General features: G+C 36.0%; 1 long non-coding RNA gene across 1 annotated transcript; it reads left to right on the forward strand.

Moving 5' to 3' along the window:
• Nucleotides 1-19019: 19019 nt before the first annotated feature.
• On the forward strand, nucleotides 19020-89539 carry LOC116271804. Its single transcript, XR_004180558.1, has 3 exons — nucleotides 19020-19557; nucleotides 19661-19747; nucleotides 89464-89539. It is a non-coding gene; the product is annotated as an uncharacterized LOC116271804 (long non-coding RNA).
• Nucleotides 89540-144179: the final 54640 nt, after the last annotated feature.

Below are 144179 nucleotides of genomic sequence, written 5' to 3' on the forward strand. Positions count from 1 at the left end.
GTGTTTTTCCCTTCGGGCGGCAAGCTCTCCAGGCCCTGGGTAGGTTCAGAGGTACTGTCTGGGAACCAGGGACTAGAGTCAAAAATCCTAGGAAGTCTACTTGGTGTTTTGTTGTACTGAGACTGAGCTGGCACTTAAACCATGAGATACAGACCTTCCCACTCTTCCCTCCCCTTTCCAAGAGCAGAGGAGTCTCACCCCTTGGCCACCTCTATCCCAGGCCCACAGGGAGTTTTGCCACACTACTACTGGCTGATGTTCCTTTAAGGCCCAAGGGCTCTTCAGTCAGCTTATGGTGAATGCTTCCTGACCTGGGACTCACCCTTCAGGGCAGTGGGTTCCTCTCTGGCCCAGGACAGGTCCAGAAATATCAAAAGAGTCAAGTCCTGGTATCAGGGACCCTAAGAGCCCACATGGTGCTCTACTTCCCTGTGTCTGTGTTGGTACCTGAAGCCATCAAGTCTCAGAGGCTCACTCAAGGCCTTTGATGTAGTACCTGGGTATCACTGCTAGTTATACAGGGCCCAAGGGCTCTTAAATTAGCAGGTGATGAATGCTGCCAGGACTGGGTCCTTTCCTTCATGGCAGTAGGCTCCCTTCTAGCCCAAGGTGTGTCTAGAAATGTCATCCAGGAGATAGGGCCTGGAAAGGTGACCTTGTAACTCTGACCAGTGCCCTACCCTACTGTAGCTGAGCTGGTATCCAAGGTGCAAAACAATGTCATTCCCAGTCTTCCCTCTCCTCTTCTTAAGTGGAAGGAAGGAATCTCTTTCGGAGCCATGAGCTGTGCAGCCTGAAGTTAGGGGAGAGGTGATGCCAGCACTACCTTAGCCACTGCAGCTGGTGGCTCAGTAGGTTGCATTTCCCCCCGTTCCCAGCAATCAACTACCTCTGGGCCCAGTTCAGCACTAGGATTTACCTAGGAGTTGCAGTCGTTGTGCCTAGACTGCCTTTCAAGTTTATTTAGAGTCACAGAGCACTTAACCTGTGGTGGGATGCTTATAGGAGCTCACGTTCTGACTGCTGGGACTGGCAATTCCCCTCTGGTTAGGGCTGGTTTAAATGCTTCCTCCCTGGGTGAGTATCAGCCGAGTTTGGTCCGGTTTTGCTTTCTGCTATAACAGAACAGCACTGAGTTCAATGCCTCACAACCGCTGTGCTGTCCCTCTCTCCAGTGCACAGAAACACTCTCCATGCCACGTTGCTGCTACTGGGGAATGGGGGAGGGGTGGTGTTGGTGATTCCAGACTGTTTTTCCTATCTCTTCAGTGCCTCTTTCAGTGATATGAAGTTAAAACCAGGTACCGTAAGTGCTCACCTGATTTTTGCTTCTCATGAAGTTACTTTTTTATATAGATAATTGTTAAATTGGTGTCCTTGCAGGGAGGGATGAACAGTGGACCTTTCTATTCTGTCATCTTGATCTGCCCTCTCTTGGGGGGGGGTGGTCTCAGTTTCTTTAAGAATTGTTTTTTCTTATAGATTTATTGAGATGTAATTCACATGTTATACAACTCACCCATTCAATTAGTACAATTTAATGGTTTGCTGTACATTCACAGACTTGTACAACCATCACCACAATAAACTTTACAACATTTTAGGACATTTTTATCACCTCAAAAAGAAGGGCTTTTCTTTAGTGATCACCTCCTCCCCCGTTCTTCTCACTCCCAGTCCTAAACAACCAGTTTCTATCTATATATTTTTGCCTATCCTGGATTTTTAATATAAATGGAATGATATAATATGTGGATTTTTTTGTGACTGGCTTTTATCACTTAGCCTAATGTTTTCAAGGTTTATCTGTGTTGTAGCATGTATCATTTTTATGGCCAAATATTATTCCACTATAGGAACACTCCACATTTTGCCTATTCACAGTTGATGTACATTGGGTTGTTTTAATCTTTTTGCTATTATGAACAAAAATTCTTGCACACATTTTTGTGAGAGCATACATTTCATTTCTTTTGGGTATAAACCTAGAAGTGAAATTGCTGGGTCAAATGTTTAACTTTTTCAGGAACTGCCAGACCATTTTCCAAAGTGGGTATACCATTTTGAATTACAAGCTGCAGTGAATGAAGATTTCAGTTTATCTACATCCTTCTAACCCTTGCTATTATGTGACATTTTTTGTTATAGCCATCCTACTAGATGTGAAGTGGTATCTCACCGGTGTTTTGGTATACATTCCCTAATGACTATTTATGCTGAGCATCTTTTCATGCTATTATTGTTCATTTGTACATCTTTTGTGAAGAAATATCTATTCAAATCCTTTGCCCTTTTTGATTTGGGTAATTTATCTTTTTTTACTATTGAGTCTTAAGAATTATTTTTATATATCTTAGGTACAAGTTAGTTATTAGATATATAATTTCCAAATATTTCCTCCTATTCTGTAGGTTGTCTTTTCAAAGCTCATAATATCCTTTGATGCACAAATATTTTGCTTTTGATGAAGTTTAATTTATCTCTTATTTTTGATGCTTCTGTTTTGGTATATCTAAGAATCAATTGCCTAATCCAAGGTTGCAAAGACTACTTGTGTTTTTTTCTTATGGGTTTTATAGTTTTAGCTTTTACATTTAGGTTCTTGAGTAATTTTAAATTAATTGTATCTGATATGAGGTGAGGGTCTAACGTCATTGTTTCGTATGTTGCTAGGTAGTTGTCCCAGAACCATTTGTCGAAAAGTCTATTATTTCTCCATGTTGACATACCTGTTGGAAAATATTTGTCATTAACATTTTAATTTTGTTAACATGTAGCAGATTGACTATTGTTATTCTAAAACACATTAACAAATGAATATTACACAATTAATTGGTTTTAATTTTAAAATCAATAATAAAATATAGATATAATTTACATAAATAAAATACCTTGCAGGTACCCAGTAATTTTCGACTGTAAAAAAGTACTGAGAATAAAGTGGTTAAGAACTTCTAGTTTTGAAAAATGAGGTAGATTAAGAAAAAAAGAAAAAAAATTTAAAAATTTAAAAATTTGCTGGTTCAGGTTATGGCAAAGGCAACCAAGTTCTGGAACCAGTAGCTGTAACAGTGACTTTCAAATTATGGCAGAGGAAGTATGATTTGAGAACTGATCGATGTTAGGAGCTGAAGCTTCCCCATTGGAGAGAAAGCTTCTTAATTCTGCATGTCTGGACTTGTCAAGGTCTAAAGCCTCCTTGGTGGCCCATTTCTGCTTTGTGGCTTTGAATTTCAGCATGTTTTGTATTTTTAGGCTTTGCCAATTATTCAATAATACATTGAATGCTGTGTGATTAATCTGTTTCCTCTTAAAATAGATAGAGTAGATTCTATCATCTGGCAGAGAACTAGAAACAACATAAAAGCAACACCAAATTTCAAAAAGAGCCATAGAGATTCTAAAATCAAACAAAACTGGAAGAACATTACAGAAACCAAAAAATAAAAATAAAAAAGTACAGGAGAAGGCAAAATAAATAGGATACAGTAAGAAATTGTAACATTATTTTAATTGGAGTCCCAAAGGAGAAAAAAATAAATATTAGACCAAGAGAATTATTTGATTAGTCAACAGCAGACAACTTCAAAAAATCAATTTTTTATTTTTTATTTTTGAAAACAGATTGTTTTAAATATATAGAGTAAGGGTCTTGCTATGTTGACCAGACTGGTCTTGAACTACTGGGCTCAAGCAATCCTGCTGCCTCAGCGTACCAAAGTGCTAGGATTACAGGTGTGAACCACTGAGATGGGTGTAAAAATTAATTTTAAAAATTGGTAAGGAATCCCTACAAAGTCCAAATAACATAGATACATAGAAAGGAACATCAATTAAACAGAAACTTACTTCAAAAATCAATTTTTTATTTTTAAAAATAGATTAATTTTTTAAATATATAGAGTAAGGATCTTGCTATGTTGCCTTGTCTGGTCTTGAACTGCTGGGCTCAAGCAATCCTCCTGCCTTGGCCTACCAAAGTGCTAGGATTATAGGTGGGAGCCACTGAGCCAAGCCTAAAAATCAGTCCTAAAAATTGACAAGGAATCCCTACAAAGTACAAAAAGTATAGATACATAGAAAGGAACATCAATTACACAGAAACTTATTTGAACAGAAACAATGGAAATTTGAACACAGTGGAACGATACAGTCAATGTCCCCCATGTTTTTTGACAACAATGTTAGTTAGATTTTATTTTTAAATTTTAGCCGTTAAAATAGGTGTTTAAAAGTATTCTCCATTATGATTTTAATTAGTATTTTCCCAAATAATAATGATGTTTAGAATCCTTATACATTCATTGGCTTTTTAGACTCTTGTGTCAGGTGCTTTTTTCACTCCTTGTCCGTCTTAAATATTAGGTTTTCTTTTATTTGTTTATTGAGGAAAAATTACAGAGTACACAGTCTTCCCAAGCATACAATGAAAATTTATAAAAGATGGCCTGCCATATGATCATGAAGCAAATCTCAGCAAATCTCAAGGAAATGAAAACACATACAGCTTCTTCTCTTTATCAGTACACAACTGCCTTTGAAACCAATCTAAAAAGATAACTAAGCTCCTCATTGTGTTTGAAATAATATCAATTTAACATTGTTAAATGTTATGGAGAGAGGCATGGCACAGTGGCTCACGTCTGTAATCCCAGTACTTTCAGAGGCCAAGGCAGGTGGATCACCTGAGGTCAAGAGCTTGAGACAAGCCTGGCCAACATGGCGAAACCCCATCTCTACTAAAAATACAAAAATTAGCTGGGCATGGTAGTGCATGCCTATAGTCCAAGCTACTCAGGAGACTGAGGCAGGAGAATCACTTGAACCTGGGAGGCAGAGGGTGAGGTGAGCTGAGACTACACCATTGCACTCCAACTTGGGCGACAGAGCGAGACTCCATCTCAAAGTAAATAAATAAATAAATAAAATTATCTGGAGGTCAAAAACAACATTATAAAGCACATTAGTAGTTCAATGATAATACATTATACTTATAATAAAGATGATTATAAAATTGTAATGAAAATAGAACATTGCAAAACATACTAAACCCAAAACCCCAGAAGAAAGGAAATAATATGCAATAGGAGATACTCAATAAAACCAAAATTGGGTGACCATCTTAGAGAGCTACTCAGAAAAGTAAAGAAATAAGACAGAATACCTACAAGCCATACAGATAGGAATATCCTTTCAAATCCAGGAGACCTCAGGAAAGATAATGAGATGATACTATGAATAACTCTGTAATAATGAATTGGGAAATTTAGATGAACTTGGCGTATTCCAAAAAGATACCCAAACTGACTGAATAGTTCTCAATTAAATAAATTGAAACAATATATTTCCCCAAGAAAACCTCAAGTAGAATTGACTTCATAGGAGAATTATAACAAACATTTGAGAAAAATGTAAAACTAAGAGTTTACACAAACTCTACCAGGAAACAGAAATAGTTGGAACGATCTCCACTACTAGGAGAAATAACGCTTTTCTGTAAGCAAAGGACATTCTTTCTTATCACTGTCCCATCTCATATAATCAGGGCTGGGTTTACCTCCATTTTTCTTGAAGGATTGCTTTACTATCAGTCTATTCTACAAGCGTGGCTTTGAAAATATTCTTCATTACCTTGCAGCAGCCCAAGGAAAGATAAATAAGGAACATATCAGAGAAATAAGGGAATGTTAAACTCTGTTTATGCTCTTCCTTAGCTCTTTTTCATTCCAGTCTGATTTTTTTTGCTAGCTGGATTTGCTATTGAGGGCATTTGTGCCATAGCTTTAAAGACTGTACATACATTCTGGTAATGGCAGGACAATACATATACATTGAAATATAAACTGATTTATTTTACACTCCCTAGTAAAAGTCAGCCAACAAAATTTTGAGACCACCTATAATTTACATAACTCCTTAAGTCTGTTTTGCTTTGAATATTCTTACAGAAGAGCTAGAAAAAATAAAATAACTTAATAATTAAGATGTTTATCACCAGGACTCCTATTGTAAGATCTAGTGGAAGTGTTTTGTTCTGTTTTTAAGCCATTGCAATTTAAGAAGTAAAATTTAATAATCAACGTAAAAATGATTTTCACAGTTATTTAAGGAAATAGTTGGAGCTAATAAGGGACTAACATGAAAAAATAGCTTGCTGTTTGTCACAATAACCACTGATAAAAACAGTGAGCTCTTCAAATACCTGCTGTTATTAATTCCACAAGTTCTGACAATAAAATCTTTATACTGATGAATAGTCATTGTTAATGAAAATGAAGATTACATAGTAACTTCAACAAGGGAACTATTCATATAATAGAAAAAAATGACTTCAGTGTAATCAATAAACATCGGGGTTTAGGTAGGAGTTGGGGAATAGAGGCTCGTTTATAACAGTTAGTTATTTCACTTCTCAGGTCCCAGATGATGTTCCAGAATTTTGTGTACTGTTACTCTCAAGATTAAAACGAAAACAAGATAATAAGGATTAGGAAACTCACTCTATATATGTCTATGAAAATAGTGTATAGAAATATATATTTTTAAAAATATACAGGATAAATTAATTTTGGAATATGGTTTGAGTTTGGATTCATTTCACAATCGGATGAATGGAATCTTTTTAAGAAGCCTGTATAGAGAGTTATTCTATGATGTGATGTATAAAATTAGGAAATATGATATTTCAGTTGATGTTGACAATGAAGAGTATAAAAGCAATTCTTTCTCTAAGGACTTGCATAAGTGATATTGAATCAGTCACAGATTCGATCATTTTGTGATTCAATAAACCAGCTTTTTTTTTGTTAGTGTATTAATATAGACATCTGTTCTTCATGATTAAGATTCCACTGTCATCTATTTTGAAATAATAGTTTATGCATATTGTATATCAGGAGATCACAGGTTTTTGCTTTATTCTCAGTTTTATATTATTGTATTGATTCATATAAGCAAATTTTATAGACGGGGAAATCATATATGGAATAAAGCTATGCAGTGCCACTATTAATTGTGTGTTCCAAATTGCTCTATATTTCACTTGTTTTTATTTGACTGTGTCATTGTATGGCTGACAACTTTATACTTTTTTTTTAATTGACACATAATTTTACATATAGGGCACAATGTGATGTTTTGATACATGTATACATCATGTGATGATCAAATCAGGGCAATTAGCATATGTATCATGCTGAATATTTATTATTTAATTGTGGTGGGAATATTTGATATCCTTTCTTGTAACTATTTGAGATATATGCTTCCTTGTTTTTGAACGTTAGTTCAAACTGTAGTGAATATGCCCAAAGTGACAATGACTTGTTAAGAATCATAATATGCTTAATTTATAGTAAATAATGCATTTTATTGCTAGAGTCCTTGATCACACAGAATTAATTGAAATTTCATATTTAGCAAGTGAATTTTAAGTTGAAATCCATGAATACTGCTACTAGGAAATTTCTGTAACGTAGTAGTTACTTAATAAATATTAAATGTGTGAATCAATTACACAAAGTAAAACATTATCAGTGATTATGTCAGTTGCAATTGATAAAAAATATATTTCATATGGTATAATAGTTAATTCATAGCTGTCAAATAGCCATCCATGAATATGTATAACTTAATATTTAAAATTGAAATTTTATAAATAATTAAGAGTTGGTGTCCTATTTTCGCATTAAAATATACTTCTTGGAAAAAATTACTAATCATTTAATACTTTCCCAAAGTAATTGGCTATCCAAGAGTTTTAAAATGTAAACTTCAGCCACTTGACATTCAAGACCATACAGAAACCACGTCATAACTTCAGATTGAAAGGCTCATAAGGATTTTGAAGAAAGAAGTATTAATATATCACTTAATGTATAATTTGCAGGAGGTATGATGTTGTAAAGGTAGAAGGTTACTTGATTAAGCACTCATTCCATGTTAAAAAGGGAATTATTCTATTTCATGCGGAATAGAGCTGGCAATGGGTCAGCTGCTGGCAACTCAAGTGAGACTTCAATCCTATTACAAGTTCACTTTCGGATGTCAGCTCTGAGATATATCCCAGAACACCATTCATAAACTGCAATAACTCCAAGTAAAAATAACCCATTATGTCACAGAGACTGATCATGCAACTTGCTTAGGAATAAACCCTAAAATCTTTTTATGAGTTCAAATAAGGGTATCTTATACCGTCCTGCAGTATGAAAATTTCAATACTATTTTTTCCAGGAGGCATCTATACATTTCCCATTGCAAGAAACAGGCCTTGGTTAGTATCATGCTTAGATCTCTGATGATTCTTCCTTATAAAATGCAATTTTATACTGGCTCTTCCATTTTGATCCATACTGATCACTTATGAATGAACATTTCTGGGGATTGAAATAAAATAACGGCTTTATCACTTCGCAAGTGAAATTATGGTCATAGCAGGAGGTGGGAGTTCTAAAGATAATAATTCATACACAAATATTTCTTGCATAACTACTGTGTTCAGGCATTCTTTAAATATTGATTTTAGTATTCTTTTAATTAAAAAAAATATGTCCTGGCACAGCGGATCATCCCTGTAATCCCAACATTTTGGGAGGCTGAGGCAGGAGAATTGCTTGAGGCCAGGATTTTGAGATCAGCCTAGGCAACATAGGGAGACTTGATCAAAAAAATATTAAAAAATTAGCTTGTAGTTCCAATTCAGAGCCCAGGAGTTTGAGGTTGCAGTGAGCTATGATAGTGCCACTGCATTCTAGCCTGGGTGACAGAGTGAGACCCTGTCTCGTTGTCTCTGTCTCTATCTCTCGCTCTCTCTTTACATATATGTATATAGATAGATACAGATAGATGCACACACACACACATACACACACACATACACACACACACATACATATCTATATACGTATTTGAAATTCATTACGTGCCAGGGATTATTGTAGGGGCAATGAGTAAGATAAACTCAAATGCTGCCTTAACAGAGAAAAGGTTAAGTGGCAGAAGGGAAACTATTTAAAAAAGCAACATTTGATAACTGTTGTGACAGAGAAATAGGGATATTCCAGGAGCACTTAACAAGAATACTCAGCTTGATCTGGAGGGGAAAGGGAAGGCTTTTCATAATAAAATGATACATACACTAAACTTGAAAGATGTATAGGATAGTGTTCAAGGCAAATAAAACCACAATTTGAAGAATAAGAAGAAATACTGGGCATGGTAAATTCAAGTATTTATAAAATTTCTGATCATATATAAAGATGTGAGAACAAACTTTATGAAAAGTACATGAATATTACATTCTGTGGATTTACTTTATTTATATACCGTATGTATGAGGAACACTGCTTATCTGCTAGTTTGGGATTGGCATAGCTTGGTACGTGCTATTTGCTAATACAGGAAAAAATATATTCTTTCTTTTGTATTACTAGATGAAGTAATGGTCAATTAAATAATTATATATATGCATACACATATGTATATATATATATATTTATTTATCAAGTTAAAATATCAGTATTAAACAATTAGAATTTTTTGCCCCTTTGGCCATATTCTTCTTTAGTAAAATACATGATTTATTATTTTATAGTCAGATTATATAGTTAAAGTCTTGTAATAAAGGTTATAAATAATATTTGCAGTTATTTCCAGTCTCTTTTGCTCCTCAGAGATTATTAAGGAAACTTGGAAGATAGCTTAAAAGAAATCTAGAAGCATAGTTGTTCCCTAAATTTATAAAATATGTGTGCATTTATTCATACTTATAATAAATACCCTAGCTAAGTCTCAAGTAATGTGGGATCAAATGGATTTAACTCCTACTCCCCTTCCTTTTTTCTTTTTTCAAGAGTATTTTCACTCCTTCATTAGATATGGTAACATTAAATTTAAAATAACAAAATGTAACCAATTATTTTTCAGATTATTGTAAATTAGGTAGATGCATCAAGGTAATAGTATAACATAGTATAGCTGAGCAAGATAGATGACATAGTGCATTTTATTAGCCAGTATACAAACAGGGTTTGCTGAATATTCTTTCCTATTGAAAGCTTAAAACTTTCTCAAAGAGAATAGATTTCCAGTGCAACAGTGGCTTGTACACCGATAATTTATGCAAGATCTAAATTATGTAATGCTTTTATCTAGGCAATAATATATGCACCTTTTCTAAAGAAACCATTATATCATATGGTATTCGCACTTTATATGACTTACAAATATAAGAAGAGAAGAGTATATACATCAGTCAAAATCTCTTCATCAGGGCACAATGATTTTAATAAAAGTTTGTTCTTTCAGTCTGTTGCTTACTTGCTTGTTTTTTGTAGCTAGAGTTGGTTCTCCTGACCACAGCTACACTTTACACATCATCTTCTTCCAAGATGAGGCTATGGCAAATTTTCTCGCATGGTAGAATCAAGGGTGGTCCTACTGTCTCAGCATGTAAAAATTAATGTGACATATTTTTTTTACGGGGGTGGCATATATTTATTCAATAAATTTTCAATTCAAATATTTTCATTGTATTTTAACTTCAAATTGTTATTCTTGCTACAAATAGGATGAGACAAAGATTATTGTCTCTTAATTACTTGATCTATGCATAATACATCTTAATACTTGTAGAAGTGGTTTTAATCAGCTATTTGTAATTCCAAAGATTAAAGGAAAATTTGACCCATAATTAAAGAGTGTCTCTTTTTTCATTTAGATTTCTAAAGTCTTAAGTCTTTAAGTCTTAAGTACTGTCTATAAGTCAGTGAACTAAAGGGTCAAAATCTCGCTCTGCTGTCACCCAAGCTGGAGTGTAGTAGCATGATCCCAGCTCGCTGCAACCTCTGCCTTCCAGGTCCAAGCCTGCCTCAGCCTCCCTAGTAGCTGGGATTACAGCCACCCACCACCACACCTGGCTAATTTTTGCATTTTTAGTAGAGATGAGGTTTCACCATATTAGCCAGGCTGGTCTTGAACTCCTGACCTTGTGATCTGCCTGCCTCAGCCTCCCAAAGTGCTGGGATTACAAGCATCAGCCACTGCACCTGGCCAATGGTCAAAATCTCAAGACATGGGCTCCCAGTTGAAAGGGTTGCTTTATTTTCACCGACTGTGGAAAAGAAAGGCCCAGTTCCATTTCCACAGTCTCAGGCTTATGTCAAAGAATACATTTTTTAACATCTTATTTAATAATTTGGTCAAGAACAGTAGACAACAGACAATGAGATTTCATTAATTTGTTTTTATTTATTAATTTACTCAATGCATACTTATTATTTGGTTAGTTTACCAAAAGTCTTTTTTTTTTTTTTTTTTTTTTTAGAACAGGAATAAAGTCTCTGTCCTCTATGAGCTCTGGGTATAGTATCATTACAAACTGATTCTTAACAGAATCATTATTTTATCCACAGTGAAGCCTGCATTTATTTAGAGATCAACAAATTTTAGTCTAGTGTCTAGCTTGTTTTCTGTGGCCAATATTTGGATCACAGTTTGGACTTTATTATTCATTCCTTAAATTACTAAAATTTATCAGAGTCCTGTTGTGTGCTCTGTATTATTGGAATACAGAGAAGAAAAACTTGTCACTACCTTTCACAAATGTTTAGAAAGTACAAAAAAATTCAGAAATATCTATCTCCACACACATATGTACACATATTCATATGCACACATATATGTATATAGTAAATTCTCCTATGATAAACATGTGTAACAGTAGGTTAGGAACCCACTAATTTGGCTGTTAAATCAGAAGTTTCAGGAAAAGTGCCAAGAAGAGAGAAAATTTTGGTTTTAAATCGTAAAGTGTGTAGCAATTATCCAGCTGGAAATGTGGTTGAGGACATTCCGATTAAGGATAATTTTATGTAGAGACCTAAAAAATCAGAGAACTTTAACATCTTGTAGTATTGCTAGAAAGAAGAGTGCTTTGGCCACGTGGTGGAAGATAAGAGTGCAGATGTAAGGAAAGGCAGATCATGAGAAACTTTGTGTGACATACCACCAGATTTCCTTCGAAGAGTTTTAAGAGCGAAGGAGGGCCAGGCGCAGTGACTGTAATCTCAGCACCTTGCAAGGCCGAGGTAGGTGGATCACTTGAGACCAGGAGTTCGAGACCAGCCTGGACAACATAGCAAAAACCCATCTCTACTAAAAATACAAAAATAATGATAATAATAATTAACTGGGCATGGTGGGCGCCTGTAGTCCCAGCTACTTGGGAGGCTGAGGCAGGTTAATCACATGAACTTAGGAGGCGGAGGTTGCAGTGAGCCGAGATTGTGCCACTGCACTGCAGCCTGGGGGATAGAGTGAGACTCTGTCTCAAAAAAAAAAAAAAAAAAAAAAGGAAGTGGGGAAATGCTTTTTATTGTTAAGTAGATGATGATTGGTAAGTGGTAATATTGATGACAGGGGACGGTTAGAAAAAGCATTATCATAATTTTGGAAAGTTATGAGGGCTTCAATAACTCAAAGGGGATACCAAGATGTGGATAGTTCTGAAAAGTGTCAAAGAGTATGATGTGATGGAATTTTGTAACTGTTGTCCTCAATTCCCCTGCCTGTATCTGCAACATCCCACTTTATACCTGCACCCAATAGCTAAACATGTCTGGTAAAAAGACCCAGGGATGACTAATCTCAAATTAAATATTTCAGAAAACCCTTATATGTACTCTAGGCTACTAAGCAATCCTACTTTATTTCTTAAATCAAGTCACTGATCTATTGTCCACGACTATGAGACAACGATTTCTTATTTAATGTATCAGAGTGTACTGATGCCCTGCCACATATCCCGTAGGCCCACCTGAGTTCACCAGTGGCAGTGGAAGACAGATTCTAGCATGCTGAAAGCATTCCCCTTCTAGTGCTAGTATATCACTTCTCTGTCTCAAGGCTTTCTCCAACACCATGGGGGCTTGCTCTGTCATAAGGAGGTACAAACTGGACACATGGGGAAGTTAATAAACTTCACTTGGAGCAAGGGATCCTGAATCAATGTGAGATGACAATTGGTAGATGAGCGCCTCAGCATTTGGATCCTCTGGTGGGATGATTCTGAGGTGAGTTCCATATGGTCTCTCAGAGGTTCTGCAGTGTGAGTACTGGGCTCATTCCAGTAGCCCAAAGTTGTCACTTTCCATTAATGTACCCTTTATTGGTAGTAGTACGCTAATTTGAAGAGACTTGGAAGAAAAATACGTGCCGTAGGCCTACATGTGCAAAAGCCCAATCAAAATAGCCCTACTAATAGAATTCATACAAAAGAAATAAAGCAAAGTATATGTTTATTTTAAAAATATTTGAATTTACTGGTGAAATTACTGTAACCACTGACTGAGTTCTATGAGATGGAAGGCATAGCAACATATATTTGTCACTCTTTTCCCACTTCCTCCCTTGTACTTCTTGGGATCAACTCCCAAATACACCATCTGCAACCAAGTCCTTTTTTTCAGAATCTTCTTTTAAGGAAATTAACAGAGCTGTATTGTCATTCTTCATGCCTCAAACATCCTCTCTCACCAAGAACTAACTGGTTATCTCATTCCAACTTCACAAAAAAAGTTATCAAAATAATACCTTCAGTACTATACATATACACCAACCTACATGCTTTTGAAGCCAAGTGCTCTGTGTTTTTTTTTTTTTTTTTTTTTCTATTATGAGGGATGAATTCTTCCCTCTAACACCAGCTCCTCCATTTAACCAGTCAAACTCATTCTCCATCATCTGCTTAAGGACTTTGCTTTTGCAATTATCTCCTACTTTTTCCATAAACTGATGATGGTATGATTTATTTGTAATTCTCCATATTACCATTCCAATTAAAACATTAGAGATACTTTTCATTTAGGGGGAGAAAAACAAACCCTTCCTTGAGTTTGCATTGTTTTTAGTTAAGTGCTTCTATCTTCTCCTCCACTTAATAGAAAACTTCTCCAGAATGTTATCTGTGCTTTCTCTCTACGCTTCCTCACTTCCATGCACTCTAGAATACACTCCTATTAGACTTAGCTTCTCACTATGCAACTGAAATCACCTTTATTAAAGGTACCTAATGACTTATACATTACCAAAGTCAACAGAGAATTGTAAGTCTTCATCGCATTCAAACCTTCAGTAACATCTGACTTACTTAATCACTCTTTTTTCTTCTTCTTCATAGCACTAACTAGTGTTTAATATTTTATTGGTAAATATTGGTAAATATTTATTTGTTTTCTCTTCTTGCACTAGAAGGTAAGCTCCATGAGGTCAAAACTATGTGGTTTATAATTTTCCATTTCATCCCTAGTGCTTAGGACGGAGTCTGGAATCATTATTGAATAAATTGCTGAACAAATGAGTAAATCTATACAATGTGAATGGTGTAGAAAGCTGTAAGATTTCCAACTTTAGTTACTTCATGATATTGAAAAACCCACCTTGTCATCTTAGATTGTCATTAAAATCAGATGTAGGAAAATGATGCTTCCCTAATCCTTAACCAAACTAAAGTTCTTTAAATATTCAACAAAATATCAGATATTTTACAGAATCTAAAACTCAAAAAGGAAAAGTCATTTTTTAAAACTTTTAAATAATGTTTGATTTTCCTGATGCAGGAGACATTAATTTGAAAGCTAATGTGCATTCATAGCTAATTGAAAACTGATAAAGGGGAGCATAACATTAAGGACAATTTATCATCATCATCATTATCATCATCCTTTTTAGTTCAAGCTGGAAAGAGTAACTTGTATCACAGGCCAACATATGTAAAAGCCCAATTACAAAAAGCTGATTAATAGCATTTCTACAAGAGAAATAAAGCAAAACATATTTATTTTAGAAATGTATTTAAATTTACTTTCTGAACTACTTTAGCGACTGATTGATTTCTATAAGATTCAAGGAATACTGGCATAGATGTATTTGCTAAGCTCCTAAAATAACTACTCAACAAGTATGAATTTTTTTAAAGTTAGTGAAAAGGATAAACTGTTAACTTATATGGAATGTTCATAATTTGAAGTAAACAGGCATTTGGAAGTCCGCCAAAGTCCCTAGCTATAATTTGAAGAAAACCAAGAGGCAAGAAAGCAAATGCATCTCTTATCAAGTCTTGACAAAATTTGTCTCCTAATTTTCATTTTTCTCAATCAGCTGCTAACGGCATTCATTTTCATCTACTTGATTAGATGCTGTAGTGACTGATTACTGGATTTAATAGTTCTTTTTAATGAAACATTGTTATTTGCTTTACTATGATTACCTTAAAATACCATATTTCACCCATTATTTTTTCTTTCTTGGCCCAGATTGCTGGTTTCTTTATTTATTTCCAACTTCTCCATATATTCCAGCTCCAACCTCCAAACCCTTGATTTCTGCCGAAGCATTCTGGTTGCCAGAACGATCTCATTCAGCATTCCCTTGCCACTCACTTAAGCTTACGTCAAGTCCAGCTTGGGCCATAAAACCTTCCATTAATTTCTAGGAAGTAATAAATATCTACCTTTCTTAAAGCAGTTCATAAGCCTCGCTACTCCTTATTATCTTTTGAATTTAAAAACGGTGAAAAGTTATGTTATTTCTTCTTCATACCAAGATTTTTCTATTAAAACAGTAATACTGACTCACAGCTTTTACAGTATTAGTGGGTTCTGTAGAGTCCTGTAATGTGAATAGGATTGGTATCATTTCCTTTTTCAGGAGAAGAAAATACAGGTCTTGAGAGTATAGAACAAAAGCCATTTATTTACTACTAATAAGTCCTTCCAGATAACTGTTTCTAAGTGATGATTTTCTGTGAATCATTGAAATGATTATTTTGACACGAGGGCTTTCTATCATATGATATTACTGTTTTTAATTGTTATACATTGTTTCTTTTTTTTTAAAATCTCATCTAAATAGTGTTAAACATTTACATATTGATGGCATTTTCTTTCTAATTATAAAAATTATATCCTGAATAAATTTGAGTCTTATTGTGAGTTTGTTTTTTATTTTTTGTTTGTTTGTTTGTTTTTTGTTTTTTTAAGATGGAGCTTCGCTCTTGTTGCCCTGGCTGAAGTGCAATGGCACGATCTCGTCTCACCACAACCTCAACCTCCCAGGTTCAAGCAATTCTCCTACCTCAGCCTCTGGAGTAGCTGGGATTACAGGCATGCGCAACCACGCCCGGCTAATTTTGTAATTTTAGTAGAGACGGACTAAAAACTGGTCTCGAACTCCCGAGCTCAGGTGATCTGCCCGCCTCGGACTCCCAAAGTGCTGGGATTACAGGCCTGAGCCACCGCGCCCGGCCCTTATTGTGAATTTTATATTCTACGGCTTTGTGGTCTCCAGTGAAACTTCAAATATAATACCTACGCCTTCTTTCTGAATTGAACTCTGTGACTGATATTTGTTCAGCAAATATCATTTTATACAACATGCGAAGGACAGTTAGCTGTAGAATGAAAAATTCTACATTGTCTTTAATATAATAGAAATACTTTTAAGTAATGACTTATAGGGATTAAGACTCATTTATAGATTGTTTTTCTTCCCACTGTCAAATTTGATTCTCATAGCAATGCTGCTTGGTGGGTATGAAGCTATCCACGTTTTAAACATGAAGGACTGAGGTTCTGAAAGGTTAGATAACTTGCCTAAGGTCACAGAGTAGGCATGGAAATATGAAAAATGAAAACCAAATTTCTCACCCATAGACCCAGTGTTCTTTCTGTCACATAAATAACTTTGACTTTTTGGAAGGGATTTTTATGTTAGCTAATTCCACATCTTTAGCTTTTTCAATGAGTAATGTAGACCCAGATGAGACAGATGTCTTGCCTTTTCTCTCTCCCAATCTCTCCATATATTAACATAAATCGTTTGAAAGCTTGTTTTTTTTTTTTTTTAAATTCTGCATGTTATTTCTTAATGTTTATCAGCTTTTTGTGTGGAATTTTATATATTGTGTATTTTTCTTGTCTCAATAATCTTAAATCTTATTTCAATCCTTTCTCTTCCAGTTTCCCTTCTTCATCATCATTCTCCTCCTCCTTTTCTCTTCCTTCTCCTTCTTCCTCTTCCTCTATACATCATAATACTCTCTGTTATTGGAATCTGAGTTAATTTTTGGTTGCTACCTGAATCATAAACTGTGAATCTGTTACTCTCAGTAAATCTATTAATATTGAATTGTTTTTAAAACTAGTTTTGATTTAGGAGAAAATATTACTATGCCTAAAAAAGACACCTGTAATATTTTGCTTTAATAAATAAAAGTTTTCATCAAAGCATAGCAAGTAGACAAAAAAGTACATAAAATGGTTACAGTTGATTAATTTTCACAAAATAAAAACACACATGCGTCTAGCATGCAGAAGAAATTTAACATTATTAGAAATGATGGGATTTGAATTCCATCAGCTTGAATCAGTGACTGTAAAATATGTTGAATCTATAATCCATAAAATTCTCATACCATTCCAGTTGTTTATGTATTCATTAATACCTCTCAACAATTTTCTATAGATTGCTGTGTACAGATCTTGCACATCTTTTATTAAACATATACTTTGAAGTTTGATGTTCTTTGATGCCACTTTGAAGGGTATATTTTTTAGTGATGTAATTTTAAAAATTGCTTGTGATATCTAGAATTACACTTGATGTTTTTCTTGAGCTTATGTCCAGTAGTCATCTTGCTAAATTTAGTAATTAATTCTAATATACTAGCTATAGATTTCTTTTGGATAGTATAAATAAAGAATCTTGCAATCTGTAAATAATAGCAGTGTCTTTGTTGTGTTCTTTTTCTTGCATTATTGCGCTGCCTAGGGCCTCCATAAAATGTTGAGTAAAACTGGTGATAGTAGAAATCTTTGTCTTGTTCCTGATCTCAAGGGGAGAAGTTTTCAATATTTCACCACTAGTTGTGATATTTACTTCAGTTTTCTGAGTTTTTAAAAAAATTATAAATGTGCAGTAAATTTTTTCCAGTGGCATTTCTGCATATTTTGGGATAATCATATGATATAATTCCTTTGTTCTGTTGACTTTATTTGATTTACAAATGATATAAAACATGAATTTATTCTTGGATGAAGAATAATTTGTTCATGTGTATTACAGTAAATGTATCTTGGATTCAGTTTGTTAGGCACACTTTTTTCTTCTTATTTTTCCTTTGGTGATGAAAGACAAACCTTTGATTTTCTTTTCCTATACCATCTTGTCAGTTTGGTATAAAATTCGCATGGATCTCATTAAACATTTTTTGGGGAATATTTTTACCGTTTCTATTTTCTAGAGAATTTTGTGCAAGATTGGTGTTGTTTCTTTCTCAATTATATGAAAATGTTCACAACTTCGTGTACTAGCATATAAAATTCATTTACAGGAAGGTTTCTCATTACAGACACAATTTATTTAATAAATACATTGCTATCCAGATTTCCTAAGTTTTCTTGTTTTGTTGTGTTTTCCTTTAAATTTTGTCGTTTTCTCTCATTTCAAATTTATTGGATACAATTGCTTGTAATTTTATGTCTATGTTTCTAGAATGTGTATTGAAGACCGTTTTACTCCTTGTATGAATACTGTGTGCCTCCTCTTTTTGTCTACTTGCTAAGTGTTTATCAATTTTACTAACAATTTTAAAAGAGGCAACTTTTGGTTTTGTTGATATTCTCTTTGTACTTTTTAAAGTATCATTAGATTTTGATTTTAATGATTTTTAAAATTTCTTCATTTTACATTACCATTTTTCCACATTCTTGTGATGAATAATCAGGGCCTACATTTTCCAGAATTTTCTCCTTCGCATTTAATGGGGTAACTTTTCTTTAGATGTGTGTTGAGGTGCATCTCGCACATTTGAAAACAGATTTAACAATGTATAATTGACATACAATAAACTGCTCAACTTTAAAATGTGTAATGTGATACAATTTGTCATATGCATATATTCATGAAATTATCAACACGATCCAATACAATGAAAGTAACTGTTACCTTCCAAATCTTTACTATGAAATTGTGTAATCACCCCTCCTGACTTTTTAAATTCAGTATTATTATTAATATACTTTGTTTTAAAGTTGATCATCCTGTCATTTTTTCCTGTTTTTCTTATCTCTTTTGTTTTTCCCTTTCTTCTTTTGCACCTACTTTTGTGTTTATTGAATGTTTCTTATTATTCCATTTAAATTCCTCTTTTGGATTTTTATCTGTGGCTCTTTGAAAACACATCCACATATTCTTTGACACATCTTCCTTTAAAGGATTGCGTTTATGGCCCCACCTGGATTTTGGACCAAGCTTAGTGATGCTTTTGTAACCAATACACTGCAACAGTTGCGATACTACATAAATTCCCAGGCTGAAATTCCAACCAACTGACATTACTGTTCCCCACCAGCAGAGGGCGCCCACCTTGGCTCTGCATCACAGTGCTCTTCTGTCATTCCAGACGTTCTCGGTTTCCATCGCAAGCCTCTTCCCTCCGCCTGTAGAACTTCCGGCAGCAACTGAAATTACGGGTAGCCCAGTGCCAAATTGTCGCAGGTGGGCTTATGTGGACACGTCTTATTTTATTCCCAGTTTGGAAAGGAAAATGTTGCTACATTTAGAATTCTATTGACTTTTTTTTTTTTTTTTGGTCTTTCAGCCTTGAAAATATTCTGCTTCGGTTTTTCGGGCACTCCACAGATTCTGTTGCGAAGGCAGCCATCTTTAGTTCACCTTTCCTAGAGAGGTAATGTATCTTTAATTCTTACGGATTATGGAATTTTGAATTCATCTTACCTAGAGAGGTAATATATCTTTAATTCTTATGGAATTATGGAATTTTGATTTTGTACTCTACACTAATGTACTCTATATTTTATATAGATGCCTAATATATACCTTACTAATAAAATACATTAAGGTTTCAATACCCATTTTCAATAGCAATTCGATCTAAATTTTTCTATATGGGTAAATAAAAAGGATAATTTATTTGATTGACAACAATAAAGCAAAGCAAAAGACAAAAAAGTACACATGAAAAATAACAAAAGCCAAACCTTTTTATTTCTCATTAAAACATATTAAAATATCTGTATAGATTAACTATATACATATTAAAACAATTTAGCACAGTCACAAGCAAAGTATCTAAATTAATTGTTGTAATTGTTGATGTGATACTACTGTTGAACAGGATGAGAAATTGTATAGTAACAAACTCTTGATAAAAAATCAAGAAATGACAGTTGTGTTACCTACCGCAAATATTTTATATCTATTATAATTACAAAATAGACAATAACATTCTTGGGAAAACATGTTCTATTGGTGAAATGATTTACGTAGGATGCATATCAGAACTAATTCAGGAACAAAGAATATATAGGATATAGGTGAAAGTAACGAGTTTATGCATATATATTTATATATACATGATATGTAATGATTTTGGTATTATAAGTATGAAGTGGTATGCTTTTTAACAAATAGTGTTATTAAAATGCATATATGATAAACACAATAATAACTATTTTTGGCAATTATAATCTTTAATACTAAGCAGAAATTAAACAATAAAATGTCATTTTTATATCCAATGATACCAGATTTTGAAGGCAGTATAAAATAGTGCTATTTTGGAAATTAATTTCTTTTTTAACAGTATTTTAATCTGTCTACTCTTTTCCGCAGCAATTGCCCTTTTATGATTATATCTGACAGGACTTCTCAGTGTGCATATAAGTATGGATACAAAAAGGCAGAACAGCTATTTTTAATAGAGTAAACTGTGTTCATACAATAAATGCTATGCAGATTTTATACTCAGGTAGATATTTGATAATTACAGAAGATATCTCCAAGACATATTGCTAATAAAACAGCAAGCAGATTATAATTTGTTCATGTTTTCACAGGTACATAAATGTATTATTCATGTAAATATATATTGTTATGCATGTTTGTTAAGTTACACACTTCACTGTTAATCTTGATTACTTCTGTGAAAAGATACATATCTGCTTTTTTTCAAAATTTTACACTGAGAGGACATCTTATTTGTAACTAATAAAGGAAAAAAAACCAGTCACATGACAGCATATTATTACTAATGATTATTTTGGAGGACTTGTTTTTGTTTTTAATATATTATAGTACATGTAAGTAGTTATGCTTAAAGCCATAATTAAAACAAAGTTATAAAGGAGAGACGTAATGAAAAAAGGAAATAAAATTTTTGTGGAGAAACAATTTAATTTAGTTGTGAACCATTTAGAAGAAGCTGACCTCTAATTAGTGAAATCATTAAACTAAAGGCCATAATAAAAGTTGTAAAAAAAAGATCTTTTATTGTCCCACTAGGAGTAAATATCCATTGTAAGCTAGAGTTTGTTTAATATTCGTGGGGCCCTGTTGCTATGATATCAGAAAAAAATGACAACAATAAGGTTAAAATCCTCTCAATTTTGATCTGAACACTATATGGAAAAATACTTTAAAACTATAACCTTGTTATGTAGGGTTTTCATGGCATTTCTCATAAAGTGTTTAGTGAGAATTGCTATTCTCAGAAAAATGTGTTGAGCTTTAACTATATGGAATCCAGCAGTCTTGCTAAATGCTGTTATTAATTCTAATGTATTACCTATAGACTGCTTTTAGATACTCTGGTACATAAACATAAAATCTATAAATAAGGATGGGTTTATTTCTTCCTTTCCAATCGTCATGCATTTTTTAACATTTCCCTGCGTTATTGACCTGGTTATGAACTCCATGAAAAGCTGGATAGAAATGGTAACAGTAGGCATTCATGTCTCAATCCCGATCTCAGGATGAGGTTTTGATTATTACATCACTTAATATGATATTTCCCATAGTTTTCTGAGTCATTTTTTAATAATCATAACTGGATGGTAAATTTGCCAAATGGTTTATCTATATTTGTTGTTACAGTGACATGATTTTGGTCCTTTGTTAAGGAGATTATATTTCAGTACGTTAAAGCAATAGTAATTCAATATTGTGTTAAGCTCAGTTTGTTCATGGGGTATTATAATTGAAAGTGTTTTTGGATTCCATTTGTCAAACATAATGATTTTTTGTCTTATTTTGTCAGGATCCATATCAACCATTGACTGTCCTTTATTATAATATCTTCATCAGTTTAGTGTAACATTTATAGGGATTTCACTCAACATTTTGTGGAAAGTATTTATTATGTGAAAGAGGTTGTGCATGATTAGTATTATTTTTTTCTGAAATTTATGGAAAGGTTTACAAAACCGGGTGTTAAACTGTGGATTTTCATTATGAACTGACTTTAATACATATAGGATAAATGAGATTTTCCTTAATTTCTTGCTTTTTAAACCTGTATTTTTCTGGAATTTTGTCTTTTTTATAACTTCAAATACTATATAAGCATCTTGAACATCTGTAATGATGATTCACACTGTACATTCCTGGAGCTGATAATACGTGTCTTCCTTTTTATAACTTGATCAGTCTTCTCAAGATTTATAATTTTTTTAACCTTTACAAAAGAAAAAACTAAAAACAAAGCAACTTTTGAATTTGTTGATTTTTTTCTTGAATTTTGTTAACTGATTCTAATTTTATTCTTTTATCTCAAGTATTCTTTTGGATTAAATCAAATATTTTGTTCCCAAATTTTGAAGTAGTCTACCAGATTTTAAATTACCAGGATTTCCGTTTTTGCTTTTAATACTAAAATGTTTAGACACATGTTGGTGCATTCCACACATTCCTAACAGTTTTAGCTATAGGTATAGTTTATTTTAGGCATAAGATAAACTACACAACTTTAAAATAATGTGTTTCAAGATACCCATATATTTGTGAAACCATCACCACAATTAAGATAGGGGACATATTCATCCACCATCCAGCTTTTATGTGCACCCTTAAGATTTCCCTGTTTCTGGTTCTTCCCAAGGCTCCCTCATTTTCCATGCTCTGAATATTTTTATACACATTTTTGTGCACATATCCATCTTCATTTTTATTGTATATGGATCAATGAATGGAATGGTTGAGTCACATGATATGAGTATCTTTCAGATATTTTAGAAAATATCAAAGTGTTTTGTAATGTTAATTGTACGATTTTACACCCTACCAGTAGTGTATGAGCTGCAAAGTTGCTTTACATCTTTGCCAGCAGTTGATAGGGTCAGTATTTTTTATTGTAACCTTCTCTTTAGTGTGTAATGGTATCTCAGTGCCACGTTAAATTGCATGGGTCAAGTCATTGTTCTTTCTGTCCCAGGCATTCCCAGTAAATGGAGAAAATGGTTCACTAGCCGGATGCTAATCCTTTTCTTCTCATTAATATATTGCATATATATTTTGAATTGCAAGTAGCTGTATATATATATTTGAGACAGGGTCTCCCTCTGTCACCCAGGCTGGAGTGCAGTGGTGCAATCACGGCTTACTGCAACCTCTGCCTCCTGGGCTCAAGAGAGCCTCCCACAGTCTGCAGAGTAGCTGGGATTACAGGCGCCTGCCACCATGTCCAGCTCATTTTTTTCTTTATATTTTTTGTAGAGACGAGATTTTCTCATGTTGTCCAGGCTGGTCTTGAACTCCTGGGCTCAAGCCATCCGCCAGCCTCAGCCTCTCAAAGTGTTGGGATTATAGGCTTCAGCCACCACTCCTGGCCGCATGTAGGAATTTATATGTGAAATATGGGAGGTTGAGGCAGGTGGATCACTTGTGGCTAGTAATTGGGGACCCCGTCTGGCCAACATGGTGAAACCAAGTCTCCAGTAAAAATACAAATATATATATATATTTTATTTTATATATCTATATATCTGAGCGTGGTGGCATTCATCTGTACTCCCAGCTACTCTGGAGGTTGAGGCAGGACAGTCACTTGAACCTGGGAGGCAGAGGTTGCAGTGAGCCGAGATCGCGCCTCTGTACTCCAGCCTGGGCAACAGAGTGAGACCCTGTCTCAAATAAAAAGAAAAAAGGAAAGAAAGAAAAAGAAAGAGAGAAAGAGAGAGAGAGAGAAAGAAAGAAAAAGAAAGAAAGAAACAAATGAAAGAAGGAAGGAAGGAAAGAGGGAAGGAAGGAAAGAAGGAAGGAAGGAAAGAAAGAGAAAGAAAGGGAAGGAAGGAAAGAGGGAAGGAAAGAAAGAGAAAGGAAAGAAAGAGAGAAAGAAAGAAGATTATAGTATTACAGTGATAATTGGAGGTTCTGGGTGGGGTTTTTTTTTTTTTTTTTGAGGCAAAGTACTCTGTCGCCCAGGCTGGAATGTAGCGACACAATTATAGCTCATTGCAGCCTCAAACTCCTGGGCTCATGTGATTTTGCCATTTCAGCCTCCCGTGCTGCTAGAATTACAGGCATATGCCACCACGCCCAACTAATTTGTTAAAGTTTTGTTGAGATGGGGTCTCCCTATATTGCCCAGGCTGGTCTCGAACTTCTGGTCTCAAGCAGTCCTCCCACCTCAGCCTCCCAAAGTGCTGGGGTTACAGGTGTGAACCACTGCACCTGGTTCTGGGTGATTTTATCTTCCTGCATGGAGCATTTTATTTTGCTTTTGGGAGGCAGTTAGGTATTTATTTAGTCTTTTGAAGCTGGGTCTCAGATTTGTTAGTAGTTTTCTATTACAGGGTCATATTGACAGTTTGAGTATAGCCTCTTAAGGATGTCAAATTCACTGCTGTTGTTTACCACCACATCATTTCTGCCAGGGTGGGCCATAGACCCAAATTTGTGTCCCTTGGACTGGTTATTCTGCTGGAAATCCTGATCAGCTGCTTGGCTTTTCAGCCTCAACTTTGTTGTAAGTATTTTAGTTTCTCAGTCATCATCTTCAAATCACCAAAAAGCTTGTGGAGAAAATGGTACCAAAGTTGGGTCTCACCACGTGGGCTTCTCTTCTGAGATTCAGTCTCAGCTTGTTTCTTTGGACTTGTGGTACCTACAATGTGTTTAATATCTTCCAGCTTTCCTAGTTTTTCTCAGTAGGATGGTTGAGCTAAACTGGCTGCATTACCATGGAAGCAGACATCCCTACATATACTGTTTTTTTTGGAATATGTTTTAATTTTAATTGTTTTTCATTGTATAGCTAGTTGGTCCTTTTTGTTGTTGTTGTTGTTGTTTGAGATGGAGTCTTACTCTGTCACCCAGGCTGGAGTGCAGTGGCACAATCTCGGCTCATTGCAACCTCCGCCTCCCGGATTCAAGCAATTCTCCTACCTCAGCCTCCCAAGTAGCTGGGATTACAGGCACACGCCACCAGGCCCAGCTAATTTTTTTTTTTTTTTTTTTTTTTTTGTATTTTAGTAAAGATAGGGTTTCACTGTGTTCCCCAGGCTGGTCACGAACTCCTGAGCTCAGGCAATCCGCCCGCCTCAGCCTCCCAAAATGCTGGGATTACAGGAGTGAGCCACTGTGCCCAGCCAATCCATTCTTTATGTCAATAAGACTAAAACATCTTTTAAGGCAGATAATCCTCCTGAAGAGTGTGTCTTTTCTCTCATAATATGGTTAGTATACTCCAATTTAGTTATTTTATTGGTTGTCTAAATGATCTTTGGTTTCTTACATGTGCTAGGTATGTAAATACAGGTACATTATTGAGGTACAGCCTAATGGAAAACAGACAAGTAAATATGGAGTATACTACAGAAGATACATTTTGTGGTAATTATGTTTCAGTAATGGCTAGAATATTACCTACACCTATTTGTATTGTGTTTGCTGGTTACCCTAGGGATTGGCATGTGAATCTTTTACTTACCTTGGTCTACTTACAGTTAAGATAGTGCCAATTTATGTATATGAAGCTTCACAATAGGATGAATCTATTCTCCCTTGCTTTTTGCTCTTTTGTCTAATATTTTATTTAAACATTTTTTAAAAAGCTTAAGTTGATTACATATAATTTATGTTTGCCCATTTTCTTCAATTACTTTTATACGTGTATTTGTAATCATGTATCAAATGTGTGTATTTATTTACAACTAAATCCAATGTATATACATTAATGTGTTTGTATATTTATTTAGATATTTTTTAGTGATACAGTGCTAGGTATAATCTATTTCTTTTTTAATAGATTCAGAGCATATGTGTGCCGATTTGTTACATGGATATATTGCACAGTGGCGGGGTTTGTGCTTCTAGTGTGCCTGTCACTTGAATAGGGAACATTGTACCCAATAGACAGTTTTTCAATCCATACTCCCCCCTCCACCCTCCCCACTTTTGGAGTCCCCAGTGTCCTTATTTTCCCCTCTGCCTGTCTATGTGTACCCATTGGTTAGCTCCCATTTACAAGTGAGAAGACACTTGGGTTGATTCCATTACTTTGCTATTGTGAATAGTGCTGCAATAAACATATGCATGTACATGTCTTTTTGCTATAACAATTCCTTTTCCTTTGGGTAGATAGTGAAGTTGCTGGGTCACATGGTAGTTCTATTTTTGATTCTTTGAGAGATCTCCGTAGTGTTTTCCATGGAGGTTGTACAAACTTACATTCCCACCAGCAGTGTATAAGCATTCCATTTTCTCTGCATCCTTGCTAACATCTATTATGTTTTCACTTTTTAATAATAGCCATTCTGACTGCTGTGTGATGGTATTTCATTGTGGTTTTAATTTGCATTTCTCTGATGATTAGGGATGTCGAGCATTTTTTACATGCTTTTTGGTTGCTTGTATGTCTTCTTTTGAGAAGTGTCTGCTCCTGTCATGTGTCCATTTTTTAATGGCCTTATTTGCTTTTTCTTATTGAGTTGTTTGAGTGCCTTGTAGATTCTAGATATTAGTATTCTGTCAGATGCATACTTTACAAATATTTTCTCCCATTCCTTAGGTTGTCTGTTTACTCTGTTTATCATTTCTTTTGCTGTGGCAAAGCTTTTCAGTTTAATTAAGTCCCATTTTTCTATTTTTGTTTTTGTTGCATTTGCTTTTATTTTCCTAGCCATAAATTCTTTGCATAGGCCAATGTCCTGAAGAGTTTTTCCTAGGTGTTCTTCTAGGATTTTTATAGTTTCAAGTCTTAATTAAATATATTATTTATTCACAGTGCACAAAACTTAAACTTCCAGGTTTGATATATTTTGGAAATTATGTATTTAACATTTAAAATGCTATTTATGATTTTTACATCAAAGAATCAGCTTTTTAAAAAGAAATCATAGAAAAAAAGTAGTATTTTGTATTTATCTATATATTTTCCCTACCTGGTGCTCTTCTCTCCGTTCCATAGTTTTCTACTAAGGTGTTTTTTCCCTTCAGATTTTTTCCCCCTCCTGCAGCGTGATGTATTATTGCTTGGACAGGGACAAATTGAAGGCTTTTTTTAATGTGCCTCTGTCTTATTTCACTCTGAGCTGGGAAGAATAATTTTGGTAGATCAAGAATTCTTTTTTATTTCAGAATTAGAAAATTACTTCTCCATCTTCTTCATTTATCCAAAGATTTTTTTGAAAAGGCAGCCATCATTTAAATCATCGTTCTTTATAGGTAATATACATTCTTTTTCAGAATTTTTGGGGGGATGTAATTATATACTTCACTAATATTCTTTATATTTGACAGATGTTCAATCTATGTGAGATGTAATAAATGTTATAATGTTTGCTAATGTAATACTTGAAAAGTTTTATAGCTATTTTAATAATAATGGAGTTATACTATAATATAGCTATAAATTTTATCAATCAAAATTTTTCCATTTATATAAGAAAAAATAATTTATGGATTGACAGTAGCAACAAAGCAAAGCAAAAGGAAAACAAAATAAGTCTCATGAAAAAAGTGTTTGGCAAAAGCCAACATAACCAACTTTTATTTCTCATTAAAATATACACAAATATCTGCACTCATTATATATAAATTAAAATGTTATGCACTTTCCCATGCAAAATATCAAAACAGCGTTTTATTTCAGTAATTAATTTGATGCAAATTTTGACATATATGAGAAATTGTATGAGAACAGATAAAATTCATGTTAAACAATAAATGAAGTGATACATTTCACTTAAAACAAAATATTTTATGTCTATAGTAGTTATAACATGCAATAACATTCAAGTTTGGTAGGTATGTTATATAATCTAAGATGATTTATATTAATATAATACATATTGGAATATTTATTAATATTCTTAATAGGCTATATATGCATGTGTGTGTATATATATAACAAGAATAAAGGTATACAATAGGCTTCATGTATAATATTTTGGTATTTCAAATATTTATGAAATAATAGACTAACAAATGGGATAGTAAAATGCATCAAACAATTTTGGAAATAAGTGAAGACTGTCCAAATGAGAATAAGAAAAAGCTATTTATTCAGAGCTTGCTATAACAAGGGAGCCAGCCACTATCTCTTGTATTTGGTAGAGACTCAAAGGCTGGCAGGGAAATTGAGAAGCTTCCCTTATGGGAATATTAAAGCTTATGGTGGAAAAAAAGGAAAGCTTCAGATATGTGCCAATCCAAAGTCGTTGGCATGTGAAAGCTGGTGGTATGCTAACTAGAAGTGTGACCATACTAAATGACTGGTAGGGGAACATTTTGGGGTTCTTCTGATTGGTCCTAAGTTAGAAGCAGGGGCAAAAATTAGGGACGTCGACAGTTATTGACCAGGTCCTCACTGTTTGAGGCCTATTGCTGCAGACTTTGTATTTTGGCTTCACAGGCTGATTGCTGCAGAGGCTGTGCAATCATAGATGTCTGATTCAGTTATATTAAATATGATTGATAATTAGTATGTTAAATACTAAATTATTCTTTTTATCTTGATACCAAATTTTTGAGGGAGGAAAAAAATGATACTAGGTTTTTGGAAAATAAATGGGCATTTTAAAGCAAATTTTAAAATTTCCCTGCCCTTAAAAACAGTAATTTTCTTTCTAGGACGATAGTCTACAAAGATACATAAAAATTTGGTTAAAAATGACAAAAGATTGATTTTTAAGTAAATTATATTGTGTTTATACTATGACTATTATGTAGCTTTATACCCAATCAGGTAGTTCATTATGTACTTACAGAAGATATGTCCAAGTTGTATTATTGATAAAAAAAGAAAGTAAAGTTTAATTTATTTCACATTCCTACACATGTGTATAAATACATCAGGTATGTTAATATTTATATGTATATCTGCTCATACACACACTTCATTGCCAATCATGAAGAGTGAAAGGCTAATATCTGCATTTTTGGAAATTTTTTCCTTTCCAATCTTTATGCCTTGTTTTTTTCTTTTTCTTTTTTTTTTTTTGGCACTGTTATCCTAGCTATAACCTCCAGAAAAGGTTGAATAGATCTGGTGATAGTAGGCATTGTTACCTCTTTTCTTATTTCAGGGGGAGGTTTTAGTAGTTCATTAATAGGTATGATACTTGCTGCAGTTTTGTGAGTTTTGGAAAGTCATAAATGAATAATAAATTCCATAAAAAGATTTCTCTTAATTGTGATAGTGACATGATTTTACTCCTTTGTCTGCCAAGATGACTTGATTTCATGATGATAAGACAACAAAAATTCTTTCTTGGATGAAACACATTTTGTTCACAGGGTATCGTGGTTGAAGTATCTTTGTTCTGTTTGTAAGACATAAGTTTTACATTTTATTTATTTATTCACTGTTTGCATTTTGTCATGAGGCATAAAAACCTTTTATATGGCTGGATGTGATGGCTCACATCTGTAATCCCAACACTAAAGAATTAGCTGGATGTCGTGTCGTGTGCCTGTAGTCCCAGCTAATTGGGAGGCTGAGGTGAGAGGATCGCTTGAGCCCAGCAGTTCGAGGTCACAGTGAGCTATAACGGCTCCACTGCACTCCAGCCTGGGTGACAGAGAGAGACCCTGTCTCAAAAACAAAAAACAAAAAATCAAACAAAAACAACAACAAAATCTGTTGATATTCTTTATGTATAATGTTCTTGTCAGTTCAGTATAAACTTTATAGGGGCCTCATAATACATTTGGGAGTGTTTTGACAGTTATTTTCCTACAGAAGAGGTTGTGTAAGATTGATAATATCTTTCTCAGTTACATGGAAAAGATCAGGAATTTAGGCACCAGGACCAATATAGATGCATTTTGTTTAATAAACAAAGAATTATGAAGATTTCCCAATTTATCTGTTTGTTAAGTGGTGTTTTTTGTGTGATATAATAATTTATATTTTATTGTCATGAATTTGATTATAATGTGATATATGTATCTCCAGGATTCATGGCGAGGATCCTTTTATATTCCTGTTGGGGTGGTGGTGATGGTGGTGGTGGTATTCTTTGATTTTGATCACTCTTGACAGGATTTATCATTTTTTTCTTTTAAAAAAAAACACCTTTTAGTGTTGTCTACCACTTTATATTTAATATTTCTTTGGTTTGATTAAATAATAATAATTTTTATTTTTATTTGAAGTTTTGGTTTATATCCCTGCTTTACTTTCCAATTTTGTGAAGTGTGTTTCCAGATCTTAAATTGTCAAGATTTCCTCTTTTGCGTGAATGGCATGAATTTTATTTTATGCCCATATTTTGATGCATCCACACAATTTTTAGTAATTTCAGTGAAATATAATTGATTTAAATAAACTGAACCACTTTAATGTCATGTTTTGAGATATGTATATATTTATGAAACCATCACCACAATGAAGATAATGTTAATGTTCATCCCCCCTCGCCAAGTGTCTTGTTTGCCACTGTATCTCTCCTTTCTATTCCTGCCCAAGCTCTTCCACCATTCATATGCTCTGAACATTTTTGCACAAGCCTTTGTATCAATATATACGTTGTATTTTTTGTTGGTTTGTCTTTGTTTTCAATAAAAATCAAGGAAAGGAATGGCTGGAGCACTTGAGAAGTGTATATTTAATTTTTTAGGACATGCTAAAGCGTCTTGCAATATGATTGTACTGTTTTCCATCCTATTAGCAGTATGAATTACAGTTGCTCTACATCCTTGTTATGGTTAGTAATTTTAATTGTAGCCTTCTTTTTAGAGGGGAGGGGACAGGGTCTTGCTGTGTTGCCCAGGCTGGAGTGCAGTTGGGTGATCACAGCAGCTCACTGCAGCTTCGACCTCCCGGGCTCAAGCATTCCTCTCACCTCAGCCACCCCACCGCCTCCCCAGTAGCTCGACTACAGGTGCATGCTACCACACTCAGCTATTTTTTTTTTTGGCGGAGATGGAGTCTTATCATGTTGCCCAGGCTGGTCTCAAATTTCTGGGCTCAAGCAATCCTCCCATCTCAGGTTACAGTCATGAACCATTGCCACTGCGCCAAGCCTGTAGGTTTATAATCAGTGTGCAGTCATATCTCACTGTCACACTAAATTTCATGGGTTTAACCAAATCATAGGTCTTTTTGTCCCAGAATCCCAGTAAATGGAGAAAATGGATCACAAGCGTGAAACTAACCTTTTCCCATTGTATTTTGCATGTATAGTTATTTTTTTTTGCATGCTGGATTTTCTGTATGAAATAATATAGGAATAATTGGAGACTCTGAATGGTTTCGTTTTCATCCTGAGAGCATATATAATATGTATATGGGTTTTAATACATAAAATATATATAATATACTTTTTATATAAATTATAAATGTATGTATATGTAACATATATATGGATTTTTTTTTGTTTGTTTTGAAAGGTGGGGTTAGGTAGTTCATCTTATCTCAGTCAGTGTTTGAGTTCTTTTGAAGATAGACATCTTGTTTTGTGAAGAGATTTCTATTTCTAGTTTGTATCAACACTAAGGACATAGTTCATTAGTTCATTTGGGATTCCATGTCAACCTTTGGGTTGTTTTTCAGATCCTCTTTTCCATAGTGAGTCCTGAACCCAATCTGTTTCCTTTGCACTAGTGAGACTGCTGGAAGCCCTGGTCAGCTGCTTAACTTCTCAGCTCAAACTTACTACTTAACATCTTGGCTTTTCAATCACCTTCTTTAAATCAGTAAAAGCCTTGAGGGTGACCAGGTGTGGTGGCTCATGCCTGTAATCCCAGCACTTTGAGAGGCCAAGGTAGGAGGATTGCTTAAGCCCAGGAGTTCAAGACCAGCCTGGGCAACAAAGAGAGACCCCCATCTCTAAAAACATAAAAAAAAAAAAAATTATCTGGGCTTCAAGGCATGTGCCTGTAGTCCCACCTACCTGGGAGGCAGAGGTGGGAGGATTCTTTGGCCTCAGGAATTCGAGGGGCCACAGTGAGCTGCAATCTAGCTATTGCACTACAGCCTGGGCAACAGAGGGAAGGAAACCTTGTTCAGAAAAAAAAGCACAAAAGCTTTGAGAGAAAAGGAGTACCAAATTTGGGTCATCTGGGCTTCATTTGGGTCAGTTGCTTCTCTTCTTTCCTTGGGTTTGTGGTGCTTTCAAACAAAATGTTTAGTGTCTTCCAGCTCTCCTTGTTTTCCTAGTTTTTCTCAGCACGAAGGTTGAAGGGAAATGGCTGGTTTGTCGTTTACTGGAAGTAGACAATTCCACATATAGTATTTTTTGAAATACATTTTTGTTTTTAATTTTCTCCGTCTATAACCAATTAATTTAATATTTTTGTCAATAAAATAAAATAATTATGGAAATGATCTGTCCAAGCAGTGGGGCTTTTCTGTCATAATTTATTGTACCCTAATTAAATTTTTGTCATTGATAACCTATGTTTCCCTAGTTCCCAACATGTGCCAGGTGTGGATTAAGTATATGGTAGAAATAAGTTATTGAGGTATAGCCTAATGAAAAACAAGCAAGCAAATGTGGAATATGTTATTGACAATATGTTCTTTTGGTAATTTGTTACACAGCGATAGTAACCAGAATGTTTTTTATATCACTTCGTATTATGTTCAGTCATTGCTGAAGGGGCTTGCATATGAATCCTTTACTTATCTTGGTTGATTTCTAGTTAGGATCATATGACTTTGTGAAAATATAACTTCACAACAGTACAATTACATTTATTCGTCTTTTCCTTTGTTCTCCTTTTGTCATACATTTCATGTAAATGTTTTATTAAAAACTGAATAATTATATTTTATACTTGCCTCATAATTTTGGTAAAAGAGTTAAAACACATTAAGGGCACAGATCTTAACCTTATGGTTTAATGAATTTTGCACATATTTTCCATCTTCAATTCTGCTTACTACTTTTAAGTATCATTTGTCTTTTAATGAAATAATAGAAAAAATCATTTGTAATATTTTTCCAAGTATTTCTCTCAAGTCTTCTTCACTCCTTCCTGAGGTTCCCAGTTTCTATCAAGTATCTATTCCCTTTGTTCAGAAGAACTTCCTGTTGCATTATGCATATTACTGTTTGGCCAGAAACAAATGGTCTGAGGTTTGTTTATGTGATGGTATCTTATTTCACTCACAATTTGAGGATATGATTTTACCGGATGTGGAATTCTGGCTTGACTGTTTCCTCTTTAAGCATTGGAAAGGTGCTGGTGTGCTTGTTCTGCTTCACCACAGGTTCTGTTGAGCAAGCAGCCATCAATGAAATCATCCTGCTTAAGAATGTATGTATCTTTATTCCTTTAAAGTTCTCAGTTGGTATACATTTGTTCACTGATATTTTCTATACTTCATACAGTTATCAAATATACAGTTTACTAATGTCATTTAAAACTTCAATAGCTATTTTGTCAATCCAAATTTTCTCATTTAAATTAAAAGATAACTCATTTGAGTGATAAGAGCAACAAAACAAAGCAAAATAAGCTCACATGAAAAACAAAAAGCCTAGCATCGATGGTCTTTACATTTTGGCATGTTTTTGCAGTGGCTGGTACCAGTTGTTCCTTTCGATGTTCAGTGCTTCCTTCAGGAGCTCTTGTAGGGCAAGCCTGGTGGTGAAAAACGATGCTAGGAAGAAACTGCATCAACTAATGAGCAAAATAACCAACTAACATCATAATGACAGGATCAAATTCACACGTAACAATATTAACCTTAAATGTAAATGGGCTAAATGCTCCAATTAAAAGACACAGACAAATTAGACAGTCAAGACCCATCAGTGTGCTGTATTCAGGAGACCCAGCTCATGTGCAGAGACACACATAGGCTCAAAATAAAGGAATGGAGGAAGATCCACCAAGCAAATGGAAAACAAAAAAAGGCAGGAGTTGCAATCCTAGTCTCTGATAAAACAGACTTTAAACCAACAGAGATCAAAAGAGACAAAGAAGGCCATTACATAGTGGTAAAGGGATCAATTGAACAAGAAGAGCTAACTATCCTAAATATATATGCACCCAATACAGGAGCACCCAGATTCATAAAGCAAGTCCTTAGAGACTTACAGAGAGACTTAGACTCCCACACAATAATAATGGGAGATGTTAACGCCCCAATGTCAACATGAGACAGATCAACGAGACAGAAAGTTAACAAGATATCCAGGAATTGAACTGAGCTCTGCACCAAGCGGAACTAATAGACATCTACATAACTCTCCACCCCAAATCAACAGAATATACATTCTTCTCAGCACCACATCACACTTTTTCCAAAATTGACCACATAGTTGGAAGTAAAGCACTCCTCAGCAAATGTAAAAGAACAGAAATTGTAACAAACTGTCTCTCAGACCACAGTGCAATCAAACTAGAACTCAGGATTAAGAAACTCACTCAAAACCGCTCAACTACATGGAAACTGAACAACCTGCTCCTGAATGACTACTGGGTTCATAACGTAATGAAGGCAGAAATAAAGATGTTCTTGAAACCAATGAGAACAAAGACACAAAGTACCAGAATCTCTGGGGCACATTTAAAGCAGTGTGTAGAGAGAAATTTATAGCACTAAATGCCCACAAGAGAAAGTAGGAAAGATCTAAAATCGACACCATAACATCACAATTAAAAGAACGAGAGAAGCAAGAGCAAACACATTTAAAAGCTAGCAGAAGGCAAGAAATAACTAAGATCAGAGCAGAACTGAAGGAGATAGAGACACAAATAACCCTTAAAAAAATCAGTGAATCCAGGAGCTGGTTTTTTGAAAAGATCAACAAAATTGGTAGAATGCTAGCAAGACTAATAAAGAAGAAAAGAGAGAAGAATCAAATAGACACAATAAAAAATGATAAAGGGGATATCACCACTGATCCCACAGAAATACAAACTACCATCAGAGACTATTATAAACATCTCTATGCAAATAAAGTAGAAAATATAGAAGAAATTGATAAATTCCTGGACACATACACCCTCCCAAGGCTAAACCAGGAAGAAGTTGAATCCCTGAATAGACCAATAACAGGCTCTGAAGTTTAGGCAATAATTAATAGTCTACCAACCAAAAAAAGTCGAAGGCCAGCCGGGTTCACAGCCGAATTCTACCAGAGGTACAAAAAGGAGCTGGTACCATTCCTTCTGAAACTACTCCAATCAATAGAAAAAGAGGGAATCCTCCCTCACTCATTTTATGAGGCCAGCATCATCCTGATACCAAAGCCTGGCAGAGACACAACAAAAAAAGCGAATTTTAGACCAATATCCCTGATGAACATCGATGCAAAAATCCTCAATAAAATACTGGCAAACTGAATCCAGCAGCACATCAAAAAGTTTATCCACCATGATCAAGTGGGCTTCAACCCTGGGGTGCAAGGCTGGTTCAACATATGCAAACGAATAAATGTAATCCATCACATAAACAGAACCAAAGACAAAAACCACATGATTATCTCAATAGATGCAGAAAAGGACTTTGACAAAAGTCAACAGCCCTTCATGCTAAAAACTCTCAATAAACTTGATATTGATGGGACATATCTCAAAATAATAAGAGCTGACAAACCCACAGCCAATATCATACTGAATGGGCAAAAACTGGAAGCATTCCCTTTGAAAATGGTCACAAGACGGGGATGCCCTCTCTCACCACTCCTATTCTGCATAGTGTTGGAAGTTCTGGCCAGGGCAATCAGGCATGAGAAAGAAATGAAGGGTATTCAATTAGGAAAAGAGGAAGTCAAATTGTCCCTGTTTGCAGATGACATGATTGTATATTTAGAAAACCCAATCGTCTCAGCCCCAAAACTCCTTAAGCTGATAAACAACTTCAGCAAAGTCTCAGGATACAAAATCAATGTGCAAAAATTACAAGCATTCATATACACCAATAACACAAACAGAGAGCCAAATCATGAGTGAACTCCCATTCACAATTGCTATAAAGAGAATGAAATACCTAGGAATCCAACTTAAAGGAATGTGAAGGACCTCTTCAAGGAGAACTACAAACCACTGCATAACGAAATAAAAAAGGACACAAACAAATGGAAACATATTCCATACTCACAGATAGGAAGAATCAATATCGTGAAAATGGCCATACTGCCCAAGGTAGTTTATAGATTCAATGTAATCCTCATCAAGCTACCAATGACTTTCTTGACCGAATTGGAAAAAAACTACTTTAAAGTTCATATGGAACCAAAAAAGAGCCCGCATTGCCAAGACAATCCTAAGCAAAAAGAACAAAGCTGGAGGCATCACGCTACCTGACTTCAAACTATACCACAAGGCCACAGTATCCCAAACAGCATGGTACTGGCGCCAAAACAGAGATACAGACCAATGGAACACAGCAGAGGCCTCAGAAATAACACCACACACATCTACAACCATCTGATCTTTGAGAAACCTGAGAAAAACAAGAAATGGGGAAAGGATTCCCTATTTAATAAATAGTGCTGGGAAAACTGGCTAGCCATATGTAGAAAGCTGAAACTGGATCCCTTCCTTACATCTTATACAAAAATTAATTCAAGATTGGTTGAAGACTTAAATGTTAGACCTAAAACCATAAAAACCCTAGAAGAAAACCTAGTTAATACCTTTCAGGACATAGGCATGGACAAGGACTTCATGACTAAAACACGAAAAGCAATGGCAACAAAAGCCAAAATAGGTAAATGGGATCTAATTAAACTAAAGAGCTTCTGCACAGCAAAAGAAACTACCATCAGAGTGAACAGGCAACCTACAGAAAGGGAGAAAATGTTTACAATCTACCCATCTGACAAAGGGCTAATATCCAGAATCTACAAGGAACTTAAGCAAATTTACAAGAAAAAAATCAAGCAACTCCATCAAAAAGTGGGCAAAGGATATGAACAGACACTTTTCAAAAGAAGACATTTATGCAACCAACAGACACATGAAAACATGCTCATCATCACTGGTCATCAGAGAAATGCAAATCAAAACCACAGCGAGGTACCATCTCACACCAATTAGAATGGCAATCATTAAAAAGTCAGGAAACAACAGGTGCTGGAGAGGATGTGGAGAAATAGGAACACTTTTACACTGTTGATGGGAGTGTAAACTAGTTCAACCATTGTGGAAGATAGTGTGGGGATTCCTCAAGGCTCTGGAACTAGAAATACCATTTGACCCAGCCATCCCATTACTGGCTGTATACCCGAAGGATTATAAATCATGCTACTATAAAGACACATACACAGGTATGTTTATTGCAGCACTATTCACAATAGCAAAGACTTGGAACCAACCCAAATGTCCATCAGTGACAGACTGGATTAGAAATGTGGCACATATACACCATAGGAATACTATACAGCCAGCCATAAAGGGATGAGTTGCGTGTCACTTTGTGGGGACATGGATGCAACTGAAAACTATCATTCTCAGCCTGTTCTCACAAGAACGAAAACCAAACACCGCATGTTCTCACTCATAGGTGGGAACTGAACAATGAGATCACCTGGACTCGGGAAGGGGAACATCACACACCAGGGCCTGTCGTGGGTTGGAGGGAGGGGGGAGGTATAGCATTAGGAGATATACTTAATGTAAATGGCGAGTTAAAGGGTGCAGCAAACCAACATCGCACATGTATACATATGTAACAAACCTGCATGTTGTGCAGTGTACCCTAGAACTTAAAGTATAATAAAAAGAAATAAAAACAAAAAGCCAAAATATCAATATTTTTCTTGTATTACCTATAGCAAAATATTTTATGTATGCTGTACTTAACTAATATATGATATAATTATTCATTGATAATTTTACAGGTGAAGTGATTTATATGCCATATATTTATACATAATCAAGTAATGAGAAATATACAGAACATAAGTGAAAGCAACAAGAGTTTATGCATATGTGTATGCTTAATATATAACCATTTTGGTATTCAAGTAATTATGAAATGATAGTCTCATTAACAAATGGAATCAGTAAAATGCACCAAGGATATACACCAAAATAATCATGAATTGGCAATTAGTATATTAAATATGCTAAATGCTTAGTGGAAATTAAATAACATATTCTTTCTTATATTGATACAAGTTGTGAAATAGTATAAAATGGTCCTGGGTATTTGAAATTAATTTTGTATATTTTAACAATGTTTTAAATTTGTCTACTTTTTTATACAATAGTTGCCTTTCTATAACAATATCTGACAGAGCCTGTTAAACGTGTGCATAAAATTATGGATACAAAAAGGCAAAACAAGTAGTTTCTAAATAACATGCACTGTATTAATATGATGAATACTATGTAACTTTTATACCCAATCGGGTAAATCTTGTATGCTTACAGAAGATATCACAAAGACATATTCCAAATGTAAAAGGAGCCAAATTGTACTTTATTTCACTTGCATGCACAAGTATATAAATATTTTACATATGTAAATACTTTGTATACAACTTTTCATTTACACACCTTACTGGTAATCATGGTTATTTCTGTGAGGCAATATGCAATTGCATTTTTTTTTCTTTTTTTGATTTTCATTTCTTTTTTTTTTTTTTGAGACAGACTCTCACTCTGTTGCTCAGGCTGGAGTGCAGTGGCACGATCTCAGCTCACTGCAACCTCTGCCTCCCAGGTTCAAGTGATTCTCCTGCCTCAGCCTCCTGAGTAGCTAGGATTACAGGCGTGCGCCACCATGCCCAGCTAATGTTTGTATTTTCAATAGAGACGCTGTTTCGCCATGTTGGCCAGTCTCGTCTCCAACTCCTGACCTCAGGTGATCTGCCTGCTTCGGCCTCCCAAAGTGCTGGGATTACAGGTGTGAGCCACCGTGCCCGGACATGCAATTGCATTTTTTAAAAAAATGTATACTGGGCATATGAAAAATTGATAATAAAAGAAAAATCAAAGAAAGAGTGAGATGAAAGCATATCATGGTTGGTTTTCTTGAAACGTGTGCTTTGCTTTTCTCCCCCTTTAGTAAGGCAGTACAGAACAGGTAAGAAGTTACATTTAAATCCAGAAACAGAGTACAGAAAGAAAAGAAATAAGAAAATATATAAATAATTATGTTGAGAAAGTAATTTAATATAGTAGTGAAAGATTTGTAAATACCTGACCTTTAATTAGTCAGCGAAATCATTATCCTAGAGGCCATAAGTAAAATAGCCACAATGAATTTTTGTTGTTGTTGTTGCACTAGGATTTAATATCAGCTTTATTTTGAAGTTACTCATATAGTCAGGTGCCTTTGTTGCCATGATATCAGAAAAAATGACAACAAAGTTTAGGGTTATAATGACTTTTGAATTTTAGCTTATAAGTATCTAAAAACAAATCTTTAAAATAAGACCTTGTGTTGTCAGGGTTTTTGTTCCATTCTTATGATGTGTATAAAAAGGTTAGTAAGAATTACTATTCTCAGGCCTAGCGCGGTGGCTCATGCATGTAATCCCAGCACTCTAGGAGACTGAGGCGAGTGGATCACTTGAGGTCAGGAGTTCAAGACCAGGCTGGCCAACGTGGCAAAATCCCATCTCTACTAAAAATAGAAAAATTAGTCGGGTGTGGTGGCGCACACCTGTAGTCCCAGCTACTCAGTAGGCTGAAGCATGAGAATTGCTTGAACCCGGGAGGTGAAGGTTGTAGTGAGCTGAGACCATGCCACTGCACTCCAGCCTGGGAGACAGAGCGAGACCACTTCTCAAAATAATAATAATAATAATAAATTTTTTTAAAAAAAATTACAATTCGCAGAAAAAAATGTGGGCTTAAGTGTGGAATTCAGTTGTCTTGCAGAACTCACTAACCTGAGGTCTTTATGTTAAGTGAAATAAAACAAGCAGAGAAAGATAAATTTCGCATGTTTTCAGTTATTTGTGGGAGCTGATGATTAAAACAATTGAACTCATGAACACAGGGAGTGGAATGATGGTTACTAGAGACTGCAAAGGGTAATGGAGGGTGGAGAGGGGAAGGGAGGATGGTAAATGGATACAACAATAAAAATAAAAAGAATGAATAAGACTAGTATTTGATAGCACAACAGGGTAACTATATATAGTACACTTGATCTTAGCCAAAAGGCCAAGAAGCGAGATATATATAAAATGATAGTTGAATTGTACACTGTTAACTAAAAGAGTACAATTGGATTGTTTGTAACACAAAGGATAAATGCTTGAAGTGATGGATACCCCATTTTCACTGATGTGATTATTACATATTGTACGCCTGTATCAAAACATCTCACAGACTTCATAAATATATACACCTACGGTGTACTCACAGAACTTAAAAATTAACCAAAAAAAATCTCTATTACTTATAGACTGCTTTTCAATAACCTGGAAACATAATCATTTGATCTGTGAATAGAGGAGGTTTTATTTTGTTTCTTTCAATCTTTATGCATATGTTTTCTTGCATTTAATGTTCTGGCTATGACCTACGTAAAATGTTGAATAGAACTTGTTATAGTAGACATTCTTATTTCTTTTATGATCTCAAATTGATGGTGTAAATATTTCACCACTAATTACGATATTTACTAACGTTTCTGAGTTTTTAAAAAAATTATACTTAAATGGTAAATTTTGTCATATGGTTTATTTGTATATATTATGGTGCTTACAAAATCGTGTCCTCTGCTTTGTTAAAGTAGTTCTATTTCAATACAACAAACCAAAAATAATTTATGTTTTAATTCTACCCAGTTTATTTATAGGCTTATGTACTTGAAGTATCTTTGGTTTCTGTTGGTCAAACATACGTTGTTGTTGCTGTTCTTTCCAGGTGTGGCCAATGTGTTTTTCTGAGGGATATAAATCTCTGTTTTTCTATTTTTTTTTTTCTTTTTTGAGACAGAGTCTCACCCTTTCATCCAGGCTGGAGTGCAGTGGTGTGATCTTGGCTCACTGCAACCTCCACCTGCCGGGTTCAAGCAATTCTCGTGCCTTAGCCTCCCAAGTAGCTGGGATTACAGGCATGTGCCACCACACCCAGCTCATTTTTATGTTTTTAGTAGAGATAGGCTTTCTGCATGTTGGCCAGGCTGGTCTTGAACTCCTGACCTGAGGTGATCTGCCCGTCTTGGTCTCCCAAAGTGCTCAGATTACAGGCGTGAGCCACTGCACCTGGCCTCTTTTATTTTCTTATAATAGTCTTGTCATTGTAGTATAAAGCTTATAAGGGTCACATGAAACATTTTGGAAAGTATTTTTACTAATTCTATTATGTGGAAGAACTTATTAAAGACTGGTGTTATTTCATTCTCATTCTACAGAAAGTTCATTACTTTAGGAATCAGCATAGAATATGTTTATAAATATAATTTTCAATGCAGAGACAATTTTTATGAGACATGAGGCAATTGAGATTTCTTGTTTTCTTGATTTGTTAAGCTCTGTTTTTCTTGGCACTTTTTTATTTTGTGTAATACCGAATTTATTAGCATAATTTTCCTATATAATTATGTCTGTGTTTCCAGGATATGGAGTGAGGATTTCCTTTACATTGCTGATATTGATTATTTTGACTTTTTTCTTTAATCCCTTGTCAGGGTTTATACATTTTTTAACCCTTTATGAAAATAAAAATTTTTAGATTTGTTGGTTTTCTTTTTGTAATTAAAAGTATATCTCACTGATCTTATATTGTTTTATTCCTTTTTGCTTATTTTTTAGAGTTCCCATCTGTTTTCTTACATTACCCACCTGTCTTTCCATTAGAGTCCTTAGCATATTAATCATAATTATTTTAAATTTCCAGCCTGAAAATTCCAGAGTATCTGCCATACCTTAATATCTTTTTGCTGCTTTTGATACTTTGTCTCTTCAAACTGATTTTTATTTTAATTTTTTACTTTTAGTATGCCTTGTAATTTTTTGTTCAAAATGAGTCTTAGTGTACTTTATATTAATAGAAGGAACTGAGGTACATAGGCTTTTAGTTTAAGGTTTTTTGTTAATCTGGCAAAGTGTTATACTGTGTTTACTCTTTGCTGTTGTCACAAGATCCTTGGGGTATCGATTTGCCAGCCGGAAACCTCTATGACCAGTGATGCCTTTGCTCAAGGATTGCTCGGGCCTGCTGGGCCCACTCGGCCTGGCAGGCTGCACTTGGCTTACGCTACTCGCCTGGATCCCATGCCTGCCAAGGGCGAGTGGAGTGGAGAGGAGAATGTGAGCATGCGACCGTGAGGTCAGGCCACTGTGCAAAGCCAGGGGTGCTGGGTGTGGTGGGGTGGGTAGCTCCAGGCACCAGCATGGGCAGCCACTCCAGTGAGGCCATGGCTGGACCAGGCATACCGCAAGCAGCTTCCACAGCTGGCACCAGGGAGTGCTGTGGCACCTGAAAGCTTGAAGGTGCCAGCAACTGCAGAGCCCCAGAGAGGGTGTCACAGCCCTGGCTCAGGGGCTCCTAGGTCTGGGGTCCCCAAAGGGCTGCAGCTCTTCTCTCCTTTTCTCTTCTCTCCTTGTAACCCTCAATGTGGTGAGCAAGAGGCATGTTTCAGCCCCGTTAGTATCATAGCCCTTTTAGCCCCGGCATTCGGTAGGTCTCAAGTTCTTGTCCTGCATCCAGAAATAATTAGGTACATCAACAAGAGTAGGTTGAGCAAGGCGAAGAGGAGCTTTATTGAGTGACAGAACAGCTCAGAGGAGACCCGCATTGGGTCGATCCTCTCCACAGGCAGGATATCCTGATGAGTGTTCAGCTCTCAGCAGAGAAGAGACCCTGCAGTGGGTAGCTCCTTTCCACAGTTGGTAGTCCTGTTGTCTCCTCAGCTATCATCACACAGGAAACCCTGGAGTGGGTAGTCCCTATCTTCACTCAGATTGTCCTATCGTCTCCTCCACTCTGGCTAAGTCCAGGGCTTTTATGGGGCCTCAGATGGGAGGAAGTGGATACAAGTTGGTCCATGGGCGACCATGGGTGGGCCCAGAAAAAGCACCACAAGTTCCCACTCTAGTCTTCAGGCTTCAAGCCTTCCTCGGCTTGAAGAGGGGGACTTCACCAGGGACCTGCCCCTTTCTGTCCTGGAGTCTGTCTACCTCCCGCCTGCCTCCTGCTGCTGTTCATGGTGCCCAGGCTGTTTGTGCCAAGGGGTGCTTGCAGGCCAGCACTGAGGCTCCTCCTTGGCCTCTCTCCCATGCTTGTTGGCACCCAAAGTCCAGACTCAGCACTATCCTGAGCGTGTACACACCTGGCCGGTTGCAACAGTGCCTGGGCTCGGCCTCAACTTTGCTCAGATATCAGAGCAGTCACTGGGAGTGGGGAGAGGCCAGGCAGTGGAAGCAGGCACTTCTAAACCTGTAGGGACAGGGCGGCCTTCCCAGGCCCCCAAGAATGCAGGGGTAGCTGCAGCTGCATCTGGGAGGGTTAGGCTCCTGCCTGCTCTGGCCCCAAGAACACAGGGATGCCTGGGTCTGCAGCTGCAGTTTGGGTGACTGCTGCTGCACCTGGGTGGGCAGGGCTCCTGCCTACTCTCAGGTCCCACCAACTCCATGGAGTGTGCAGCCCTGGCCATGCCTCTTCCACTGCAGTGGGCATCATGGCAGCAGCCACTCCAGATGGGCCACCACTGCCATCACTGTCATTGTAGGTATCATAGGCCAAAATTTCCCTTGTGTCCTTGTTTTAGTCTCCCCTGTTGTCTTTGAGTTTCCCTAGGAACATCTTAAATAAGCTATAAGATTTGCAGTTTTTTACATTGTAATACTCTTTGTACCGGATCCAGCAATGGACTTCTCCTGAGCTTTTGCTCCAGTAAACTGTGATTCTCTGTATTTGCCTGTCTCTCCAGTATTTGAGGCCATGTTTCACCCTGTGACATCAATTATCTGATGGATTAAAGAGAGTTGTTAATTTTCAGTTTGTTCAACTTTTTTCTTATTGTGAGGATGAGAGTGACAACTATAAGTCTTTATAATTTCATTTATATAAAGTTTTGGTATTAAATTACTGTTCTCTATATAATATCTTGAGATGTGTTATCAGATCATAAATTGCCAAGTCTTCCATTTTGCGTTTATTGACATTAATGTCCCTTTAGGACATATATTGATTTATCTTACACTTTGTAACATATTCATTGGAATAAAATTGAATTTAAAGAAAACTATTTTCAACTTTAAACAATATAACTTTTTATGTATATATATATGAAATATATATATATCGCATACATGCATGCAAATATTTGTGAAACCTTTACCAAAAACTAGATAATGTACATAGCCATTTCTTTACTCATTTCCTTGTGCAACTTTATATTTTCCCCTCTTTTTTTCTACCCCCAAGTCCTCCTCTGTTTTCATAATGTGGACAATACATTCAAGCCTTTATATGGATGTATATTTTAGTTTTTCTTGTATAGACATCAATGAGTGATATGGCTGGATCACCTGATAAGTGTATCCTTCACTTATTTTAAAAAATATCAAGGTGTTTTGCATCTTTATTGACTGTTTTATGCCCTACTAACAGTGTGTGAGAGTCGCATTTGTCCTATATCCTTGCCAGCACTTGTTTTGGTCATTATTTAACATTGTAGTCCTTCTGATAGATGTGCGGTGGTATCTCAGTATCACTCTAAATTGCATGGGTGTAATCATGTTACAGTTCTTTCTATCCCAGGCAGCCTCAGCATATGGAAAAACTAGATCACAGGCCTGAAGCTCATCCTTTCCTTCCTGTTCATATTTTGCATCTGTAATTGTTTATGATTGAAAGCATTAATTTGTGTGTGAAATACTAGAGAAGTAATTGGAGACTCTGAATGATTTTTTTCTTCCATCTTGGAGTGTTTTCTTTTACTTCTATAAGGCAGTTAGGGTGGTGACACGAGTGAGGCAAGGGACTGGGATGAAGATCATCTCATCAAAATCAGAGATTGAGTCTTTTTGAAGCTGGGTCTCATGTATTGGGAGGATTGTTCTATTTCTGGTTTATATGACACTTAGGGCATAGCTCCTCAGTGATGTCAAATGAAACTTTGAGGTATTTCCCAAGGTTTTCTTTCCATGATGGATCCTGATCTGCAATCTGCGTTCCCTAGGCTCTAAAAGCTGCTGGAAGCCCTTGTCAGTTGCTTAGCTTCTCAGTTACAACATCTTACTTTGCATCTTGGGTTCCCAATTTCCTCCTTTGAGGTGGGATTCTATGAGAGGGGAAAGGGGGATCAATTTTAGTGATATCTTCAAAGAGAAGTTTGTTATGGTTTTACATCTTTCTTAGTTTATTTTTCTTCAGCATAATGTTTGGGCTGAAATGTCTGGTCTGCCATTACTGGATGGAGACGGAGTCTCACTCTGTCGCCCAGGCTGGAGTGCAGTGGCTGGATCTGGCCTGACTGCAAGCTCAGCCTCCTGGGTTCACGCCATTCTCCTCATTCTGCTTCTTCAGCCTCCTGAGTAGCTGGGACTACAGGCGCCCACCACCATGCCTGGGTAATGTTTGTATTTTTAGTAGAGATGGGGTTTCACCACGTTAACCAGGATGGTCTGGATCTTCTGACCTCGTGATCCGCCTGCCTTGGCCTCCCAAAGTGCTGGGATTACAGGCTTGAGCCACCGCACCCAGCCAATTTGCATGTGTTTTGTCTCATATCCATTGAACCCAAACTGTCTGGTAAAAAGTTAAACCATTTTGAATTAAACTTTCTTTATTGTGATAACTCTACCTTTACTTGCAGTGTAGGAAATGATAGAGACATCCCATGCACCCTTACCCAGTTCCAGTCAGTTTTGCCATCTTGCAATACTATAGTACAATATCTCAACCAAGATATTAACATTGATCCAGCCAAGATGAAGTACATCTCAGTTGTTGCAAGGATCCTTTGTGTTGCACTTTATAAGCACACCCACATCCCACCACTACAGCCCCTACCTCCCTCCCATTCCTGATTTCCAGCAGTCAATAATCTATTCTTCATCAAATACTACATGTGTGCATGTGTATGTGTGTGTGCACGTGTGTGTGTGTGTGTGTGTGTGTGTCTGTGTGAATGATTCAAGAATGCTGTATAATGAGGCTGGTGGTGGTGGCTCATGCCTGTAATCCCAACACTTTGGGAGGCTGAGGTGGGCATAATATGTGAGGTCAGGAGTTCAAGACCAGCCTGGCCAACATGGCAAAATCCCATCTCTACTAAAAATACAAAAATTAGCTGGGCGTGGTGGCACGTGCCTGCAGTTCCAGCTACTTGGGAGGCTGAGGCACAAGAATTTCTTAAACTTGGGAGACAGAGGTTACAGTGTGTTGTGGGAAGTCAGGGACCTTGAACAGAGGGACCAGCTGAAGCCATGGCAGAAGAACATATATTGTTCTTCTGTCAAGAACATAAATTGAAGATTTCATGGCCATTTATCCCTTCCCCAATCAATACTCTTGTGATTTTCTATGCCTGTCTTTAATCTCTTAATCCCATCATCTTCATAAGCAGAGGATGTGTGTCACCTCAGGACCCTGTGGTGATTGCATTAACTGCACAAATTGTTCGTAAGGCATGTGTGTTTAAACAGTATGAAATATAGGCACCTTGAAAAAAGAACAGGATAACAGTGATGTTCAGGGAACAATGGAGATAACCTTAAAGTCTGGCTGCCTGTGGGCCGGGCAGGGCAGAGCCATATTTCTCTATTACTGAAAATGGGTAGGAGAAGTATCACTGAATTCTTTCCCCAGTAAGGAATATTAATAATTAACAGCCCTGGGAAAAGAATGTATTCCCAGAGGAGGCCTCTGAAATGGCTGCTCTGGGGGTGTCTGCCTTATGCAGATGTAGATAGGGATGAAACATGCCCTAGTCTCCTGCAGTGCTCGCAGGCTTGCTAGGATTAGGAAATTCCAGCCTGGTGAATTCTAGTCAGACTAGTTCTCTGCTCTTGAACCCTGACAGTGCGTGCACAGCGGGACATGGAAGTTCATTAGTGATTCTAGTTTCGCCCTGACCTTCTGCCTTGTGATCTTTCATTGCCCTTGAAGCATGTGATCTCTGTGACCCACACCCTATTCGTACACTCCCTCCTTTTTGAAAATTGCTAATAAAAACTTGCTGGTTTTACAGCTCGGGGGGCATCACAGAACCTGCCGACATGTGATGTCCCCCCGGACACCCAGCTTTAAATTTTCCCTCTTTTGTACTCTTTCCCTTTATTTCTCAGACCAGTCGACACTTAGGGAAAATAGAAAAGGACCTATGTTGAATATCGGGGGTTGGTTTCCACCAATAACAGTGAACCAAGATTACACCATTGCACTCCAGCCTGAGCAACACAGTGAGACTGTCTCAAAAAAAAAAAAAAAAAAAAGAATGTTGTATAATGGAATAGTATTGTAATTGCTATTTGGGGTGCTTTTTTCCCTGGAGATTCATCCACATAATTTTCATCCATGTGGTTAAATTTACCGGTAGTTTGTTCCTTTTTCTTGCTAAGCAGCACTTTATGGTGTGAGTGAACCACATCTAGTTTAATCATTTTACACTTTTATGGACTTTGAGTTATTTCTATGCTTTGGTTAATACAGGTAAATGTGCTATTGAAGGAAGAGAGAGACCCTCTCACATTGTTTTATATTGTTTTATACTCAGTACCTGTTTTAAGAAAAAAACCAATGAAGTGAAACCAAAGGCAGGCAGCCCGCCACCAGGCCCAAAACCAGGCCTGGGCCTGACTGGCCTAAACCTAGTAGTTATAAATCAACTCATGACTTAGAAACCAATGTTATCCATAGATTCCAGACATTATATATAGTGTAGAAGAACATTGTGAAACTCCCTACTCTGTTCTGTTTCACTTTGACTACCAGTGCATGAAACCCCTGTCACGTATCCCCTAGATTGCTCAATCAATCATGACCCTTTCATGTGAAATCTTTAGTGTTATGAGCCCTTAAAAGGGACAGAAATTGTGCACTCAGGGAGCATGGATTTTAAGATGGTAGCTTGCTGATGCTCCCAGCTGAATAAAGCCCTTCCTTCTACAACTTGGTGTCTGAGAGGTTTTGTCTGCCCCCGTCCAGCTACACTATGAACATTGTGTACAAGTTTCCATGCAAACAAAAGTTTTCATTTCTCTGGGATAAATGCCCAAGAGTACAACTCCTGTATAATAAGATATTTACCAGTTTAATTTTTTCTAACCTGCCTGTTTTCTATAATGATGCAGCATTTTACATTCACACATGCTATGTATGAGTGACATAGTTTGCATACATTTTTGCCAGAATTTGGTGATGTCACTATTTATGTTTATTCTGGTCATTCTGATATATATGTAATGATATCTGATTTTGGTTTTCGTTTGCATTTATCTGATGGCTATGATGTTGAACATCTTTTCATTTTCATTTGCCATCTGTATATCCTCTTTAGTGAGGTTTCTGTTTATGTCTTTTTCTCATTTTCAAATTGGATTGTTTATTTTATACTGTCAAATTTTGAGAATTGTTTATATATTCTAGGTACTAGTCTTTTCTCCCAGTCTGCAGTTTGTCTTTTCATTCTCTTAACACAGCATAAAAAGTTGAATAACACTTTTTTAATTTTTTATTTTTAAGGGGCCAGTTTTTCAGTCTTTCCCTTTATGGGTCATACTTTTAGTGTCAAGTCTAAGGACTCTTTACTGTGTGCTGGATTCCAAAGATTTCTTCCTCTTATTTTAAAAAATATGTTTTACATTTAAATATTAGATCCACTATGAGTTAATTTCTGCATAAGTTATGAGGTTTATATTGTTGTCTCTGGATATACAATCTCTCTAGTACTATTTTGAAATTTTTTTTTTCTCCATAAACTTGCCTTTGCAGCTTTATCAAAAATTAGTTGTCCTTACTGTGGTACTATTATGAGTTTTCTTTCTGTCCCATTGATCTATGTGTCTATCTACCAGTATCACATTTTCTTGATTAGTGTAGCTGTACAAGATGTTTTGAAATGGGGTACTGTAGACTATACTTTCAGGGATCATTTTTGTAGTTTGAAATGGGATACTGTGATTTCCTTCAACTTTCTTTGTAATTTTCAGAATTGTTTCATCATCGTTGTTTGAAATGCTTGTTCCCTGGTGCAGTAAAGAAATAGCACTTGAATATAAATTTAATTTACTCAGCAAGGCCATTTTTACTTCCTGCAGAAAGGATACACTCACCAGCAGTTTTGCCACGAGAGTACACTGAACAAAGGAGACAGGGTCATTTATAACCTGACACATCCACCCTGCTGCTGTGTCTGGTTTCCATTGGCTGGAACGGGACCTCACATTCTGTATCTGTCCTGATTGTCTAGCAACTTAGAACTTTTTAAAAGAGGCAAAGGCAGAGGAGAGCAAAGGAAGGAGGAAGTAACTTGTGGAATGCTGAGAAAGTTAAAAACACCTTTAAATAAGGGAGAAGAAGAGACTATGACCTAGTGCTTGCTTGGACCAGTATAAGCATGCCAGGGCAAATATTTAGGCTAAATTGTGGGAGCTAAGACCATAAAGTACAATAATTTCTTTATCACAGCTAGCAGATACTTAAGAATGCTAGCACAGGTCTTTGAATAAATTTTGCTTCTAAGAGAAGTTACTATTTTTTCTAATTAAGTGGGGAGTAAAGTCTTTGAAGAGGAACCTCTACTTTACTTTTTACAATCCTGTTTTCTTTTTCTTTCCATATCTATTAGAACCATCCTGTCTGTTTCTAAAACAAAATACTATTAAAATTTTGTTAAGAAAGTATTAAATCTGTATATCAATTTGGGGAGAATTGAAATCCCACTGTGTTTCGTCTTCCCATCCATTAACACAGTATGTCCCTTCATCTTTTAGATTTACTTTGATTTTTTATTTTATTTTATTTTATTTATTTATTTAATTTATTTATATTTTTTGAGATGGAGTCTTGCTCTGTCACCCAGGCTGGAGTACAGAGGCACAGTCTCGGTTCACTGCAGCCTCCACCTCCTGGGTTCAAGTGAGGCTGGCTCTGTCCTTAGCCTCCAGAGTAGCTGGGATTATAGGCACCTGCCACCATGCCTGGCTAATATTTATTTATTTATTTTTTTGAGATGGAGTTTTGCTCTGTCGCCCAGGCTGGAGTGCAGTGGCACGATCTCCGCTCACTGCAAGCTCCGCTTCCTGGGTTCACGCCATTTTCCTGCCTCAGCCTGTGGAGTAGCTGGGACTACAGGCGCCTGACACCATGCCCAGCTAATTTTTGTATTTTTAGTATAGATAGAGTTTCACTGTGTTAGCCAGGATGGTCTCGATCTCCTGACCTCGTGATCCGCCCACCTCAGCCTCCCAAAGTGCTGGGATTACAGGCATGAGCCACCACTCCCAGCTGTACTTTGATTTTTTTAAAAATGAGTGTGATGAAATTTTCAGAACAGAAGGCCTGTACATGTTTCATCTGATTTACATCAAATTATTCCATTCTTAGCAATTGTAAGTTCTATTGTATTTTTAATATCAGTGTTTATATGGTCATTACTAGTATATGGAAAACAATTGATTTTGTATGTCTTATATCCTGCACCCTTGATGAACTCAGTCATTATGTTTAGGAGATTTTTTGTAGATTTCTTGGTATGTTTTTATGTAGACATCTTCAAATAGAGCCAATTTTATATATGCCTTTTGTATGGATTTTTTTTCCTTTACTGCCCTAGCTTACCTTCCAGCACTATGTTGAGTAAGAGAAGAGGAAGTAGAGACATACTGTTCATGTTCCTGAACTTAGAGAGAAAGCATTCAGCTTTTCTATTAAATTATTTTTGACTATAATCACCCTGTTGTGGTAGCAAATACTAGGTCTCATTTATTCTTTCTTTTTTTTTTTTTTTTTTACTCATTCAAAATTAAGTAGAATGTTAGCCATAGATTTGGTCTAGATGCTCTTTATAAAGTCTAAAATGTTTTCTTCTATTCCTATTTTTATGAGTATTTTATTAAAAATTATGAATGGGTGTTGAATTTTGTTCATTGTTTTCCTTCATTAATTGATAGGATCTTTTGATTTTTTTTCTTTAGCTTATCTTTTTGATAGATTACATTGATTGGCTTTGAAATATGGAACCAACCTGATATCTCTAGAATTAATCCCACTTGGTCAAGGTGTATAATATTTTTATATGGATGAATTCTATTTGCTAATATTCTGTTATGGATTTTGTGTCTCCATTCAATGGAAATTTGTCTGTAGTTTTCTCTTTTGTACTTGTTTGGCTGATTTTGTTATCAAAGGAATAATAGTTCCACAAAATGAATTGGGAAGTGTTTTCTCTTTTTCTATTTGCTCAGTTTTTATTTCTGTTTTCTATTTTAAATTTTGAAATGTTGCAGTAGCATTTTTTTTTTTTTTTTTTTTGATGGAGTTTCGCTCTTGTTCCCCAGGCTGGAGTGCATGGCGGGATATTGGCTCACTTCCACCTCTGCCTCCCGGGTTCAAGTGATTCTCCTCCTTCAACCTCCCGAGTAGCTGGGAACATAGGTATGTTCCACCAGTGTTGTTAGCCACCAGGTGTTGGCTAATTTTAGTATTTTTGGTAGAGACGGGGTTTCACCCATGTTGGCCAGGCTGGTCTTGAACTCCTGACATCATATGATCCACCTGCTTCGGTTCCCAAGGTGGTGGGATTATAGGCGTGAGCCACCCTGCCTGGCTGCATTAGCATTTTTATCTATTTCAATGTATATTGTGATTTTCTTTGATAGTTCCTCTTTGACTCATGGGTTATTTAAGGTATATTGTTTTGTTACAAATATTTGAAGATTTTCTTTTCTCTTTTTGTTAGGGATTTCCAGCTTGATCGTATTGTAATGGAAAAACAAGCTCTCTGTGCTTTCAATTCTTTAAAGTTTGTTGGGCTTTGTTTTCTGCCCAGGATGTGGTCTGTTTACCAAAACCAAGTTTTATGGACACTTGATGATTATAAATATTCTGCTGCTATTGAGAGGAGTGTTTATTAATGTCAATTAGGACTTGTTGATGGTATTATTGATGGTATTGTTGAGATCTTGGTATCCTGGTTGATGGGATTATTGAAATATTTTATATTATTGCTGAATCTGCCTAGTTTTTCTATGAATTGTTGTGAAAAGGGAGTTACAATCTCCAGCTATCATGATAGAGTCTTCTATTTCTCCCTTTTGGTGTATTGGTTTGGCTTCATAAATTTTTCAAATAAGTGGGTTGGTACATACCCATTTAGGATTGCTATGTCTTATTATTGGATTGAACACTGTGCCATTATATAATGTCCCTCTTTTTATCTGAGAATTTTCTTTGCTGTCAGTTATACTTTATCTGATATTGATATAGCAATTTTTGCTTTCTTTTGATTATTTTTGTCATAATATGTGTTTTCCCATCCTTTCACTCTCAATCTGCCCATTTTATTATATTTAAAGTGTTTTTTGTAGACAGCAAATAGTCAGGGTTTTTAGTCCACTATGTCAATGTCTGTGTTTTAATTGGCATTACCTTTTAACCATTTACATATATATTATTATCTATATAATAGGGCTTCAGTCTGCCATTTAATTTTTTTTTGTTTGTTCTCTTTTTTTGTCTCTCTGTTTTCCCTTTTCTGACTTCCTTTGAGGGGTGATAAAAGTCCTTTTAGTCAGCTTGGGCTTTCATAACAAAATGCCAGAGGCTGGGTGACTTAAATAACAGAAATTCGTTTCTGAAAGCTGGGGAGCAAAAATCTGGTTATCATTATGATTGAGTTCTGTTAAGGGCTTTCTTCCTGGCTTTCTGATCTTGCTGCCAGAGACAAAGAGAAGGAGAGGAAGAGGGAAAGGGAGAAGAAAAAGGGGTGTGAGGGCACATGGAGGGAGGGAAGGACAGAGAGAGAGAGAGAGAGAGAGAGAAAACAAACTCTCTGGTGTCTCTTCTTACAAGGGCACTAGTTCCATCATGAGGGCCCCACCCTAAAGACCTCATCTAAACTAATTATTTCCCAAAGACTCCAAATACTATCATACTGGAGGTTAGGGCTTCAAAATTTGAATTACATATATGTTCTTATTTTTAAACCAGATTATTGAAAAAGTGTATAAAATGTTAATGGCTTTTTGAAAAACAATTCTGTATCTTTTAGTAAATTAATAAACCTACCTATAATTTTACACCATAATTCAGCTTCCAGAATTGTGTCTGAAACAGCTACTCACACATATGTATTAAATTTAGTTCATTGTAATCATTAATCTCTGTCAGGCTTCTTCTGATGCCACCCCAGTAAGGAGAGAAGAGGTACTTCATCACTTCCCAGTGGGGTGGAAGTCAAGACTCCCCACATTTTACCTAGCTACAGATCCATTAACTCAGTGCTAAGGAGAGTGTGCCTTATCATCTTTTGAGGATAAAAGTCCCAGCTGTCTATTGAGACATCTCTGACAACATTAGGTGCACTTTGGGGTGACTCCTTACAGCCTGGAAAAGATGGAGATCTAGATTCTCAATTGGCTTTTGCTGTCATGGTGAGGATAATGATTGACTGTAGTGCTGTGTCTGTTGTGTAAAAGTTTTCTGTATCATCAGCCTGTCTCTCTTTTAGCACTTTATCTAAAGAAAGCAAGCTTTTGTTGAGGCTTCTTTTTTTTTTCTGCCAACACTTTTTGGCATTTCTGGATTGTGAGGTTCTCTAGCTACAGATCTGGGATTTAATCAAAACAAAACAATACAGAAAGCCAAACTCAGAGAAAACACTGTTGTTTCCTGGGTCTTGAGGTGCTTAACTAGTCTCTCATCTTCACCTTTCAGAACCTTCTTATGTTTGTTTTATATGTAACATCAAGATTTTTAGTTATACTAAAAAGTTTAGTTACATTAAGAAATAAATCAGAATGATATGTCTATTCCATCTTCTAAGACACTAACATCCAACATAATTTTTAGACAATGATCTTCATAATCAGCATATTTATTTTTGCCATAATTTGTTTCATTTCTTTCAATCTAATTATTTCATTTATCCTATAAATGTTTGTTCAGTTCCCAGACATGGGCCAGGTGTGGATTATGTGCTGCATTTACATTATTGAGAGCGAGCCTAGTGGGAAAACAGATAATTACATATGGAGTATTTAATTGCAGATAAATATTGTGGTAATTTGTTGTGCAGTAATAGTAACTAGAATATTACTGTATATTTTTGTGTTATGTTTAGTACTTTCTCAAGCAATCAGTGTTTGAATACTTTTCATCTTCTACTTAGACTTATATAGCATTGCTTCCTGTAACATGCAATCCTATTCTGCTTTGTCCAAATATATTTTAAATGCAAAATTATGTATATAAACATAATGCATATCTGAATCAATTAGGTAACATGCAATATGTAGAACATAAGTGAATGGAAGAAGGGCTTATTTATCTATCTATATTTATATACCTATCTATTAATCATGTATATATATATAAATATGTATATAGGCTTAATGTATAGTACTGTATAATAATCTTGGTAATGAAGTAATTATGAAATTATGGAGTACCTAAGATGAAATTAATGATGTCTATCAAAGGATATGCAAAAATAAATTTAAATGGGCAATTACCTATTAAGTAGGCTTTCTACTTAGTGTACTTTTTTTTTTTTTTTTACTGTATGAAGATTCCAATTATATAAATTCTGGTAAAGGCAAATCTATTAAAAACAGAGATCAGATCATTTATGAGTTGGGGGTAAGTAGAGGCATTGACCAAAACATTGCATGGAGGAAGTTTTTGGGGGTGATGAAACACTTGTATATCAACTGTGCTGTGATTACACAACTGTTTGCGTTTGTCAAACTATACAATACACTAAAAGGGGTGAATCTTACTGTATATAAACTGAGCCTTAATAAGGAATGTACACTGTACTTTAGTTTGTTTGCTTTATTTATTGAAAAATATTTAAAAATTTTTAAGTTTCAATAGCTTTTGAGGTAGAAGTAGTTTTTGGTTAAATGGATGAATTATATAGTGGTGAATTCTGAGATTTTAGTGCATCCATCACCCGGGAAGTGTGTGTTGTACCCAATATGTGGGTTTTTTAAATCCCACACCCCTCTCCCATCCTTTCCTTTCTGAGTCTCCAAAGTCCATCGCATTATTTTGTATACCTTTGTGCACTCATATCTTAGCTCCCACTTATAAGTGAGAACATATGGTATTTGGTTTTCTATTCCTGAGTTACTTCACTTAGAATGATGGCTTCCAGCTCCATCTACGTTTCTGCAAAAGACATTATTTCATTCCTTTTTATGGTTGAGTAGTATTCTGTGGTGTATGTATACTACACATTTTCTTTATCCACTGATTCGTCAGTGGGCACTTAGATTGGTACCCTGTCTTTGCAGTTGTGAATTGTGCTGCAATAAACATACATGTACCTGTGTCTTTTTAATATAACAACTTCCTTTCCTTTGGGTAGATACCCAGTAGTGGGATTGCTCAATCAAATGGTAGGTCTACTTAGAGTATTCTTTAAGGAATCTCCATACTGTTTTCCATAGAGTCTGTACTAATTTACATTCCTACCAGCAGTGTTTGTAAGCATTCCCCTTTCACCATATCCACACCAACATCTGTTGTTTTTTGAATTTTTAATAATGGCTATTCTTGCAGGAGTAACTTGGTATCTCGTGGTGATTTTAATTTGTACTTCCCTGACGATTAGTGATACTGAGCATTTTTTCAAATGTTTGTTGGCCATTTGTATATCTTCTTTAGAGAAATGTGTATTCATGTTCTTTGCCCACTTTTCGATGGGATTATTATTACTATTTTTTCTTGCTGATTTGCTTGAGTTCCTTGTAGACTCTGGATACTAGTCCTTTGTTGGATGTATAGTTTGCAAATATTTTCTGCTATTCGGTGGGTTGTCTGTTTACCCTGATCATTATTATTATTATCATCATCATTATTATTGCTGTACAGAAGCCTTTTAGTTTAATCAGGTCTCATTTATTTAGTTTTGTATTTGTTGCATTTGCTATTGGGGTTTTAATCATGAATTGCTTGCATAGGCCAGTGTACACAAGAGATTTTCCAAGGTTATCTTGTAGAATTTTTATGATTTCGAGCCTTAGATTTAAGTCTTTGATTCATCTTGAGTTGATTTTTGTATACAGTGAGAGATAGGGATCCATTTTAATTCTTCTGCATGTGGCTTGCCAATTTTCTCAGCACTGTTTTTGAAATAAGGTATCCTTTCCCCAATTGATGTTTTTTGTATGCTTTGTCAAAGATAATTTGTTAGTAAGTATTTGGCATTTCTGGGTTTTCTGTTTTGTCCTATTGGTCTCTGTGTCTACTTTTATATCAGTACCATGTTGTTTTGGTAAATGTAGCCTTTGTGTAAATTATTTGGGTAACCAGATACTTTCTTTCTTTTAAACCAGATTTTTGAAAAAGTGTAAAATGTTAATGGCTTTTTGGAAAACAATTTTGTGCCTTTTAGTAAATTTGTAAACTTATCTATAGTTTTACACCATAATTCACCTTCCAGAACTGGGTCTGATACAGCTATCACACATATGTATTAAATTATGAGCACCAAAAAGTCAAAACAGCAATTTTTCAATTTTTTAATTAATTTTGCTGTGTTCATTCTGTACTATGAAGCTTTTAAAGCCAATTAGATATGTGTTAAATATTTACAAAATACATCCTCAAGATATATTGCCCATGATAAGAAATAAAATTATAATTTATATACGGATATTTGTACAGTTAGGTAAATACATTATTCATGTAAATATAAATCTACGTTTATGTCTGCTGGTATACATCCTTCACTGCTACTTTACAATTACTGGGTGTGGTGGTGGGTGCCTGTAATCCCAGCTACCTGGGAAGCGGAGGCAGGAGAATCGCTTGAATCTGAGAGGCGGAGGTTGCAGGAAGCCGAGATCACGCCATTGCACTCCAGCCTGAGTGACAAGGGCAAAACTTCATCTCTAAATAAATAAATAAATAAGCAAGTAATGACACAAAAATTATTGAATTGAATTGTGAAGTTAAGCTCCTAGTCTGTGAGATTACTCCACAAGGAGGACCTTTTGTAAAATGGTAACAAAGAATCATCTTTTTATTGTTCTACTAGAATTAAATAATTAAATGTCAAGTGTATAATAAAGTTTCTTTTATATTTTGAGGTCTCTATTCTCTATTACCATGATAGTACTAGGAAACAAGTGACAGTATTAAGGATTAAAATTATCTTGTTTTATCTGATCAGTATATGAAAAAAGCTGTAAAAGTATGACATTGTAATGTAAGGGTTTTCTGCCATTTCTTATGCATAAAATGTTTGGTAACAATTCCTGTTCTTAGAAAAAAAATTGTTAATATTTAACCATATGGAATCCCACAGTCTTGCTCAACTTACTGTTTAATTCCAATATATTATCAAAGGGAAAGGTTTTTAATATTTCACCATTAAGTATATTTGCTGCAGTTTTTGAGTTTTTTATGATTGGATGGTAAAATTTGTCGTATCGTTTCTCTCTAATGTGATAGGTACATGATTTTGCCCTTTGTTTTGTTATAGTTGTTTGATACCAAAATGTTTATCCTATTCGAATATATTCTTGGATAAACCCATAATGATCATGGAATATTATAGTTGAAGTACTTTTGAGTTCTGTTTGTCACACATGAGCTGTGTTTTGGCAAGTGGGGATGGGGGAGCCAAGGATTTGATGAGGGATATATGTACATCATTGATTTTCCTCTCTTCTATTTTCTGTATCATTTTGATGTTAAGTTCATGGGCATCTCACAAAGAATTTTGGGATAACGTTTTTATTGTTTCTATTACATGGAAAGGCTTGTGCGAAGTTGGTTTTATTTCTTTTCTCATTATATGAAAAAACTCACTACTTTGGGCACCAGTGCAAGGGATTCATTCATAGGAAGATATTTCACAATTTATTTACAGGATATAGGACAATTGAGGTTCTCTTAGTTTTTTTTTTTGACATTTTTGAATTCTTTATTTTTTGTGGCTACATAGTAGGTGTATATATTTGTGGGGTAAATGAGATGTTTTAATACAGGCATGCAATGTGAAATAACCAAATCATGGAGAATGGGATATTCATCCCCACAAGCATTTATCCTTTGTGTTACATACAATCTAATTGCAGTCTTTCTGTAATTTGAAAATGTACAATTAAGTTATTATTGACTATAGTAACCCTGTTGTGTGATCAGATAGTATGTCTTATGCATGTCTTTCTAAGTATATTTTTTGTATCCATGAATCATCCCCACTTCCCCCCACACACCTGCCCAATCCCCTACTACTCTTTCTAGCTTCTGGTAACCATAAGGATGGTTACCAGAGGCTGGAAAACTGTGTGTCCATGAGTTCAATTGTTTTGATTTTTAAATGCTACAATAGTGAGAAAATATGATGTTTGTCATTCTGTGCCTGGCTTATTTCATCTAACGTAATGATCTCCAGTTCCATCCATGTTGTTGCAAATGACAAGATCTCATTCTTTTTTATGGCTGAGTAGTACTCCTTTGTGTATATGTACCACATTTTCTTTATCTATTCATCTGTTGGTGGACACTTAGGATGCTTCCAAATCCTGGCTATTATGAACAGTGCTGCAACAAACATGGGAGTGCAGATATCTCTTCGATATTCTGATTTTCTTCCTTTGGGTAGACACCCAGCAATGGGATGGCTGGATCATATTGTAGCTCAAGTTTTAGTTTTTTGAAGAACCTCCAAAATGCTGTCCATAGTTTTATTATTTTTTAAACTGTGTTTTCCTTGGATTTTTTTCTTTTTGTGTAATATTAAAGTTCTTAGCATGAAGTTGTTTTTATACATGTATCACCAGGATATGACATGAAGATTTCCTTCACATTGTTGATAATTAATGTCTTCTACTACTTTTTCATTCCCCTTCACCTCCTTAGTCTTAGTAGGGGTTTGTGTTACTCTTTTCCAAAACAAAATGAGTTTAAATTTTTCATTGCTCTTTGTGTGTTTTAGAACATATCACAGATCATTTTATTGTTTCATTTCTGCTATTGGTTTCACATTGACTTACTAACATTTTTTCCCAATATTTTGAGATAGATTTTCTGACCAAAAATTTCAGGGTTTCTTATTTTGCATTTATTGCTGCAAATATCCCTTTGGACATGCATATTGTATCTCACACTTTTAATGGCTTCATTTGTATGTAATGATTTTAAGTAAACTTTACAACTTTAAATTAAGCAATGTAAGTTTTGATGTATTTATTTGTAAAATCATCACCAGAAGTGATATAAGGTACCTATGCTTCCCTCTACTCAAGTTTTCTTGTACGATTTTGTATTTCCCCCTCCAGTTTCTACTCAATACTTCCTCTTTTCCCATGATGTGTACATTATTGTACAAGTGTTTATATGAACATATCTTTTTATTTTTTTGGATGAGCATGAAGGAATGGTACAGCTGGATCACATGATATGTGTACCTTTAAATTATATCAGAATATGTCATATGTTTTGGAAAGTGATTGTATTGTTTTACATCCTACCAGCAGTCACAGATGCTCTCCATCTTTGTCCTCACTTATACTGGTCATGATTTTTTATTGTAGCTCTTTTAATAAGTGCTTAGTGGTATCTCCCTCTTTATCTAAATTAGTGTAATAAAATCATAGTTTTTCCTTTCCCAATGCATGCATAGTAAATGGAAAAAGAATAAATAATGATAGAGAGGGACAGTTTAAGGTGACACTTGGGAGTTCTAGTGAGGGTCTGGGTTCACCAATGGGCCTTTGCAGGTGTGGATGAGGATGGTGTTTGTCTAGCATAGAGCAGTTATTGTCTTTCTATGAGTTTTATCCTTTTTTTGTCTGTACCTTTTCTAGTCCTTTGTCTAGAGAGAGCAGCCTTTTGTTGGAGGTGTTATGTTCTTTACTTTTTGGTATTTTCTGCTTGCTGGATTTTTCTGCATTAGGTATTGGATGCCTGAGGCAGAAAGAAAATAAAACAAACAAAAGAAAATGTGGAAATTCCACTGTGTTGTTTCCTAGTTTCTAAGATACCTATTCAGTTTTCCTTATTTTTTTCACCTTTCAGAGTCTTCCTGTATTCACTTTATTTGTAATGTCCAGGAATTTTTGTTACACTTAGGGGGATAAATAGGGAAAAATCTCCAACATTTTGGAAGCAGACATCATTTTCTATTTTTACCAAATGATCTTTTAAATAAGCAGTGGATTTTTTTTTTTGTAGCCATCCTTTGCTTAATTTCTTTCAATGTAGTTATTCATTCTACAAAGATTTCTTCAATTTTAAAGTGCCAAGTACGGATGATATGCTGTAGTTACATTGTTGAGGGAAAGACTTGTGGGAAAATAGACAAGTATATATAGTGTATATTATAGAAAATAAGTTTTGTGATAATTTGTTATAGTAACTAGAGTATTAGCTGTGTATTTTTGTGTTATGTTTAGTAGTTGTTCAAAGGATTGATACTTAAATTCTTTACTCTCATCATCTCCATAGGCGTAGATAGTATTATTTCCTAGAAATGTAACCTTAGTACAATTATATTTATTCCCCCTTTCCTTTGTCATCTTGTTACATAGTTCAGATCAATAATATTATTTATCATTTTTGTTTTAAAGAGTCAGCTATTTCTCAAATAAATAATTGAAAATATTAATCTTTTCTGTTAATGCACATGTTTCTTCTATCTGGTGTTCTTCACATCTTGTTTATCTGTAGTTCTTAGTTTCCATCAGGTGTCATTTCCATTTGGTTTGAAGAACTTCCTTGCTATTTGTGGAGTTGCATCAACTGAAAACATCCTACCTTCCAGTACCTCAGACTGTGGCCTCATTTGGAAATAGCTTCCTTGCAGATGTGGTCAAGGTGAGATGATGTCATTAGAGTGGGCCCTAGTCCAATATGACTGGTCCTTTTAAAAAGGGGAAATTTGGACAGAAACATGCATAGATGGAAGTCTGTGTGAAGACACACACAGTGGGGATGCCATATGAAGATGGAGGATTGGGTTGATCCATCTAAAAGGGAAAGAATGCCAAAGGTTGCCAGCAAATCATCGGAACCTAAGAACAGGCAAGGAAGAATTCCCCTGCAGATTTCAAAGAGAGAATGGCCCCGCTGACACCTTGATTTCAGATTTCTAGCCTCCAGAACTGCGAGACGATTATATTTCTGTTTTTTCAAAGCCACCCAGTTTGTGATACTTTATTATAGAGACCTTAGGAAACAAATACATTCCTTTAACATTACTTAAAGTTTGGATACTGATAAATTTTCTCAGATTTGATTATCTGGATGTGATTTATTTCACTCAAAGTTTGGAAGAATAACTTTGTTGGATATAGAATTATGGTTTTAAGCATTGGTAAAATGATACTCCTTTTTATTTGCTTCTCTGTGCATTCTGTGGAGAAGGCAGCCAATATTTAAATAACCATTCCCAGGTAGGTCATGTATCTTTATTTCCTTGAAGTTATGGGTGGATATACATTTGTTCAATTCATGCAAATACTTTACATTTCACTGGTCATGGTGGCTCATACCTGTAATCCCAGTGCTTTCGGAGGCAGAGGTGGGAGTAACACTGAGAAGGGATCATTGTATTTTGCTATATGAGGAGATGAGATTTGGGAGGAGCCGGAGCAGAATGATATAATTTGATTATTGTCCTCACCCAAATCTCATGTTGAAATGTAATCCTCAAAGTTGCAGATGGGGCCTGATGGAAGGTGTTTGGATCATGGGGTGGATTTCTCATGAACAGTTTAATAGCATCCCCTTGGTACTGTCTTCATGGTGGTGAGTGAGTTCTCACAAGATCTGGTCATTTAAGAGTGTGTGGTACCTCCTGCCCCACACTCTCTTGTTCTTGCTTTTGCCATGTGACATGTCTGCTCCCCATTCACCTTCTGACTTGATTATAGCTTCCTGAGGCTTTTCTAGAAGCAGATGCTGTTATGCTTCCTGTACAGCCTATGGAATCACGAGCCAGTTAAACCTCTTTTGTTTATAAATTACTGAGTCTCGGCTGGGCACGGTGGCTCATGCCTGTAATCCCAGCACTTTGGGAGGCCGAGGTGGGCGGATCACAAGGTCAGGAGATCGAGACCATCCTGGCCAACATGGTGAAACCCCATCTCTACTAAAAATACAAAAATTAACTGGGTGCGGTGACACATGCTTGTATCCCAGCTACTTGGGAGGCTGAGGTGGAATAGCTTGAACCGGGGTGTCAGAGGTTGCAGTGAGCTGAGATCACCTCACCGCACTCCAGCCTGGAGACAGAGTGAGACTCCGTCTCAAAATATAATAATAGTAGTAATAATAATAATAATAATAAAATTACCCAGTCTCAGGTATTTTCTTTATAGCAATGCAAGAACGGCCTAACACACCTGGAGATGTCCTTTATAAGTATTTTATATCTACCTAATTGGTTGTAAAAGCTACATAGTATAAAAACTATTACTTTTGCACCAACCTAAATAGCTGTTTTAACGTTTTTTTGTGCCCATACGCTAATGCACGTGTGTAAGTAGCTATGTCAGATACAGTCTTAGATGGCAAATTACTGTGTAAAACTGTAGCTAAATTCACAACTCTGTCAAAAAACAAATTACTTTCCAAATACTCATTACCACTTTATGCCCCTGTGATACCCCAGTATCAAGATTTAAAAAGAGTAGTTCATTACTTAAATTACTTACACAAGGTATTAAGCAAACCTAGGATAGTATGCCATCATATATTTATTTTTCATATATTATTTGATACATTTTAATTCTGTTACATAGTCTGTTGTTTCATAATAATTACAATTATGAACCAAAATTATTATACATTGACCATATATACATACATATACATATATATGCATAACTTCTTATTGCTTTCAGTTATGTTCTGTACATTGCATGGTACCAAATAGATTCTTATGCATACTGTATGTCTTATATAAATCATTTTGCTATAAAATAAATTGTATTTATTAGAAATATGGTAGATATAAGATATTTTGTTAGAGTTAATACAAGTGTCATTTCACTACTCTTTACCGAGAGATTTTGGCTCTTTTCATACACTATCACATTCAGATCACTATTAGCATCAGATTAAAAATAATAATTTTAAAAGTTTTTGATATTTTTCTTGTAAATGTGCTGAAATTATTTTAATTTGTATATAAGCAGTAGAGATGTATTTATATATTTTAATAAGAAACAATAGGGTGTTTTTGGTTATGGTATTTATCACACAGCATATTTTTGCTTTCCTTTATTTCCTATTGATCAAGTTAAGGTTTTTATATAAATGGAATCATTTTCATTTACAACATAGCTACTGAAGATTTGAAATATTTCATTAGCAAACTATATATATATTTAACATCTCTACTAAATAAAAAGTTTTTACACAATTTTTTTTGGAGATAAGGTTTCACTGTCTCTCAGGCTGGAGTTTGGTAGCAAAATCATACTTCAGTGCACTCTCTAACTTCAAAGGATCCTCCTGCCTCAGCCTCTTGAGTAGCTGGGACTACAGGTATGCACCAGTGCGCCTGACTAATTTAATTTTTTTTTTTTTTTTTGGTAGAGACAGCATCTCACTATGTTTTCCAGACTGATCTTATTCTATTGACAGTAGCAACAAAACAATGCAAAAGCCCAAAGAAGCTCACATGAAAAATAACAAAAGCAATAATTAAGAGCATATATTCTTATTAAGATACATACAATATATCTGTGTTGATTATACACAAATTAAAATAATTTAAGCACATACATAAGCAAATATAAAAAGATCGTTAGCTGCTGATCTATTGCTTATGTCAACAAGAATAAAGAATGTATGAATAAAGAGCAAAAGTCTTGTTAAAAAATGAAATGACACCTTATTACCTATAGCATAAGAATTTATATCTACTGTAATTATATAATATTTGAGAATCCTACTTTGGATAAACATTTTGATATGACTAATATAAAGAGTTCATATGAGAATCATTTCAATAATAGGAAAAATACAGAATGTAGATAAAAGCAACAAGTTCAAACATATAAATAACTTTCACATATAATAATATTGATGTTCAAATAATTATGGCTCTTTATCAAATTATTAAATGGAGCCACTGAAAATAAACTAAACTCCATTTAGACAATGAGATAATTAAACTGGATATCATAAATAGCACTGTAACAATGAATGCTTGTTTAATTGTTCCACTAGGATTAAACGTCAAGTGTGTTGGAAATCTTATCTGTGATACAGGGCCCTCTGTTACCATGATTTAAGGAAAAAATGACAACAGAAATAGGGTAATAATGTCTCTTGTTTTATCTCATAAGTGTATAGAGAAAGCCTTAAATATTATTTTGTCCTGTAGGAATCCATCTCTTATGATGTGTATAAAAAGTTTAGTAACAATTACTATACTCAGAAAATGTGTTTACATTTATCTGGATGGAATACAATAATCTTGGTAAACTAATTTAATTCTCATGTATTACCTTTAGATTGTCTTCTCATAGTCTCTATGTGTAAACATGCTATATGTGAATAATGACAGCTTTGTTTTATCATTTTCAATTTTTATGCCTTTCCCCCCCTCTTCTTGCATTATTGCCCTGCTGTGACCTTCCTAAAATATTGAATAGAACTGATGATGGTAGACATTCTTATGTCTTTTCGAATCTCAGGGGGAGACTTTAAGTATTTCACTACAAGAGTATGATATTTAGTGTATTAAAAATTTTAAATTAATACTGTCTGGTAAATTTTTTCATATTTTTCTCTGTGTTTGTTCATGATGTTAATTTTAATTTTTTGTTTTCTTTTTATTTTTGTGGGCACATAGTAGGTGTTTATATTTGTGAGGTATATGAGATGTTTTGATAGAGGCAGGCAATGTGAAATAATCACATCATGGAGAATGGGGTATCCATCCCCTCCAGCATTTATTCTTTGAGTTACAAGCAATCCAATTGTGCTTTTTAAGTTATTTTAAAATATACAATTAAGCTATTATTGACTGTAGTCACCCTGTTGTGTGATTAAATAATAGGTCTTATCCATGCTTTCTAATTGTTTTTATTTGTACCCATTAACCATCCCCACTTCCCCACAACCCTCCCACTACCCTTCCCAGCCTCTGGTAACCATCCTTCTACAGTTTATATACATGAGTTCAGTTTTTATTTTTCGATACCTCTACTATGTACTCACAAAAATTAAAAATTTAAATTTAAAATTAAAAAAATGAGCTATCAAGCCATGGAAAGAAGTGAAAGAAAATGCATATTACTAAGTGACAGATGCTTATCTGAAAAGGCTGTATACTGCATGGTTCACACTATATGATATTCTAGAAAAGGCAAAACTTTGGAGACAGTAGACAGATCAATGTCTGCCAAGAGTTGGGGGGAAAGAAGGGGTGAATAGGCAGAACAAGGAGAATATTTAAGGCAGTGAAACTACTTTGTATCATTCTATAGTAGTAGATACATGTCATTATGCATTTGCCAACACCCACAAAATGTACAACACCAAGAATGAACTCCAATGTAAATTATATACTTTAGGTGATCATGATGTATCAATGTAGGTTCATCAGTCGTAATAAATGTGCTACTGCAGTAGGAAGTATCGATGATGGGAGAGGTTATGCATATATGGGGACAGGGATATATGAAACCTGTACGTACTTTGCATTCAATTTTGCTGTGAACCTAAAATTTCTCTAAAACTAAAGTTTATTAGTAAAAAGGAACATGCTGGGCATGATGTTTCATGCCTGTAATCCCGGCACTTTGGGAGGCCGAGGTGGGAGGATCACTTGAGCCCAGAAGTTCGAGACTAGCCTGGGTAACATAGTAAGATGCCTGCTCTACAAAAAATTGAAAGACTAGCTAGGCATGGTGGTCTGTGCAGGAGGATCACTTGAGCCCAGGAGATCAAGGCTGTAGTGAGCCATGATTGTTCTACTGCACTCCAGCCTGGATGACAGAGTGAGACCCTGTTTCAAGTACAAATTTTTGCATATGTGTTTGGCATGTGTGTATGTGTATATATAAAATATATGTATTTATTGTTGTTGTTAAGCCATCATCAAGGGCATGATAATGTACATATCCCTCCAGTCAAGTTTTGTGGTGCATGTTTGTATTTCTTCCCTCCTGATTTTGGCTAATGCCTCTCCTGTTTCATGATATGTATACTCCTGTGCAAGTCTTTGTATAAACATTCTTTTTTCTTTTATAAATATCAAGGTTTGTGAATATCTGGATTACCTGATAGGTGTTTCTTTTAAAATAATTTTAGAATATGTCAAAGCATTTTACATTTTGGTTGTACCTTTTTACATTTTATCACCATATATGAGAGTTTCAGTTACTCAACATCCTTGCCAGCACTTGTTATGGTCATTATTTTTAATCACAGCCCTTCAAATAGGTGTCCAGTGGTGTCTCATTATCTGTTTATATTGTATGGGTTACTAAGTCATAATTCTTTCTTTCTCAAACATCCCCAGTAAATGGAAACAATGGATTACCATTGAGGGTGGATTGGTATCAGTGTCACTCATTATAACCTGCGGGGGCGTTGGAGGGTGGAAGTCTAGGTTCTCCACTGGGCTTTTGCTGATGTGGGTGAGGATAGGTTTTGGCTGGAGTAGAGTGGCTATTGTGTAAAAATTTCTGTCTTTTTTATTGTTTCTTTTTAAATCCTTTGTCTAAAGAAAGCAGGCTTTTTGAAGATGTTTTGTTTTTGCACCCTTTGGTGTTTTCAGGTTGCTGAATGTATCATCTCCATGTCCGGGATGTCTGAGGCAAACAGAAAACTAACAAAAATAACTGGGAAATCACCACTAGGTTGTTCTGTGGGTCCTGAGGACCCTTCCTAGCCTACCTTCTTCTCTTCACCTTTCAGAGTCTTATATTTGTTTTAGATATAACATTCAGGGTTTTCAATTGTACTTAATGGGGAAAAAAAGGTAAAGTCTGGCTACTGCATCTTTTTGGAAGTATATATACAAGAATTTTAGCCAAGTGATTTTCACAAGCAGTGAATCTTTTTAAGCTGTAATTTACTTAATTTATTTTGACATAATTCTTTCACTCATCCCATAAATGTTTCTACCATTCCCAACATGTGCCAGGTGTGGACCCTGTGCTGCAGTTTTATTACTGAGGCAGTGCCTAGTGGAAAAAACAGACAAATGTGTATGGAGATTATTGTAGAAAATAAGTTTTGTATTAATTATGTTGTGCACTTTTAGTGTAAACAGGATATTTCCTATATGTTTTAGTGTTATATTTAGTGGTTGCTGAAGGGATTGTTATTTGAATTATTTACTTGCCATGCTCTGCATAGAATATATATAGGATCACTTCCATTAAATGTAACCTCAGAACACTATAATTCTTTTATTCCCCCTTTCTTTCATCTTCTTATTATATAGTTTACATATCAAATACCATTTGTAATCTTGGTTTAAAGAGTGAGTTGTCTTCCAAACAAATGATACAAAATGTAGTCATATACATACATTTATCCACATTATTTCCCTATCCAGTAGTGTTTGTTTCTTTCTATACTTCTGTTTCCATCAAGCGCCATTTCCTTTTTGCCTGAAAAACTTCTTTTAGTACTACTTGTGTTCCAGGTTGGTCAGAGACCAGTTGTCCAAGGCTTGTTTATATGAATGTGTCTTCTTTCACTCTCAGTTTAGAAGGATAATTATGCTGGATATAGATTTCTGAGTTGATTGTTTCATCTTTTCATTCAACATTGGAGAGGTACTGCTTCATTTTTTTTTTTTTTTTTTGGTTCTGCATGTATTCTGTTGAGAAGGCAGCCAACATTTAGTCATAGTTTCCAGGTGGGTAATAATGTATCTTTGTTTCTTTGAAATTTTTGGTGGATAGATATTTTTCAATTCATTAAAATGTTTTATATTTTATGTCAGTGTCAAACACACAGTTTATGAAGTATTTTTAAAAATTTAATGACTATTTTGTCAATGAAAATTATTCGATATATGTTTCTATATATGTTTTAAAAAGGATGACTTTCGTTGATAATAACAAAAATCAGAAGCAAAAAACCTGCATTAAGCGTAGCCCAAATCTATCTTTTATTTCCTTTTAAAATATGTGAAAGTCTCTGGATAGATAATATACAAATTAAAAGAATTGAAGCATACTCACAAACAAAAGTAAAAACGTTTGTTAATATAATTGCTGATTTGAAGCTAATGTTTACTTGGATGAGAGTATGAAAATAGCTAAAATCTCTTGGTAAAACTAATGAAGTGACACTGTATTAACTATCATAAAATATTTTATTTTATATCTACTGTTCTTATACAATATTTTGCTTTGGCAAAGTATTTTTTTTTTTTTTTGAAACGGAGTCTCGCTCTGTCCCCCAGGCTGGAGTGCAGTGGCGCGATCTCGGCTCACTGCAAGCTCCGCCTTCCGGGATCACGCCATTTTCCTGCCTCAGCCTCCTGAGTAGCTGGGACTACAGGCGCCTCCCACCGCGCCCGGCTAATTTTTTTTTGTATTTTTAGTAGAGACGGGGTTTCACCGTGGTCTCGATCTCCTGACCTTGTGATCCGCCTGCCTCAGCCTCCCAAAGTGCTGGGATTACAGGCGTGAGCCACCGCGCCCGGCCGGCAAAGTATTTTTATGTGGAAAATGATTTATATGTCATACCTATCAGAATCAAATGGCTACCAGGCAATATATATAACGTAAGTGAAAGTATTAATAGTTTATACATACATATACATATAAATATGTATATGTATGTATCTATACGTGTGAGTTAATGTATACTAATGTTAGTATTCAGATTATCTTGAAGTATTGGACTGTTGAGAAAATGGAATTATTAACATGCATTAAAGGATATACAAATATAAATATATTTTTCTTGAATTAGCATTGAAGAATGAAATAGCTGCATTACATGCTTCATACATTTTAGTTTATTTTGGAATATGTTAAAATATTTTGCAATGTGATTATACTGTTTTCCATAATACCAGCAGTAAATTAGAGTCACAGTAGCTCTACACCCTTGCATGCACTTGGTATGGTTCATATAGTCTTTTTAACCTAGCTCTTCTAATAGATGTGCAGTTGTGTTTCATTGTTGCTCTGAATTGTATGGTTTTGAGTTCTTTTTTTGAAGACATCCTCAGTAAATGGAGAATATAAATCACAGGCTTGAAGCTCTTTCTGTACCATTCAAATTTTGCAAATATGATTTTTTATTGTTTGTGAAAATTTGTGTATGATTTCTATAAAATAATTGGAAGCTCTAGGTGATTTTATCTTCCTCCAGGGAACATTTTATTTTGCTTCCAGCAGGCCATTAAGATGCGGACAGTTCATCTCATTGCAATCAAGATTTGAGTCTTTTTGAAGCTTGGTTTTGTGAGTAGTTTTCTATTTCTTATTCATAAGGACACGTAGGACATAGCTCCTCAGGTCTACATCTAATGAAGCCTTGTGTTTCCATATCCTCTCCTCCTTGGGGGTGAGGGGGACTGGAATTCTCTTTGTGTTCCATGGACTGGTGAGTCTGCTGGAAATGTCACTCACTCGCCTAGTTTCTCAGCTACACCTTTCTGCTTAGAAACTTGGTTTCAAACTTCTCATTTGAGGAGGGATGTCATCTGGGGAAAAAAGTACCAAATTTGCTTCTCATCCCTTTTGCTATTCTTTTACTTGAGATCTTGTCTCTTCAATGTTTGCTTATTTGGGCTCATGATAACTTAAAATGATGTCTTTTATATTTTCCATCTTTCAGAGTTTTTCTCAGTAGAGTGCTTGGGCTGAAACATCTGGTCTGACATTGCTAAAAAGAAAGTATCTCCAAAAACACTATTTCTTAAATATATTTTACTTTGTATGTGTTTTGCCTGCTATATTGAATTAACCCAATCTGTAAATTAAGGAGATAAACAACTTTAATTAAACTTACTATTTGGGATAATTGTACATTCACTTTTAAATAAAAGAAATAATACAGAGATATACCATGTACCCTTTACCTATTTCTAGCCAATATTAACATCTTGCAAAAGTGTAGTGTAGTATCTACCTCAGGATATTCACATTGCTACAGTCAAGATGTAGCATATTTCTATCACCACAAAGACACGCTTTGTTGCACTTAAAGGCACACCTTCATCCCTGAATTCTGGCAACCACAAATATATTATTTATTTCTATACATTTTCATTTCTAGGCTATTGTATAAATATAATCATACTGTATGTGACCATTGGGATTATCTTTTTTCCAGAATACATAATTCTCTAGCGATTTATCCAGGTTGTTAGATCAGTACTTCCTTTTCCTTTCTGAGTAGTATTTCATGGTATAGATGTACCACAGTTTGTTTAACCATTCACTCTTTGAAGATTGTTTTCTTATTGCTGGATTCCAGAGAATACTGATAAATCTGCCATCAACATTTCTGTACAGGTTTCCATGTGAACATGATCTTTACTTTTCTGGGGTAAATATCCAATAATGCAATTGGTGTATTCAAGTTTCTCCCTTGGCCTCTCTTTACTAAGGAGTGGAGGATGCTCCTTGTTACTGCTGAGCGAGGTTGGGAGTTCTGACGCCCCATTAGGCCTCCACTAATTTCTTCCTGATAGGAGGAAGAGGAACGTCAGGTTACAGCTCCTTTTGTGTACTGCAGTGACACTCATGCAGAGTGGTTTCCTTACCATGAGTTGCAATGGAAGTCATTAATCTCTACTAGATCTCCTCTGAGACCACTCTAATAAGGAGGGGAAGGTTACCATATTACTTCCCAGAGAGTGGAAGTCCATGCTCCCCAGATGTGCTCTGTTGACACGGTTGTGCGGGAGTCCTCGTTATTGCCCAGCAGGCATAAAAGTCCTAGCTCCCTACTTGGTTTTATCTGACATACATCATGGGGTAGGCAGTTAGGAGTTACTAGTTACAGCATAATAAGTGAGGGAGCGTAGGCTCCCCACATGGTCTCTTGTTGGCATGAGTTAAAATAGGATCTCCATATTGTCTGTCATACTGGCTGAAGTAGGATACTTATTTTCTTAAAGTTTTCTGTTTTGTTAAGCTGTCCCTTTCCTTGTCTTTTGACTAGAGAGATTAGGCTTATTGGAGAAAAGGGAGGAATTTTTCGTATGCACCCTTTTTTGTTTAAAGGTTGCCAGGTATGTCAGCTTTATTCTGGGACGTATGAAGCAAAACCAAACAAAATGAAAACACAGCGACAGAATTAAAAACAAAAGCAGAGAAGTCACCATCCTATTGTTTTTTGGGTCCTGAGGCCTCTAACCAGTCTTCCTCCCTGTCTCCATCTTTCAGAGTTTTGTAATATTTGTTTTATGTATAACATCCAAGGTTTCTAGTTGTACTTAGAGGGCAAAATAGAGAAAAAAATTATGTCTACTCCATCTTCTTGAGGCATCTTGAAGCAGATGGCCAACAATTCTTTTAGTCAAATGACCTTCAAAAATAGTGGATTTTTTTTTTTTTGCCTTTAGTTGCTTAATTTATTTCAAGCTAATTATTTCATTCATCCCATAAATGTTTTCAAATTCCCAACATATGTGCCAGATGTGGACCATTTGCTGAATTACATTATTGAAGGAGAGCCTAATGGGAAAATAGACAAGTAAATATGAAATGTATAATAGAAGATAGCTCTAGTGGTAATTTGCTACCCAGTAATATAACTAGAATATTACCCATATCTTTTTGTGCTGTTTTTCGAACTCTTTACTTTTCATGTTCTACTTGCAAGTATATAGCATCACTGCCTGTAATATCCATACTCTTCTGCTTTGGCAAAATATGTTTTACATACAAATGATTTATATGAAGATAATACATATCAGAATCAATTAGGTACCATGCAATATATATTAATAGAACATAAGTATTTATGTACTATTATCTGTCAATAATTACTTGACTACCAAAGTTATTAAACATTAAGCCCATAATTTTTGCTATCAAGTAATTATTACATGAGTACATAATTAACATGTGGAATTAGTAACATCCATCAAAGGGTATACAAAAAATAAATATAAATGCCTTACACTTAATGTATGCTTTACACTTAATGTAAATGTGTAATGCAGTTAGAATAAATAGAATATTATTTGTACTTTTTGTGTTATGTTTGGTGCTTGTTCAAGGGATCCGTATTTGAATTTTTTACTTCACAGTCTACTTAGATTTAAATATATTTACTTCCTGTAAATATAATCTTACAACAGGACATTTCTCTTTATTCTCTTTTCCTTTGTGTTCTTGTTGTACTGTTTGCATCTAAAATATCATTTATCACATTGCTTTAAACAATCAATAGTCTTTCAAATAAATAATAGAAAATGTTAGTCTTTTCTAATTAGGCACATATTATCCCATGCTCTTTTTTCCTTCCTATAGTTCTTAGTTTCTATCACATGTCATTTCCCTTCAGCCTGAAGAACTTCCTTTGGTATTGCTTGGATTACAGATTGGCCAGTGACGCATTCTCTTAGGTTTAGTTATATGTCTTGGTCACTCTCAGTTTGAAAAGATAATTTCACTGGATATAGAGTATGGATTGAAAGTGCTATCATCTTTTCCTTTGTCATTGGAGGAATTCTGCTCCACTTTCTTTACTTTTCTGTGGATTTTGTGGAGAAGGCAGCCATCATTTAAGTCATTGTTCCCAGTGAGATAATGTACACTTATTTCGTTGAATATTTTAGTGGCTATATATTCGTTAAATCACTAATATACTTTATATTTCAAACATGCCCAATATATAGTTTATTAGTAAATATTTCAAAAACTTAACCAGCTATTTTAACAATGAAAATTATTATGTTTATAAGAAAATAGCTTATTTAATCAACAAGAGAAATAAAAGCAAAAAAGATGCATGCAAAGCACCAAAAACTCCATTATTATTAAAATATGTAAAAATATCTGTACAGGTATGTGCAAATTAAGATAATTTAAGCACATTCAGAGGCAAAATATGAAAAAAAGTTGGTTATTACAATTTCTGATCTGACCTGGATGTGATAGTATATGAGAGGAGCCATAATCTCCTGATAAAAAATAATAATAATGAAAAAAATTAGCTGGGCATGTTGGTGCACACCTGTTGCCCAGCTACTTGGGAGGCTGAGGCAGGAAAATTGCTTGAACCCAGGAGTTCAAGGCGGCAGTCAGCTATAATGGCAGCATTGCACCCTTGCCTGGGTGGCAGAGTGAGACCCTTTCTCTAAAAAAAAAAAATTATTTAAAAAAGAATATTGATGTGACACTTGTATTAACTATCACAAATACTTTATATCTAGTGTACTTACAAAAAATACAGTATTTTTCTGCCTTGACAAATATATTTTATATGAAAAATTAAATACAGTAAAATATCACAAAGGAATATGTAATGTATAGAATATAAATTAACATGAATTTATGTATATATGTGTGTATAATGTATATGCAGTTATAAATTAGCCTCTCTCTCTATATATATAAAACTATTCAAATAATTTGGTGTTCAAATCATTATGAAATGATAGACTTTAAGAAATAGAATTAGTAGTTTGTATCCAAGATAAAAGGACAATAAATATAAATAGGCCACTAGTGTATTAAATATGCTTAATACTTAATGTAAAAATTTTACTTAATGAGATAACCCTTTTTATCTTGTTAGCAGACTACTGAAGGAGTACAAAATGGTAGAGTTTGCAGAAAGTTTTCTTTTTTAGTTAGATCATAAACTTACCTATAGTTTAGATAGTAATTTTCCTTTACTGTATCTCACAGAATTTACACATGTGCATTAAAATGTGGTCCAAAAAGGTCATAAAATGCCACTGAATTGCTTACTTTCAAGTGGTTAATTTTATTATATAATTTCACCTCATTTTTAAAAAAACTGAAAGGACAAAAAAGGCAAAACCCAATTTTTTGTTGTTGTTTTTAAAAGCTTTTAATTTCTGGCAATTCTTTTTAACACACAGCAATTGTCACATTTTCTTTTTAGATTTTTTTTATCACGATATTTATGAAGAGATAATTGGATTCAGTAGCAATCATGGAAATGTAAAGACAACAATAGCAATGTTTCCAAATATACAAATATTATAATGAATAATAATGTCCAAGCTTTCCAAGTGAAGGAAAAACTACCCTCAGGCACAGGAGGTGGGTTTCTAATTTTGAAACATTTCTGTGAACAATTTGGCAGCAACCATCAATTTAAAATGTGTTCATAAACCTACAGGAGGACTATATAAAAATTCTGAAAATTATTCAGAATATATATTTCAAGGAAAATTTAAGTATAATAACAGAATGAATGATTCCATGATATAATAAGTGTCTACCTATCTGTTTAAATTTACATATAAAAATAATCTAGGAGGATACACATTATTTGGCTAACAATGATTACCTGCTGATAAGTGAGAGTGGGGAAGGAAGGGCCAGAAATTATCTGAAATCAAAAAGAAACAAAAATACATACCTTTTTGGGGTAGGCAGAAAAACATCTCCCCAAAGATATCTACGGGAAAATCCTCTGACTCTGAGAATATATTATTTTATACAGCAAAAGGAATTTGGTAGCTGTGATTTAACTGAAGATCATGAGATGGAAAGATTGTTATCTGTGTGCATCTAATATAATCACAAAGGACCTTATAATGATAATGTGAAGGAGGAAGATAGCAGAGTCAGGGCCAGTGACGATGTGAATACAGAAGCAGAGGTCACAATGAGGTGAGAAAGACACATCTGGCCTTGAAGATAGAGGGATGATGTGCCAAGGAATGCAGGAAGCCTCTAAAAGCTGAAAAAAGCAAGTAGTAGATTCTTTCCTGCTACCTCCAGAAGAAACAAACCTTTGCAGACACCGTGATTTTTGCCCCATAATATGCTTTTTAACTTTTTGACTCACAGAAATATAAGATAATAAATTTGCTTTGTTGTAAACCACTAAGTTTGTGGTAAACAGTAAGACAAAACCCAATTTTTAGATAAATTATGCTGTGTTCATAGTATTAATACTATGCACTATACAATTATTTAAAATATTAAATATATATTTACAAGACAAATTGCTAATAGAAAGAAAGCAAATTCTTACAGGCATGTGTACAAATATTTAAATATATGATTCATTTAAATACATATGTGTGTATTTTTATATACACACTATAGTGCTAATCATAATTGCTTTCAGAAAGCATATGCATTGGCATTTTCTGAAAATTTTACACTGAGCACATCATATGCAATTGTATGCAATAAAAGGTGTAAGTAACAAATAGTCATGTGATGACTTATTACTAATAATAGTTTGAAAGATCTACACTGATTTTATTTCAAAGTAGTACACAATAGCATAAGAAATTAGTGGGGTGTTTTTTGTTTTTCAAGACAGGATTTCTCTGTCACCCAGGCTGGAGTGCGGTACTGACATCCTAGCCCACTGCAGCCTTGAACTCCTGGGCTCAAGCTATTCTCCCACCTCAGCCTTCCAAGTAGATAGTACAGACACGCACCACCACAACTGTTTTGTTGTTGGTGGTGGTGGTTTTTTGTTTGTTTGTTTTTTGTAGAGATAGTGACTCGCTATGTTGCCCAGGCTGGTCTTTAACTCCTGGCCTCAAGTGGTCTTCCCATCTTGGCCTCCTAAACCTCTTACACGCATGAACCACCAGGCCTGACCAGCAGTTGGTCTCATACACAGATTTAGAAAAGAGTTAAAAAGAAAAACATATGCTGAGAAATAATACAAGAAAAGATATGTGGAGAAAAAAATTGCGAATCACTGAAAACAGGCTGAACCTGTGGTGAGTCAGTGAGATCATTAAACGTGGCCATAGGTAAAATTGTCACACATAATGCTTTTTATTGTTCCACTTAGATTAAGTATCAAATGTATTGCAAATTGTGTCTTAAATACCGGGGAGCCTCTGTTAATAAGATACCAGAGCCTCTGTTACCATGTTATCGGAAAAAAATGATGACAGTAATCAGGATTATAATAACTTTAAAGTTTTATCTGATAAGTATATAGAAAAAAAATGGCCTTATTTTGTAAGGTATTCATGCCATTTCTTATATTGTGTATAAAAGTTTAGTAAGAATTAATATTCTTAGAACATTTATGTTTAACTGAATGGAATCCAACAAATCTGCTAAATTATCTAAGAAATTCTAATGTTATTACCTACAGGTTCCTTTTAGCTTATAAACATCATCATGCTCTTTGTGAATAATGTTGATTTCATTTCTCCCTTACAAATTTTTATATATATTGCATTTTTGTCCTGTTGTAAGATTACATTTACAGGAAATGACCTCTATAAAATGTTGAATAGAACTGGTGATGGTAGGTATCCTTTTATCATTTCTGATCTCAGGGAGAAGGTTCTCAGTATTTCAACACTAATCATAATATTCTCTAGTTCTTCAGGCTATTTTTTAAATAATAAGTGACTGGGAAAATTTGTCAAATGGTTTCTCTGTATTTATATGACACAATTATGTTCCTTTTTTGTTAAAATTGTTTGGTATCTAAGTATTAAATCTACAGTAATTTCAGTTTTTTATTAAACCCAAATTGTCAGGTCGCATGAACAGTGCTGTAAGATACATCATGTCTGATGTATTTTAGAATTTCGTTTGTCAGAAATAAATTTGTTTTTTTTTCCAGAGGTTTTGTAAACAATGATAAATATAAAGAAATCACAGTAATTTTTGTTGTTACTGTTTACCACAAGAGATATAAAGCGAAGTTTATCTTCTCTTATAATGTGCTTTATAGTTTTGTGTAAAGTTTATATAGATCTCATAAAACATTTTGGGGTGTGCCTTTGCCCTTTCTATCCTGAGGAAGATCTTGTGTAAAATTTATTTTATGTCTTTCTTCGTTGTGTGGAAAAGTTCATGGCTTAGGGAACCAGGAAATAGAAATTATTTTTAGGAAGGATTTTCACTATGCAAAATTTCATTGATTGATATTGGACTATTTGTATTTCTTAAGGGTTTTGATCTTATATGTGTTTAACTCTGAATTTCATCATTTTGTGTAATTTCAAATATATTGAAGTGAATCTGCTTATATATTATGTATACATTTCCAGGTTTAGTAATAATTATCCTGTCTACCTTCTGCGTATTGGTTATGTGAGCCTTCTTTGCTTCTTGACCAGTCTTGCCAAGAGTTTATCTTCATTTATTTATTTATTTTACCATTTTATAAAACTGAAAACCAATCTTTTTTTTTTTTTTTTTTTTTTGAGACAGACTCTCATTCTGTTGCCCAGGCTGGAGTGCAGTGGCACGATCTTGGCTCACTACAACCTCTGCTTCTCGGGTTCAAGCAATTTTCCTGCCTCAGCCTCTCGAGTAGCTGGGACTACAGGCGCCCTCCACCACCTCCAGCTAATTTTTGTATTTTTAGTGGAGACGGGGTTTCACCATATTAGCCAGGCTGGTCTCAAACTCCTGACCTCGTGATCCTCCCGCCTCGGCCTCCCAAAGTGCTGGGATTACAGGTGTGAGCCACTGCGCCCGGCTGAAAACCAACTTTTGAATGTGCAGCTCTTCTCTTTGTAATTTTCTTCAAAATTTCTTCTCTTGTTTTTGTGTTACTGTTTCGTTTGTATTATTTTCAATACTAAATTGCCACTTGGTTTTCATTTCTTTAAGGCTGATTATCAGATCTTAAATTTTCCAGATTTCTTCTCCGGCATTAAGTGCTGTATAATTTCCTTTAGACATATATTTTGGCACATTCTACACACAGTTTGTGACAGTTTCATGAAGACATATTTGACCTAAAATAATCCGGGCATCATTTAAATTAACAATATAAGTGTTAAAATGGGCATATATTTGTGAAACAATATCCACAATCAAGAAAATGTGAACATCTTCCACATCCAAGATTCCTTCAACATCTTTATATTTCTCCCTTCTTAGTCCTGCTCAAGCCCCCACCCCTTTCCCATGAGTTAAAAATTCCTACAAGTGTCTTTGTATGGACATGTAATTTTATTTTGCTTGGATACACTACAAGGAATGGAATGGCCGGAGCATATGATTGGTGCATCTTTAAATTATTTTAGAAAATGTCAAAGTGTTTTGCTGTATGATTATACCATGGTACACCCAACCAGCAGTATGTGAGACTTGCAGTTGCTCTACATCTTTGCCAGCACTCTCAATGCTCAATATTATTTTTTATTTTATAAATTTAAGGTGTACAACATGATGGTCGGTATTTTTAACTGTACCTCTTCTGAGTGTATAATGATATCTCATTGTCACTCCAAATTGTTCTTTCTTTCCCAGGCATACCAATAAATGGAGAAAATGGATTGCAGGCCTGATGCTAATCCTTTAATTCCCATTTATATCTTGCATGTATGATTGTTTTGGATTGCAATCTGAATTATCTGTATTAAATACTATGGCGATAATTGGAGGTCAGCAGTTATATATAATACTTTTGCTTTTGAGAGCCTGTTAACATGGAAATAGTTTACCTCATAGCAATCAGGAATTGAGAACCTGGGTCTCAGATTTTGTCAGGAATGTTCTCTTTCTGACACACGTAGACATTTAGGTCATAGCCCCTCAGGGATGACAAGTGAACCACTGTGTTTTTCAGAACCTCTTCTCATTGGTGCACCCTCAGGTCCAAGTGTGTCTCCTGGGATGGTGAAACTGCTAAAAGCTCTCACCAGCTGCTTAGCTTCTCAGCTTCAACTTATTGCTTAGTATCTCAGCGTCTCAGTCACCTTTGAATTAGCAAAACTGTTGAGCATAAAAGGGTTACCAAATTTGAGTATCCCCACCTGGAATTATCTTCTAATTCAGACCCTGTCTCTTTAAATATTTATTTTCTTGTCTTTGTGGTGCTTTCTAACATGTGTTTTTGAGGCTTCCCTTTCCCAGTTTTTCTCGGCATGGTTGGGCTGTAAGATCTGTACAACCACTATTTCATAAAATATGTTTATAATTTGTAGTCGTTTTTTCCTATAGCTAATTACCCATATACCTATATATATGTAATTATATATAAAATATAACATATGTATATAATACATAATTATATCTATATAATATATAATTATTTATCTTTATAAACATCTTATATAAAAAATATATATATATAATCTATATTTCTTATAAAGATGTTGAAGGAATCTTGGACGTGTGAGCTAGATGTTCACATGTTCATTTTTTTTTTTTTTTGGGAGACAGAGTCTTTCTCTGTCACTGAGGCTGGAGAGCACTGGTGTGATGTTGGCTCACTGCAACCTCCGCCTCCTCGGTTCAAGGGATTCCCCTGCCTCAGCCTCCTGAGTTGCTGGGATTACAGGTGCGTGACACCAAGCCTGGCTAATTTTTTTGTGTTTTTAGTAGAGACGGGGTTTCACCATGTTGGCCAGTCTGGTCTCGAACTCCTGACCTTAGGCAATCTGCCAACCTCAGCTTCCCAAAGTGCCGGGATTACAGGCATGAGCCACCACACCCGGCCCACATTTTCTTCATTGTGGATATTGCTTCACAAGTGTATGCATGTGTGTGTGTATATACATATATAATATAAGTACATATATATGGTGTATATATATATCTCGTGTGTGTGTGTATATATATATGTAAATTTATTTTAGGGCAAATAATTGTCCCAAGGAGAGCATCATTTTTCATTTCATTCTACTTCATTTAAATATTTCATTATTTACTCCATAAATATTTCCTCAGTTCACAACATGTGCCTGGTATGGACCATATGATGTTAGTGCTTCATCAACGTACAACCTAGTGAAAAAAATATGGGTAAATAAGGAGTATTCCTTTATTATTATATAAAGATCAAGTTTGGGGTAATTTTCTATGTAGCCACAGTACTAGAAGGAACTTACACCTTCTTGTATCATATTTAACTCTTGCTCCAGGAATTGGCATATGATTCTTTATATTATTTTGGTCTACTTTGAATTATGATAATACCATCCCATGTAAATATAGCCTCACAGCACTACATTTTGACTAATCCCCTTTCATTTATGCTATGTCATATATTTCACATATACAATACTGTTTACCATTTTTGCTTCATAGAGTCGGATACATTGCAAAAGTAAAGAATAGTTGTCTTTTTCCCTCTCCAGAGCGCCTCTTTCCTTTCTGTAGTTCTTAATTTCCGTGTGGTGTCATTTTCTTTCATTCTGAAGATCCTGCAGTATTACTTATATTTCAGGTCGTCCAGCCACAAATTGTCTCAGGTTTGATTGTGTGGATGTGTCTTATTTCAGTCTCAGTTTGGAAGGATAATTTTGCTAGATGATTTGGAGTTGATGGTTTTATTATTTTTTTCCTTCGACATTGGAAAAATGCTGCCACATTTTCTCCAGTCTCCATGGATTCTGTTGAGAAGGAAGCCATTATTAGTGCGGTCTTGCATCTCTATAAAGATATACCTGAGACTGGGTAATTTATAAGGAAAAGAGATTTAATTGGCCCACGGTTCCGTAGGCTGTACAGGAAGCATGGTAGCATCTGCTTCTAGGGAGGCCTCAGGGATCTTTGACTTGTGGTAGAAGGCAAAGCAAGAACAGGAGTCTTACATGGCAGGAGTAGGATTGAGAGAGAGGGGAGATGCCACACACTGTTAAACAATCAGATCTCTTCAGAACTTAGTCCCTATACAGTACCAGAGGGGACGGTACTAAACCATTCATGAGAACTCTGCCCCCATGTTCCAATCACCCCCCCACCAGGCTCCGCCTCCAAACTGGGAATTGCAGTTGAACATGAGATTTGGGTGAGAACACAGATCCGAACTATACCAGAAGCCATCATTCCCAGGTAGGAAATTTAAATCATCATTCCTAGGTAGGAAATTTATCTGAACTCCTCTCGAAATTTTAATTTCTTAAAAATGTTTGTCTCTCAGTTTAAATGTGAGTACCCATGTGCACATCTATTTCTATTTAACATGCTTCAATTTCAATGATCTTGGATCTGCAGTTTGGCTTTATTTAACAAAACAAAGGAATATTTGGCCACTTTTCTTCAAAACACATATATTTTTTTCTGCTTCATTCCTGTACCTCTTCAACTTGCACTCTACATAAACATATGTTAAATGACCAGATATTTTTTCTACTCTGGCTATGCCAAAACCCCACAGTCTTTGAACACTGCAAGACCTCTGGTATTTTTGTTCTTCGTTTAACTTCACATTCGTGCCCTGCTGGGCCTTGATGAGTCTTGTGCATATGTGCAGCCTAGCCCTTTAACAAGGACCTATTTCGAACTCCCACATTGACTTCTGTCCTTGTTCTGTGCATCGCTCCCCCATCTTCAGTGCGCTACCAGGTAAATCACAGCTGCATTAACAGCCCCCATGTTTCATCAGTGCAGTTACACCGCCATGCTCTTCTTGGTCTCACACTCCCTGCCACAGGAGAATTTTCCCCACCCATAGTTCCTGAGCAAACATGAGGCTCTAACCCTGACAATACCTTATATCTGTGAGAAACTCTCACACATTGTTTGTGGGAGGAGAAATTGGAGTCAGGACTCTGGCAAAGTTTTGGCAGGTTCCGTTAAGCTAAATATGGGCATTCAGTATGACATAGTAATTCTCGCTGACATATAATCATCTTAAAAATTAACATATGCCAAAATGTATATAGAAACACTAATTCCTAATAGCCCAAACTGGACACGACCTAGAAATTAAATCACCATCTCTAAAAATGGGTAAAATATGGTATATCACACAATGTAAGATCATGCAGCAATGAATATGAACAAACTTCTGTATACAACTTAGATAAATCTCATGGCCATAACGTTGAGCAAAGGAATTCACACATACAAAAATAATATTGTCTGAAACTATTTATATGAGTTTCCAAAACCGGTGTGTTGTTACAAAGAGTTGTGTTTTGAAATCAGACTCACATGAATGGTAGCTCTTACACCACATTTTATTTGTGATTTAAGTGATAGAGGCAAACATCTAGTCAAAATATAAAACATTATATTTTTTGGAGGTCATGAAAGCATCAGAAACAGTCCCGACTAGTGCCATTTTTCTTCCACATCAGGATGTGATTTTGTGTTACAGTAAAAGATGAGTTGTGTTGAATAATGTTTGAGAAAATATTATTTTAAAAAGGGAGTCATTTAATTTTTTGGCTCATCCCATTTTACACTGTTAATTACACAGTCTCCATTAATTACACTGTATGTTATTCTTCAGCCAGCGAATCTGCATAGATCCATAACTTCCAGGGTTGTTTATAATAAACAACCTAGACAGACAAAGTACATCCTGGTAAAATAGTAATATCTATTAGCATGTTTACAAAGAGTTATTATGTCAGCACCTTTAATAGGAAGTCATTAACTTTTTTCAGGCATTCCTGTTAGAGAATAGTTACAAGCCTGCTCTTACTCCTTTCCTTCACAGCAGGAAAAGTCAGTGCAAGTTGTTAGGAGTCAGAGCTGTGGTTAACTATAAGGAAAAGGAAAGCCATAATGATGGGAGATGGCAAAAAGGATTTATTTCTTTTATCCTTCTGGAAGTCTGACTGTTTCATTCTCCATCCGGGTTTTATACAGCTAGGTTCTTTTGGCTAACTACATAGATCTGGTCAGTTGGTAGGTTTTCACTTTACTCCATTTGTATTATGATTTGAAGGATAAATAAAGACGACATATAGTCACGATAAATATAACCTAAAAAAATAAACACCAAAATTTTGGGGGGTGTATGTGCGTGTATGTGTGTGTGTTTGTGTTTGCGTATGTGTTTCTAGGAGGAAGCAGAGTGATATAATTGGGAAAGTGCATACACGTGTCCCCTAAGGCCTTGGTCATATTATCTTTCTGGTGGAAATATATTTGTTGTTTCATTAATATTATTTATATTTCAAATATATAGCAAACATGTATTTCTAATAAAATAATTCAAAAACTTCAAAATGTAGTTTTCAATTAAAATTATTTCCTCTATGTAAGGCAAAGGATACTTCATTTGAATGACAATAGAAGGAAAGCCAAGTAAAAGGAATAAGAGAATAAAATATTATAAAAGTCAAAAATATTCCAATTAAAATTATTATTTTATTATTCCAATTTTTAAAATATTAAGCTGGGCACGGTGGCATGCACCTGTCATCCCAACTACTTGGGGGGCTGAGGCAGGAGGATCACTTGAGCCTTGGAGTTCAAGGCAGCAGTGACCTCAAATGCACTCGTGAATAACCAATACTCTCCAGCCTGAGTGACATAGGCAGACTTCATCTCTAAAAAATTAAATTGAATTAAAATTAAAATACTACAGTAACCGAAAAGATCTGAATTGTATACAAATTAAAATGATTTAAGCATATTCCTAATGAAAATTTCAAAATGGTTTGTTCTGACACTTGGCGACTTGAACCTAATGTTGACCTAGATGAGAAATTACATGAGAACTGGCAAGATCTATTGATATAAAATAGTAAGATGAAACCTGTGTTACCTATAGCAAACTATTTTAGTTTTATGGTTGTTATACAATATGCAATAACATCTGCTTTTAGAAAACATTTTCTGGCCGGGCGCGGTGGCTCAAGCCTGTAATCCCAGCACTTTGGGAGGCCGAGACGGGCGGATCACGAGGTCAGGAGATCGAGACCATCCTGGCTAACACGGTGAAACCCTGTCTCTACTAAAAATTGCAAAAAACTAGCCGGGCGAGGTGGTGGGTGCCTGTAGTCCCAGCTACTCGGGAGGCTGAGGCAGGAGAATGGCGTGAACCCGGGAGGCGGAGCTTGCAGTGAGCCGAGATCGCACCACTGCACTCCAGCCTGGGTGACAGAGCAAGACTCCATCTCAAAAAAAAAAAAAAAAAAAAAAAAACATTTTCTATCTACAGTAATTTATATAGCTTTATTTCTTAATGAATATTAAAATATATATATTTTTATATATCTGGTCATAGATTTTTGTAAAGGGTGTGAAATGATACTAGATCTTTGTAACTTTATTTAAAATTCCTTAGAAGAGTTTTAAGTTACATATCCTTTACACAGTACTTCCACTTCTAGGATTGGACAGATACTCAGAGAAGGGCATAAAGGCGTAGGTACAAAAAAGGGAATAGAGAAATTGTCAAATAACTTATGATATGTCCATACTATGATTACTGTTCAGCTTTTGCAATCAGTCAGGTGTGCCTATATTTATTTACAGAAAACATCTCCAAGATGTATTGCTGAAGAAAAAAAAGCACATTGTGATTTCAATTAGTCATGTGCACAAATATATACACATATTATGCATATTAACATATATTTACGTATATTTATGTCCATATACGAACTTTACTGCTGATCGTGTTTACATCTGAGAATGAAATCTGTATCTGCACTTTTTCAAAACTTTACAATGAGCACACTCTGTATTTTCAATGACCTAAAGAAAAATTGTAGAAATATCTACATGACGGCCTATGACTAATGATTGTTTTGGATATCTGCTCTTTGCTTTTTGTTCTTATTTTTAAAATAGTACAGAACAGCATGAAAAGTTATACTTGAAGAAAGGATAATTAGAAAACAGAAAGAAAAGACACAGTATAAGCGCAATATAAGCAAGTTATGCGGAGACAATTTGTGAACCACTTTAAAAAGCTGATCTCTATTTAGTCAGTGAAATTATTGTCCAAGGGGTCATAAATAAAATTGCTACAAGGAATGACCTTTTATTGTTCAACTAGAGTTAAATGTAACATGTATTATGAAGTTTGTCTCATATTGAGTGTACCTGTTCCCATATTAGAAAAATTGGCAATAATAGTGTTGTAGTGATTCATTTCATATATGTATATGAATACCCTTAAAAATATAATTTTATCCTGTAGATTTGTTATGCCCTTTCTCATGATGTGTATAAAAACCTTATGAAGGATTGCTATTTTCAGAAAAATGTGTATGTTAATTAACTAGATTTAGTCATTTCACAATACCTATTTCAAAACTTGATGTTGTATATGATAAATACATCCAATTTTGTCTTCCAATTAAAAACATGAAGTAGGCCAGGCATGATGACTGACGCCTGTAATCCCAGCACTTTAGGAGGCTGAAGCAGGCAGATCACGTGAGGTTAGGAGTTCGAGACCAGCTTGGCCAACATGGTGAAACCCTGTGTCTACTAAAAATATAAAAGTTAGCCAGGTGTGCTGGTTCATGCCTGTAGTCTCAGCTACTTGGGAGGCTGAGGCAGGAGCATCATTTGAACCCAGGGGATGGAGGTTGCAGTGAGCCAAGATCGTGCCACTGCACTCCAGCCTGGCGACAGAGCAAGACTCTATCTCAAAAAAAAAAAAAAAAAGTAATAGAAAAAAAAGAAAAATGCATTTATGTTTAACTGTGTAACAGGACCATCATCAATGGCAGAGAACCACTTAAGTACCATCAGAATTAGTGAATTGTGTATATTCATTGACTGACATATTGCTAAAGAAAAAAAAAGCACTCTGTAATTGCATCTATTGAAAATGAAGCATCTAGTGCATAAGAAAAACCAGCTTCCAGAAGCAATTTCTTAAAGTACAATGCTCAATTTGTGTGTGATTACATCTCAGAGAAATCATCATAATATTTGTGATATGGACGAGATTAGAGCCCAGTTATAGCGTATAATTCAAGTTTAAGGAAATGATTCTGATAATTTTGAATGTATTTGTCTCCCTTTTAAAGGGAGTCACACTTGTTGATAAATGGCATATTGAATATGGAAGAGAATAGTGCAATGCTCAGGACTAGGTTATAGAAGGATGATCCTTCTGTTCGATTCTGCTATTCTCTTTATAAACTCCGGAAAATCTCTTTACTTCTGTGACATCAGTGTTTTTTTTCCAAACATGCAAAGTAAAACCAAAGTACATCCATTCCATTTACCACATATAGAGCAAAAACCTGCACATAATTTCCAGTATTCCATAAAAATGCTAATATTTAAATGTGCAGTGAATTATACACCCCACCTTCTGTATAAGCATGCTATTTTGAAGTCCTCATAAAAATGATAATTCTTCCTGTGTTTTGAAAGATTCATTCTTGAGGCCAGGCACAGTGGCTCACGCCTGTAATCACAGCACTTTGGGAGGCAGAGGCGAGCGGATCACGAGGTCGAGAGATCGAGACCATCCTAGCCAACATGGTGAAACACCGTCTCTACAAAAAATGCAAAAATCAGTTGGGCATGGTAGTGCACGCCTGTAGTCCCAGTTACTTGGGAAACTGAGGTGGGAGAATCACTTGAACCCGGGAGGCAGATGTTGCAGTGAGTCGAGATCATGCCACTGCACTCCAGCCTGGTGACAGAGCGAGACTCCATCTCAGGTAAAACAAACAAACAAACAAACAAAAAAGCATTCCTGAATAATAGAGTGTACGAAGTGTACAAAAATTCAGTAGATGATTTCAGATGTTAAAGTACAAAGTGTAGATGTCACAAGTCATCATCCTGTCTTTAATTTCCTGATAGAATATCAACACCAAGGTACTGTATAATTCATGCACCAACTCTAGTGGCATTAAATCACAATGTCCCAAATTGCCCTAATCGTTCACCAATAGGTCTTTTTTCATTCTATCTGACTGAAATCGAACTTTCTGTTAATTCTCTCCATTAGTCCAATTTTTAAATTTGATGATTTATAGAATATGCTGAATTACTGCTTGGATTTGACTTGGGTTCGTGTTGAATGGGATTGCATATGCTTCAAAGTGGGAAGAATTGATCACCTTACAAAAAACTACATCTTCCGTTTAATAAACATTCACCATTGAGTTGTTAATATCTCAATTTAATTCATCTGAATAATTTTCTATAGTTTGGTATGTAAATATATTGCTAAGCTTTCATTAAAATTTTACCTAAGATTTTGATAATCTTGGCATTGTAAATGGTGTCTTTAATTAATTTAATCTTCTAGTTATTTGTTGCTGGAATTTGGAAATACGGTTACAGTTTATTTTTATATTAACCATATATCCAGTAATTGCTAAATTTATTAATTCTAACATATCATATATACGCTGGTGTTAGTCTAGAAATATAAACATTCAGCATATGAATAATGGCAGTTAATTTCTTCCTCTCCCATCCGTATGTCTTTTTTTTTCTTTTTCTTCTATTATTGCCTACATAAATGTTGAATGGAACTGGTGACAGTAGGAATCTTTTTCTCATTCCTGATCTCAGGGAAATGTTTGAATATTTCAACACTGATTATGATATTAACTACAATTTTATGATTTTTTTCTAATATTAAGTGGATATGTTAGTTTTTGCACTTATAATAATCACAATATTATATATTTCTATGATTTACTGAACTTTTGTGATTTCAAAGTGTTAATGCAACAAGAATTCACTCTGGGATAAAATCTAATTTATTTATAGTGTATCACATTTGATGTAACTTTGGATTCAGTTTGTTAAACTTTTTTTTTCATTTGTTCATGAGATATATGTGTGTGTGTGTATATATATGTATATATATAACCTTTTCATGTGATATGTTTTTCAGTTTGGTGTAAAGTTTATACAGATCTCTTTTTTTGTTTGTTTGTTTGTTTTTGAGATGGAGTCTCCCTCTGTCACCCAGGCTGGAATGCAGTGGCGCAATCTCGGCTCACTGCAACCTCTGCCTCCCAGGTTCAAGCAATTCTTCTGCCTCAGTTTCCTGAGTAGCTGGTACTACAGGTGTGCACCACCACGCCCAGCTAATTTTTATATTTTTAGTAGAGACATGGTTTCACCATATTGGTCAGGCTGGTCTCAAACTCCTGACCTCAGGTGATCCACTCGCCTCGGTCTCCCAAAGTGCTGGGATTACAGGCGTGAGCCACCGCACCTGGCCCAGAACTCGTAAATCATTTAGAGGAGTTGCCTACTGCTTTCATTTTCTGCAACTTTTGTATAAGATTCATGTCATGTATTTCTCAGTTGTAGGGGGAAATTCACCAATTCGATCCCCAGAGCACAGGACTCACTTATAGGGAATTTTTCATTATAGATGTAATTTACTTAATAAGACTATGCAGTTTTGCTCAGTTTTATTTTCATTAAGTTGGGTTTAACCAGAGTTCTACATTTTACATAATTCAAATTTATTAACATATAATGACTTATATTTTGTCTCTGTTTCCAGATTCTGTAATGATGACATATGTAAATATTGTGTTTCTTCCATTCCTGATGAATAGATCCTTTAATGATAATGAAATGTTCTTCTTTATCTCTAGTTACTTTCCTTTCCTAGACGTCTACTTTGTTCGGCGTTATTGTACACGTTCCAGTTTTCTTATGCTTAATTTTGCATTGCACATTATTTTTTATACTATTACTTTCAACCTTACTGTGTCTTTCAATTTAAATTGCCTCTGATATAAACAGCAAATAATTGGGACTTGCTTCTTTTCTAGTCTCAAAACCTATGCATTTTAGTTGGAATGTTTAAGCTTTTAAAAATTAATGTTTTTATTAATATAGTTTGATTTCAACTTGACAATTTTGCCATTTATTTTCTATTTTTTCCATCTCTTTTTATTTCTCTATTTCTCCTTTCTTGCCTACGTTTGTGTTTATTTAATATTTTTAATTCAATTTAATTTCCTCCTTTAAATTTTTGTTTATTGCAAATTATAAACATGCCCACACATTTTTTACACCCTCTGCCTTCAAGAGATGGGGTTTATGGCCACACACGGATTCTGGACCAAGCTTAGTGACCCTTTTGTAACCAACCTAAGGCAGCAGTTGTGATGCTATAGTTAAATTGCTAGGCTAAAATTCCAGCCGACTGCCATCAGCAACAGCCACCAGCAGAGGGCGCCACCTTAGCCCTCGAGCCTCGTGCTCTTCTCGAATTTTCTTCGTTCTCAATTTTCATCTCCTGAGGGTAGCAACATGAATTATAGCTTGTCAAGCAATACATTATTTCAGGTTTATTTATGTGGCTAATCAGTTTGTAAGGATAATTTTGCTGGATATAGAATCTGGGTTGAAACTTGTATTTTTCTTTCAGCGTTGGGAAGATTCTGCTCCATTTTCTCTGATTCTTTATGGATTCTGTTCAGAAGGAAGCCGAATTTTAAGTCATCGTTCTAGGATAGGTAATATATCTTTATTTCTCAAAAGTTTTCAGTTGGTATACATTTGTTCATTTCATTGATTTTTTTTTTTTTTTGTATTTCATATAGGTATCTAATATGCAGGTTAATAATAAAATATTTTTAAAAGTCCAGTGCCTATATGGTCAATCTAAATATTCCATTTCTGTAAATACAAATATAATTTATTTGATTGACAGTAACATCACAAGCAAAAGAAAATCTCTCATGGGATAAATGTCTACTTTTTATTAAAATGTATAAATATCTACGAAATATATCCAAAATAATGTAAACACATTCCAGAGAAAATTATAAAAATCGTTTTTATAATTGCTCATTTGCTGTTAAAGTTGACATGCATGAGAAAATGTGTGAGAAGAAATTAAAACTCTTTATAAAGAATAATGAAGTGACATTTGTATGATCTATAGCAAAATTATTGCTTTGGCAAATTATGTTGCATATCTGGAATGATTTGTGTAAATATAATGCATATAGGAGTTGATTCAGTAACTGGCAATATATAGAACATATGTGAAAGTAAAGTGTATATGCACAGGTTTAATATATAAAATTTTTAGTATGTTAAATATAAATTATAAACTAACAAATAGTAAAATTCATTTTACAGAAAGTTAGCATACATTTTCATTAATGCTATTAACTATGCATAATAATTAATGCAAATTAAATAAAAAAGTATCCTTTATCTTGATACCAGATTATTGAGGGAGTATAAAATAGTACTGGGTTTTTGGAAATTAGTTTAGCATTAACAAAGTAGTTGTCACTTGCTTTTTAAAAAAATAATTTGCCTTTTAGGACTGTATCCAGTACAGCCACTAAAAAATAAGCATAAATGTGTGGTTACAAAATTAGCAAAAGAGCTACTTTTCAATAAATTATATTGTTTTTATTCTATGGATATTATGTAGCTATGCAACCAATCTAATAGATCTTATATACTTCCAGATGGTATTTCCAGAATACATTGCTGGTAAAAAGTAAAGCAAATTATAATTTCACATGTATAATATATATATATATACATATAATGTATATAATATATATATAATATACATATATTATGTAAATGCCAATTTATGTGAATATCTGTCCTTAGACACACTTTACTGATACCATGGTTACTTCCAAGAGGATATAGTCATGTGCATTTTTTGAAAATTTTACACCAAGCATAAGGCAAATTTTTAAACAGCGAAAGGAAGTTAAAGAAGTAGACACGTGTAGTCCCAGCTACTCGGGAGGCTGAGGCAGGAGAATGGCGGGAACCCGGGAGGCGGAGCTTGCAGTGAGCTGAGATCCGGTCACTGCACTCCAGCCTGGGTGACAGAGCGAGACTCCGTCTCAAAAAAAAAAAAAAAGTAGTAAACACGTAGTGGCATATCACTAGTGACTGTTTTCTAAACAACAGTAGTTGTTTAATTTTTTTCCTTTTTTTTTTTTTTTTAACTTTTAAGGTAATATAGAAACAGTTAAGAAATCATGCTAGAAGATAGAATAGAAAACAGTGGAAAAGAATATGAAAAAATATATAAACAAATTTTGTAGAGAAAATACTTGTGACTCACTTTAAAGAAGCTAATCTATTTAGTCAATGAGATCATTAGACTAAAGACCATAAGAAAAATTACACAAAGAATGCCCTTTTTATTGTTTCCTTCGGATTAAATGTCAAGTTTGTTATAAAGTTTGGTTTATATTTTGGAGTCTCTGTATCAGAAAAAAGTAGCAATATTCAGGGTTATAATGACTGCTAAATATATAGAAAAAGCCTTAAAAATATAACCTTGTCCAGTGGGGTTTTTGTGTCATTTCTTATGATACGTATGAACAGTTTAAGAATTGCTATTCTTAGAAGAAAAAGTGTTTGTTTAAATGTGTGTTACCTATCAGTCTTGAAATATTTACTTATTAGTTCTAATACATTGCTTACAGATTGCTTTTAGATATTCTGGAAGCATAATTATGCAGTCTGTATATAGACATAGGGTACAGTTCATGGTTTTCATTATTTATGGCTTTTTTTTTTTGCATTATTGCCCTGAACCAAATTTTCCCTAAAATGCTGAGTAGAATTGGTGATAGTAGACATCCTTGTCTCTTTTTTCACCTGAAGAAGTTCTTCAGTTTTTCACCACTGATTATATATGCTGCAGTTTTTAATTTTTTTTTTTAAAAAGACTCATAAGTGGCTAATTATATGAAATGGCTTTTCTGTAACTGCTGTCGTAGTGACATAATTTCATTTCTTTGTCAAGATTGTTTGATTTGCTTTGTTGCTTTGAAAACAAAGCAACAAGAATCCATTCTTGTATTAAAGCCAATTTGTTCATGGTTAATTATAATTGAAGTATCTTTAGATTCTGCTTGTCAAATATAAAATGTTACTTTTATTTAGTTTTTTGTGTTTGTCATTAGGCATACAAACCTTTGGTTTTCCTTTTATATAATGGCCTTATTAGTTTGGTATCAAGTTTATAGAGGTCTTACAAAGCATTTTGGGCAGAGTTTTTACTGTTTCTCTCCTGTGTAAAGTGGTTGTCCAATACTTGTGTTATTTAATTCTCAATTATATAAGAAAGATCAGAAATTTAGGCACCAACAAATAATTTATTTGTTGGAAGGTTTTTCTTATAGAGATACAGTTTTTGATTAGATATAGAATCATTGAAGTTTCCTGGTTTAACTGTTTTGCTATATTTTTGTTTCTCTCATTTCATGAATTTCAAGTTTATTGGCATAAATTTGCTTACATCATGATGTATGTATCTCCAGTATCCTAGGGATGCTGCCCTCTACATTTCTGCTGTTGATAATATATGTCTTTTTAAAATTCCTTTGATCAGTCTTGCCAGGGACTTATTACATTTTTTCCTTTCAAACAACAACAGAATTCTTCAATTGCTATTTAATTTTTTTTAGATTTTATTAACTGATGTTAATTTTAATTTTTCATGTTTAAAATTTTGATTTTATTTTCTGATTTATTTTTTAATTTCATGCAGTGTATTCTCAAATCTTCAGTATTCAGGATTTCATCTTTGGCATTAATGCTCTAAATTTTCCTTTAGTCTCATATTTTGGCATGTAGTACACAGTTTTTAACAGCTTAGATGAAGTATAATTGATTTCAAATAAGCTACTATATATATAAATATATAAAAATATATATATATATATATATATTTGTGTGTGTGTGTGTGTGTGAGAGAGAGAGAGAGAGATAGGAACCATCTCTACACCTAAGATTATGAACATATTTATCCCTGTCCCCAGCTTTCCTTGTGCACTTTTGGATTTCCCCCTCCTAATTTTGCCCGAGCTCTTCCCACTTTCCCATATCATGGACATTCTTCATTGTTAGTAACTTCAACTTTGATTTTAGATACAGGAGGTACATGTGCAGGTTTGTTACATGGGAATATTGTGTGATGCTGAGGCTTACAGTACAGATCTCATCACATAGGTAGTGATCATAGTACTGGATAGGTATTTTTTAAACTCACCCCCTCTTTCTCCCTCCACCTGCTAGTAGTCTTCAGTGTCTGTTGTTCCCATATTGATGTCCATGTGTGCTCAACTTCACACACACAAACACACACACAAATATATATTAAATTGTGCAGTTCATCTGAAATCAATTATACCTAATTAAGCTATTAAAAACTGTGTGCCATGTACCAAAACATGTATCTAAAGGAAAATTTAGAGCATTAATGCCAAAGACAAAATCCTGAAAATTTAATATTCGAGAATACACTTTTTTAAAATTATAAAATAAATAAGAAGTTAAAATCAAAATCAAATGTTTAGCTCCCACCAACACATGAGAACATGCAGTATTTGATTTTCTGTTCCTGTGTTAATTCACTTAGAATTATGGCCTCCAATTCCATTCATGTTGCTGCAAATAGTATTATTTCATTATATTTTATGTCTGCATAGTATTTTATGGTGTACATGTACCACATTTTCTTTATCCAGTCTACCATTGATGGGCACCTGGGTTGATTCCATGTCTTAGCTGTGAATAGTGCAGCGATGAAAATGTGAGTGCATGTCTTTTTTGGTAGAATGATTTATTTTCCTTTGAGTATGTACCCAGTAACAGGAATACTGGGTTGAATAGTAGCTCTGTTTTCAGTTCTTTGAGAAATCTCCAGACTGCTTTCCACAATGGCTGGACTAATTTACATTCCCATCAACAGTGTAAAAGTGTTTTCTTTTCTCCACAGCCTGGCCAGCATCTGTTGTTTTTTTGACTTTTTAATAATAGACACTCTGACTTGTGTGATGCATTATCTCATCGTGGTTTTTATTTGAATTTCTCTGATGATTAATGATACTGAGTAATTTTTCATGTGTGTGTTGGCTGTCGTATGCATCTTTTGGGAAGTATCTCTTCATGTCTTTTGCCCATTTTTAAATGTGGTTATTTATGTTTTTCTTGTTGATTTGTTTAAAGTCCCTATAGATTCTGGATATTAGACCTTTGTTGGATGCATAGTTTATTAATATCTTCTCTCATTCTGTAGGTTGCCTGCTTTGTTGATAGTTTCTTTTGCTGTGCAGAAGCTCTTTTGTTTAATTAGGTTTCACTTGTCTATTTTCGCTTTTACCGCAATTGCTTTTGGGGACTTAGCCAAAAATTCTTTGCCAAGGCTGATGTCGAGAAGAGTATTTCCTTGGTTGTCTTCCAGGATTTTTATAGTTTGAGGTCTTACATTTAAATCTTTAATCCGTTTTGCGTTAATTTTTCTATGTAATGAAAGGTAGGGGTCCAGCTTCCATCTTCTGCATATGGCCAGCCCCTTATTCCAGCACCATTTATTGAATGCCCATTGCTTCATTGCTTGTTTTTGTTGGACTTGTCAAAGATCAGATGGTTGTAGGTGTATGGCTTACCTTTCTGAGTTTTCTGCTGCATTCCGTTGGTCTGTGTGTCTGTTTCTGTACCAGTACCAAGCTGTTTTGGTTACCTTAGCTTTATAGTATAGATCCAAAAAAGAGCCCCAATAGTCAAAACAATTCTAACCAAAAGGAGAAAAGCCAGAATCATCACACTACCCAACTTAAAACTATACTATGGACATTCTTGTATGAGTCTTTTTATGAATGTATAATTTCATTTTTCTTGGATAAACTTCAAGGAGTGGAATGGCTGGATCATGTGCGAAGTGTACTTTAAAGTTGTTTTAGAATAAATCAATATGTTTTGCAACATAATTATACTGTTTTACATCCTACCAATATTATGAGAGTTACAGTTGCTTTACATACTTGCCAGCACTTGTTTTAGTCAATATATTTAATTGTAGCTCCTCTAATAGGTGTGCAGTGATATCTCACTGTTGCTCTAAATTGCATGATATACACAAGTCATCAATCTTTCCTTGCTATTTATTCCCAGTAAGTGGAGAAAATGGATTACAAGCCTGTTGTTAATCTTTTCTTTCCCATTTATGCTTTTGCCTATATGGTTATTTTTATTGTATGCTGGATTTTCTGTATGAAATACCATAGAAATAATTGGAAATTTTGAAAAATTTTTCCTTTTTAGTGAGCATTTGCTTTTGCTTCTAAGAGACAGTTAGCATGTGGGCAGCTGTCAGCAATCAGGGATATTCCTTTTGAAGCTGCGTCTCAGGTTTTGTGAGATGTTTTCTATTTCTGGCTCATATAAGCATTTAGGGCATAGCCTCTCAGGGATGCCACATGAACCCCTGGGTTGCCTTCCTGTTTCTTTCTCCCTGGTGCACTGTCAGTTTTGATCTGTGTCCCCTGAGTTTTTGAGACTACTAAAATACCTGCTTAGCTGCATAGTGTCTAAACCACAGCTTCGTGATTAGTATCTTGGCTTCTCAATCACCCACTTTGAGTTAGCATATATTTTGAGGGGAAAAGAGGTACCAAACTTGGGTTTCATCCCTTGGGCTTCTGTTTTGAGAACTCGTCTCATCAAGTGGTTGCTTCCTTGGGTTAGTAGTGCCTTTGAAGAATGTCTTTAATATCTTCCAGCTTTTCTAGTTTTTCTCAGCGGAATGGTTTGTCTGATAGAGCTTCTCAGTCATTCCTGAAAAGAGCTCCGTATATTCTCCTTTTTGAAATAAGTTTAATTGTTTTTCCTCTTATGCCTAATTAACCCAGTCTTTATATCAATAAGATTAAAATTTTTCTTAAAAGACAAATAATTTTCTGAAGGGTTTATCTTTTCTGTCTCTCTCTTTTTTATTTTTATTTTATTTTTGAGACAGAATCTTGCTCTGTTGCCCAGGCTGGAGTGCAGTGACACGATCTTGGCTGACTGCAACCTCCCTCTCCTGGGTTCAAGCGATTCTCCTGTGTTTATTTGCTTAATGTTAGATTTTTTTCATTGATTGCCTAAGTGTTTCCCCAGTTCCCAACATGTGCCAGGTATGGATTACGTGGTAGAGGTACATTGTTGAGGCATAGCCCAGTGAAAAACAAACAAGTCAATATGTAATATATTATAGAATATAAATTTTGTGGTAATTTTAAAAGCTACGTTAATAGCCAAAATGTTACCTATTACTTTTTTCGTTATTTATTTACTTATTTATTTTTTGAGATGGAGTCTCACTGTGTCTCCAGGCTGGAGTGCAGTGGTGCAATCTCGGCTCACTGCAACCTCCACCTCCTGGGTTCAAGTGATTCTCCTGACTCAGCTTTCTGAGTAGCTGGGACTACAGGCGCGCACCACCATGCCCAGCTAATTTTTGTATTTTTTGTAGAGACGGGATTTCACCACGTCGGCCAGGATGGTCTCAATTTCTTGACCTTGTGATCCACCTGACTTGGCCTCCCAAAGTGCTGGGATTACAGGGGTGAGCCACCACGCCCAGCCAGAAAGTACCAATTTATGTAAATGCAACCTAACAGCAGAAAAACTCCTTGTATCCCTGCCTTTTCCTTGTGGCCTTTTTGTCATATTTTATTTAAACATTTTCTTGAAACCTTGATAATTACTCATTTTTTTCTTTCATTTTATTGAATGAGCAATTCAGTGAAATGCACAGATTTTAAGCTAACATTATATTTTTTAATTTTATAAACATATTTCCTTTTGTTTTTAAAACACATTTATGATAGCTGTTTTGAAGCCTGTCTGCTACTCCAACATTTTGGTCTCTGCAAAGGCAGTTTCTGTTGTCTGTCTTGTGTCCTATATATTTGTCACACTTTCCTCTTTTTTCCCATGTCTCATAGTTTTGGAATTTTTATTTTGTTGTTGAGTACTGGACATATAAGGTAATACAATATATTAAATCTTGAGATTTATTCCTCATCTGGTTTATTGTTGTTTGTTTTATTGTTTATTTGTTGACAAGACTGGGCTGATTTTGTGAAGTCTATTTTTACCGTGGTGTGCAGCTTCTGATATCCTTGCTTAGATTTTTCCTCATGTTTTCATCTTTTAGCCTGTCTTGTCAGCATTCTTGGTGAAAGGTTGTACTTAAGCCTCTGAACAAAAAGATGTTCCTCCCTTGCCTTTAGACCTGTTTGTGGCATAGAAACTGTTTTTATGATTCTGGGTTCAAAATTGTTATCTTGTTTCTCAGCATTGGAAAGATGCTGTATCATTTTTCCAGTTCTCCGTGGATTCTGTTGAGAAGGCAGCCATCATTCAAACCATTGTTCATGGATTGATATTCTACATTTATTTTTTGAAGTTTTTGATGGATATATGTTCACTCATTTCATTAATATTATTTATATTTCATATAAATGCCAAATATATGGTTTACTAATAAAATATTTTGAAAACTTCAATAGTTTTTACATCAATTAAGTTATTTCATTTAGGCAAATAAAAAGAATGTATTTGACTGACACTAGCAATAAAGCAAAGCAAAATAAAAAATATATAGCTGGTATGAGAAACAACAAAAGCCAAAAAGCCAAAAATTTATTTTATATTTAAAACATAAATATATCTGCACATATTTTCCAAAAGTTAAAAAATAAGCACACTCCCAAGTAATGTTGTTTGTTGTTATTACTGCAGATCTGATATTACTATGACTTAAATGAGAGATTTAATGAGAAATTTAATGAGAAACACCAATCTCTTGATAAAGAATGATGAAGTGATAAATGTATTGCTTATTGCAAAATATTTTCAGTCTAGAGCTGTTATATAACATATGATAACATCATGTTTTGAGAAAATATACTGTATATGAGAAATGATTTACATAAGTATAGTAAATATCAATTTATCAGTAACAAGCAATATACAGAACATAAAATAATAAGTGGAAATGCTTGACACTTCCACAGCCTTAATATATGATAATTTTGCATTTAGTATAATTGTAATAGTATTTTAACAAATGAACTTTGCATTGCACCTAAGTATATACACAAAGTGTAAATTAGCAATTACTCTATTAAATGTGCTTAGTACTTAGTGCAAGTTAAATACTAGCAAGTCACTATATTGTATCTTAATATGAGGTTATTGGAGGGGTATAAACTTGAACTGGCAGGATGTAAACCTTTGATTTCCTGATAAATTAGGTGTAAAGTTTATAAGGGTCATCCAGAACATTTGGAGGAATGCTTTTCTGTTCCATGGAAGAGTTTGTGCAAGATTGGTGTTGTTTCTTTCTCATTATGTGAAAATGATCAGGAATTCAGGCACTAGGATGTGGAATTAATTGGTAGGAAGGATTTTCTTTATAGATACAATTTATTTAATAATCATAGGACTATTGAGAATTCTTAGGCTTTAGATTTTTTATCATTTTATAAAATTTAAAATTTATAGCATAATTTTGTTTATAATATGTATTTCTCTGCAGGATCTGTAGTGATGTTTCTGTCTACATTTCTGATACTGTAACATGTGTATTTTACTTTTCTTGATAAGTTTTGCAAGAGATTTGTCAGTTTTTATTCTATTTAAAATAAAAACTTTGGGATTTGTCAATATTTCCTTTAAAATTATTAAAATTTTGTTAACATCTCTATTTTATTGGTTCATGTCTTCAATTATTTTAGTAATTAATAACTCTGTTTTTTCAATTTCTTGAGGTGGACTATGAGATCTTAAATTTTCAGCATTTCTGTTTGTACAATTAATGCTATAAATTTTCCTTTAGACAGATATTTTGGTCCATCTCAATCATGCTTTATTGACGTATAATTGACTTGAACTGTGCAACTTTAAAATAAACAATATGCATTTTGGGATACGTATATATTTGTGAAACAGTTGCCATCAGTAAGATAATGTACATATCCATTCCACCTACCTTTTCAAATTTTCTTGTGCATATATGTATGCCCTGTCCACTGATCCTGCCTCAATATTCCTCCTTTTCACCATGCTATGCATGTTCTTGTACAAGTCTTTTTATGGACATAGACTTTCATGTTTTGGGTAAACTTCAAGGAATGCATGACTAGGTCACATGATTAGTGTATTTTTGAGCTATTTTACAATATGACAAATTAGTTTGCAACATTGTACCATTTTACACATTACCAGCAGTATGAACGTTGCAGTTGCTCTGCATTCTTTATAGCACTTGTTAAGTTCAGAATGTTTAACTGTAGCCCTCCTAGTAGGTATGCAATAGTAATCTCATTGTCACGTTACAATGCATGAGTATAACCAAGTCATAGTTCTTTCTGTCCCAGGCATCCACAGTAAATGGGGAAAACAAATCAAAGGCCAGATGCTAATCCTTTTCATTCATTCTTTTGCATGTTTACTTATTTTTTATTGTATGCTGGATTTTCTGTATGAAATACTATATAGTTTGATATTTGGTGTCAAATCTAATAACTCCTCGCCTAGCCCAATGTCCTGAATGTTTTCATTCTATTTCTTTCCTTAAGTTTTTTAAGTAGTTTTTATAAAAATAATTATATCTATGATATATTTTGAGTTGCTTTTTGTATGAAGTGTGAACTTCTGAGGTTTAATTTTTGTCCTATGGCTATCCAATTGCTATAGCACAATTTTTGAAAATGTACAATTATTTCTCAGTTGAATTGCTTTTGCAGCTTTTTTGTTCTTCTTCTTTTTTGAGACGGAGCCTTGCTCTGTCGCCCAGGCTGGAGTGCAGTGGTTCTATCTGCGCTCACTGCAACCCCCACCTCCCAGGTTCAAGTGATTCTCCTGCCTCAGCCTCCCGAGTAGCTGGTACTACAGGCGTGTGCCACCACGTTCAGCTAATTTTTTTGTGTGTATTTTTAGTAGAGATGGGATTTCACCATGTTAGCCAGGATGGTGTCGATCTCCTGACCTCCTGATCTGCCCACCTTGGCCTCCCAAAGTGCTGGGATTGCAGGCGTGAGCCACTGCGCCCGGCCTGCTTTGGCAGCTTTATCTAAAATCAGTTGACCATACTGTATGGGGCTATTTCTGAATTCTTTTTTTTCATTCATCTATGCGTCCATCTCACTATGAATACCACACTATTACTATAGCTATATAATACATCTTGAAAGTGAGTGCAGTGAGTTCTCAATGTATTTTATTATTTCAAAATTTTGCTAGTTATATCAATTTTAGAACAATCTTCTCAATAACTACAATAAATGTATTAGAATTTACTTACTTAGGAATTGTGTTAAACCTGTATTTTTCTTTTTTTAAAATTTGTGAGAATTTAAACTTACTCTGTTGAACAGTCCAATTCAAATGCACAGTGTGTCTCTCTGTTTATTCTGATTTATCTCATCAATGTTGTGTAATTTTTAGTGTACAATGCATATACATGTTTTGTTATATTTACTTCTAAGTATTTCATTTATGAAGCAATTATACAATCTGTTTTTTATTTCAGTGTCCACATGTCTATTATTAGTATATAAAAATAAAATTGATTTCCTGTTTATTTTGTATCACATAACCTTGCCAATGTCACTTTTTTTTTTAAAGACAGGGTTTTGCACTGTTGCCCAGGCTGGAGAGCAGTGGCGCAATCGTAGCTCATTGTAATCTCCAATTTCTGGGCACAAGCGATCCTCCACTCTTAGCCTCCCAAGTAGCTGGGACTGCAGGCTTCTGCCACGACACTTGGCTAATCTTTTAATTTATCTTCTGTAGAGACACGGTCTTGCTATGTTGCCCAAGCTAGTCTTGAACTCCTGGCCTCAAGTGGTCCTTCTGCCTCGGCCTCCCTAAGCTTTGGGAATATAGGCATGACTTGCCACATCCAGCCACTTCTTATTTCTAAGTGATTTTTGTAGATTTTTTGGGATTGTCTCTGTAGACTTTAGTTCATCAGCAAATGGGGAGGTAGTTTTCTTTCTTCCTTTTAGGTTTATATGCCTTCTATTGCTTTCTTTCCTTGGATCAACAGCAAGCACTATCTTGAACAAAACTGGTAAAAGTAAACTACTTGCCTTATTCCTGAATTTAATAGGAAAGCATTCAGTATTTCACCTTTATGTATAATGTATGCTGTAAGTTTTTGGCAGATGCTTTTTATCAACTTTAGGAAGTTCTTTATTTTTCTCTTTCCGAAAGTTGTTATCATGAATGGGTATTGAATTTGGTTAATTCATTTTGCTTCAGTTGCTATGTTCATGTCATTTTCATTCTTTAGCATGCTAATATGGTAGATTACATTGATTGTTTTTAAAAAATTTTATTGTATATTTTTAACCTGTATGACTTGCTGTTTTGATATACATATACATAGTGAAAGGATTGCTATAAACAAATTTACATATTCATCACCTTCCATGGTTACCTTTTTTGTGTGTGTATGCCTTATATCCCTGGAATTAAATCAACTTGTAAACCTTTTATGTATCACTGAGTTCTATTTGCTGGTATCATGTTGAAATTTTGTGTCTGTAGGTTTATGTTTTTTGTTGTGGTACTTTGTCTAATTTTGATATAATGGTAATACTAGCTTCATAAAATGAATTGAAAAGTTTTTCCTCTTTAATATGCTATTTTCTGTTTCTGTTTTCTGTCTTAAATGTTTATATGCTGCATTTTCTTTTTCCTTTATGCTGCATTTTCTTTTTCCTTTATTTCAATGACTTTTAAAAAAATTCTTGATAGTATCTATTTGACTCATGGATTATTTCCAAGTGTATCATTTTGTTTTCAAACTTTTAGAGATTTTGCTGTTATGCTTTTGTTACTAGTTTCCATTTGATTCCATTGTGGTCAGAGAACACACTTTTATGATTTTAGATTTTTTAAATTTGTTGAGATTTATTTTATTCACCATGATACGGTCTGTCTTGGTGTATATTCCATGGACACAGAAAGGTAATTTGTACTCTACTATTGTTGGATGCAGTATTCTATGATTGACAGTTAAATCCTGTTGGTTGATGATGTTATTTTCTTTAAAATCTTTGCTGACTCTGCGTAGTTGTTCTATCAGTGGTTAACAGAGGGAGGTTGAAGTCTCCAGCTACTGTAGATTAATCTATTTCTCCTTTCAGTTGCATCAGCTTTGCTTTCATATTTTGTAGCTCCGTTTGTTGGGTGCATGCATATTTAAGATTACTATATCTTCTTTTGGATTGACCACTTGTTATTATATAATGTCCATCTTTATTTCTTATAGTTTTCTTTGCTCTGAATTTTGCTTTATCTGATGTTTATATTGTGATTCCTGATTTCTCTTGATTATTTTTGGTATGATATATTTTCCTCATCCTTTTTTTTTGCATTTCATTATTTTTATACATTTTATATATTTTTGGTTGCTATATAATGAATGCACATATTTTGGGGGTACATGTCATAATTTAATACATTGATATGATTTGCAAAGCTGAAATCAGTGCATTTGGGATATCCATCATCTCAAATATTTGTCTTTTCTTTATGCTTCATCCTTTACTTTTAATCTGCCTATATCATTATATTTAAAATGCAATTGTTGTAGACAGAAAAATAGTTAAGTCACTTTTTTGTTAATTCACTCAGCCAATATCAGTATTTTAGTTGGTATATATAGGGTATTTTCACTTAATATTATCTGTATGTTAGCACTTAAGTGTGCCATTAATTTTTTATTCTGTTTGTTCTCTCTGATTTTGTTTCTCAGTATTCTCTTTTCTGTCTGCGTGTGGGTACTTAATTTTTTTAATTCAATTTGTATTTATCTGTAGTGTATTTGAATATACATTTTTGCATTACTCATTTTACTGATTACTCTGAACAACAGATAGATGATAGATACATAGATATCATAATCTGTCATCATTTTACCACTTTAGTAATGTGTTAGAAACCTTATCTTCTATTATCTCTATTTACTATACCCCTGAATTCATTTGTCTTAAATATTTATTCTACACACTTGAGATCCACGTCAGAAAATGTTATAATTTTTACTTAGAGTGAAAAACCTAATTTAGAAAGCTCAAGAGGGGAAAGTTAGTTTATTGTATTCACCTGTGTTTTGATAACCCTGTCCCTTCTTCTTTTTTTTGATATTCCAAGATTACTTCTTTTATCAATCTTCTCTGTTTAGATAAGTTGCTTTTAGCCATTCTTTTAGGGTAGTTGTGCTGGCAATAAATTTTCTTAGTGTTCCTTCATTTGAGAATGTCTCACTTTATATTTGATTTCTGAGAATATTTTCACTGGATATAGGATTCTGGGTTGACCATTCTTTTCTTTCAGCATTTTAAAATTGTGGAACTTGCTTCCGGCTTCCCTGTAGAAACCAGATGATAAATTTGACCTAATTTGAATGTTTTTGTGCTTTCCCTATAGGCAAGGTATAATTTCTCTCTTGCTGTTTTCAATAACTTTGTTTTGCCTTTAGTTTCCAGAAGTTTGACCATGAGGGGTCTTGGGATGAATTTCTTCAGGTTTATCCTAATTGTGTTTCACTAAGCTCTTGAATCTGTAGATTTCTTTTGACAAGCTGGGAAGGTTTTAGGCATCCTATTCTAAAGTATTCTCAGTCCTATACTCTATCCACTCCTTATGGGATCGCAGTCACAGAAATGTTGGAACTTTTCTTATTGACCTACAGGTCCCTGAGATTTTGTTCCTTTTTTTCTCCCTTCTATTCCCTATCTGTTGTCCTGATTGGGTAATTTCTTTTTTTTTTTTTTTGCCTTCAGTATCAATAATTAGCTCCTCTGCACCACACAAGCAGGGGAAAGGTGAAGGTACTACCTCTATTACCAGGTGAGTGTAAAAGAGTATTCCATCCTTGACCTCCATTGACTCCTGAATGAGAGATGTTCCTGGTTACTCGTGGTTGGGGTTGGGAGTTCTGGTCCCTGTCTAGGCCTCCACTCATTCCTCCCTGATGGGGAGAGTAGGAGTGTCAGGTTATAGCTCCTCATATGAACTTCACTGACAATGTATAGAGTGATTTTTTTTTTTTAACCTTTTCACCATGTGCTGTTGTGAAACCATTAATCTCCACTGAGTCTCCTCTGACAGCACTCCAGAAGGGAGGGGAGCAGTATTTCATTAATTCTTAGGGAGGGGAAGTCCAGATTTCCCACATGCTCTCTTTTGATACCAGTGATGTGGTTGAGGGCATGCTCTTTACCACCCAGCAAGTATGAAAGTACCAGCTCCCTACTGGGCTTTGTTGGATCACATGTGGTGGCAGTTTGGGTTAACTAGTTACATAGTGGTGAAGGTACATTTTTGATGGATGGTTGAGGATGGGAGCTTTGGTTTTCTGTGATGTTTGGCTGAAGTAGAATAGTTATTAAAGATATCTTTAGTATATTCCAGATTTCCTAGTTTTGTTCAGCAGGAAGGTTGGAATGAAAGAGGCTGGTTTGCTTCTTCAGTGGAAGTGTTCATTTTTACAAATACTAGTTATTGGAATACTTGTGAGTCTGTAGATTTTTCTTTTATAGAAAATTTCTTCAATCTATATGTCCATAAGATAAACAATTTCTGTTAAGGCAAATGATCTTCCCAAGGAGTGCATCTTTTTTATCATTATACTTAATTTATTTCAAGTTAAATATCTGTAACTTCAGTACATTTATCATTGATCTCAGTTATTTAAATAAATAATAGAAAATCATGTTATATATTTATCCACATATTTTCTCTTTTCAGAGTTTTTCACTCCTTCCTAAAATTCTTGGTTTCTGTAAGATATTATCTTCCCTTACCCTAAATGGCTTCATTTAGCACTATTTGTTTTATAGTTTTCCCAGTGGCAGTTTGTCTCAGGTTTGAATATCTTATTTCACTATCAGTTTGGAAGCAAAGTTTTTCTACGTATGTAATTCTGGGTTGGCAGTTTTCTCTTTTTTCTTTCAGCATTGGAAAGATAGAGCTCCATTTCTCCGGTCCTTCACTATAAACCATTGATTTTCCTTTCTTATATCTTCTTTGTGATATTATTTTGGTGTAAAGCATATAGCACTCTAATAAAATCATTGAGAAGTGTTTTTTTTTGTCTGGAAAAGACTGTGCAAAGTTGGCATTCTTTCTCATTATGGTAAAGAGTGTAGGTCATCAAACAGTAGTGTGTAGAATCATTGGTAGGAAGGATTTAATTGCAGATGTAATTTATTAAATATAGAATTATCGAGATTTCCTAAAGCTTTTTTTTGTTCTTGATAAGCTGATTTTTTTTCTCTAGAATTTACTGATCTCATGTAACTTCAAATTTATCAATATAACTTTGTTTAAAATATTATGTATATGTCTCAAGGAGCTGTAGTGATAATCCTCTTTATGTTCCTGGTAATGATAATACCTGGCTTTTTTTCATAATTGTTGTCAAGGATTTATCATTTTTGTGCTCTATTCAAAAAGAAGAAAAACAACAATATCAAAAATATATTTAATGTAATTACAAATATTCATTTATTGATTTAATTTAAGTTTTACATTTTTTGGCTTAGTTTTTTTCCAATTTATTCTGGAGGATTATTCTGTCTTAAATATTTCATATAAATATTAAATTTCTTAGTATTCTATCTTCAAGCATTCTCTTTTGAGTTTAATGGTCTGAACTTTCTTTGAGACATTTGATGCATAAGGCACATTTGGAATATATTTATTGAAGTATAATTGACTTAAACTATACAACGTTAAAGTTAACATACAAGTTTTAATATGTGTATACTTAAGAAACCAATACTACAATCAAGACAATGTAAATATCCACTCATTCTGCACCAAAGTTTCTTATGAACCTTCTACCTTTTCCCTTTGATATTGCCCAGGCTCTCCACCCTTTCCCATGTTATGGACATTCTTCTAGGAGTCTTTGTATGGACATATAATGTCATTTTTCCTTGGAAAAATTTTAAGGAACAAAATGACTGGATCACATGATATTTCTGCCTTTCAGTTATTTTAAATATGTCAATGTGTTCCGCAGTGAATATACTGTTTTGCACTCTACCAGCAGTGTAGGAGAATTACATTTGCCAGAACTTTTTATGGTCTGTATTTTTTGCTGCTGTTCATGTAATAGGCATTTAGTGGTATCCCACTGTTGTTCTAAATTGCATGGGTGTAAAATCAAGTCTTAGCGTTTTCTGTTTGAGGCATCCTCAGTACATGGAGAAAATGGATCCCAAGCCTGATGCTAAATCCTTTCCTTCCAATTTGCTTTCTGCATTTGTGGCTACTTTTGATTGCAGCCTGGCTTTTCTATATGAAGTCATATAGAGGTAATTGGACTTTCTAGGATATTATATCTTTACTTTTGCATTTGAGAGGCAGGGTTAGGATAGTTTATCTCATCACAATCAGAGATTGAATTCTTTGGAAACTGGATCTCAGGTTTTGTGTGGAGTTTTCTATTTTAGGTTATATCAATATCAAGATATAATTCCTTGGGGATGCCAAATGAACCTCTGGTTTGTTTTCTCTGGCTTGTTTCCTTTGTGCACTGTTAGGTCTAATATGCATCCTCTCAGTTGGATGAAACTCCTGAATGCCCTTCACAGCTGCTTAGCTTCTCAGCTACAACATTCTGCTTAGCATCTTGGATCCTCAATTACATCCTTAAAATCAGCAAAAGCCTTCAGGCGAGAAGCCGTAGCAAATTTGAGTGGTTCTCATTACACAAGCTTCTCTCCTGGGATTCTATCTGCTTTCTTCCTTTGGTTTATGGTGCCTTCAAACAATATATTTAATATCTTCCAGATTTCCTAGTTTTTCTCAGCAGGGTGGTTGGGCTGAAAGAGGCTTGTTTGCCTCTTCAGTGGAAGTGTTCATCTTTACCAATACTAGTTATCGAAATACTTGTGAGTCTGTAGATTTTTCTTTTATAGAAAATTTATTCAATCTATATGTGCCTAAGATAAACGATTTCTGTTAATGCAAATGATCTTCCCAAGGAGTGCATCTTTTTTATCATTATATTAATTTATTTCAAGTTAAATATCCATAAGTTCAATACATTTTTCTTCAGCATCTAACATGTGCCAGGTATGAGCCATATGGTGGCAGTACTTTTATTGAGGTATAGCCTATTTGAAAACAAAAACAGTAAATAATGAGTATATTATAAAATACAAGTTTTTGGAGAATTCGTTATACTACCATAGTAACCAGATTACTACCTATACTGTGTTGAATTGTTGCTTTGGGGATTGGCATATGAATCTTTATCCTATCTTATTCTACTTGGAACTATGTTAGTACCACTCCACATAAATGTTAACTTCACAACACTGTATTTCCTTTTCATCCTCTTTCCTTTGTGGTCTTGTTTTCATATATTTTACATATACAATATTATCATCAGTTTTGTTATCTACATTGAGTTATTTTTCAAAATCGGTAGAAAAATTGACTTATGTTTATCTACATAATTTTCTTTTGTAGTGTGCTTGGCTCCTTTCTGTAGTTTTTAGTTTTCATGAAGAGTTATTTCCCTTCAGTCTGAAGACATTGCTGTAGTATTACTTGCATTGCAGGTTATCCAGAACAAATCGTCTCAGGTTTGATCGTGTGGATGCGTCTTATTTCTACTGAGTTTGGAAGGATAATTTTTCTAGACGTGGTATTCTGCATTGAAAATTTTATTTATTTTCTTTGAGCCTCGGAAAGATGCTGCCCCATTTTCTCCAGATCTCCATGGACGCTCTTGAAAAGATGTCTCATTTCCTGCTGAGTTTGGAAGGATAATTTTTCTAGACATAGTGTTCTGCATTGAAAATTTTATTTATTTTCTTTGAGCCTTGGAAAAATGCTGCCCCATTTTCTCCATGTCTCCATGGATGCTCTTGAAAAGACAGCCATTGTTTAAATCATCCTTCCCAGGTAGGCAGTTAATTTTTGTTTCTCTGGCACTTTTAATTTATTTATTATTTGGCTGTTAGCTGTTTAAGTATTATATACCCACATGCATATCTGTTTTTATTTAACCAGGTTTGGTTCCACTAATCTTATGTTTGCAATTTGACATATTTCTGAAAACTTGAGAATTTGGGGCCACTTTTATACAAATCATGTATCTTTCTGATCCATTTCTCTTTCTCTTTATATTGGACTCTGACTAAAATATGTTTGATGATTGAACATTATCTCACAGGTTACTGTAGGTTGTTGTACTCTGGCTAGGCCAAAACTCCAGAATCTTTGAACACTGTGTAAGTCCTCTGGTATTTTTGTTCTTCATTAAACCTCACATTCACTCCCTGCTGGGCCTTGATGAGTCTTGTGCACATGTGCAGCCTAGCCCTTTAACAAGAACCTATTTTGAACTCCCACATTGACTTCTGTCCTTGTTCTGTGCATAGCTCCCCCATCTTCAGTGCCCTACCAGGTAAATCACAGCTGCATTAACAGCCCCCAAATTTCCATCTCTGTCTCATCAGCTCAGTAACGCTGCCATGCTCTGCCTGGTCTCACACTCCCTGCTACAGGAGAATTTTTCCCACCCATAAGGCCGGGGCAAACATGAGGCTCTCACCCTGACAATACCTTATGTCTGTGAGAAACTCTCGCATATTGTTTGTTGGAGGAGAAATTGGAGTCAGGACTCTGGCAAAGTTCTGGCAGGTTCTATTAAGCTGAATATACACATACAACATGACACAGTAATTCTACTCTAACATATAATCATCCTAAAAATTAACATGTGCCAGGCTAGACGCAGTGACTCACGCCTGTAATCCTAGCACTTTGGGAGGCTGAGGCGGGCGGATTCACCATATTGGCCAGTTCGAGACCAACCTGGCCAATATGGTGAAACTCCATCTCTACTAAAAATACAAAAATTAGCTGGGTGTGGTGGCGCGATCCTGTAATTGCAGCTACCCAGGAGGCTGAGGCAGGAGAATCGCTGGAACCTGGGAGGCAGAGGTTGCAGTGAGCCAAGATCGCATCACTGCACTCTAGCCTGGACGTGAAGTTGAGACCCTGTCTCAAAAATTAAATAAAAAAAAAGAAAGAAAGAAAATTAACATGTGCTGAAAGGCATATAGAAACACAAATTCTTAATAGCCCAAACTGGACACAACCTAGAAATTAAACCACCATCTCTTAAGAATGGGTAAAATACAGTGCATCCACCTGAGGAATATGTACACTACACTGTGGAGCTATGAATATGAATAAAATTCTACAAAGTTGACGTTTCGTGATTTCTGAGTGCTCCCTGCCCATGCAGTGGTTGGAGGAGGGTCTTGGACCCAGTTGGGAAGGCTAGTACATTTTTTGTATCTTTATTGTCCGCAGTATTTCTAATAACATCCCTCTTTCTGGTTCTACTTGGGTCCCCTAGCTACTTTGGCAGGATTATTGTTGAAGCCAAGGGAGAAATTAACCTGTCTGAGTCAAATTACGTTAGTATGTTAGGAGTTGGGAAATACTAGGTCTAGGTCCTCTTTTTTTTATTGGGTGGGGGTCATATGATGCCTTGTTGTGTTCTTCTAGTTTGCCTTCCACATAAAAGTTTGCCTTCCTCTGTTCAGAGTTCCTTTTTAGTTGTCTCTTGCATTATATCCATGGTTTAGGGTTGTCTCTAGTGGAAAGGAACAAGGAGAAACAAGTGTATGCTATTTTGTCCAGGGAAGAACTTCAGTCTAATATTTTTGAGGTTCATTCAAACTTCAGAATACATCAGTACTTGAGATTTTTTAATGACGAATATAGTGTATTGTTTGGAAAGCCTTCATTTTGTTTTTCCATTCATCAGTTTATGGACATCTGTGGTTTTTCCACTTTTTGCTATTATGAATAGTAGTGCTATGAATAATCAGGTATAATTTTTGTGGTTATATGTTTTTAGTTATCTTGAGTAGACAACTAGGATTGGAAATTGTGCATCATATGGTAACTCTTCATCTCTTTTTAAGGAATTGCCAGACTGTATTTCAAAGCAACTATAATTTTTTACATTCCCAAGAACAATATATGAGGATTCCAATTTCTCTACATCCTCACAAACACTTGCTGTCTGTCTTACTGGTTATACTGATTCCTGTGGTTATGAATCATTATGCCATTTTGGGTTTGGTATGCAGATCTCTAAGAACTAATGATGTTGAATATCTTTTTATGTGCTTACCATTTGTATATCTTCTTAAGAGAAGTGTCTCTTAGAATTCCTTGCCAACTTTTAAAACATTGGATTGTCTATTTATTATTGAGACAGTTTATCTATGCAAGTCCTTTATGGGATAGATGATTTTAAAATATTGTGTCCCCATTTAAAGCAGTGTGTAGAGGGAAATTTATAGCACTAAATGCCCACAAGAGAAAACAGGAAAGATCTAAAATTGACACTCTAACATCGCAATTAAAAGAACTGAAAGCAAGGCAAACACATTCCGAAAAGCTAACAGAAGGAAGGCAAGAAATAACTAGATCAAAGAGCAGGAGCTGAGAGGAGACAGAAACACAAAAAGCCTCAAAAATCAATGAATCCAGGAGTTGGTTTTTGAAAGATCAACAAATTGACAGACATAGCAAGACTAATAAAAAGAAAAAGAGAAAATAAAATTGACACAATAAAAATGATAAGAGATATCTACCGACCCACAGAAATACAAACTTCCATCAGAGAATACTATAAACACCTCTATTTGCAAATAAACTAGAAAATCTGGAAGAAATGGATAATTTCACTGGACACTTACACTCTTCAAGACCAAACCAGGAAGAAGTTGAGACCCTGAATAGACCAATAGCGGACTCAGAGCACAGAGGCAATAGTGTAGCCTACCAACCAAAAAGTCCAGGACCAGATGGATTCACAGCAGAATTCTACCAGAGAGTACAAGGGAGGAGCTGAGTACCATTCCTTCTGAAACTATTCCAATCAATAGAAAAAGGAATCACTCCCTAACTCATTTTATGAGGCCAACATCATCCTGATACTACAAAGCCTGGCAAATTTTAACAAAAAGAAATTTTAGACCAATATTTCACGATGAACATCGATGCAAAAATCCTCCAATAAAATGCTAGCAAACCGGATTCAGCAACATCAAAAAGCTTATCCCACCTGCTTGATCAAGTAGGCTTCATCCCTGGGATGCAAGGCTGGTTCAACAAATCAATAAACATAATCCAGCATATAAACAGAACCAAAGACAAAAACCACATGATTATCTCAATAGATGCGAAAAAGGCTTTGACAAATTCCAGCAGCCCTTCATGCTAAAAACGCTCAATAAATTCATTGATGGGGCGTACCTCAAAATAATAAGAGCATTTATGGCAAATCCACAGCCAATATCATACTGAATGGGCAAAAACTGGAAAAAGTCCTTTAGCTAACAAGACGAGGATGCCCTCTCACCACTCCTATTCAACATGGTGCTGGAAGTTCTGGCTAGAGCAATCAGGCAGAGAGAAAGAAATCCAAGGGTATTCAGTTAGAAAAAGAAGAATCCAAATTGTCCTGTTTGCAGATGACATGATTGTATATTTAGAAAACCCCATTGTCTCAGCCTGCATCTCATAAGCTATTAAGCAACTTCAGCAAAGTCTCAGGATACAAAATTATTATTGCCTTTACTTTTAAAAATCACAAGCATTCTTATTCACCAGTAACAGACAAACAGAGTGCCAAATCATGAATGAACTTCCATTCACAATTGCTTCAAAGAATAAAATACCTAGGAATCCCAACTTACAAAGGGATGCAAGGACTCTTCAAGAGAACTACAAACCACTGCTCAATTGAAATAAAAAGGGACACAAACAAATGGAAGAACATACCATGCTCATGGATAGGAAGAATCAATATCATTGAAAATAACCCTTTGCCAAAAGGTAATTTATAGATTCAATCCATCCCCATCAAAGCTACCAATGACTTTCTTCACAAATTGAAAAAGCACTAGCAAGATTCATATAGAACCAAAAAGACCCCACATCTCCCAGACAATCCTAAGTCAAGAACAAAGCTGGAGAGGCATCACGCTGCAACTGGGAAACTATACCTGAGCTACGTAACCAAAACAGCATGGTGTTCAGTGCCAAACAGAGATATAGACCAATGGAACAGAACAAGTCTCAAATAATACCACATCTGCAACCATCTGATCTTTGACAAACCTGAGAGAAAAGAAGAGAAATGGGGAAAAGGATTCCCCTATTTAATAAATGGTGCTGGGAAGAGTGACTGTAGCCAGAAGTAGCTGAAACTGGATCACTTTCTTACTCCTGCTCTGAAAATCATTTCAAGATGGATTAAGGGGCTTAAATGTTAGACCTAATACACCATAAAAATCTCCCTGAGAAAACCTAGTGTGCATTTCAGGACATAGGCATGAGCAAAGACTTCAATGTCTCCAACAAGCACCAACAACATGGCAAAGCCAGAAGTTGACAAATGGGATCTAAGTGTTCAACTAAAGCTTCTGCTGTAAAAGGAAACTACCATTCAAGTCTGTTTGAGCAGCCACAGAATGGGAGAAAATTTTTGTCCTCATATTGACCAGGGCTAATATAATATCCGAAACCTACAAAGAACTCAAACAGAATTTTTAGAAAAACAACTTATCAAAAAGTGGACAAGGATATGAACAGACATTTCTCAAAAAGAGAAGACATTCATGCAACCCAGCAGAGACACATGAAAAGTATATACTCATCACTTTACAGCTATAAAATGCAAATCCAAAACCACAATGAGATACCATCTCACCAGTTGAAGAATAGCGTCAGGTAAAAGTCAGGAAATGCTGGGTGCTGGAGAGGATATTGAAGAAACGAGACATGCTTTTTACACACTGTTGTTAGTTAAAGGTTGCAAACTAGTTCAGCCATTATGGAAAACAGTGAGGCAGTTCCTCAAGGATCTGGAAGCAAATGTGCCATATGACCCCAGCCATCCCATTGCAGGTATATGCCAAAGGATTATATAATCAAGTGCCTATAAGACACATGCACACGATATGGCTGTTTACGGCACTATTACAATAAACAGAACTTGAGGATATTTAAAGATGTCCATCAGTGACAATTGGATTAAAATATACTTTATACTGCACTGGAAGGAATACTATTACAGCCATAAAAGGACAGTTTATTTTTGTCCTTTGCAAGGGACATGGATAAACTGAAACCATCATTCTTAGCAAACTATATCACAGAACAGAAAAGCAACTTTGCATGTTCTCACTCCTCATAGGGTGAGACAGACAATCAGATCACTTGGACTGGGAGAGGGGAGACATGCACGGGGGCCTAGCCTCCTGCTTGGGGGAGGGGGAGAGGGGAGGGAGAGAGTTGCATTAGGTTCTACTGATGCAAATGACGGGTTGAGCTGGGCACTTGACAGGTTGATGAGTGCAGCACCAACATGGCACAAGTATACATATGTAACAAACCTGCATGTTATGCACATGTACCCTAGAACTCAAAGTATAATAATAATAAAAAAAAAATTCACAAGCCATCTGAAGTCCCATAAATGTGACTATAAATATGTTACTCAATCACAGACTCTTTTGAGAGTAAAAGAGGATACTACAAGAATTATTGTGTGTCGGTAAATTAAGCCAGGATGGTTTGATAACCCAAAATGTTTGGCCACCATGCTCATAAGTGGAGTAAAGTTTATGTTTAATTATAAAATATACTTCTGAGAGTGTGGGGAAAGAGAGGCACCTTACTTCTTACCTCCATCTACTAGTTGGGGATTATACATAAAGCGGGACTTGATTGGAAAAATATGGTTTTAACAAGGTAAGTAATGATATTCCAATGTAGAATTGAATTGGTCTAGAAGTAAAGTGAAGTAAAAGCTTAAAAATAATGATAATAAAATATAAAATTAGATTTTAAAATATTAATGAGTTGATAAATGGAAATATCTAACTTTAAAGCTATACATGAAGTTAAGTAAAGAATAAAACTTTTCTATATGAAAAAAAAAAAAATTGTGTCCCATTCAGGCAGTTGTCTTTTCATTTTCTTTATGATGTCTTCTGAAGCAAAGACATTTTCAATTTTGATGAATTGCAGTGTATCAATCTTCTGTCTTATTCCTTGTGCTTTTGCTGTCATATCTAATAACTAATTGCTTAACCTTAGGTTAAGCAATTGTGAAGGTTATGAAGATTTATTTCTATGCTTTCTTCCAAGAGTTTTTTTCCTCCTTATTCTTAGGTCTGTGATCCACTTGAGTTGATTGTTCTGTGTGATGTAAGGTAAGGGTTACACTTCTTTCTTTTGCTTGTAGATATCCCGTTGTCTCACAAACATTTGTTGAAAATACTATTCTTTACCTATTGGTGTATATCTATCATAAAAATATTAATTCTTTGAATCCATTTACATGGTTATTTTCCCATCCCATTTATTTATCTCTTTAATAATTTCTTTCTGTAGTGTTTTGTGATTTACAATCCATAAATTGTGCATTTGTTTTTTGAATACATTTCTAAATATTAGTATCTTCTGATGCCATTGTAAATTATTTTTTTCCTTTTCATTGACACTTATAGAAATGTGATTTTGTATATTTTTTTGTATCCTGCTACCTTGATTAAATTGACGAGTAGTTCTAATAGATTTTTAGTGGATTTCTTAGGATTTTCTATATACAGTATAATGTCATCTGCAAATAGAGATAATTTTACTTCTTCCTTTCCAATTTGTACATCTTACATACCTATTTCTTGCTAAAGTATATTAAACAGAATTGGTTAGAGTGGACATATATTTGTCTTGTTTTTGACAGTAGGTGGAAGGCATTCAGTTTTTCATCAAGTATAATGTTAGTTGTAGGCTTTTTGTTGATGTCTTTTGTCATGTTGAGGATTTTCATTTTTATTCCTAGTTGTTGGTTGTTTCTTATCATGAAAGTGTGTTAGATATTGTCATGATTTTTCTGCGTATTTTAAAATAATCATGTGGTTTTTGTCTTCTATTCTCTTAATATGATATATTACGTTGGGTGATTTGGGGATAGTAAATATATCTTCCATTGCTGGTATAATCCTACTTAGTCATAGTGTGTAATCTTTTTAAATGTTGCTGAATTCAGTTCGCTAGTATATTCTTGAGGATTGTTGCATGTACATTCATAAGAAATATTGATCTGTACTTGTGATATCTTGGTTTTGACATCAGGATAATACTGGCATTACAATACAATACTGAGTTGGGAAATGCTCCCTCCTCTTCACTTTTCTGCAACATTTTATGAAGAATTGCTGTTAATTCTTGTTTAAATGTTCTGTAGAATTTTCCAGTGAAACCATTTGGATCTGGCTCTTCTGGGAAGCTTTTAAATTACGAATTTAGTATCTTTATTTGTTATAGGTCTATTCAGATTTTCTATTTCTTGAGTCAGTTTATTAGCTTATGCCATTCTAGGAATTTGTCTATTTAGCATGCAATTGTTTACAGTATTCCCTTATAAGCATTTTTTCACTCGTGCAAATTTGATAGTGATATCCTCTGTTTAATTCCCTATGTTAATTATTTTAATCTTTCCTTTTTTTTCATGGTTAGTCTAGCAAAGGGCTTATCAATTGTGTTGATTATTTAAAAGAATCAATCTTTGCTTCCACTGGTTTTCTTGATTGTGTTTCCAGTTTGTTTTATTTATTTCTGCTTCAATCTTTATTATTTCTATCTCTTGCTTTTGTTAGTTTTAATTTGTTCTTATTTTTCTCATTTTATAGTTAGCCTATCTGAGATTTTTTAGTATAGATGTTTACAGCTATAATTTTCCCACTAATTATTTATTGAGCTACATCTCATAATTTTTTGCTGTGTTTTGTTTGTGTTTTCATTCATCTTAAAGATTTTCAAATTTCACATGTGATTTATTCTTTGACACATTGGCCCTTTCATTGAATGTGGTTTAACTTCTACATATTTGTACATTTCTCTATTTTCTTTCTTTTATTGTTTTCTAATTTAAATCTTTGGTAGTCAGAAAACGTATTTTGCTTTATTATAATCTTTTAAAGCCTGTTTGGCCTTGTTTTAAGGCCTAATATATGATCTATCCTGGAAAATGTTCCATGTGTACTTGCAAATAATGTGTATAATGTTGTTTGTTAGATGGAATGTTTTATCAGTATCTTCTAGGTCTAGTTGATTTTCGTGTTCTTCAGTTCTTGTGTATCTTCTTGATTATCTGCATAGTTTTTCTATCCATTATTGAAAGAGAAGTATTGAAGTCTCCAACTATCATTGTTGAAATTCTGTTTCTCCCCTCATTTCTATTAGTTTTTGCTTGATATTTTTGGGGGGCTTTGTCGTTAGGGGTATATATGTTTGAATTGTTGAATCTTTGTGATTGACCATTTTATAACCTATCTTGTAACATTTTTATCTCAGTGTTCATTTTTATTGATAGAAATATAGCCAGTCTGACTCTCCTATGGTTGCTTTCTGTATAGTGTATCTTTTCCATTATTTTATTTTCAAACTTTTTATCTTTGAGACTAATGTGTATCTCCTGTAGACAGCATGGAATGTGTCTTTTTTAAAATATAGTTTGACAATATTTCCCTTTTGCTTAGGTTGTTTAATTCATTCACATATATTCTTAATATGGTTGGATTTACATCTGCCACTTTGTTTTTGTTTGTTTCTAAATGGTTCATGACTATTTTGTTCCTCTGTTTCTCCCTTAGTATTTTATTTGTATTAAATATACATTATTTTAATGTACAATTTCAATTCCTCTAATGATTTTATCATATTTTTGGATTATTTTCTTCCAATATACATCTTATGAGAATCAATATCAGATATGTAATAAATTAATCCCTGTAAAATATGGAACCTTTACTTCTATATAACTCCATTCCCACTCACTTTTATGTGCTATTATTTTTATATGTATTATGTCCATATATGTTATATACCAAACAATACATTGCTATAATTATTTCTTCATATAATTATATATCTATTGAAGAAGACAGTGAAAAGAAAATGCAAATATGTTTATAGTGTTTGTTTTATTTTATGTTAAACTTATGTGCCATTTCTTCCTATGAATTTCTGTTATCATCTGGTTTCATCTCATTACAACAATATGGCTTCACTCTCAACTTTCTCCTTTGTGTTTTTTAGTCAACTACACTATATTTGTATATGTTATATGCCAGAAAATACAATTATATATATAAAATATTATATGTAGTCATATATATAATATATATCATATATATTGTTTTATACAATTGCTCTTTAAATGAGTTTTGATCAGAAAGGTATGTCAGTATGTAATTATACTTTGTTTATTATTGCCTAATGGAGATCTTTGTTTGTGTCATATGGACTTTAATTGATGTTTGCTGTCACTGCTTTCATGCTGAAGAACTTCTTTTACAATGTCTTATATTGCAGGATTCATAGCAACAAATCTTTCAATTTTTTTCTTTAATCTGAGGATGTCTTAATTTTGCCTTTATTTTGAGACAGCTTTGCTGAATATAAAGATCTTGCTTGTCACTTTGTTTTCTTGTTTTTCTTTCAGCACTTTGAATATGCTGTCCCACCACATTCTGACAGCGTTTCTCATGGAAAGTAAACTATTGATCTTATTGATGTACACTCGTACATGATGATTCTTTTCTCTCTTTCTGCTTTTAGTATTTTCTCTTTATTTTTGGCATTCAACTTTTTTCTTCTTTTATTTATTTATTTATTTTTTTTGAGACAAGGTCTCATTGCCCAGGCTGGAGTGAAGTGGCCCAATATTGGCTCACTGCAACCTCTGCCTCCTAGGCACAAGCAGTCCTCTCACTTCAGCCTCCCAGGTGGCTGGGATACAGGCACAAGCCACCACACCTGACTAATTTTTGTATTTTTTGTAGAGACGGGGTCCCACTTAGTTGCCCAGGCTGGACTCAAACTCCTTGGGCTCAAATGTTCCGTCCTTTTAGCCTCCCAAAGTGTTGGGATTACAGGCATGAGCCACTGCGCCCAGCCTGGCATTCAACTTTTTGCTTTTTGACTATTATGTCTCTTCATGTGAATCTCCCTGAATTTATTCTCCTTGGAGTTAATTGTGCTTCTTGTATGTATAGGTTAATGTTTTTCATCAAATATGGGAAGTTTTCAGCTATTAATCTTTTGAATATATTTTCTGTCTTATTCTCTCTTGCCTCTCCTTCTGGCATTCTGTGTATGTTGTTCTTGATGGCGTCCCACATTTCTATGAGGCTTTGTTCGTGTTTCTTCATTCATTTTTTTCTTTCCGATCTTCAGTTTATGTAATTTCTATTGGTTTATCCTTAAGTTTGCAGATCCTTTCTTCTGTCACCTCACATCTACTTTTGAGCTCCCACTAGTAAATTTTTCAATTTGTTTACCATAGTGTTTTACTCCAGAATTTCAGTTTGTTTTTTAAAAAAATATTTGTAGATCTTTATCAATATACTTTACCCACTGTTCCCAATTCTCCATTTCTTTTCCTCTGCTTTGTCTTGACCAAACTCTAGTTGAACTTCTCTCTTTCTTAATATCCCCTAACTCTGGTTGCCCCCAAATCTAGCAAGCACAAAAACAAAAAAAAAAAAAAGGAAGGAAGACAAAAGAGGAATGTGCCCCTTTATTAACTTATCCTATGAATCAACTGACCACAACAAAACCACGACCATTTTTTTGTCAGACCTCACTGGTATTTTCCTCTTGTTTGTCCAGATTCTCTTCCGAAACGCCTGCTTTTCTCTGCTTGCATTCTCCTTTACCTTATAAAACAAAACCCATTTTCTGTTGACTTTTGAGCCAATTGCAGATTTTTGAATCAGCGTGTTCTCCCTATTATAGTAAACTTTCTTTCTAATTAAAGTATTTCCCTATTTAAGTCCAAATTTGTTTTCATTTGCTATTCAGTGTATCGTCGTTATCAGAGGTCATTATTTCAAGTGAAATAAGCCAGGCACAGAAAGACAAACTTCACATGTTCTCACTTATTTGTGGGAGCTGAAAATTAAAACAATTAAACTCATGGAGATAAAGAGTAGAAGGAGGGTTACCAGAGGCTGGGAAGGGTAGTCAGGGGTGGAGGTGGGAACTGGGAATGTTTAATGAGTGTTCCTCTTATTGTTTAAACGTGATTTTTTTTTTTTAGTTCCTTGAACATATTTATAATAGCTGTTTTGAATTCTTTTTCTTCTATGTGAACATGTGCTTTCCCTCAAAGACAGCTTCTATTGCTTGCCTTTCATCCTGTGTATGTGTCACTTTCCTGTTCCTTTACATGTCTCATTGTTAAAAACTGGGCATATAAGGCAATATAATTTAGCAAATCTGTATACTGATCCCCACACAGACTTCTTGGTGTTTGTTTGGTGACTTGATTGGAATAATTTTCTGAGGTCTGTTTCCACTGCAGTGTGCAGCTTTTGATACCCTTGCTCAGACTTTCTCCATGTTTTTATCTTTTAGCCTGGCTTCCTAGGGGTCCTCCCTTGGTCAGCATAAGACACTTATTGGTCAAAGGGTGCATTTAAGCCCCTGAAGCAGAAATATGTTCAACCTTTAACTTTGGATCTGTTTGTGGCGTCTAGACTGCTTTCATCGTTCTAAGTTCAAAGTTTTATGTTTTCTTTTACTATTGGAAAGAACAGACTGAGTGTGATTTTATTTTTAAGCCCGGCTTCACTAGAGTCACCCAGTGTCAACATAACTTACTATTCAGCCAGTGATTCATCAGAGATTATGCTTAGTACCTTGAGCCATTAATGCTCTCTGCCCTTTGCTGATGGATCCACTTGTGATTTGGGAACTCCTTCTCCTCAACATACTACTCTAATAACTTCTGAGTAGATGAAGCCTACTGTATGCAAATAACCTTCTGGACCCCCTGGGATAAGTGTGATCCCAAAAGGGGCCCTTAATTGCCATCTCTTTTTCTGGTTCTTTCTGTTAAATTTTTGGCTACTCTTCTATCTCCCTTGTTGCTACTACTTCCATGAGGCCACCAGTCCCTTCTTAATAAGTCACCACCAACATTGCCAGTTTTTGAAGCCCTTAAGCATGAACTCTCCGAATTCTGTCCCAAGTAAAAGCAGTATTCTCAGGCAGAGCTGCTAAGATACTAATCCTCACAGCCTGCTTTTCCCCAAGGCAAAACTTTACCACTACTACATCTTAGCTCAGGCGGAGAATATAAACCTACATTTCCCAGAGTGATATTTCTGGTCTGGGGAAGGTGGTAGCACCTAGTCCTCTTGATTTTCCTTTTCCATCACACAGCATCTGCCCCAAAAGCCAGACAGTGAGAAAGAAATTATCAGGCCCCAGGATCAGCAGTCTCTTGCTCCTGAGACAGAGCTGATGTCCTAAAGTGGGGTCTGGGTGAAGGAAATACACTCCAGTTATCTTGACTGCGCTTGCCTGGAATGGAACTTCTTCAACAGGGAGCTTGTAGAGAAGTGGGTGAATGAAAATCCTAGGCAGCCTTTCCTTCTACAGTGAAATTGGAGCCCTACTTTGGATGCTGGGCAGAGAAGGAGTGATTATATTCTTGGCCACACCTTCTGCAGTAGAGATTTTGTAGTAGGTTGCTGGGAGGAGAGTGCAGGAGAGCACATCTTAGCTCAGACAGCACAGACTCTTGCTGTCCTTTCTAAGATTCAAATTTCATTGAATATTGTTTCTTCATTTTCTATATGCCCTTAGATTAATTTCCAGAGACTTTAAATGTGTTTAAAATAAAATATTTACTGGTTAAATAATTGTTTCACAGGGAGTCGTATCCAACTGGATCCTCACGTATCCACTCCTGAAGTCTGCCTTTCCAGGTTTATTTAAACAACCTAGACAGACAAGTTATGCTTTGGTAAAACAGTGACTATTCTTGTTTACAAGGAGTTATCATCAATGTCATTAGTACTTTTACAAGGAAGTCATTTACTCCCACCTGGCATTCCAGGTAGAGAAAAAATAGTTACAGGCCTGTTATTCTGTTAATTCCTTTCCTTTAGAACAAGCAAAATCAGTTTATAGTGTTAGAAGTCAGAGTAGTGGTTAATTATGGGAAAAAGGAAAAGCATAAGGATGGGAGGTAGCAAAAAGGATTTGCCTCCTTTATTCTGGAAATCTAACAGTGTTTCATTCTCCATCTGAGTGATGTTCATACAGCTGTGTTCTGTTTGGATAACTACATGGATCTTGTTATCTGTTTTTTTTTTTTTTTTTTTTGATGGTGAAGGTGGAGAATTTTATTGAGTAATAATAACAGCTCTCACCAGAGAGGGGAGCTGAAGAGGGGACAAGAAGAAGGGCAGGTCATCTTCCCCAAAGTCTCATTGTCTCCTCAAAGTCAGACCGTCTTCTCTCTACCAACTGAGTCTGGGGTCTTTATAGGCACAGGATGGGTGTGCATGCTGATTGGTTTGTGAGTATGCAAAAAAGGTTAAAGTGAAGATCCCACTTAGTGGTGAGTATGACAGTTTAGAAAACCAATTAGGAAAGGGCAGGTATAGAATCCAGTCCAAGGATTTAGCTTGCAGCTTGGCTTTCAGGCTTTAAACTGTCTTCAGCTTTGAGGAGAGGTTTCACCTTTGAGGAGAGGTACCCACCCCTATCTGTCTAGGCATCTGGCTGCCTCCTGTTGCTATTGATTGTATATATATCCTCCATAATATGGGTATATATACAAATCCATCTATATCCAATCATATATACACACACACAAAGATAAATACAGATATGTATAAAAGCATATAAAATTTAAAAATTAGAATCATTATTATAATTCCTACATTGTAAGTTTTTTGTGTCAGTGATCCATTGTTCAAATTTCCACGTTATAAAATATATTGCTAAACCTACATTTTTAATAATTGAGTATAATTTTATTGTATCAGTATATATAAGTTATTTAACCAATCTCCTGGGTTTTATGATTAGTAAATTAAAATCTATTCTATTTTATATATCTGTGTTAACATGTCCTTTGCTGTTAAAGATGGAATATATTTATACATTTGAATAATATAATTAGTTACAATCAGTTACCTGTAATTAAAAATCTAAGTGCTTAGCACATTTCTATGTGATATATATGTGTGTGTGTGTGTATGTATATATGTGTGTGTGTGTGTGTGTGTAATATTTAATCCCCTTAAAAGTAATTATCAGTGCTTCAATTTTATCAATTGGGCACAGAGGTTCAGTGTAGTTGAGCAACTTGCCCAAAGTCATATTGCTAGTGAGTGGCTCAAGTGGAATTTGAACTAGACAGGTCTTTTTCTAAGCTAGTTCTATTATTCCATCATGTCTAATACATGCTGACCTTGAAAATCAAATACAAAAATGTGTAATTTATACAATCAGTAACAGATCTTGGAATATTATAGCTAGAATAGGAAAACCACAAAAATAAGAGCAACAGACACTGTTCCAGTCCCTTTAAAGTTATATGATCTTTTGTTCCTCATTACAACCAAGGACTTTAGAGATTATTGATGTATAGCTCTTTGTTCTATGGACAGGTAAGTTTTTAAAAAGAACACATGTCACCACTTAAATAAAAATCAGATTTGGGAAGATAATTTCTTTATTCAAATATCAAATAAATATCAAACATACATCAAAAGTGGACCTTGTTTCTTCAGATAGTTTAATTTCGGCTACAATAAGTATGCCACTTGAAGGGGAACATCACACACTGGGGCCTATCATGCGGAGGGGGGAGGGGGGAGGGATTGCATTGGGAGTTATACCTGATGTAAATCACAAGTTGATGGGTGCCTGAATGGTATTGCCTAGGTTTTTTTCTAGGGATTTTACAATTTTAGGCCTTATGTTTAAGTCTCTAACCCATCTTGAGTTAATTTTTGTATAAGCTGTAAGGAAGGGGTACAGTTTCAGTTTTCTGTATATGGCTAGCCAGTTCTCCCAACCCCATTTATTAAATAGGGAATCCTTTCACATTGCTTGTTTTTGTCAGGTTTGTCAAAGATCAAATGATTGTAGATGTGTGGTGTTATTTCTGAGGCCTCTGTTCTGTTCCATTGGTTTCTATATCTGTTTTAGTACCAGTACCATACTGTTTTGGTTACTGTAGTCTTGTAATATAGTTTCAAGTCAGGTAGCGTGATGCCTCCAGCTTTGTTCTTTCGGCTTAGGGTTGTCTTGGCAATGCAGGTTCCTTTTTGGTTCCATATGAACTTTAAAGTAGTTTTATCCAATTCCGTGAAGAAAGTCATTGGTAGCTTAATGGGGATGGCATTGAATCTATAAATTATCTTGGGCAGTATGGCCATTTTCACGATATTGATTCTTCCTATCCATGAGCATGGAATGTTCTTCCATTTGTTTGTGTCCTCTTTTATTTCGTTGAGAAGTAGTTTGTAGTTCTCCTTGAAGAGGTCCTTTACATCCCTTGTAAGTTGGATTCCTAGGTATTTTATTGTCTTTGAAACAATTGTGAATGGAAGTTCATTCATGATTTGGCTCTCTGTTGATCTATTATTGCTGTATAGGAAAGCTTGTGATTTTTGCACATTGATTTTGTATCCTGAGACTTTGTTGAAGTTGCTTATTAGCTTAAGGAGCTTTTGGGCTGGGAAGATGGGATTTTCTAAACATACAATCATGTCTTCTTCAAACAGAGACATTTGACTTCCTCTCTTCCTGTTTGAATACTCTTTATTTCTCTTGCCTGATTGCCCTGGCCAGAACTTCCAATAGTATGTTGAACAGGAGTGGTGAGAAGGGGCATCCTTGTCTTGTGCTGGTTTTCAAAGGGAATGCTTCCAGCATTTGCCCATTCAGTATGATATTGGCTGTGGGTTTTTCATAAATAACTCTTATTATTTTGAGATACATTCCATCAATACCTAGTTTTTTGAGAGTTTTTAGCATGAAGGGGTGTTGAATTTTTTTGAAGGCCTTTTCTGCATCTATTGAGATAATCATGTGGTTTTTGTCATTGCTTCTGTTTATGTGATGGATTACATTTATTGATTTGCATATGTTGAACCAGCTTTGCATCCCAGGGATGAAACCAACTTGATTGTGATGGATAAGCTTTTTGATGTGCTGCTGGATTCATTTTGCCAGTATTTTATTGAGGATTTTTGCATTGATGTTCATTAGGGATATTGGCCTAAAATTTTCTTTTTTTTGTTGTGTCTCTGCCAGATTTTGGTATCAGAATAATGCTGGCCTCATAATATGAGTTAGGGAAGAGTCCCTCTTTTTCTATTGTTTGGAATAGTTTCTGAAGGAATGGTACCAGCTGCTCTTTGTAACTCTGGTAGAATTCTGCTGTGAATCCATCTGGTCTTGGGCTTTTTTTTTCTTTTCTTTTTCTCTTTTTTTGGTTCGTAGGCTATTAATTACTGCCTCGATTTCAGAACTTGTTATTGGTCTATTCAGGGATTCTACTTCTTCCTCGTTTAGTCTTGGGAGGGTGTATGTGTCCAAGAACTTATCAATTTCTTCTAGATTTTCTAGTTTATTTTTGTAGAGTTGTTTACAGTATTCTCTGATGGTAGTTTGTATTTCTATGGGATCAATGGTGACTCCTTTTTATCACTTTTTAATTGTGTTTATTTGATTCTTCTCTCTTTTCTTTATTAGTCTGGCTAGTGGTCTGTTTTGTTAATCTTTTTAAAAAACCAGCTCCTGAATTCATTGATTTTTTGAAGGGTTTTTCGTGCCTCTATCTCCTTCAGTTCTGCTCTGATCTTAGTTATTTCTTGTTTTCTGCTAGCTTTTGAATTTGCTTGCTCTTGCTTCTCTAATTCTTTTAATTGTGATGTGGGGTGTTGATTTTAGATCTTTCCCACTTTCTAATGTGGGCATTTGGTGCTATAAATTTCCCTCTAAACACTGCTTTAGTTGTGTCCCAGAGATTCTGGTATGTTGTGTCCTTGTTCTCATTGGTTTCAAAGAACTTATTTATTTCTGCCTTAATTTTGTTATCTACCTAGTAGTCATACAGGAGCAGGTTGTTTAGTTTCCATGTAGTTGTGCAGCTTTGAGTGAGTTTCTTAATCGTGAGTTCTAAGTTGATTGCACTGTGGTCTGAGAGACTGTTTGTTATGATTTCCATTCTTTTGCATTTGCTGAGAAGTGTTTTACTTCCAATTATGTGGTCAATTTTAGAATAACTGTGATGTGGAGCTGAGAATGTATATTCTGCTGAATTGGTTTGGAGAGTTCTGTGGATGTCTATTAGGTCCACTTGGTCCAGAGCTGAGTTCAAGTCCTGAATATCCTTGTTAATTTTCTGTCTTGTTGATGTAGTTTCTAATATTGACAGTAGGGTGTTAAAGTCTCCCACTATTATTGTGTGGGATTCTAAGTCTCTTTGTAGGTTTCTAATAACTTGCTTTGTGAACCTGGGTGTTCCTGTATTGGGGGGGTGTGTGTGTGTGTATATATGTGTGTGTGTGTGTGTATATATATATATAATATATATATTTAGGATAGTTAGCTCTTCTTGTTGCATTGATCCCTTTACCATTATGTAATGGCCTTGTCTTTTTTGATGTTTGTTGGTTTAAAGTCTGTTTTATCAGAGACTAGGATTGCATCCCCTGCTTTTTTTTTCCTTTCCATTTGCTTGGTAAATCTTCCTCCATCCCTTTATTTTGATCCTATGTGTGTCACTGCGTGTGAGATGGGTCTCCTGAACACAGCACATCATTAGATCTTGACTCTTTATCCAATTTGCCAGTCTGTGTCTTTTAATTGGGGCATTTAGCCTATTTACATGTAAGGTTAATATTGTAATGTGTGAATTTGATCCTGTCATTATGATGCTAGCTGGTTATTTTTCCCATTAAGTGATGCAGTTTCCTCATAGTGTCGATGTTCTTTACAATTTGGTATGTTTTTGTAGTGTCTGGTAACTGTTTTTCCATTCCATATTTAGTGCTTCCTTCAGGAACTCGTAAGGCAGGCCTGGTGGTGACAAAATCTCTCAGCATTTGTGTAAAGGATTTTATTTCTCCTTCGCTTATGAAGCTTAGTTTGGCAGGATATGAAATTCTGGGTTGAAAAGTCTTTTCTTTAAGAATGTTGAATATTGGCCCCCACACTCTTCTGGCTTGTAGGGTTTCTGCAGACAGATCCACTGTTAGTCTGATGGGCTTCCCTTTGTAGGTAACCCAGCCTTTCTCTCTGGCTGCCCTTAACATGTTTTCCTTTATTTCAACATTGGTGAATCTGATGATTATGTGTCTTGGGGTTGCTCTTCTCGAGGAGTATCTTTGTGTTCTCTGTATTTCCTGAATTTGAATGTTGGCCTGTCTTGCTAGGTTGGGGAAATTCTCCCGGATAATATACTGAAGAGTGTTTTCCAACTTGGCTGCATTCTCCCTGTCACTTTCAGGTATACCAATCAAACATAGGTTTGGTCTTTTCACATAGTCCTATATTTCTTGGAGGCTTTGTTCGTTCCTTTGCATTCTTTCATCTCCAATCTTGTCTTCACACTTTATTTCATTAAGTTGATCTTCAATATCTGATATCCTCTCTTTTGCTTGATCAATTTGGCTATTGATACTTGTGTATGCTTCACAAAGTTCTCATGCTGTTTTTCAGCTCCATCAGGTCATTTATGTTCTTCTCTAAACTGTGTAGTTATTCAGTTTAGAAAAGTGAAGTTTAGAGAACCACTTCTGTGTGGTTATTCTAGTTAGCAATTCCTCTAATCTTTTTTCAAGGTTCTTAGCTTCCTTGCATGGGTTAGAACATGCTCCTTTTGCTCGGAGGAGTTTGTTATTACCCACCTTCTTAAGACTACTTCTGTGAATTCATCAAACTCATTCTCTGTCCAGTTTTTTTCTTTTGCTGGTGAGGAATTGTGATCCTTTGGAGGAGAAGAGGTGTTCTGGTTTTTGGAATTTTCAGCCTTTTGTGTGATTTTTTCTCATCTTCATGGATTTATCTAGCTTTGGTCTTTGATGTTGGTGACCTTTGGATGGGGTTTCTGTGTGGACATTCTTTTTGTTGATGTTGATGCTATTCCTTTCTGTATGTTAGTTTTCTTTCTAAGTGTCAGGCCCCTCTGCTGCAGGTCTGCTGGAGTTTGCTGGAGCTCCACTCCAGACCCTGTTTGCCTGGGTATCACCAGCAGAGCCTGTAGAACAGCAAATATTGCTGCCTGTTCTTTCCTCTGGAAGTTTTGTCCCAGAGGGGCACCTGCCAGATGCCAACCGGAGCTCTCCTGTGTGACCCCTGGTGGGAGGTGTCTCCCAGTCAGGAGGCATGGAGGTTAGGGACCCACTTGAGGAGGCATTCTTTCCCTTAGCAGAGCTCAAGCACTATGCTGGGAGATCCACTGCTCTCATCAGACCCAGCAGGCAAGAATGTTTAAGTCTACTGAAGCTGTGCCCACAGCTGCCCCTTCCCTCATGTGCTCTGTCCCTGGGAGATGGGAGTTTTATCTATAAGCCCCTGACTGGGGCTGCTGCCTTTCTTTCAGAGATGCCCTGCCTAGAGAGAAGGAATCTAGAGAGACAGTCTGGCTACAGTGGCTTTGCCAAGCTGTGGTGGGGTCTGTCCAGTCCAAACTTCCCAGTGACTTTGTTTACAATGTGAGGGAAAAACTGCCTACTCAAGCCTCAGTAATGGCAGATGCCTCTACCCCGACCAAGCTCAAGCATCCCGGGTTGACTTCAGACTGCTGTGCTGGCAGCAAGAATTTCAAGCCAGTGGAGCTTAGCTTACTGGGCTCTATGGGGGTGGGATTCACTGAGCTAGACCACCTGGCTCCCTGGCTTCAGCCCCCTTTCCAGGGGAGTAAACTGTTCTGTCTCGCTGATGTTCTAGGTGCCACTGGGGTGTGAAAAAAAAAAAAACCAAAAAACTCCTGCAGCTAGCTCGGTGTCTGCCCAAATGGCCGCCCAGTTTTGTGCTTGAAACCCAAGGCCCTGGTGGCGTAGGCACCTGAGGGAATCTCCTGGTCTGTAGGTTGCGAATACTGTGGGAAAAGTGTAGTATCTGGGCCGGAATGCACCATTCCTCATGGCACAGTCCCTCATTTCCTTTGGCTAGGGGAGGGAGTTCCCCGACCCCTTGTGCTTCCTGGATGAGGCAACACCCCACTCTGCTTTGGCTCACCCTCCATTGGCTACACCCACTGTCTAACCAGTCCCAATGAGATGAGCTGTGTACCTCAGTTGGAAATGCAGAAATCACCCACCTTCTGCGTTGATCTTGCTGGGAGCTGCAGACTGGAGTGGTTCCTGTTTGGTCATTTTGCCAGCTACCCTCCTATTTATTAGTTTTGTACTATTTATTTGTATCACGTTTTAAAGGACTCACAGTATATAAATACAATAATATTACCTAGATAAACAAACGAATATTATCACTGAATTTTTGATGTGTGTGTGTGTGTGTGTGTGTGTGTGTGTGTGTGTGTTCCTAGAAGGAAGCAGGGTGATATAATTGGGAATGTGTATATATGTGGTCCCAAAGGCATTGCAAATGTTCTCTTATATATGTTAAATATATATTTTGCTAAGAAACTATTTTTAAATAGCTTTTTTAAACTGGACTTATATATTCTTTTGTGTCCAGCTTTTCTGAGAGTAGTATCTTTGAAGTTGTTTGTAGAGTCAGTTTACATTTTGCTGTTTGTGCCTAGTATTCTACTGCATGAATAGACTACTCATATGAATATTTATCTATTCTATTGTTGCTTGGAATTTGCATTATATCCTGTTTGGGACTACTTTGTATAAAGTGTCTGTGCACATTGTGGTATATATATCCTGGTGAAAATACACATTCATTTTTCCTAGGTATGTATTTAGGGGTGGAGTTGCTGAGTTGCAGAATAGACAGAGAAGCTATACTTTTAAATAAATATTTGAGTTTTATCGTTATTAAGCAACTAGAAATTTTAGTCAATGACATGAGGGATGTTTTTGACACTAAAATGACCAGAGGATATTGTTTTTTTCTGTAAGTGAATTAAAATGTTGTAGAATATACTTAGGATTTTATCCATGGAGTGCAGAGTATAGACAATGAGCAAATATAAATGGGCCATGGAAGCCCCATTTTTTTGGTTCCAGATTTAGTGAATACTGATTGTTAAGTAAAACAAATACTTTCCCATTCAGCAGGGAAGCAACAATGGTGCCTTGAAAGTAATTTATTTCACACAGTATAATAACAGTAAGAATTGGTGTTGAACCCTCCTTACATCATATTTCTTGATTATTCACTTCTGCAAGCAGGTTAGTAAATGTACTTCTTGTATGATACCATTTTCTGCGTTTGCTTTAGATTTGTACAGGGGTGGTATTACTGTCACCTATCATCTAATTGTTGATGCTAAATTCCACTGTTTATAGAACCAATGAAAGAAAAATAATGGCAGTCAGAGAAAACATGTTATCAAATGAACATTATATTTTGTTCCATTAGGAAATAAACATGACCCATTCTCAGCATCAAAGGTTGCTTATATTCATCACGAAACAATTATGTCATCAAAGTTCACATAGCTACAAGCTTAAAGAAATGATCACTGTGTTTTAGCTTTGCTTAAATGGACATCCAAATGAAGTGATGAAATCAAAATGCCTAAGCACCATCGGTGTTGAGAGTAGCACCATAAAGAGAAGGATATTACTTAAAGGAGAATGAAGCCAGTGATAAGAAGAGGTCCTAATTTCTGAGTGCTTACTCTGTGCTATGTAATCTTGAAGTGGATTGTTTAATTTTCACAAATGCTAACAGATATTCTATGTTTTAATGATGCTACTGGGGTATAAGAAATACACATTTGGCTGTGGAAACTGATGAAGCTTAGAATTAGGTCTCGACACTTTAAAGTCCAAAAGTAGCCCTCTTTACACATTCATTGTAGATGCAATTCACAGATGGTTTAATTTTTGTGGTCAATAATTTTGGTAAAGATATTTGTGGCTTAAAAATAGCCTGATAACTGTGAAAGATTTCATTCTTCCTTTGTTCTTCCTTCTCCTTTTCCTCCTCCCCGTTTTGCATTATCACCATTATTGTAATCAGTATATATGAATGGTAGAACATGGTATTCTCTACAAAATGAGGTTTGCCTACGCAGTCATTTTAAAAAGGACAATAATTAAAAACATATAAAATGGCTAACTGCTGTGGTATGTCAACTGTAGCTTGGTTCTCTCTGACTGCTTTCTGATGAGACTCAAACAGGCTAAGAGAGAGATTGTAATCTAAAAGTAATACAGAATTCCATTTGGAAAAATAGTCAGCATTTATCTAAGTTTAAAGAAAGGAAACTATTAAAAATTGTATGAAGAGAAGCAAAAAAGTTTCCTTTTGTGATTTTTTTTAAATGCAGATATACTAAATTTTCAGGTACTTCCTCTAAATTCATTGTGTAAGTTGTATATACATGATGTATTATATACATACTTATAGTAATACATTACTGTACTATAGATTATCTCATGTAGTAGGATATATATATAAAGTTATGTGTGTGCATATGTGTGTGGATCTATGTGTGTGTAGTTATGTAGTAGTAATTTTGGAAGTGTCTATGAAAAAAAAACATAATGCAAAAAGTAGCCTAATCACCATCTAGAAGTAACTAAAAATATATGTTGGATAAAATGTTGTCATTGTATATACTAACTAGATTGTATTACTGTAGATAGAACTCTAGGCAAAATATTAGTTTCTTATTCAAAATCATTTTATAAGTCTTTGGTAAAAGTGTCTATTAAGTGAATTCCATTTCCTACGTTCCTATTTGCTGTATACCTCAAATCTCATTTATAGAACATCTACTTTTATCCAGGTATTGTTTTATAAGGAAAAATAAGGCATAACTTTTTACTTTTGGGTTCACAATTTAGGGTGAGAACTGGAGAAACAAATGGTGTCCACAGTGTAGTAAATTATATCAGGTAGTTAGAAAAAGGTGCAAATGATGCCTTGGGTGAACAGAGAAGAAGTCCAATGGCAAGGATGCTTAGAGATCTAAGACACATTCTTAATACATAACAGTGGTACCAACCAAGGTCAAGTGAGTGCACCTGAGGTGACATGTGACATGCTCCATTAGGGTGCCAAAAAGCAAACTGATAGAAAATATTCAATACATAACAGTGGTACCAACCAAGGTCAAGTGAGTGCACCTGAGGTGACATGTGACATGCTCCATTAGGGTGCCAAAAAGCAAACTGATAGAAAATATTCTTTTTAAATGACAAGATAATAAAAACACAATCAGATACTTTGAGGTTTAAACGTATTTTTAAAAAATTCTTCAAAGACACTTTTTCTTTTGTTTTTTCTATCTTCAATCATTTTTTTCTCCATTGGTTTTTTCTTCTTAGTCTCTAAAAACTCCCAATCAGCCACAATATAAACAATCACAAAACAGAAAGAATTAACCATTTACCAGGATCTCCAGAAGGTCCCAGGCTTACATTGTCCCTTTATCTCCCTATAGCTGTCTAAAGTGCAATATGGATTCTCAGACGGTCACTTAAGCATGAGCAAATAATGCCAGAGCACAAATGCCCCAACATAGTGGGCTTATTTTATTGGGGTTTCCCAACTCATAAATCTGAGCCTGATAATTCTTCACTGTCTTGTTGCCTCTTTGATGTTTTAAAGCTTTTTAAAGTTCCCTCATTAACAGAGATGGTGTATATAACCCAATTCGCCATTATCAGTAGACAGTTTTAACCTCTGCAAATTAGAGTTTCCTACCCAAACTCCATCTCCCCAACCTCCCAGACCTGCCACACACACTTAAATTTAAAGACTAGTTTTTCCTTGTATTTTCTCTGACAAGACTTAATATTTACAAACCGTCATATTAAAATATCCATGAATAATCATAGATTCCTTTCTGAACCTCACTTTTTCATTCTTTCTAATTTAATTGGTCATGAATTCCTTGAGATTCTACACTCTAGTTGTCATATATATTTATTCTTTCTCCATCTTCATTACTGCAACCTCAAGTTTTGACTTCACAGACTTCTCTCATTCAGGCACTCATCACCTCTGCCATGCCCTTATAAAAGACTGTAGTACTAGAAGTTCTTTGAATGAAACAAGCTCCCTTCCTCTTCCCCTGGTCTACATATATTTTTCTTCTTCCTGGAATGTCCTTACTCACTGTCTCACTTGTAAACATATACTCAATCCTCAGTTGTCAAATCGGATCTCTCTGAGGTGTTTCTTCTCCTTACTCCTCATACCTACTATTTCCTGGCCCAAAGATGTTTGTCTAAAATATCCTTCAACTAAAATTATACTTTGGAAGTCTGTATGTTGTGAAAGACCCAGCTCAACTTTGATCTCATTAGAAATGTCTCCCATTAGTGGATATCAAGGATTCTCACATTGTGATCCATAGACAAGTAGCATGAGCACATGCAAAAATGATAGAAATGCAAAATCTCAAGCCACACAACAAAATTAATGTATCAGAATTGCTGGAGGTTTGTGTTTTAACAAAATCCTGAGGAAATTCTGATGTGGGTTAAGCTTGAGAAACATCAATATACAATATTTTTCTCCTTCTCTGTGCTTTTACAGCAACTTTCATACACCTTCAATTGTCACATTTACTGTATTATTGTCAGGCCTCTGAGCCCAAGCCTGCACGTATACATCCAGATGACCTGAGGCAACCAAAAAGTACAAAAGAAGGGAAACAGCCAGCTCCTGTCTTAACTGATTGACCAACCTTACAACATTCCATTATGATTTGTTCCTGCCCTGTCCCAACTGATCAATCTTTCAACCTCGTGACATTCTTCTTCTGGACAATGAGACTTATGATCTCCCCACCATGCACCTTGTGACCCCCACCCCTGCCCACAAGAGAAAAACCCACTTTAACTTTAACTTTCCACTGCTTACCCCATTTCTATAAAACTGCCCGCTCCCTAACTCCCTTCCCTGACTCCTTTCTTAGACTCAGCCCACTTGCACCCAGGTGAATAAATAGCCTTGTTGCTCACACAGAGCCTGTTAGTGGTATCTTCACACAGACGCTCATGACATTTTGGTGCCATGATTCAGATCAGGGGAACTCCCTTGGGAGATCAATCTTCTGTCCTCCTGTTCTTTGCTCTGTGAGAAGGATCCACCTATGACCTCGAGTCCTCAGACCAACCAGCCCAAGGAACATCTCACCAATTGTAAATCGGGTAAGCGGTCTCTTTTTACTATTTTCTCCGACCTCTCTCACTATCCCTCAACCTCTTTCTCCTCTCAATTTCTGTGCCACCCTTCAACCTCTCCCTTCCCTTAATTTCAGTTCCTTTCCTTTTCTGGTAGAGACAGAAGAGACACGTTTTATCTGTGAACCTGAAACTCTGGTGCCAGTCACGGACTCTTAGGAAGACAGTCTTCCATTGCTGTCTAATCACTGTGGGGATGCCTGCCTGATTATTCACCCACATTTCAGAGGTGTCTGATCGCCACAGGGACGCCTGCCTTGATCCTTCACCTTGATGGCAAGCACCACCTCCTCTGGGTGGCAAGTATCACCACCTACTTCTGTGTCTCTACCCTCTCTTTTCTCTGGGCTTGTGTCCTTCACTATGGGCAACCTTCCACCCTCCATTCCTCTTTTTTCTCCCTTAGCCTGTGTTCTCAGAAACTTAAAACCTCTTTAACTCTTGCCTGACCTAAAACCTAAGCTTCTTATGTTCTTCTGCAACACCGCTTGGCCCCAGTACAAATTTGATAATGGCTCTAAATGGTAAAAAATGGCACTTTTGGTTTCTCCATCCTACAAGACCTAGACAATTTTTGTCAAAAAAATGGGCAAATGGTCTGAGGGGCCTTACGTACAGGCATTTTTCATTCTTCATTCCCTCCCTAGTCTCTGTTCCTAATGCGACTGGTCCCAAATCCTCCTCCTTTCCCTCCCGCCTGTCCCCTCAGTCCCAATCCCAAGCGTCGCTGAGTCTTTTCAATCTCCCTTTTCTGCCAACCCATCTGACATCTCCCCTCCTCCCTAGACTTCTCCTCCTCAGGTCGCTCCCTGCCAGACTGAATCAGGCTCCAATTCTTCCTCAGGCTCCACTCCTCCACCCTATATTCCTTCTATCACCTCCCCTCCTCACACCCAGTCTGGCTTGCAGTTTTGTTCTGTGACTAGCTCTCCCTCACTTGCCCAACAATTTCCTCTTAGAGAGGTGGCTGGAGCTAAAGGCATAGTCAGGGTACATGTGCCTTTTTTTCTATCAGACCTTTCCCAAATCAGCCAGCGTTTAGGCTCTTTCTCATCATACTCCACTAAATATATACAGGAATTCCAATATCTAACTCTGTCCTACAATTTAACCTGGAGTGACTTAAATGTCATCCTAACTTCTACCCTCTCCGCAGATGAACGGGAAAGAGTTTTTTCTCTAGCCCAATCTCATGCTGACAACCGCCAGCTTCCCACAAGCTGCAAGACTCCAGGAAGTCATTAGAGCAGTTCCCCAAGAAGCTCCCCAATGGAACTATCAGGCAGATTCCCCAGATATAGCTAGGTGAGATTACATGGTTTCCTGCCTAGTTGAAGGGCTTAAAAAGGCAGCTTACAAAGCTGTTAATTATGACAAACTTAAAGAAACTACCCAAGGTAAAGATAAAAACCCAGCCCAGTTCATGGCTCATTTGGTAGCAACCCTGTGACGCTTTACAGACCTAGACCCTGAAGGGTCAGAAGGCTGTCTCATTCTCAATACACATTTTATCACTCAGCCAGCTCCTAACATTAGAGAAAAGCTTCAAAAATTGGAATCCAGCCCTCGAACCCCACAACAGGAATTATTCAACCTCGCTTCCAAGGTGTACAATAATAGAAAGGAGGCAGCCAGATGGAATGCATTTCTGATTTACAATTACTTGCCTCTGCTGTGAGACAAAACCCAGCCGCACCTCCAGCACACAAGTACTTCAAAACACCTAAGCCACAGTGGTCAGGCACTCCTACAGGACCTCCTCCCTCAGGATCATGCTTCTAGTGCCAGAAATCTGGCCACTGGGCCAAGAATGCCACAGCCTGGGATTCCTCCCAAGCTGTGTCCCATTTGTGCAGGGACCCACTGGAAATCAGACCACCCAGTTCACCCAGTAGCGACTCCTAGAGCCCCTAAATCTCTGGCCCAAGGCTCTCTGACTGACTCCTTTCCAGATCTGCTCAGCTTAACAGCTGAAGACTGATGCTGCCTGATCACCTTGGAAGCTCCCTGGACCATCACAGGCACTGAGCTTTGGGTAACTCTCACGGTGGAGGGTAAGTCCATCCCCTGTTTAATCAATACAGGGGCTACCCACTCCACATTACCTTCTTTTCAAGGGCCTGTTTCCCTTGCCCCCATAACTGTTGTGGGTATTGACAGCCAAGCTTCAAAACCCCTTAAAACTCCCCCACTCTGGTGCCAACTTGAACAACATTCTTTTATGCACTCTTTTTTAGTTATCCCCACCTGCCCAGTTCCTTTATTAGGTCAAGACATTTTAATCAAATTATCTGCTTCCCTGACTATTCTTGGACTACAGCCATATCTCATTGCCACCCTTCCTCCCATCCCAAAACCTCCTTTGTATCTTCCTCTTGTATCCCCCTACCTTAACCCACAGGTGTGGGACACCTCTACTCCCTCCCTGGTAACCAAATCACATACCCATTACTATCCCATTAAAACCTAATCACCCTTACCTGGCTCAATGCCAGTATCCCATCCCACAACAGGCTTTGAGTGGATTAAAGCCTGTTATCACTTGCCTGCTACAGCATGGGCTTCTAAAGCCTACAGACTCTCCTTACAATTCCCTCATCTTACCTGTCCAAAAACTGGACAAGTCTTACAGGCTGGTTCAGGATCTGCACCTTATCAACCAAATTGTTTTGCCTATCCACACCCTGTGGTGCCCAACCCTTACACTCTTGTCCTCAGTAGCTCCCTTCACAACTCAGTATTCCATTCTTGATCTTAAAGATGCTTTTATCACTATTCCTCTGCATCCCTCGTCACAGCCCCTCTTTGCTTTTACCTGACCCTGACACCCATCAGTCCCAGCAACATACCTGGGCTGTACTGCTGCAAGGCTTCCGGGACAGCCCTCATTACTTCAGCCAAGCCCTTTCTCAGGCTTTACGCTCTTTCCACCCCTCTGCTTTGCACCTTATTCAACACATTGATGACCTTTTACTTTGTAGTCCCTCCTTTGAGTCTTCTCAACAAGATACCTTCCTGCTCCTTCAACATTTATTCTCCAAAGAATATCAGATGTCCCTCTCCAAAACTCAAATTTCTTCCCCATTCGTTACCTACCTCGGCATAATTCTTCATGAAAACATGCTGGTTTTCCCTGCCAGTTGTGTCTGGCTGATCTCTCAAACCCCAACCCCTTCTACAAAACAACAACTCCTTTCCTTCCTGCATGGTTGGATACTTTCACCTTTGGATACCTGGTTTTGCCATCCTAACAAAACCATTATGTAAACTCACAAAGGGAAACCTAGCTGACCCCATAGATCCTAAATCCTTTCCCCACTCCTCTTTCCATTCCTTGAAGACAGCTCTAGAGACTGCTCCCACGTTAGCTCTCCCTGACTCATCCCAACCCTTTTCATTACACACAGCTGAAGTGCAGGCTGTGCAGTTGGAATTCTTACACAAGGACTGGGACTGTGCCCTGTAGCCTTTTTGTCCAAACAACTTGACCTTACTATTTTAAGCTGGCCATCATGTCTATGTGCGGCAACTGCTGCTGCTTTAATACTTTTAGAGGCCCTTAAAATCAGAAACTATGCTCAACTCACTCTCTACAGTTCTCATAACTTCCAAAATCTATTTTCTTCCTCACATCTGACGTGTATACTTTTTGCTCCCCGGCTCCTTCAGCTATACTCACTCTTTGTTTAGTCTCCCACAATTACCATTGTTCCTGGCCCCGACTTCAATCTGGCCTCCCATATTATTCCAGATACCACAACTGATCCCCATGACTGTATCTCTCTGATCCACCTGACATTCACTCCATTTCCCCATATTTCCTTCTGTCCTGTTCCTCATCCTGATCACACTTGGTTTATTGATGGCAGTTCCTCCAGGCCTAATTGCCACTCACTAGCAAAGGCGGGCTATGCTATAGTATCTTCCACATCTATCATTGAGGCTAACACTCTGCCCCTCTCCACTACCTCTCAGCAAGCCAAACTCATTGCCTTAACTCAGGCTGTCACTCTTGCAAAAGGACTATGCGTCAATATTTATACTGACTCTAAATATGCCTTCCATATCCTGCACCACCATGCTGTTATATGGGCTGAAAGAGGTTTCCTCACTACTCAAGGGTCCTCCATCATTAATGCCTCTTTAGTAAAAACTCTTCTCAAGGCTGCTTTACTTCCAAATGAAGCTGGAGTCATTCACCACAAGGGCCATCAAAAGGCATCAGATCCCATCACTCAGGATAACCCTTATGCTGATAAGGTAGCTAAATAAGCAGCTAGCGTTTCAACTTCTGTCCCTCATGGCCAGTTTTTCTCCTCCTCATCGGTCACTCCCACCTACTCTCCAACTGAAACTTCTGCCTATCAGTCTCTTCCCACATAAGGCAAATAGTTCTTGGACCAAGGAAAATATCTCCTTCCATCCCCACAGGCCCATTCTATTCTGTCATCGTTTCATAACCTCTTCTATGCAGGTTACAAGCCACTAGCCTGCCTCTTAGAACCTCTCATTTCCTTTCCATCATGGAAATCCATCCTCAAGGAAATCACTTCTCAGTGTTCCATCTGCTATTCTGCTACTCCTCAGGGATTGTTCAGGCCCCCTCCCTTCCCTACACAGCAAGCTCAGGGATTTGCCCCTGCCCAGGACTGGCAAATTGACTTTACTCACATGCCCTGAGTAAGGAAACTAAAATACCTCATGGTCTGGGTAGATACTTTCACTGGATGGGTAGAGGCCTTTCCCTCAGGATCTGAGAAGGCCACCACAGTCGTTTCTTCCCTTCTGTCAGACATAATTCCTTGGTTTGGCCTTTCCACTTCTGTACAGTCTGATAATGGACTAGCCTTTATTAGTCAAATCACCCAAGCAGTTTCGCAGGCTCTTGGTATTCAGTGGAACCTTCATACCCCTTACCGTCCTCAATCTTCAGGAAAGGTAGAATGGACAAATGGTCTTTTAAAGACACATCTCACCAAGCTCAGCCTCCAACTTAAGGACTGGGCAGTACTTTTTCCTCTTGCCCTTTTCAGAATTAGAGCCTGTCCTCGAGATGCTACAGGGTACAGTCCATTTGAACTTTTATATGGATGCACTTTCTTGCTCGGCCCCAACCTCGTCCCAGACACCAGCCCTCTAGGTGACTATCTTCCATTCTTCCAGCGGGCTAGACAGGAAATTTGCCAGGCTGCTAATCTTCTCTTGCCTAGTCCAGATTCCCAGCCATATGAAGACACCCTAGCTGGAAAACCAGTTCTTATTAAGAATCTGACCCCTCAAACTCTACAACCTCGATAGACCAGACCCTACTTGGTCATCTGTAGTACCCCAACTGTCATTCGCCTGCAGGACCCTCCCCATTGGGTTCACCATTCCAGAATTGAGCTGTGTCCATCGGACAGCCAACCTGATCTCTCCTCTTCCTCCTGGAAGTCGCAAGTACTCTCCCCTACTTCCCTTAAACTCACTGAAAAACAGTAATAACCCTTATGAGCCTAATACATTCCTTTATTCTATTAAGTCTATTCATCCTTACCCTATTTTTTACAGCAGGGCTCTACGCAGTCACCCCCACTACTTGGACTGTACCCCCAAAACTTGTCATCCCTACTATCTTCTGTCTAGTCATACTCTGATTCACCATTCTCAACTACTCATAAATGCCCTGCTCTTGTTTACACTGCTGGTTTACACTATTTCTCCAAGTCATCACAGCTGATATCTCCTGGTGCTATCCCCAAACTGCCACTCTTGACTCCCTCTTGGAGTGGATTGATGATCTTTGCTGGCAGGGCACCCTCCAATACTTTCACGCTGATGAAGTTATATTGTTTACTTTTATATTCACTCTTATTCTCATTCCCATTCTTATGCCACCCTCTACCTCTCCCCAGCTATCTCCACCACACTGTCAATCTCACTCACTCTCTCCTAGCCGTTTCTAATCCCTCCTTAGCAAACAGTTGCTGACTTTGCATTTCCCTTTCTTCCTGCACCTACACAACTGTCCCCACCTTACATACAGACTGAGCAACATCTCCTGTCTCCCTACACCTCCAAACTTCCTTTAACAACCCTCACCTTTACCCTCTTGAAGAACTTCTTTACTTTCTGGACAGGTCCAGCAAGACCTCCCCAGACATTTCTCATCAGCAAGCTGCTGCCCTTCTCCACATTTACTTAAAAAACCTTTCTCCTTATATCAACTCTGCTCCCCCCATATTTGGACCCCTCACAACACAAACTACTATTCCTGTGGCCACTCCTTTATGTATCTCTCGACAAAGACCCACTGGAATTCCCCTGGGTAACCTTTCACCTTCTCGATGTTCCTTCACTCTTCATCTCCAGAGCCCAACTACACACATCACTGAAGCAATTGGGGCCTTCTAGCTCCGTATTAGAGATAAGCCCTCTATCAATACTGGCAAACTTAAAAACATTAGCAGTTATTATTGCTTAGGAGGACACTTACCCTGTATTTCACTCCATCCTTGGCTACCTTCCCCTTGCTCGTCAGACTCTCCTCCCAGGCCCTCTTCTTGTTTGCTTATGCCCAGCCCCGTAAATAACAGTGAAAGGTTGCTTGTAAACACTAGACATTTTCTTATACACCATGAAAATCAAACCTCCCCCTCTATGCTGTTACCCCATCAGTCCCCATTAACAACCACTGATGGCTGTCGCCCTACCTGGATTCCTAGGAGTCTGAGTACAAGACACCTCTTTTAGTACTCCTTCTCATCTTTTTACTTTGTATTTCTAGTTTTGCCTTGCACAAGGTCTCTTCTTCCTCTGTGGATCCTCTACCTACATGTGTCTACCTGCTAATTGGACAGGCACATGCGCACTAGTTTACCTTACTCCCAAAATTCAATTTGCAAATGAGACCAAAGAGCTTCCTGTTCTCCTCATGACACTGACAGGACAAAAAAGGGTTATTCCACTAATTCCCTTGCTTGTCGGTTTAGGACTTTCTCCCTCCACTATTGCTCTCAGAACTGGAATAGCAGGCATTTCAACCTCTGTCATAACCTTCTGTAGCTTCTCTAATGACTTCTCTGCTAGCTTTGCAGACATATCACAAAGTCTATCAGTCCTTCAGGCCCAGATTGACTCTTTAGCTGCAGTTGTCCTCCAAAACTGCCGAGGCCTTGACTTACCGCTGGAAAAGGAGGGCTTTGTACATTTTTAAATGAAGAGTGTTGCTTTTACCTAAATCAATCTAGCCTGGTGTATGACAATATAAAAAACTCAAGGGTAGAGCCCAAAAACTCACCAACCAAGCAAGTGATTATGTTGAACCCCTTTGGGCACTCTCTAATTGAACATCCTGGGTCCTCCCAATTCTTAGTACCCTGGTACCTGTTTTTCTCCTTCCCTTATTTGGGCCTTGTGTCTTCCATTTGGTTTCTCATTTCATACAAAACCACATTCAGACCATCACCAATCATTCTGTATGACAAATGCTACTTTTGATAACCCCACGGTACCATCCTCTGTCCCAAGATCTCCCCAAAACCTAAACTCCTTTTCCATGTAACTCATTATAAAATTTTCTTTAACGTGTCCATGCAGCCCCTAATCCTGCTTGAAGCAGCCCTGAGACACATCGCCCATTGTCCCTCCCTACCACCCCCCCCAAAAAAAATTTGCCACCCCAACACTTCACCACTATTTTGTTTTATTTTATTTATTAATATAAGAAGACAGGAATGTCAGGCCTCTGAGCCCAAGCCTGCATGTATACATGTAGATGGCCTGAGGCAACCAAAAAGTACAAAAGAAGGGAAACAGCCAGCTCCTGTCTTAACTGATTGACCAACCTTACGACATTCCATTATGACTTGTTCCTGCCCTGTCCCAGTTGATCGATCAACCTCATGACATTCTTCTTCTGGACAATGAGTCTTCTGATCTCCCCACCATGCACCTTGTGACCCCCACCCCTGCCCACAAGAGAAAAACCCACTTTAACTGTAACTTTCCACTGCTTACCCCAGTCCTATAAAACTGACCCAACCCTAACTCCTTTCACTGACTCCTTTCTCTGACTCAGCCTACTTACACCCAAGTGAATAAACAGCCTTGTTGCTCACACAAAGTCTCTTGGTGGTCTCTTCACATGGATGTGTGTGACAATTATATTATAATTATTATTTAGTTATTTACTTAAAGATTTTACCACTTCTTTTATTGGTGGCGATGAGCACAAAGGAAAATTCAACCCATAACAGTACTCTTTGCAACCCCTTTGTTTTCACCACCTTCACCACCTGCTGGTCAATGGCCAAAACTGGTCTACATTCATGTACTTACCAGCACTGAGAAGAATGAGCAGTCTATAAGGTCAGTGTAAAGAAGATTCATATTTTCCTCACAGGTCAGAAGGAACAACATGGGCAAGAATCTGAATCCTTTCTGCACAAAAAGTGCAGCACTCCTGAGGAACTGAAGGTTGAGTGAACAGGGAGTGAAAGTGCAGAAAGGATTCCGATTCTGCACTTTTTGGCGACCTCATCGCTAGTGCCTGCTTCAATACCAGCTTGATGGTAATGATGGTGCCAGGAGTAAACTGCATTGTATTGTTCTTTCCTAGATTCATTCACTCTGTATTGAAAGACTTCAATGCCAGTTTGACAATGGGAGCAACTCACCATGGAGTCGTGTACTTCACCAGACCTATGAAGAATGGCCGATCTGTCATTTCACAGTAGTGCTGCTTTTGGTAAATTTATGGCACTGAAGAGGTTCAGGAATCTGCTTGACCATTTCTAAAATAACCTCAAAATGGTTGTTTCATTTGGTCCTGGTAATGTCTCAAGAATGTAACCAAGGCATGAATGAGAGAAGTAAAATGTTAGGGCCAAATACTAAATCAGAGCACACGTGCAATTACTGATGGGTCTGTCATGGCAGACACATTTCTTGAAAAAACCCTTAGGTTGAGCAAAACCAACTTCTCTATAATTCAGTGTAAACAAGGTTGGTGGCGTTTCCAGTCTGCCCACATTGCCTGCCAGTGGTCCTGGGCAGTCACCCGGAATGCCTCTTCAGAAAACCATGGGATTGCTGTTCCAGCAAGTTGTGGCAAATGGATACAGCAATCTCAGGGCTGATTGTCCTAGTATAAGAATGCTTTAAAAACTCCTCTGGGTTGCCTTCTTGTATGATGCTTCTTTTGATTTCAGTGAATGTGCTGTGCAGGGATTTCATGACAGAGCTTCCTCTCAGTAGTGCTGTGTAAGTACAGACTGTTCCTCGTGGGAGGCAAGACCCTCATCCCTCGCAGGGTTTCAGAATGGGCACTGGAAGGTTGCTCTGTGCCTAGCCTTAGAAACTCACTCCCTTTTTCACTCAGCCTTCAGTTCCTCAGGAGAGCTGCACTCCAGGGCACTTGTGACAATTATTATCCAGATTTGGTACCATCGGTGGCTTCTCTTCAATGCACATTTGCTTTTGGAGGGCTATCCAGTACATTACAGAATGGTAAGCCTGGGAGAATCCCACACTGTTTCGAAAGTTGGTTGGTGACTTCATGGGTTCGTCCGCATTGCCTGTCTTTTACTGGTGCCACTTGGGGTGCCTTTTTGTTGTTTTCCTTTTGGAAACATTGGGATTTGTAGTCTTCTCAATCATTGGGCATGTGTGAGTCCTCTCAGGGCTGCTTACAGTCATTCTGGTGGAAGGCGTGTAATATGTGAACTCTCACTTACCAGGTTGTTCCCCCATTTACAACAGGGGAGTGAAAGGATCATTCCATGATGACCAGATTAAAATGGTGTATCTGTGAGGCTGATTGCTTCTTTGAGCAATGCCTTTTGAACTCCTCTATGTTCCCTTGTGTATGATGCTTGTTTTGATGGCAGTGAGCACGCCATGCTGAGGGTCCCAGCCAGTTGGGGGTTTTCGGCATGTTCAAATTACTCCTCTTGTGAGACAAGACCATCTTGCCTCCCAAGGCATCGTGTTGGTCACTGAAAGGTTCCTTGGTTCCTGGCATTGGAATCTCGATCTGCGTACATAAAGTCATCAGTTTCTCAGGGAGTCAGGCACCCCAGAGTGCTCACTATTACATCATGGAACCTCACCCTAAAATCACTCGCAAAGTTCTGAACAAAAACATGGCTTATTTTCAATGGACACTGGCTGTTTTAAAGGATATCCAGTGCATTAGAAAGAAAGCACGTTACCCACGGGAGGATCTTACTGTGCTCATAGTGGGGTTTGATGACCTCTCAGATCTGTCCCCATTGCCTGCCCAGGGTGCTGGAAATCAGTCTGAATGCCTTCTGTGGAATCCTTGCGACTGGCCTTCTTGGAAATTGTTGGCCGTGGTTCCAACCATCTCGGGGCTGATTGTCCCATTTTAAAAGTGCATTCAAAACTGCTGTGGATTGTCCTCTTGCATGATGTTTGTTTTGATGACAATGAAGTTGCCACGCAGGGATTTCATGCAGAGTGTTCTCTCAGGAGTGTTCTGTATGTTCAGACAACTTGTCATGTGAGGCAAGATCCTGTTGCCTCTCAGGACCATGTATTGGTCACTGAAGGGCTGCTTGGTTCTTGTCAGTAAAACCTTGCTCTCTCTTCAGTCAACCTTCAATGTCTTAGCAGTGATGAGTCCTGGGGCCCTTGCTACAGTTAATTTCAAGGAACTGCACAACAGGTGTCTTCAATTCAATGCATATTGGCTTCTTTAGAGGTATCCAGTGCATTAGGAAGCAGGTTATCCACAGGAGGATCATCGTCTGCTAATAATGGCAGCCAGTGGCCTCCCGGGTCCGTTCTCATTGACTGCCTATGGTGCTGGAAGTCACCCAGAATGCCTTTTTGGGAATCTGGGGTTAGGGTTCTTGTAAATTTGGGGGGTGGATACAGAAATCTCAAGGCTGATTGTACTGTTTCAATAACGCATTCAACATGTCTCTGGGTTGTCCTTTTGTATGATGTTCGTTTGATGGTAATGAACACGTTATGCTGATGGTCCCAGGCATAGCTTCCTTTTGGGAGCTTTCAGTACATTTTAATTACTTGTCACATGAGACTATACTGTCTCGACTCTTAGGATCAGGTG

The sequence above is a fragment of the Papio anubis genome, chromosome X, assembly GCF_008728515.1.
Source record: "Papio anubis isolate 15944 chromosome X, Panubis1.0, whole genome shotgun sequence".
Classification (NCBI taxonomy): domain Eukaryota; kingdom Metazoa; phylum Chordata; class Mammalia; order Primates; family Cercopithecidae; genus Papio; species Papio anubis.